The 121,896-nt window shown below is 38.9% G+C and overlaps 9 protein-coding genes and 2 non-coding genes across 16 annotated transcripts in view; 4 read left to right on the forward strand and 7 right to left on the reverse strand.

Moving 5' to 3' along the window:
* per3 (period circadian clock 3) overlaps positions 1–2,211 on the reverse strand; it is a 20,248-nt gene extending 18,037 nt beyond the window's left edge. For both annotated transcript variants that reach the window (XM_044348204.1, XM_044348203.1), the window contains exon 1: positions 2,056–2,211. The gene's annotated coding sequence lies outside the window, so the exon portion shown is untranslated. The remainder of the gene's footprint in view (positions 1–2,055) is intronic.
* Positions 2,212–5,829: 3,618 nt separating this feature from the next.
* vamp3 (vesicle-associated membrane protein 3 (cellubrevin)) lies at positions 5,830–15,546 on the reverse strand. The gene is made up of 5 exons (XM_044349322.1): positions 15,442–15,546; positions 8,188–8,266; positions 6,818–6,976; positions 6,422–6,473; positions 5,830–5,997 (listed from the first exon to the last, which is right to left on the reverse strand). Coding segments are annotated over exons 1-5 (309 nt in total). The 5' UTR covers positions 15,444–15,546; the 3' UTR covers positions 5,830–5,980.
* Positions 15,547–20,936: 5,390 nt separating this feature from the next.
* On the reverse strand, positions 20,937–21,009 carry trnar-acg. Its single transcript has one exon. It is a non-coding gene; the product is annotated as a tRNA-Arg (tRNA).
* Positions 21,010–21,026: 17 nt separating this feature from the next.
* On the forward strand, positions 21,027–33,051 carry ccdc3b (coiled-coil domain containing 3b). Its single transcript, XM_044349914.1, has 4 exons — positions 21,027–21,353; positions 21,468–22,141; positions 26,532–26,706; positions 30,764–33,051. Exons 2-4 carry the CDS (start codon positions 21,783–21,785, stop codon positions 31,055–31,057), a joined length of 828 nt encoding a protein of 275 aa, XP_044205849.1. The 5' UTR covers positions 21,027–21,353; positions 21,468–21,782; the 3' UTR covers positions 31,058–33,051.
* Positions 33,052–45,573: 12,522 nt separating this feature from the next.
* On the reverse strand, positions 45,574–81,171 carry camk1b (calcium/calmodulin-dependent protein kinase Ib). Of its 3 annotated transcripts, none has more exons than XM_044349239.1 (13): positions 79,843–81,168; positions 78,174–78,186; positions 73,910–74,023; positions 57,060–57,191; positions 52,466–52,540; positions 51,040–51,178; positions 50,563–50,689; positions 50,134–50,209; positions 49,900–50,012; positions 49,652–49,730; positions 49,392–49,479; positions 48,842–48,980; positions 45,574–48,634 (listed from the first exon to the last, which is right to left on the reverse strand). In XM_044349239.1, exons 2-13 carry the CDS (start codon positions 78,182–78,184, stop codon positions 48,537–48,539), a joined length of 1,191 nt encoding a protein of 396 aa, XP_044205174.1. In that variant the 5' UTR covers positions 78,185–78,186; positions 79,843–81,168; the 3' UTR covers positions 45,574–48,536. The 3 variants fall into 3 exon arrangements, 2 of the variants coding, with proteins under 2 accessions (XP_044205174.1, XP_044205176.1); XR_006403094.1 differs by lacking the exon at positions 45,574–48,634 and adding an exon at positions 49,065–49,188 and having other exon boundaries at positions 48,893–48,980; positions 79,843–81,171; XM_044349241.1 differs by lacking the exon at positions 78,174–78,186.
* A 4,662-nt stretch (positions 81,172–85,833) lies between these two features.
* On the forward strand, positions 85,834–93,887 carry nek4 (NIMA-related kinase 4). Of its 2 annotated transcripts, none has more exons than XM_044348211.1 (16): positions 85,834–86,156; positions 87,388–87,654; positions 87,750–87,947; positions 88,034–88,141; positions 88,487–88,641; positions 88,839–88,983; positions 89,877–90,542; positions 90,629–90,679; positions 90,846–90,995; positions 91,401–91,565; positions 91,761–91,827; positions 91,987–92,099; positions 92,289–92,377; positions 92,523–92,740; positions 92,829–92,962; positions 93,164–93,887. In XM_044348211.1, exons 1-16 carry the CDS (start codon positions 86,070–86,072, stop codon positions 93,260–93,262), a joined length of 2,712 nt encoding a protein of 903 aa, XP_044204146.1. In that variant the 5' UTR covers positions 85,834–86,069; the 3' UTR covers positions 93,263–93,887. The 2 variants fall into 2 exon arrangements, with proteins under 2 accessions (XP_044204146.1, XP_044204145.1); XM_044348210.1 differs by having other exon boundaries at positions 85,840–86,156; positions 92,286–92,377.
* A 98-nt stretch (positions 93,888–93,985) lies between these two features.
* Positions 93,986–95,234, reverse strand: spcs1 (signal peptidase complex subunit 1). Its single transcript, XM_044348217.1, has 4 exons — positions 95,093–95,234; positions 94,630–94,689; positions 94,436–94,522; positions 93,986–94,270 (listed from the first exon to the last, which is right to left on the reverse strand). The coding sequence occupies exons 1-4, from the start codon at positions 95,126–95,128 to the stop codon at positions 94,148–94,150; spliced, it is 306 nt and encodes a 101-aa protein (XP_044204152.1). The 5' UTR covers positions 95,129–95,234; the 3' UTR covers positions 93,986–94,147.
* A 143-nt stretch (positions 95,235–95,377) lies between these two features.
* On the forward strand, positions 95,378–100,556 carry glt8d1 (glycosyltransferase 8 domain containing 1). Its single transcript, XM_044348214.1, has 9 exons — positions 95,378–95,904; positions 96,694–96,792; positions 97,419–97,629; positions 97,724–97,835; positions 97,939–98,023; positions 98,154–98,266; positions 98,455–98,621; positions 98,756–98,868; positions 99,205–100,556. The coding sequence occupies exons 1-9, from the start codon at positions 95,889–95,891 to the stop codon at positions 99,387–99,389; spliced, it is 1,101 nt and encodes a 366-aa protein (XP_044204149.1). The 5' UTR covers positions 95,378–95,888; the 3' UTR covers positions 99,390–100,556.
* Positions 100,557–100,708: 152 nt separating this feature from the next.
* gnl3 (guanine nucleotide binding protein-like 3 (nucleolar)) lies at positions 100,709–106,539 on the reverse strand. Its single transcript, XM_044348213.1, has 15 exons — positions 106,272–106,539; positions 106,004–106,062; positions 105,722–105,862; positions 104,809–104,928; positions 104,635–104,715; positions 104,400–104,535; positions 104,173–104,276; positions 103,547–103,697; positions 103,249–103,336; positions 102,854–103,031; positions 102,622–102,764; positions 102,201–102,337; positions 101,683–101,822; positions 101,387–101,456; positions 100,709–101,291 (listed from the first exon to the last, which is right to left on the reverse strand). Exons 1-15 carry the CDS (start codon positions 106,282–106,284, stop codon positions 101,191–101,193), a joined length of 1,662 nt encoding a protein of 553 aa, XP_044204148.1. The 5' UTR covers positions 106,285–106,539; the 3' UTR covers positions 100,709–101,190.
* On the reverse strand, positions 103,807–103,941 carry LOC122981568. The gene has a single exon (XR_006403281.1). It is a non-coding gene; the product is annotated as a small nucleolar RNA SNORA47 (small nucleolar RNA).
* Positions 106,540–107,225: 686 nt separating the features above from the next.
* LOC122980320 (zinc finger protein 497-like) lies at positions 107,226–111,775 on the forward strand. 2 transcript variants are annotated; one of them, XM_044348216.1, is made up of 3 exons: positions 107,226–107,836; positions 109,115–109,899; positions 111,270–111,775. In XM_044348216.1, exons 1-3 carry the CDS (start codon positions 107,656–107,658, stop codon positions 111,273–111,275), a joined length of 972 nt encoding a protein of 323 aa, XP_044204151.1. In that variant the 5' UTR covers positions 107,226–107,655; the 3' UTR covers positions 111,276–111,775. The 2 variants fall into 2 exon arrangements, with proteins under 2 accessions (XP_044204151.1, XP_044204150.1); XM_044348215.1 differs by having other exon boundaries at positions 109,115–111,775.
* Positions 111,776–121,896: the final 10,121 nt, after the last annotated feature.

Genomic DNA, 121,896 nt, shown 5'->3' on the forward strand with positions numbered 1-121,896 from the left:
ACAACATCAACTACCTTAACTAAGCAAACTTGGTTTCAAAGTCATAAATGGTGTTCCACTGTTATGTATAATATTACCAGAGACCAAACCAGGACTTCCATAAATCATTTTGTTTTTCATTACAGCTTCCTCATTCATTTGGACGGCAGAAATGTATCTAATAATGATGTGATAATTTGACAAATCAATATACAATACCTCTGAAAGTTGCATTATAACAAATACTGCATTATCACCATACTCTACTTGGCTTGTGGTAAACTATAACACTGCAGGCCAAACGGGAATACACAACACCCTCTGCTGCATTTAAGGCCAGTTTGTCTTATCAAATGTGGGGCCAACACAAAATATGTTGTCGATACCAAAATCTAATGACAACATTTCTTCATTGGATCAGAAATGTCCTATTTTGGCAACTGGCCTTCTGGCAAATAGAAGCCCTAAGTGTGTGTGGGGTCAAACAACAACCATGTAGTGTTTGTGCTCAAGTCAAATGAATGAATCTGCTGAATGTCCTCAGTTTTTTCACTTAATGTTTTCTCTTTGATCCTGTCAGCTTTAAATTGTACATGTATGCAACAACCGAAAGAGTGAGTCATTAGAGGACTTATCCTGTTATCTCAAAGAGCTTCTCAGAAACTGTCAAGTCTCATGATTTGAACAGTCTGCAGTGGAATGAAAGCCTGTTGAGCGATACTTGCATATATACACAACACTAATACAATATACACAAAATTCCTGCAGTTAAGGAAGTAAAAGTCTGACAGGATAAACATCCCAAAGCCCACAACATTTGGTTATGAAATCACCAATATTACACTCATAGATTGGCAATATGTAATGTGGTCTATCTACACCTTAAGGTTATGGTTTTTTCCTTCTGTTGTATGTGCTGGCATGTGGTGACTATTGTAGTTTCCCCTTTGGGGATCAATAAAGTATATCTACCTATCTATCTATCTATCTATCTATCTATCTATCTAAGGTCAACTAATATGAGAGGTTTTAGGTGCCACTGTACTGAGTGACCTCTGACGACAAGTTAAATATTTATGGTGTTGAGGTCAATACAGCCAGTTGTAGTGTGAGTAGCTTCTAAGTTCACCTTTAAATAGGTCACCTCAAAAAACTGACTTCATAACTACAATTAATACAATTAAACATACACAGATAAACTAACTAATACATTTAAAGTAAACACTAACACCTGTTTTATGTGCTTTCATCCACTGGAAACAGAAAACCTTTTCAGATTTCAAAAACAACAACACACAACCCGTTCCTACTCATAACAAACGTGACACTAATTTGACAGTTGACTGCCCCCTCCCCACATGAACCCACTCACCTCAACAACCTCAGTAACCATAGTCCACCTTGCACTTGAAGGGGAGCGACTACTACTACTGCAACGCAAACTAAACCACAACCTCCATTCATTATTCAGTAATGAGATTATTGTGTATATTACCACAACTGGCAAGCAGCAAATTAAATTTTGTGACACATTACAATGTAAATACTAAATGTAGCCATTGGCATTTATTGTCAATTATGACACGCCTGCAAGTCCACAAGTGGATTTATAAGCTTTCTCTTCTAATATTACTGGATAACGTTAACTGATAGCTTGTTAGATAGCGTAACGTTACTAGTTAACATCAAAATGTACTTGTTATTCAGGCACCGTAAGCGTGTCGGATCAACAACAGCTAACTTACAAGTGTTTAATAAGTCGCACAGCCCAGCGTCACTCGCTGGCTAACGTTACAGCTCCTTGACTTATGGCAGACATGTTATTCAGCTTACATGTCAGCAATACACACGACTGTCAACTGCATACAGCCACAACACAGTTCACTGTTTGGAAATATAACGTTAGCTAAAACGACACAATAATCACTCACAACGGAATATCGCGATTAAATTTCATTTGTTTACAAGCGCTGTTCTATGTGGTTGCTACTGAGGGCGAGGTTGTTAGCTAGCTTAGCTACTTAGCCAAATCGCTAACGACACATCAAATCTTTGGTCTGCGGATGAAATATTTACCTTTTCGATTCCACGTGTGTCTCAGCTTCAATGCCCCGAATTAAATTACATTAAGTTGCTCGCCAGGCCGCACTAAAGGTATATATTTTTTAATGATGTCCCAGTCACGTAGCTGAATCGTCATCTACTCCTGAGCGCTTGACACATTTGTGCAACGTGAGGCCGGTGCAGCAGAGCTCCGCCCGCTACGCGGTGATTGGACAGGCGAATTTTGCATCTGTCGTGTGATTGGTCAGCAGTCTGCAGTGGGCGTGACTGTGGCAGCAATCTGTCAATGGCGCACAGGCGATTCACGTGGATGTACATGTTACACAACAGAAAGACAACAAGCCCGATGAAGCCTGCACAAGCACCTACTCAATAACCGCTGCATCCTCCTTTCTACAACTGAATGAATGAACAGAGCCGCTGTACGACCCAGCCGATGCAGTTCACAAGTTATTTTGTGATTTTTTTTTCTTAATTTTTGTAATTGTTCTGACATTAAATAAATAGTATTGTTGAATTAGGTCCAAGACCACCAGTATGAACAACACACAGGTCTTCATGCACCTATATCTTTTTATATTTTGTCTTGATGATTTTTTACAGTATGTATGTCAAACAACCTTGAATTTAAACTCAAATAATGTTTTTTTTTATACAAGATGTCTTGTCCTTTGAATCTTCAACTCCTCCAAGACCAATTCTATCTGATAACACGTAACAAGATGTCTATCATGTATTTGAAATGTAGTAAAGTGTAAGAAAGGCTGGGTTACTAATTGGGCAAAGAAGTGAACTACCCTAGGGCTCCAGGTTCTCTGTGGTAATGTCCACTGTTTGTTTTAAGTGGTTATTACATAATCTTGAAGCCCCATCTTGTGGAGGGGCCATACATTAAAAGTCTAGTTTTAATCTTTATTATTTCAGTTTATCTTGTGCTTATACTGTAAACATTCCTACATTAATACCTGCTCAACCAAGTAACCGCAAACTAATTACTAACACATTCATAATAGAGTGTGGGAAATAGAAGGAGTGGTCAACACGGGCCGGAGCTCATTTTTACACCAGGTCCCCCTAGAGGGTCAATCTAGCCCTGAGTTCAAGAATTTTACAAATGCCTTCTGTCTAATCGTAATCATAGCTAAGAATCCGTGCTGGATTACAGGACAGTAGTACTCCTGTTATGTGTGTGTGTTTTTTTTTGTTCAGTAGTCTATAGGAGTTTATAAGGATTGGGACTCGTGGGGGTTGGTTAATAACTAGGTCTCAGGCTCACAGGAGAAAACCACTGGGGAAGTAAACCACAACCCTTTTATCCAAGCAATGAAATGCAGTGACAATAGCTGACAGTTACTTTTATTACCATTTTAACGGTGTCAGTGAATCAGCTGACAGCCAGAGACCTGCTCTGCAGTGTGGATGACAAACTGGATCATGTCCTTGAATTGGTTTGGAGTTATGGCTATATCAGACTCAAGAAATCAGACTCAGGAATCAAGAATGATTAGGACCAGTACTGTCTGCTAGACAGCAAGACTCAGCTTTAGGGAAGACATCTGACATTAATACTGTTACAGATCAGATAAAATAAAAACACTCAGACTGGGCTTTGTGATTTAAATTCAATCTGTTTTATTCAAGCAATAGGCATTTGGGCAAAAGAGTAGAATTGCACTTATTTCCAAATGCACCCCCAGTAGGTAGACATAAGCAAGGCTTGGAAGTTAGAGAGTCTCACATCTCTGGTGTAGACAGGAGAGGATGATGATAATTCCACTAATCTGTGATAAAAGGCTGGCCTGTAAAACATTTTCAGTGGCCTTTGAAAACATTTAACGATCTCCTTAATGGCTACAGCTTGACTACATCTATATAAACATAAAAATTTATCAAAAGTCCGTATTTGTGTTAGTGTTTCATTTTGTTACCAAAGCTTGTGATAGTATCATGCATGCACTTGAAGGCCAAATAACAAATAACTGTTAGTTTGCAGTAATCAAAGAAAATAAGAAATTCCAGAAAGTGTGATGTTAATGTACAAGGACAAAGTAATCCCAAACTGTTTTGATTAAAATACATTTCTTCTAATAAGATGGAAGCAACAGCAGGGTATGTAATCATTCAGTGTTGGCATAATACATCTCACACTGTCATTGCCCGACAAAAGTTTTTCTCCACACTCCAACACCCATGATGCTCGGCAGCAAGTGAGCACAAACACAAAAAATACTTAATAGTCTCCCTAAGATTAATTTTACATATAATAATTTGCAAAAAAGCTATTATTAAAGGATAATACAACTAAAATAGCACACTTAAGTCCTTTGTATTGATCAAATAGGACACATGCCAGTGTGACTATACAGAAGACTTAATTGAAGGTTAATAAATTCAGCTGAATAAAGCAAACAACACAGCCTTTGTTTGGAAAGTCAGATCATTCAGAAGGCACAACTCTTAAACTGGCTGGTATATTTGATCAATAAGGTGTGGCTGTATTTTTGGTTGTTCTCCATTGGAGAAACCTATTAAGGCATCTGTCTAAAACTACAATTCCTTACTTTTTTTGTGCGTGTGAATGTGTGTGAATATGTCACAAAGGCACACTTTCTGGCACATCCTGGAGAGCACCTGATTAGATAGTGATGATAATTCACCACGGTCTAGACCCAGTGTATCACTGTTTTTTTTAAAACATTATGGCAGTTTTGTCATGCTGTGAGACTGTTGGTCTTAGCCTATAGGCACTTAAATACAAGCTCATTCTAGCTTATACTGTACACCAAATCCTACCTGAGAGGATGGACATGGACAAGTATGATAAGGTTCAACAGTGTGTTCCTCATAAGCTTCTTTGTTGTCAGGTGACCAATGAAATACCTCTTTATTAAATCCAAAATCTAATATCTTAAACAGAGACGTCAATCAGCGCTCAACCATGTGCATAAATAAAATAAGGCATTGGATCCCACTATTCCCAAGTCAACTGTAACCATTTGAAAAATAACAGACCAGCAAATTTTTAAAAAATGAGGAGAAAATCCAAAATATTGGTGTTACACACTAAAGAGTCAAAATGTTTGCATGTTGGAAAGGAGTATCTCTTCAATGATAAGCAGGGTTACCGTTACAATGAAAACAAACCGAGAACAGAATATCTTCAAAGGCACGTCTCTTAGCTTGGCACACAAAATTCAATGGCTATTAATAAAACATAAAAAAAAAAAAAAAAGTATAAGTTGAGGAGAGTTTACAATGATATTCTTCACTTCTAGTCCTGAGGTTGGACAATGTGTGTATTCTTTGTCATACAGTCTATCATTCATTATTTTTAATTTTGAATAGGCTGGGGCCTTGGCTGCTTATTTCCCTATATGACACCATCCTGAGAGAGTGATTTAGTTGAGTGTGGGTTTCATTATCAACCTGTTTCTCTATGTATGTGTCTGTTTTCTTTGGTATGTGGAATGGTACTAATACAAGCTGAATGGCTGGTATGGTGTAGTAAGGCTGGGTAAAACTGTGGTGCTATGGCAAACCTTTACTCAGGCACACGTGCAAACACACCCACGCACAGGCAAAGGCACACACACATACGCACATGCGTACGCACATGCGTACACACACACACTCACACACACTCACACACACTCACACACACTCACACACACTCACACACACTCACACACACACACACACACACACACACACACACACACACACACACACACACACACACACACACACACACACACACACACACAGAGGGCAATTCAGGACAAGGAATGAAGAAACCCCCCACAGGAGGGGAAAAATGTTGTGGAGCTCAGTAGCCAGTAATCATGTGACCTCTTCCTCTGAGACATTAATTATGCACATTGCTACTCTCTTCTTCTTCATTGTTTCCTCCACTCCTCTTCCTCTTCATGTTGCCGTTTTACGAGTAACTCCAAACTGAGAAAGAAGTTGGTAAGAACTTTGTGAATACTTTTAGACAAAAGACTTAAATAAACTGATTAGTTTTACCAGTTAAACCAGTAAAGTCTAAAAATAAAAATAGCAAAAGTACCTCTAATCTAAATACATGATCAACATACAGTACCAGTCAAAGGTTTGGACACACCTTCCCATTCACTTGAATGAGAAAGTGTGTCCAAACTTTTGGCTGGTACTGTATATAGACATCAACAACAATCCAGATCAAACTAAAAGTAATTATATATAAACTGTTACACTTTATAGTTAAAGCCTCGAGCACTAACTCATTAAAATCCTAGAGATTCTTTAGATTATCTGCAGTAACACAATATTCAAACAAAAGTACGCAACAAGCAACGCTCACATCACGACCTTCATTAACCACAGGCTTGATACTCACTAATAATGATGATCACGATGATCACTATGACAGCTATCAGGATGGCCCACATCTGCAAAGGGCAAAAAGGTAAAGCGAAGTCAGCACAACATTCATTAACTGGAGCCAGGATATCTGTTATTCAAGAAACATCTGCTGTCATTTTGAAAATATATGCTATTTGTTTAACAATAGCAGATTTTATTTGTATTTTTGTTTCACTTCAGTTCACTATTGTAAGTGATAAATGTATACTGTATAAGTGTAGTCAAACAATCTAATTCAGACAGGTTCCAGCCTAGTGGTTTCTAGTTTGAATAAAGCTCACTTAAAATCAGTTAGAGCAGTTACTTATTTTCATTTTAAGTGGGGAGGAGGAGGAGGGGTGTGTTTTTGAACCAAACTGTGTTTAGGCACCTTGCAGTTCTTCCACCAGTACTTTCTTTTCAGTTTAGCAGCACTGGTCTCGAACTGGGAGGCACCAGCCTGCAGTGCGTCTGCTCTGTCATCCAGTTCAGATAGCTTCTGGTCACGTTCCAGCACTTTGTCCACATTGACACGCATTATATCCACCACCTATTCACAAATGCACACAAGAACAAAACAAAAACAAACAACACACTTGCTTTAATGTCATTACTTTTTAACTGCCTGTCCCTTAATATACTGAATCTGAATGTAGAGCAAAACTCATTCATGATCAATACAACACTCCCTAAATTACATTTTCAGAGTCAGATATTACATAATCAATTCTTTCATAATTAATAAAGAGCAGTGGAAAAGATATATTGTATATACAGCATGGTGACATCAATGTTTAAAGGTCTTAATCTCCACAACTGTTACCTAACAGAACCATCAGTCATGGAAGAACACACACCTTACAGGGTAATAACTATATACTCTACACTGTAAACATCTGAGCTAAATAACAGAGTTCACCTAGAATCAGACAAGCGTGCATGTGCCTACACACAGTATCAGAGGGTACACATAACCCACATGTTCCACTGATCCACAAACCCCTCCGCTGCCCCGCCTCTCAGACAGAGCAGCAGGGTGGAGCGGAGTGTGTAGGCCCATGCACTTCTTACATAACCATGGAGACAGTGATTATATAAACTCCAGGCAGCCAATCGGAGGCTTTGTGTTACAGGCTAAGGTTAAAGTCCTCTGTAGGAGGGGCCAACCTCAAGGGGGCCACAACTGAAAAAGAGAGGGGGATTAAGGGTGAGACCACAGGAGGGGTGAGACTTGGCAGCCACCTTTTCCTGGTGGCCTCGCTGACATGGTTTTGAATATGATTTCTAAAATCCGGACAAGAAATGGCTTTTACTGAATGTTCTCTGGCATGGGCACTGACATGTGGAGGTAGAGCGTTTCCACATTGTGGTGATTCATGACAGTGCTGCCAAGGGTTATGCAAGTCTCTGCTCGAGACAGACATTAAGGAACTAGGGAGCCACACAGTGTGTCTGAGGACAGTGAGCGAGTGGGGTTCAATAATAAGAGCGGGTTAGGTGAGGGAAATTATGTACGCTGGGAAAGGTAGACTAGTTAGAATTTTTTGGACACAAGTTTAAAAATGACACCCACTTTGACACATGGCCAAATTTAATGGTCTCTTAATAAGGAGCTTACTAAAAATATGATTAAAAACTGCTATTAAAATCTGTGTATTTTTAATTGCAATGTATGCACTGATTGAGATTATTATAAATGTAGGAAAATACACACTTTAACTGGGCCACGTAGATCAGTAATCAGAGTTAAAAGAATCATACCTCATCCACCTGGGCCTGCGTCTGCTGCAAGCGCCTGTTGCTCGACGCTGCGCCAGAACCTTCTGGACCGGTGGCTGACCTGGTGAAATGAAAAGAATTTAGTGCAGACATGAGTCTCCTGTAACATTTCTCATCAAATGTATTTCATATATCATGTCATTCAATCGCCATCTAAAATGTCAAGTTATTAATATACAAACTGCTGGTGATTGTGGTTTGGAAACAGCCAAACCACAATCGCAAAAATACATTCTTATCACACTACAGCCTCTGGTCTATCGCACAGCTACCTATCAGTGTCAAATCACAGTCAAAGTCGCTGTGAATAAAACAAAGTGATGAATACACACTCGTGACATCATAAATTCATTTCAAGGAGCAGTACATCTGAAAATTAAATTACAGTCTAATCTTTAACCTGTATAACTGAGTCATATAACATGCCAAACAGTCCCGCTAAAGCAGGCAGCAGTGTCTTGAATCTGAATTGTCAGCAGTCATCTTTGTTAGTATCTTTTTTTTCCTATTTTTGTCGTTTTGTCAGTAAAAAAATAGTTTAGATAACACAGATTAATACAGTAACAGTCAGTATTAAAAATGAAAAAAAAAATCTCAAAATAAATAATGCAGAAATTAAGGCAATAAATATATTTAGTATTTCATCATCCCTTTGAAAAACAGCACCATGTAATTTTGGCAATTAAATCATTGAAAACAAACAAACAAACGATTTCTAAAAATTGTGAAACCTTGTTTTAAAAGACATCTTGAGCTTCTCAGGCAAAGAAAGTGGTCTCTGTCAGAGGTAGATGTCTGCTACACAGCAAAACCTCCAATTTGAGGGAGTTCAAACATCGAGAGGAATAATTTTGCAATTACATGTTAATTACAAGCTAGAACAGAGTAATGCATCCAAAACTCTGAAACTGCCTTGAGATTGGCTGGCTGTGCACACAAAAAATGTACATATACTATGGTTGAAAATTGCACTATTATCCATTAAATTGCTTGATCATACAAGCCAGGACCTATTACTGCAGAAATCAACAGTTTGACACTTTTGGGAGAGAGAGGTGGGGCACGTTATTTGTGTGCTTTATGTGAATTACTGATAATCAACTGCCATTAAACAAATTGGTGTGTTTTTACTTCGCTTAAAAACACACCTTGGTATGTAAACATCTATCTGGTGGCAAACGTATGATCCCAAATAAAAATCATATGTTAACAGAGGATGGATAATATGAATACGGAGGTCACATTGCTACACAACAATACACTGAATGTGGCTGCTCCAAGATTCACTGCAGGATTAATGCTTCATAACAGTCAACTGGTTGACAAAAGAGGGCTGGTTTAAAAACACATGGAAAAAAAATGAACAGCTGCGCAACTTGGATATGACGTCATGCTCTCGTTCTTATTTCCTTAAGTTTGTTCTTTAATTTAGAAAGACCGTTCTAAACAAGGACACAAGCATCAAGCATGGAAACTGGAGCATGGAAATTGTATGTTTATTTTATGTATATTATTTATTTAGGATTCCTATATTTGATGTGCATACTTTGTCCCAGCAGCCCATTTTACAGTGGTTAGCTACTGCCACCCTCTGACATGAGACAGCATTGCTCTGTAGTGACCTCACTTACATCAGATAAGAGAGCAAGTTGAAGGAGTTACACCAGACTGTAAGAATTACACAGGTGTATGACTCAGTTTACCACATATACTCTCACTTGCTCACATTAGAAGACAGCCAAGACAGCTGTAGACAGAACACTCCTTTTCCTTTACATGTAAACCACTTATTGAAAAACAGCAAGCAGCCACTCCCATGTATATTTACTCACATGCAAACACACACACAAGACTTACCATGTTCAAAACATCCCTCATCATCCCTTGTGACAAACAAAGCTACAAATGAAATAACTTGGAGCTAGTGCTCTAATATCACTTGGTAGTACAGAAGAACGGCACTTCATAGTTTCAGGTTAAACCAATGAAAAGAAAATGTGCTTATGTTAAACATACTGTATATTTGTTTCCAAAGTATAGTAGTCAGTGGGTACTTATAGATGAGGGTACAGAGTGCAGCAGTTACAAAGGATCCATTTCTGTAAATTCTTGCTTAGTAAGTCCAGTGAATTAACAAACCCAAATCCTGCTTAGCCTAGAAACAGTATTAAGAAACATACAACAGATAAGGGAGCATACTATCAGTGCTTTGGCTTAGTATCAATATATGAACAATCCTGATATGCACTTCCACATAGTAAAATCACAAAACAAACCTATTTGTCCAACAGCTGGTTTGATCTTGCAACGTGAGAGTTACTGTAGAGCTAGACCGATTCATCAGTCAGGCCGATATATTGGTCGCTATTCGCTTACTGCAGATACATGAGATTGTGATACATGAGATTCACAGCCAGCCAGAGTATATAAACATCTCTGGGAATTTAAACAGTGACTGAAGCTGATGTCCCCTTTTAAATACATCTATATTTATATCTACAATTTAGATACTACAACTTACTTAAATCCAATAGTCTACAACAGAGGAACACAATCACAGTTAACTCAGTGGAAACTGTACTGGTGGATACTTGTAAGCCAAACCTACTTCATTTCCTGAAGAAAAACAATCCATGACGTAAATCCTTCCAAAAGGAAGTTAAACACTAAACCCAAACAATGGTGAATAGGTGGACTAATTCTAAAAGATTATGCTCCCCCATTAGATACCTGAGCAGCCACAAGTTTAATCTATATTTCAGTTTTGGGGTATATAACATTCACTGGATGTTGGATGCTGGACGTGGCACACAAATTTATTTCCATTTGTATTCATTATTTTATGTTAGCTTAGAAGTGGTACTGTAAACTAAAAAAAAAACAACAACCTGAAAACCACACAAATCAGCACCTTTTTAAAAACTGCAACAATCACACATTTCCTGCAGGTGGCACATATGTCAGAATGTAAGTGCTGATAATTTCCTTGCATGTAGATGGCACCTTTCATGTCTGTATCTGCACTGGTTTTAAAACTGCTGCTCCTATTCGTGTCCTTGACATTTGGTGACACAGGTTGGACTAGAACTGCAGGTCCAGAGGTGGAGGTGTGCAGTAGTAGATGCTGCAGCTATGCAACTAGATATATTCGCTGGACCTAATTTCAGGTGCTTTGATTTCATAACACAGTGTCATTAACATGGAAACAAATTACCCTATAATGTGTACTACCAAACCAAATGAGAAATAACACATAAATCTGCATCAAAGTGCAGCTTTTAGCTCATAGTTTTGGTTTTCCTGAATACTGAATAACAGTTATTTTTTTGAAACGGACCAAGAGAGTGGAGAGTCTTACTCTAAGTAAACAATTTAGCTTACTGCATCACATCATTTCAATGAGGCAGTTAGCAGCTAGCTTTCTACTGTACTTGTCGAGCATAAATGACTGACATCAGCAGTGGGAATCTCCCTGTTACTCTCAGCATATCAAATTATTGTTTTCAGCATTTCATCTTAAAAGCTCTAAAGCCAAGTCTCCAAGATTTAAAATTATGAGAAACGATAGATTGTCTCATCAATCTGTGAATTTAACATTAGCTCAGGCAGCTAAAGTGTAGTATTTCTGATACTAATAATACTATAACTATACTACAATGGGATATCGACAGTATGTCGTGGGTTTCAGTCAGATATCTTTATGTCACATGTATCTGTCAGACTTACCAACTGTTTCATATTATTGCCATAAGTGCACAACAATAAAGTTATCGATAAATACTGTCACTTTTTAATGCCATGATCATCATTATTATTATTATTAATAACCCTTGTTTTTAGCTTTGAAAAACAAGGTTTGCTTTGAAATGAACCTTTCTGTGGCTGAACAAAAAAGGTTGCAAGAAAAAATTCTTATGTACAGGATAAGTTCTCAATTTGTTTGATACTGTGTAGACCATTACATGCATATGGTCAGGAAAATTGCAATAGGCCTTTTTTCACAGTAGACATTTTGACATAATAAAGCAGGAAAAGCACAGGTGTAACCAATATCATTAACGAATGCTCAGTTCCACTTAAGTGTATCAATGAGCCATGCTCTCATTACATTAACTGTTGCTTTCAACCTTTAACTGACAGACATCAGTGGCAGATTAGATCAGCTGTAGCCAATTAAAATTCATTTTGTAATGGCTAAAATGAAAGGTTTGTCTGCTCTCTGGTAAATGTGCTCTTTGCAGTCGTTGTCTGTATTTAGCCAAAGACTGGAGTGAAAAGGCACATCACTATGTAACACCAATGTGAGAAGACGGTGTGTTTTGGTAGTTCAGCAGGGACCAACAGAGTAGCGACTCTTCTCTGGAGAAATGATCCCGCTATTATCACCTCACAGCAATGTAAGAATCTCCCAGTTGAACTTTGATTCTTATCATGTCACCATTTTAATCTGATCATCTTAATAGTTCTGAATCAGCACTGTCAGTATCTGGAGTAAGTAGCCTAGTTAGTGAAGTACAGTAGGCAACTGCTGTTATTTGAATATGTCAGATACATATATTTAACATTTTATATATAATGCTGCTCATGTCATTTTCAGGCTGTAGGTCCAGGTTGTGAACATTAGTTAGTCTGCCACTAAAAACTGTAGTTCTTCTGCATTCTCAGCAAACACAAGGTGACTCAACATCTTTAAGTTGAAGTTGTTTTAGCCTTTAGTTGCTTGCAAATGTTGAAAACTAATAAAACTCAACGGATTTGAAAGGATTCGGACTTTGACTTGTCACAACAGAAAACGCACAGGTGTATTTAATAATGCATTAATAACATAAAGACTCCATTTACACACCCAAGTAAGCTGTGCGAAGTGAGCGAGCTTACACAATACCAGGGCCCTAAAATTGGCTGACATAAATGGACTGCAGTTTTGTTATTAATCACACATTTCCTGCATTTACATGTCAAAATGTCTGCCATGTAAAAGGCTTACTGACGGCCACTTTGGTTACAGTCATGCTTGTTAGTAGAGTCTTAACGTAACTACAAAGTCACTATGTTTAGGTTAAGACCTCTGAATTTCTCCATTTAAAATAAATTGTGACTTGATTTTCTGGAGACACAAAAATGGTTAATTTTGACATTTATATAAAGTTAATTTTTACTGAATATCCATCTCACCGTGAATACATCAGGGCTTCACTTTTTATGTAACGTCCCTCCCTTCTCTTAAAACCCTAGCATTGTAAGACATGTGAACAGATGTAAAATGAACGGTCTATAGTTACAGCAATTACATGACAAAATGCATTTTAGGAGTTAATTTTATTCAGATGTTTTTATTTTTATTTGTTCATGAAAATGCGTAATGCATAGGTCCACAAATGCTTGCCCCATGTCATACATCCATTCTCCATGCCTCCATCCAAACTGTGACTAAACAACCTAGGTCTTCCTGACCATTTCTTCCAGGAAAAGTAATAAAAATAAGTTCGACCACTATCATCCTATAAAGTACCAATTACTACTTATTTATCAATTCCAACAGAAAAAATATTGAGATATATGAATTTTTCTATACCCGTAGTTCTTCTATTGCATTGTAGAAGTGAAGAAAATACTGTCAAGCATGCAAAATTAGTTGGTTCAGATCATGTGTTGAGTAACGTGTGCTGTGACTGTATTGTGTGTCATACTGTTAGCTGACTGTATCACATAGTGCTGAAGAATGTCAACATTTTGACTTTGAAATCCTGATGAGTGACAATCTTCCATAAAATAAGTCATGTCATCATCAAATAATGTCTGTCCATTATCGATTTAATCAAAGTATTGCTCTATTTCAGGATGGACATGGGAAATGTGGGTTGCAAGCTTGACTGCGGCCTAGACGTTAATAGTTCAGCTCTGGATATCTCCCCGTGACTTATCACTAACACATAGTTCAAATGCCTCATGGCTATTTTATACCTGGAACTAGGGCTGCAACTAACAATTATTTTCATTATCAATTACTCTTTTGATTATTTTCTCGATTAATCGATTAGTTGTTTGGTCCAGAAAATGGTATGATGATGATGACAAACATTCTTTCCCAAAGCCCAAGATGTCGTCCTCAAATGTCTTGTTTGGTCCCAACCAACAGTCCACAACCCAAAGATATTCAGTTTACAGTCATAGAAGACTAAAAAAATTAGAAAATATTCAGCATAAACCAGACAATTTTGACTTTTTCTTCACACAAAAAAAGCCTCAAAAGTATTAATCCATTATCAAAATAGTGATTAATTGTATACTACAACTACAACTAATTGATTAATCGACTAATCCTCGCAGCTCTAACTGGAACTATCTTCGGCAAGAATTAACATTGCCCAAACAATTACTATGCAATTATGGACATGTTTCTATTGGTGTTTTAAAAAACACTCTGAAACACAGAAGTTCTTGGTTTGCATCTTTGCATTTAGACTTCCTGTGTAGTGTGGTGTAGTGTGATGTGGTGGGGTGGGGTGGTGGAAAAAAGATGAATTAGTGGGGGAGGTAACTACGACTGGGGAAAGGTAAATTTTAGAAGAAATAAGGAATTGGCTTCCTATTGCAACGAGACCAAAGTTCGACAAACAATGACTGATAAAAACAAAACATTACTCAGTCCTACTTACACCACTTTCAATTGTTACCTGCTTATTTATATACAAAATAAACTAACAACGGATAAATTAGCCATCAAAACATGTCCTGTTTTAAGTTGACATGTTGCCACTACTTGTAACGTTACTTTGCTGAAACTATAGTGAACAATTGCAATATTTACAACCACAACTACTTAAACAACGCTTGTATTGAGCTGGATGTGAGCTAACGTTATATACGTAGTTAGTAGCTAGGAAAACTAACCCAGAGAGCAGTTAGCTTCTCACCACAGCTCAGGCAGCTGCGGACGTTGGACAAGCCTCCCATGTATTTATTTATTTATTTATTTATTTTACTGTAATTGTCCACTTAACTAGCACTAAAACACTGACAAAGTTTGTTTTAGAAAAAGCTAGCCAGCTCTAATTTAACGCTGCTACAGCTAGCTTAGCGTCCCAGCACTTGTTGCATGCTAATAGCAAAGTTTTGGGCGTTGCTGTGATCCAATTTCACCAAACTACCCGGAAGGTCGCATACGTCAAACAAACTTGACCAAGCAACATTTAACTTAAAAAGTAAACGTTGGTAGAAACATTATAGACTTACATCGTGAAATGGAAGATCCTTAATCGACACCGCCGCTGTTTCTTGTCTGTAAGCTAAAGCTAAAGTGTCAAGCCGTAACTGTTACTGCCGTTGGTTGTTATGTTGCCTTCCTGGACTATGGGAAATAGGAAAACTAAGGTGTATGTAATGTATATCATATACTGTACATACGTGTATAATTTTCATTCTTTAAAAAATATATTTCCATGTTTTATTCTCATATTTGTAATGTATCTTAACGTTCTGTCATTGTATGTGTTTTAAGCTGTTTTTAAAAAAATGTCTTTCTTATTCTTAATGTTTTTGTACATTACCTTGAGTTACAAATACTGTATGAAAACCTGAATTGCAAAGCTAACTTCTCTCTTTACACAAATTCCTATTCAATTTATAAAAGTAGCACTTAAAGTTTGTACATCAAATTATTAGAGTATTTAGGGCTTTAAAAGTTGGAGTTTACGGTGAGTACTTGAAGGCAACATTAAAGAGGCAGTATCCTTCCGCCTGTCTGTGAATAGCTGCAATTATTAACACATAGCACCAGATTATAACATTAAAGGGAGCCCATACTTGAAAATATCGCAAGATATTACGACAGCCATTAAGACAGAAGAGTAACGCCTCAAATCTGTGTATTTTCACCCCTCATTCATTTCACTGGTCTTCTGCCCAGTAAATAGGCGAGGAGAAAGCGACCATCAAAGCCCGTGATCAGCATGTGACATGGGAACGAAAACTTTACATTGTATACTTTCACCCACATTTATTTCACAGCATTAAATGGCTAAATTTGAGCGACAGGACATATCGTTATTTAACGTAGTTATTTGAAGGACAAAAGAGTATTTATATAGATTTAGTTTTTAAAAAATTTGAAACACTTGGAGCATGAAACCGCTGAACCATAGTGTGTGTGTGTGTGTGTGTGTGTGTGTGTGTGTGTGTGTGTGTGTGTGTGTGTGTGTGTGTGTACTGCGCCCAGTCTAATTCATAAATAGAAACTACATAGACAATAATGTTCTTTGTTTGAGAGAACATCCAGAGTTCACGAATACATAATTAAAGCTACAGGCTACAGGTCAGGACAAGATCTGTGTTAGTTTCCTGTGTCAGGGAGTTGTTTCCTAAGAAGTGATGAATCAGTGGGCCAATAACTGAGCTAATGCTAATCTCCTGGATTGTTTTAACCCCTAGATGTACAAACTAACTAATATCAGTACAACACAACAACAACAACAGAGCAGAAAACAAGACACATAGGTCCAAATAGCAGAACACATGACAACATAGAGGCTTGTTCACAATCTTCAGAAACAATGCTCAACTCCAAAGAGCTAAATTATAAAATTTGTTCACACCCAATGACAGCAATAGCAAGTCATTGCAGTGCACTAAGATTAAAATGGGCTTCACAGTTACCAGATCTCAACCCAGGGGAAGGCCTCTGGACAGATGTGTTGGACAGCACCCTCCACCACCATCATCAAAACACCAAATGAGGGAATATCTTTTGGAAGAATGGTGTTCATCCCTCTAGAGACTTCTCCAGAGAATCTATTCCTGTGTTGGTGGCTCATGGTGGCCCAACGCCTTACTAACACACTTTATGTTACAGGTTACATGATTTTCCTTTCATTTGTCACCCATCTGTATCTGTCATTTACTACAAAAAGAGACAAAATTAGCAAACATACATATATTATACATTTATTAACATCTTCATGTAAAGCTTGCTGTTAAGAAAGATTAATTTGCACTAAACATGTGAACATAAACTTCATGGTACAGTAAGTCAAATATATTTTCAAATATTAGCTGTAATATACTACAAAATTAACATAATATTTATGTACTTTTTAAACTCTAGAAAGTAAGAAAATATACATTTAGATTTGGTTACATATTGAAACAGAATTTTCAATTATGTTTAAAACACTAGAGGCTTTTCTATTACCAACTCACTAACTCATCAAGCACTAAATGCTCTTGATATTATCAGCCTTTTTAATATTTTAACTTAAGGAAATTATGTATGCAAATTAAGCCTAGCAACAATTACCCTCTTAATTTAGCAAATCCTTTGTTGCAATTCCAAGTTTTAATGCTTTATATTTTAGTTTTATAATTATTTATGTTTCTATATATATTTCTTTGTTTTTCATTGATATGCAGTCAAACTAGGATGCTTTTTGGAAAGTCAAGCTTCCCTTAACCCAACAACAACATCACATCTTATGCTCTCCCACTTGGTTACATCCCAGATCCTTCATCCACCACAGCTTCTCTTCCAGGGCTCTGCTACGAAACAAAAGTGAAAAAACTGAACTTTTATTCATTCAAAACAACATTATGAAGTCAAGTCTAAACACGAAACTGTCACCACTTACATAGTTTATTCCAACCTGGGGAGCCCCTCCATTATACAGCAGGCTGGAACTCTCCTCCTGTGAATGAGGTTTTGTACTTTTTCATTACATACCACACTCAGTATACATAATACACAACAAAACAGGCTCTGATTTCCAATACTGTAGAACCCACGAGTTATTCTTTGTGGCAGAGGTCTCCACTCAAAACAAAAGGAGTTTATTGCTTTATGCAAAACAACATGTACCTAAATGTGCTACAGTGTGACAGAAATCCTTGTTGATCACATTCCACCTCTCTGCTGGCTTTCATGCTGGTCATCTGATATTAGCAACAGGTGCACTAAGTAACAAAGTCAATGTTAATGGCCTGCCTTCACTCTGTCTTCAGATTGCAAGCCTGGTATGTAAGAACAAGGTAATGGTAAATGCCTGAGTGACTTGGTTGATTGAGTTACACTTAATCCCTGTTGAACAGAGAAGAGTTTCTCAACTCTTAAGTTAAGACTCTGGACATGGTCTTTATTCATGATGTGTAGTTTCATGTGGACAGAATCTGCCTCTGTGCAGGGGACCCACATGAAAATGAAAATTTCCTATTGAGATTGTTACGGACATTTATAGTTACACTTATTTGGAAAAATGAGAACCTGCAGAGAGGAATTCTGTGTGAAGATAATTTATTCTAGTCTAGTCTTTGTTGCCTTTCACCACTACTCTGACTTTCCAACGAAAAAATAATCATATTAATTATCATCAGTGCAGCAGTTCCAGGTTTTGGATCTCAATATGTTCTGGTTTCTAGGAGGTTTGGTTTAGGCAATAATAAATATAAGACTACATCTGTAAAATTTGTTTTCTGGTGCATCATTGCAATACTGTAGATAATTCTTTACTAGCACAGAATATGAAAGAAAGCACAAATAATGAGAACTTACATCCACCTCTATCAGCTCCCCAGCCTCACTGTCCTCCGTGCTGCAACCTCCAGGAAAACACTCTGATACACGCTTTGCTCTTATTTTTTGAAGGAAGTCAGATGCTGTTGATTTTCTTAGCAGTGCTACATTACATAAACAGATGACACAGACACATTAATTTCCCAGATAATAGCTGATAGGTTGCATTATGTCATGAAATATCAGTGTTATTTCCAAGAAAGGCAGACTCACCACCCTCACAGATGTAGGTGACCACGAGCATCACAGTCAGCAGTGTTGCAGCCATGTCCTTATGCAGACTCTCCATATCTCACACACACTTGAGTGTTGTGGCCCCCTTTCAGCTCCTGGAACTTTGTCACAAAATCCCCACGCCCACCACCGTCCCAGCTGCATTCCCAAGGGGACGACGTGCGGGCATTGGATGTGTTTGTATTGAGCAGTGGCGATAGGACAAATGTGTGTGGGAGTGTAGAGAATGCTCAAGTGATCAGAAAAATCTTTTGTGTGTTTGAATGGATAGCTGAAATGTATTTTAACATTTTAAAGGTCTATTTAAAATCTTAAAACTTTGTATCTGCTGTGATCAGAACATTTTCTTGCAATATGATGGGCTATGATTCAGTATGACTAAGGGGCATCTGAACAATAGAGAAAAACTAACTGCTGTTGTAGCATTTGGGTGCAGTGAGTAATGCCAGTTCTTTAGGTCATGGAGCTTTAAACACCAAACTGTGATGTGGTCTCAAAAATGTTCAAACAATCAATAAATTCATATAATAGTGTCTGAAAAGAAAATACAGTAACAAAAAAACACCAGTTAAGACATCACACAAACAACTGTCTTTTTCAACACAGAACATTGAACCATATCTGCAATTATTTCATGGTGCTAAAGAAAAACTGAAAATAAAATAAACCCATTATTTTAGGCAGTCTGTTCACTACTTCCATCGAGCCATAGGTTTACATACACATGGCACCTACTATAATATTCTCCCTGGTCACACACCTTGAATAGAAAAACTTTGTTTGACAAATTCAATCTCAGCACGACTGCACTGATGTCGTTAGAGGCCGTGGCCTCAGTGAATGTGACCTGGACATGAGATCTGGAAATAATAGAAATGCCAAGTATGTTAAAGGACACTGTAACAAAGTCTGGAAGCTCTCTATGTCTCACATCTGCTTCCTGTTTTTGTACACTTCATAACAAAATAGGACTTTCACTTCATACTGACTATGGAGTAAGAACTATGTGCTTCTGCATATGTTCACCCAGCAGAAACAGACTTCTCTTAATTAGTGTACAACTTCATGATTATATGAGCAGAAGACCCTCGGGTGAAATCTGTACTCACTGCCTGGCTGTAGCCCTCATGTCTTCTAAATGTAATGCAAACTATGCTAATGTGATAGGTGAATCTTTTGAAGAGAAGCATAAGTAATTAAAAGTTGCATGAGAGTAATTGAAGTGATTTGCACACTGTTGACTGCGATGTATCTGAATATTGAAGAACTGTAAAGCTGTAAAATAACACTCCAGGCATTAAAGCCTTGATACTTGATGATGCTGCCACCCAGAGGTTTGATTTATATCTACTGTACTGAGGGATCCATTCATGTACAGTCACTTACGTACTGTATGTCAAGGGACTTATTGAAGTATTCAAACTTTACGAGTCAAGTTACATAAGTACATATAAAATATGTATATCTCACAGTATGATTTGTCATAATGCTGGAAAGCTTGGTATCAGTCATTAAGACATTATAACTTGATAATGACAATTGTGTCCTGATAAGCAAATGTTGAGTTGAATTGGAACTAATATAGGCCTAATTATGAGATAATTATAATTGAACTATAAGCGAAATACATCATCACTGAATTTACACAGTGTTTTTTGGAAAGATGTGGTTTAGCACGTTTACCTGTCAGAGTAGCACTGGTTACTAACCCTGCAGAGTCCTAATGTGTTTTCTTTTTGAATGAGTTATAACTGAGACGCCGGCTAAAATACAAAACCAGCAGTATTTGCCCTGAAGGAGCATTTTCTTTGTAGTTATTTAACTAAGTTCACTCTTTGCTGTTTCTGTAACATTATTATTAGCTGATTATTATTCCATGGTGTTATGAATTACACTGAATGAATTATGCTGAATTTATAATATAAGTATGAAAAGTCGAGCCAGCCAGGAGTCGAACCTAGAATCTTCTGATCCGTAGTCAGACGCGTTATCCATTGCGCCACTGGCCCGATGCATACTTCTGTTATTCCCTCAGTTCTGACTGACAGGATCTTTGATTCTCTTTATGGTAGAGCAGCTAATCAATGTATCAGCCGACCATACCACCAGCTGCACACAAAGAGAGCAGTTCTGTGCAGTTTTAATAGTTAGGTCTACAGAATACAACAGCTAAGGAAAAATCAAAAGAAAAGTGACAATTCTCACTCCACTAAGGGCCCTGTATCCTTATCTTGTCACTAGAGGGCGCCAAATGATCTTTCCTACATTTAATTCTAACCTTAGTCTTTTATTGTTTGCTGTTGAGACTTCACAATGGTTTATTTGTTGCATTGTTGCCACCAAATCTTACCACGTATGAGTTTGAATTTGTTATAATGCTCATTTGTAAATTTCACACGCAAGGTTTATTGCACGGGGGTTTTGATTTTGTTTGTTTTTTATTGCTCCTGCTGATCTCATCTTAAAGGTGAGGAGCTTCTGCAGGGGATGCTGGTGTTGTGAATGGGCTGGTCCCGGTGATCCACGATCACAGGTATTGTGGTTGGAGGAGGGAACAGGGACCGCAGAGAGCAGAGAAAGTTACCAACTGCATAGGGCTGTTTTGTTGGATAAAACCTTTGTTTAAATTGACTTACTGTGCATATAAGTTGAGTCAGCACTGGTGGAAATATGTGCATTGTGTGAAAGCCCTGCAGTTTTGTTCGTGACTTCATCCATCCATCAGCAGCATCGTGCGCTCCGGCGCTTCACTGACCCGCAGTCGTCTTCTCTCCGCCGGATCATGTGGATTATTTTGGCGTTTATTCTGGCAGCGGCCGGTCCTGATGGGAGCTGGGGGTGTCAGCTGCCCCACGACTGGAGACCACAGACAGAAGCGTGCCGAGCCGAGCTGGCGGAGATCATAGTCTTCGCCAAGGTGTTGGCGCTGCACAAGGAATCGTACAGCGTGTATAACTACCTGCCGTGGCAGCACGACACCGACCTGCTCTTCTCCGCCGAGATCGAGCTGCTGTGCGACCAGGCGTGGGGCAGCATGCTCGAGGTCCCCGCTGGCTCCAGGTTCAATGTCACCGGCCTGGGCTACTTCCCCTGTTTCTCCTACAGTGTCACCAAAAACAACAACTACTACTTCTTTCTCAGGTGAGAAATCCCTCTGATTTTTTTTTTTTAAATCACAGATGCAGAAAGTTTGAGTGGCCCCTGTCACATAAAGTGCAGTGAGGAGTTCTAGTCAGTCTTTTGCAAACGTTATCAGTCAATTAAGTTAGAGGAAAAACGTTTTATGATTCCCAACAAATTGATCAACTGTTTTTTGATCTATCATAACTTGACCTTTACCATATATCTCAAATGTTTCAAGCATATCATCATCATTTTGTCAGTCTGTCTGTGTTGTCCCAAGATGAGCATAACATTGATGTCCCTCTTGCATCCTCTTGTCCAAATGTATTTTTATTGCCAGAATAAATCTGTCTTAGCTTTCTCCCATCAGAGAACACATGACAAATTTTCTGTAAAACAGAAAAGATAAAAACTGAACTGGGTCCTTGAGAATCAGGTATCAACTTTGTCAAGTTTTGTGAGGAATGTCTATAGAAACTCATCCAGCAATGACGGACAGCGCTGTTATTGGAATGTATTACCATGAATGCCAAAATGTTTGTGAACAGTAGTATGGTTTGTTATTGTGAAAGAGAGCACACACAGTATTTCATTCTCTGTTAATGTGAGAAGCATGAAGTGTTGAAGCATAGAAGGTTAACTTGTATTCAGCTCAAATGAATGTTAGTTTCGCACATTTACACATAATGTTTACATATTTACATGCAATGGATGAATTTGTTATCAGTCCCTCCTGCACAGAAATACAGATACCATACCATAGAAAGACATTCATCCAGCTTAGTTAATTCATTACACATAATTCATCCAAACTGGACAGTGTATCTAAAGTACAGTGGCTTTCAGGATCTGAAAAGCATTCTAAATGTAAAGAGGAAAGAAAGGTGATTTTTAAACACCTGGCAAGGGACAACAGATGAAAATAAGCCTTCTAGGCAGATGCAGATCTTTTTCTCTTTGTTAAATGGTTCATAACCTTTGGGGAAGGTGTTCGGAAGGTCCAACATTTTGAGCAAAATCCACTATGTAGATGTAATGTCATTTCTATGAGTGTAATGTAAAATCCATGGGTTGAACCCTCACCTCCCCTCTTTGCCTGAGCTGGTTTTACAATGAAAACCAGCAACTCCTCAGACCTGTGCTGAGATCTGTCATAAAGGGAAGTAAGGACTCTCGAAGGATTCAATCAATCGCCAGCCAGTAAGGAAACATTTGCACTCAAAAACAGAGGACTGGCACCATCCTTACTGTACATACTCTCTTTTAATCAGCATGTGATTCCATATTCATTTCAGCTTAATAATATATTTAATAACCTGCCAAACTTTCCGCTCAGATTTCAAAAAAGTATGCGGCAGGTTAATGCTTAAATGTCTGTGTTGGACAGAAACAACACTGTTACTCAGGAAACCTCTATTGCATTCCAGCCAGTGTAATTACAGAGCCAGACTTTTCCCAACAGCTAGAAGGTAAAGCTGCAAAGAATTTTCACTCAGGAGAGTTATCAGCGCGCCAACGGTCAGTAGGACCACCTTTTGTCTGCCCAGCACTGCTGAAATACAGCAGTGTGCCATTCAATGAGGGGAACGTGCACTGACAGGCTTTCCAAATATTTCTCTCACATTCTGCTGTTTCTCTCAAACAGATGAAGAGTTACATATTCAGAGGGGGGGGGGGGGGGGGGGGGCATTGAAAAGCATTCCTCAGGTTTAATGTTTAGCTGTCCCACATGAGGGTCTGAAGCACAGCCAAGGACAACAGTATTTTTTAATCACACATTATATAGACAGAACCACTCTCACATCTGTGTGATCATGCAGTGCAGTGTGGGAAGACTTTTAAGATGATTTCAAAAGTTTGAGTTAATCACACCTCCAGGGATGACTTTGCTGTCCCCTGTTGTGATGATGAAAACATCCAGACGTTATCCCTGTAATCAGTCTGGCAACAAACCATTGGAAACTTCCTGAAGCTAGTTACAACAGAGATCCATTCGAGTGCAGACCTGATGATAATTAAGAAGTGATTACTGCAGTAAACCAATGCAGTGGTCTTTTGTCATTGTTTACCAAAACATTTTACTTTGCAGATGACTTCTTCAGCCCACAAAGGATATAGACCAATAAGAAACAAAACATAGTTTAGATGGGTATTAAATAATGTGTTAATGATACATGAGTTTTATTATCCTCCTCTGGCTAACAAGTAATGGAAACATTATGAAGTGCTCTGTTGGACTGTAATTGACTGTGCTCTAATTACGTGAGATTCCAAAATTCTGGCTAGGAGGTCACTTTTAAATGGCAGAGATCAGATAACTAGCTAAACCACACGTTTTGGGACATTCGTGAAATACTTTTATTTGCTTTCTTGCCGAGAGTTAGATGAGAAGATTGATACCACTCTTATACCTGTTTAGAATTAGGCTACAGCTAGCAGCTGGTTAGTTTAGCTTAGCAGGAAGTTTGGAGAAAGGGGGAAACAGCTTACAGTAACATAGTGCTGTTCGAAGGTAACAAATCTGCCTAACACCACATTTAAAGCTAGTGAATTACAGACCCTGATATAGATTCCCCATAAAAGTGCAACTTCAGTTTTTCTATAGATTAAATAAACGAGATACATGTTAATCACTGAATTTCAGGGGTGCTTGTAGGTGGATTTTGTTACCTTTAGACAGAGCCAGACTAACTATTTACCCCTGTTTCTAGTCTTTATGCTAAGCCAAGCTACCTGGCTGCTGCCGACCAAGCGTCCACGGACATTGTTTTTTTGGGCCAAATCAGATTGGGCAGTCATGGCCGTTATTTAGCCCAAAAATAGGTGTTGAAAATTGGGCCACATTTAGTCCATCTGATTTGGTCCACATTTGGCCCAAGATGGATGTCTGTTTTGGTCCATAATTAGTCCAAATATAGCCTTAATATAGGATTGCACTGCAACATCTTTGCAAACCATCCAACCATGACAAACCATCTAATTTACAATAACTAACACATTTTCCAAATTTCCAGGTAGTATTAACGCCTGATGAGATGGAAAATGTGTGTTTTCTCCATATACTATTTTTATACATAATTTTAGACAGAGTCAGACTACCTGTTTATCCCGGTTTCCAATTTTTATGCTTAGCTAAACTAACTGGCTGCTGTTATAGCTTCATATTAACTTTTTTACAACCTTATAGAGACCATTTACTGTGGATATTTCTTTCTCTCAAATGGTTTGCTTTTACCTAAGGTCTTACCCACATATTCAATAAGAGTGAATGTTAACTTTCATGAGTATTGCCCATCAGTAGATTGAAAGTAGAAATGGGATATAGCTAAAACATTGCCTTTGTGCTGCTCTGTGGCGTTCTTGCTAATGTGAGACTCCCATTCACAAACCTAAAACAGATCAGTGCTCAGAGGAGTGCTGTTTAGCAACTTTACAACACAGAGTCCTAGACATTGTATGAGTGAGCCAAAACTGAAAAGTTCTCATTGCAGTCTCCAGTGGATGTCCATTTCCTGTTAGAAAAAGCCCAACAAAATTGTCTTGGACAAAAATAGCCTCTCCAATCAATCATGACAGTGCATTCCCAGGACAGGACGAATCAGAACCTAGCGTGGAGAAAAATGCGACCAGGGATCTCCCTCAGGACCTTTAAATGAGACAGATTGAGTGTTCTGTCCAAGCCATATGTTCACTGCTGTTCAATGTTAGCCTATATCTCACTCCTTCAAGATTTTTAACTTATCTCTCAAAAGAAAACAACCAAATACTGTCTTTTTTCTGTCATTGTAAGTCTGCATCCACGACTCCTTCTAACCTCCTTATCGCTACATTTGACCTCTGACCTCTTCTGTTGACGCAAAACATCAGCTTTTTTCGTACTCTCTCAACACACATACACACACATAACCTCACAAACATCTACACAGTCTCTGACAGGGACAACCAAACTTTTGATGTCCCTCGAGGGATACAAGATGGAATCCAGATGTATGGAAATACACTGCTTCAGTATTTCCTCCCTCACACACTTCACATGGTAGAAGAAGATATGAAACACACACAGTAAATCTCTTTGGCTTGTAATTTGCTGGCTTGACTCACCCACACAATGCTTGAATTTGAAAAAAATAGAGCAGGGTCTGTAAACAAGTCTGCATATACTGTATGTTGAGAGGTTTTGTTTCAAAATTTTCCAACTTTTGCTGCTGGTTTGTGTTCGTCAACTTTATACTCTGTTGTCACTAGAGATTCATTGAAACTGAGTCTTGGATAAATAGTTCAAACCAGTCCATTTGCCATAATTTAAATGGATTATCTGGGTTAAGTATCACACAATTTCTTGTTGCTCAAGTTTTGTACCATTGTTTACAACGATGTCAATACATTATCTTCCCTTCCTGCCATGCAGGATGGATGAAAACTACAATATCGTCCCTCATGGAGTGAACTTCCAGGACCCCATCTTCCCGGACACTACTGAGAACCACCGCATGTTTGCCAGCCTTTTCCAGTTTTCCAACTGCACACCTGGTACTCAGGTCCACACCTACACCCCAGAGTGGGAGGCTCAGGAGGACAGCCGGGTACGTAGCCACTCACAACCACCATCATAGACCACATCCTAGTGTTGATGAAATGTTTGACCTTTTTGACGTCATCTATTTCAGACTCAGTGAGAAAGGACATCTATTTTGATCCAGTTGCCGCAGATTCATAGTGGCTACACACTTGATTCGGGGTTAAAGAGTGCATTGAGCTCCAGTATGGTAGTGCACAAAAAAGGGATTAAATATTACATCCTGTTGTTTTCAAATGAGTACTACAGAGAAGCTGGCAAGTTATATATGTTCTTAATGCATGGGAAACCAAACGCACATTCTCTGAGGTTTGGCCAGACAAAGAACTCACTATGTTTAAAGGGAAAATCTACTTTAGAAAACATTGTTCTTGCCAGCTCTATGGCAAACCATTTTGTTGTATAATTGACTATTTTCTTATGCCTAAAGATGAGATCCCTAACGTCCAACTAAGTGACATATGAGTATCTGAAGGTCATTACTCTGTTTAAGGCCTGTGACATTCATTTTGATATACATCAGATTTTAAAATGATTTGGGTCAATAATCTAGAGCTCCAGTTTACACTTTTCTGTCACTGTTTAGTTGATGAAATCTTATTTGTACTTAAACACCATTGGCAAACACTACTGTAACACCTGGTGCTTCTTGACTATGTGAGTTTCCAGCAGTTCGTCTCAAGGCCCATGTGTCAGCGTGTAAATGGTTTCCAGTCACCCACCAGTGCTTTATCCCCCTTAATGAATATAAACCATTGGCATAATCCCTCTGATTTAGGTCAGTCTTCTTCTGTCTGTTTCCAATCATTTTCTGACTACTCATGAAAGCAAAAACATGGTTTGTATTTCCATTAACAGCAAACTTTTGGGTCAGGCCTGTGATTATAATTACAGAGCAACATTAGATATCAGTGCTGCTTTCTTACATCATTCTCATGATTAGATTTCCTCCTAGCAAACTAAAAACAGACTTTGTTTTTTTCTGGTCCTGAGCAACCATTGTTGACAGCTGACCTAAACTCACATTAGATCAGGTCATGTCATACACATCACATAATCAAGTGTTTTTTGTCAGGAAATCAAAAAAAGCATGTATTCATCATAAAATTTATCGCCAAACTTTATCAGCAATGAAAACATTTTTTCAACAAGCAGAGTTTTCCCACAGTTTTATGTTCCCAACACTCATGCAGAAATATTAGCTTTGAAGGGTCAGTAACACTGTCCTGGTCTGATGGTTGGACACAAAACTAATTCCTGCTCACATGTTAAAAAGATTACAGCTTTGGTTAATATGGTCTAACTAAGTTTTGCTTCCTCACAAAGGTTTCAAACATGTGTCCTCCTGAGATGGTACATGATACTTCAGTCTTGAACAAAATATAAAGCTTTTTCTTTGTGGAATTGGAGTATAGATTACATCTTGGTTGATAAATCCCTGCTGGTTACTAATGGTGTGCCACAAGGATCCATTTTAGGCCCTGCCCTGTTCACCATTTATATAAAGATTATTTTGTCTCTTCTGTGTGTGATTGTCAAATTCCTTTCCACCCAATTTTACAGTATATTAAATATCTCCCTCTGTCCAGTCAGTAATTACAACTCTCCTTCAATGCACTGCAAGACGCTCCAGCCATTTAGTGTTTCACTTTCATATAGTTGGAGGACTTGCAACAGACAGATTTAAAAAAGAGTGGACTGAATCATAGCAGAGGCTGAGATGTCCTGAAAAAACAACTTAGTACTATCTTTTGTTTGACCCTCCATGTCAGGTTAACACCCATATTGTTCAAAATCCATGACCCCAGTTTATGCAGACCTTCTGTTAAAAATGTGCAGTCTCCAAGGCCAAGCCAAGATTACTGATGTGATGTCACCTGAGTGATTTTCTCAGACTTGAAAAAGCTGCCCCTTTAACAATCTTCTAGACCTTAATGCAAATTAAATACAATGCAGGCTCATACAGCTTGATCTTTAAATATAGTATCATATAGAGCACCTTGCTGATAAACTGTGACTGATGTTTTTTGCACTGAACAGAACCAGCTTTCCTCTGAGTCGTTCAGGACTGGGAGTAATTTCAATATACACAACTGCATTTTATATGATATGGACGCTTTGCCTTCACTGACTGTATATATTTCTCTACAAAGTCCTTGTTGAAAAATCTTCTATCTCATCTTTACTGCTCTTGAACTCTGATCCGTACTTAACTACAATGCACCAGAATTGATTTAGAAATGATTGCTTTTCCTGTTATTATGGCAGTCTCATGAAATAATCTGCAATTATGCTTAGAATCAAAGCTTTTATACGCCTTTGTAACTTTGAGAGCATTCTCAATTATCATTTTTTACCTGCCTATAACTGCTTCAAATTAGCCGGTATCCTGTTTATCGTCTATTATTTTACTCTGTTTGTGACTCTGTCAGTTATTATTATAATTTTAGCTCCCAGTGTAAACAGGGAGATAAAAGAAGAATCAGCTTACGTTACATACTCTTTTACTTCATTATCAAGCTTTATCTCCGACATGTGCTACAAGAAAGTGCTTATTATTACCAATGACTTCACATTGCATGGGTATTATATAACTGTACTCTTTCTGCTTTCTAGTTTGGATGTCCAGGTGACATCAATATTGCACAAAAGCTTAAAAATGGAGTGTTTATATTGTATGTCTTAGAAAGGCGAGTGATTGCATCTCATTCTTGGCTCCAGACTTTTTCAAGGGCAATTACCTAAGTATTCGTCCACACTGCAGTTGAACCTGGAACAACACTGTAGACATGGAAATATGAACCAACTGTAGGTGTCTTATGTTTGTGTTTATGTATATTTTGTCATATCTGGGTGCACGTAGTAGGGATGCCATTTTACACCCTCTGCTTCACATAACTTGATTGTCTTGCTCCTAAACTTCAGCCTTTGCATTATAAAGTTTCATGCCCCTTCAGATCCCATTAGGGAATAGGTAAGAGCACATGGGAAAAAAATTCACAGCTAATATTACAGGGAGTAATGTACTAACCAGTGATGTGGTCCAGCAGCCGGCAGCACATTTTTAACATTTCCTCAAAACCCTCAGCGGTTGTTATCTGATGGCAGGGAATTTACATCAGTGTTTCACGCTGGCCCATGTGGACGCATTAGGATCTGCAGAGGAAATCCACACTCAGGCAGACAGGCATGCAGTCACAGGCATCTGGAGCTAATTTTTTCACCTAGGAAAAGGTCCGGGCCTTTGGATCGTCTTTCGCAGGTTCGCAGGCATGTTGGGTTTCATCTCACAGCGCTATAACAGAGGGTGCATGTTGTGTAACCATTTTCATTACCTCAGATTTATCTTATCCCTACCTGGAGTACAGTGTGTGTTGTCTTTGACTAAAAAGAGCAGGACATAACATGGTAACTTTTTTTGACACATTTCCAAATGTCCCATGGCAAGACAGGTGCCATCTCAAAAATATTTGATTGCTTTCTTGCCTTTTCCCCCCTTCCCTTTCTCTCTCTTTTTAGGCAACAAGCTGCCAAAAAAAAAAAAGAATCAGTTTTATTTGACTTACTCATACAATATGCTGAAAGACTTACGAGCTGTTGGCACTGGTTGTCAGCCTAAAGAGCAAGCCAAATGTGTTCTCTTATTTGATTTATCCAGAGGAAATTCAAGTTCCACTGACTGATCAAAAACAGCAGATCTGTCAGGTGCTACATCATAAATGTTACAAAAATACATTAAATCTGACACCAGCATTAAATACAAGCCGTGATGGCATACGTCTCCAAATGTGATTTCACTCAAAAGGCAGTGGAGGATGAAATTCTGTGGGGAATCTTGATGATTTATACTGGCCTTCTTTGAGAAGGGAGTTGTAAGTAACCTGAAAGTAGCTGATCAGCGTTTGACACATGAATGTTTGACAGTTTATCACGTTTTCCTTAAATCCACTTAATCAAATGCTCGTCATGCTCTTCCAGACATTTCAAAAGTATTTACTGTAAAAATTGTAATAAACAAACTTATATCTTACCATTTTTACCTGAACTCCTTTTTCTCGTCACAGTTGTTGTGCTCTACGGTGCAGAAGGCTCTCTTTGAGGAGGAGGAAAGGGTGAGGACTCTCTCCCAGAAGGTGCGCTCCTTGGAGAAAGCCAACGGCCACCTGCGGGAAAAGGTGAAGACCATGAAACGTCTGTTGCGCCAGGCCCAACGAGAGACAATGAAGGAGCAACAGACCCTCAGCCTCAAACAGCTCTATGAGTCAAAGACCCCCCAAACCCATCCGGATCAGGACACTACCCAGGACCAGAAGGGCCCTCCACTCAAAAAGGTCCTCTCCAAGAAGCTAAAAAACTAGTTTTTTCCAACTGTAAACTATGCAAACCAACCTTGGCTCCCAATGAAGTGTCAGAGACAGAGCAAAATGAAAGTGTATTGTGTGAAAAGCTGGGGGAAGTGACAGCAACTGTGGCAATAATTAACAGCAGATTGGTATTTCATGACATTATCCATGTCTTCAACTTAATTAATATGCTTTTTTCAAAAGGAACATACTGCGGTTGCACTTTATGACGAGGCATTAGCTCTGCATGGAAATTTGTTCTGCAGAGAAATTTAAAAAAAAACAACACATTGGTTTTATTGGACCAACCAACATTGTAGTTTTATTTCTGGTAAAATTGAACTGTGCCATTTAGACTGTTGACTACAAAGAAACCATTCATTCCTATTTACATCCTTATCCATATACTTCCAAGAACTGAATGTGTGTGTGTGTGTGTGTGTGTGTGTGGAGAGAGGGGCTTTCATTTGACCTATATTGTGTCCCCAGATGAACTAAAGTGAAGGATTAGCAGCCTGTGAGATAAGGGACGTATATAGTTTCACAGGAGTAAAGTGATCTTCATCTAAATCTCCTTAAAGGTGCAGTGTGTAGGATTTAGTGGCATCTAGTGGTGAGGTTGCAGATTGTAACAAACTGAGTACTCTTCCCCCTCACCTTCCATTTCCAAGCATGCAGGAGAACCTATGGTGGCTGCAAAACTCGCGAAAAACATGAAAGGCCCTCTCTAGAGCCAGTTTTTGGTTTGTCCGTTCTGGGCTATTGTAGAAACATGCTGGTGCAACATGGCCGGCTCCATGGAGAAGGACCTGCTCCCTATGTAGATATAAAGGGCTCATTCTAAGGTAACGAAAACACAATGATTCTTATTGTCAGGTGATTATACACTAATTAAAACATAATAATGAATATTATATTCCATTTTTGCCAAGTCTGTTTACTAGATGCCCCTAAATTCTACACAATGCACCTTTAATTCTTATTTCAGCCCATTAGTCCAATATGATCAAAACCCCCCAACTCTCACCTTTGTCTGTTAATTCAGTGGCATCACAAACAATTTTCAAACCATATACCATCAGTGAATAATGAACAAGAGGTTATAGCTGGCAGATGCATTGTTTTGAACAACATGTAGACAATGTTAAAGCAATTTAATTTTATGTGCTGGACACATCATGCATTGTATAAATATTAGAATTGGTTTTGTTTCTTATTTCAGAAACATTATTGCCAAAATCAAATCAACCTTTGTGTTTTGAGAGTCCACAGTTGGACAATCTGATGTGAACATGTCTCATCTTCCGTATATATCATTTACACTGACAGCTGACTTCTACTCTGTTGATGTTCAATCATAATCAAGCTGGGGTTTAAAAGTTAAGGGAACACAAATAACCATTTATTAATTGCAAGATGTGAAATCAATCACTTCATTAGTTTAAATCTTTTAGAAAAATAAGCCATGGGTTAAATTGGGATGCTGAAAGACTGTATGCTGGACGTGCAAGGCCGTTGTGAGTATAAAAATACCATGTGTGGTGTGAATGGAGGGACATACAGTAATGCTCTGACTATGTATATACAGTAAGTGTTTCATTGCAGAGGAGCTCCTGTGCTGAAGTGACATGATGTCACATCTTTCTTCTCTAGCATTACTTTTTATTTTCTTGTTAGATCTATTTATATCCTTAAAACTATCCCAAAATTGTTAAATTCAGGGAACTTTACCCCAAGAGTCCTCCTTTTTGCAAGTCCATTCATACAAATTGTAATGAATGAAAGTGTAGTTTTTGTATTTGAAAACAGGGTGCTGAGCATCCATTAAGACCAGCCAGTGAGTCTGGCGTGGTACAGGATTGGCTTTTTCTGTGTCAGAATTTCAAGTTTGCATTTATTATACTTTCTGTATTTGCTGTCATTATTATTTTTCTTTCTCTAAACAATAAACATCTGGTTTGCTTTGCCAATAGCATAATCATTTGTATAACAGTTACTGACATTTTTTTTTAAATAAATAAACTTTTACATAACTTCCTATATGGTTGTTTTTAGTTGATTTCATCTGCATAACACATACACATGTTAAGTTATTCTGAGGATTTTGAAAGAAATAAAACATTTAAAGATTAAAAAATGATTATTGCCAAGATTAGTCTCTGATACACAGTTATGATAACATCTAAATGCAGGAAGTTTTTAGTTTATAAATCAAACAACAAATCAATATTGTGCAGAATTGTAAAAACAGCTTCCTATGCAGCACCACATGAACTAGTGGGAAAGGGGGGGCGGGGGAGTCAGTGTGTTGCAGGACCAAAACATTGAAAAAAGGGATTTGAATTAGACTTCTGTTTTATGCTTGTATCATTTTGCCTCACTATGTTTTTCTGATTTGCCAAATCAGATACAGAAACTGGTTTCATGTAAGATTTTGAGCCAGTTTCCTGATCACTCAACAGTCTAACACTATTTAATGTTCTAAAGCTCCTTTCATCTGCAAATCAATGTATTAAAATAAATGTGTCTAGCCAAACAGCAGAACAAAGCAACTACTTAGAAAGCAGGGTAATGAATTTAAGTTTCAACCCTCAATTGTAATGTTTCCTGCTTAACAAGTGTCCAACTCACAAATGATAAATGCTTTCTGGCATGCACAGTATGTTTGGTGTGATTATGTGCTAATAAATCAAAGGTTTTCAAAGAACTGGTGCAAATTCAAAAGCAACATAAATCTTAAAAATAAATTGGCCCTATTTTGACCTTTTCCTCTTAAGCTTTTGTCCAGTTTAGCTTCAGTGCACTTTCAGAAAGACCACAGGACCATTTCAAATTTTCAACAAAATTTCCAGGAGAGCTGAACCAAATTTCTTCCATATGGCGCTTTCGCATAAAACCAAGGCAATAAGAGGCCGGGTTTGCATGGCAAGAGGAGAAACAAAAGATGGAAACATTTCAAACATGCTTTATGTCAGGGACTTTCTTGCAGATGTAGTAAAGCAGGATATTGTATAAAGGGGACATTTACAAGCTGTCTTCTCGCAAATCGCTTGACCTCTCAAGTGAAGAGATAAAGTCTTGCACAGAACTCCTCGTCTTGTCTCCTTGTTGGCTCTTTCTTCTCCCCGTGAAACCTTTGCATCAGACAACCTTGCCTGCAGCCAACTGTCAAAATCCCATGGACCTGGGCCAAAGATGATATACACACACTGCTTTCTCAACATAAACCACCGTGCACTGCCAAGCTGCAAAACAGATGTCAGGCAATACGACTGCACAGTGGTGGTCCCTTCCTGAGGACCGGGATATCTGTGGATATGGTTTATTTATCTTGCCTTGTTTTATGTTTTCAAATGCAGTTACTTTCTCTGGCTGCTCTGGTGCTTTTTTTGTATTGATTATCCCAGAATATCTAATTGGTTAATATAGTGTCTCATTTTCCTTTTTTTTTTGTTCATACTTTCTCAAGCAGCTGCACTTATTCTTTCATTCAGTAATCGCTCCCCATGTATGAAGAAATCCACCAGAGAGATTTCTAACTTTGAGACGCCTAACCTGCCATTGGCTCCTTAGTTTCTGTTGGTAATTACTTGGGTCTGCACTTGGAGAACCGGTGTTTCCTTTTAGGAAGAGAAGCCCAGCTCTTGGTGTTTTGAATTAGTCGCCTCTATTACATTAAAACTAGACTAAAAGTCGACAGCCATATCGGCCTTGTGAGGCTGTGTCCTAATTCACAGTGATGCTTTGAGTTAAATGCTAATGTCAGCATGCTTGCAGTGACAATGCTAACATGCAGATGTTAAGCAGGTATATTGTTTATCATGTTCACCATCTTATGCTGTGTCTCAAATTGCATACTTCTGTACTTACACGAAACATTTTGAGCACATAAACGGTTCACACAGAGAAGTATGGAAAATTGCAGTGCACTATGAGAACATGGATGGTGCACTCAAAACAGTCAAAAAGTTGAGTGTGGAACTATGGACACTTCTCGCCCTCAATGGTCAACATCTTGTCTATGTAGTGGAATGGGAGGGACCACTTTTCAAACTGGAAATGGCAGCTGAGGACATTGTAACTACGGTGAAACAAATGCATTAAACAAATGTAAGTTATACATGTGTTTTTTAGCACTAAGCACCACTATACTATTGTTGGATATAAGCCATCAGTATGTTTGTTGGGTTAATTTTGCAGTCTGTAATGATTTAGTAGTGCGAATGATAATGTGAATGCTAACACTAGCTAATGCTAATTTGCAATTATTTCCAGTAAGTGTACAACGGCCATGTTCGATTTAGGACTATACTATCATGTTGAAATTTGCGCACTACGCAAAGTAAACGTACGCAAACGTAAGTACATAGTGTACACAGTGTACAACATGGAAGTGTACTAATGGAAGTATGTGATTTGAGACACAGCTTTAGTTTTGCCTGTTAGCATGCCATCAATTAGATGTTTATTTTATTTTGTTTTCTTCGTCAAAGTTGTTAGCATGCCAACACGCGAAACTAAGTTGAACATGGTAAACATTATACTTGCTAGACACAATTTTAGCCTTGTCTCTGCAAGCATGCTAGCATGCTGACATTAGCATTTAGCTCAATTTACTGCTGTGAATTTTGACTTTGAACTTTGGTGGTTGCATGCACCCCAGTCCCGCCTTTTGTTTTTGGTTGAGTGTGATGTACTTTTACTAATTAGCATTATAACACAGAGCACAGAGACTGAAGAGAATGTCATTAGTTTTGCAGGTATTTGGCCAAAAAACAAAATATTAGACAAATAAAAATTTTGAATCGTTCAATATTTTGTGTTTATTAAGGGATTACCAAAGTTAATTAATTCTGAGAGAAACATGAACATACTGTTTGTACCAAATTTCATGGCAATCCATCAATTCTTGAGACATTTTACTCAAAACAACAGTTATCAACCTCTTGATGACACTAGAGGAAAAAGTCAAAGGAATCACAAAAGTCATTAGGATACGTCATCTGGAAAGTATGAATGTCCAAGTGGTGGTCCAACCCACCGACCAACACCCCAACACTGCCATCCCTGAAGTCTTGCTGCTAGCATGTCTAAAAAGGAAGAAATGCACCCAGTGACAGTCTCTGGCATAGCAGTGTGTTTTTCCTACATGTCTTTATTACCAGCAGAATCTGCATTCCAAATTTAAATTAAAATAATATGTTGTATCCCAATGTATGCCAGCAATACCTTTTCTCGTCGTCTGCTTTCCTCACAGACATTCACACTTTCCTCACAGCTCTCTCATTCCATCTTCTGCCTCAAAAACACATTGGCCAGCACCTCCACGAACATGGCCTCGATTTTAACCTAAACATCGCCTCATCATCTTTTTACACTTGACCAGCTGTAGTCTGGTGAGGTGGAGGTGATTTTTCATTGTTGCCTGTCCACGTCTGTTTCAATAAAGATGACTGATGTGTGTGTTTGCCCTCGAAGACCTCTGCTGTTCCAGTCAAACTAAAATCACAATACCATGCTTTTAGCCTCAGCCTTGTACTCTAAGCTGAATCTTGAGACCCCAGAGAGAGAAATGCAGCACAAAGCCAAAAAGAATTAGCTCAGTATTTTACTTTAAGGCTATAATAATGACTGCAACACCAGATTAGATTACTTGGCACAGTTATGGCATGCAAAAAGACCATGGTTCAAACTTGAGAATTTGGATTTCACTGACATCTTTTTTTCACACTTTGGGAAATAATTTGTCATGTTCACAGTTACTGACTGAAGATCTTAACACAAACCTGATTTCAGGCTGGAAATTCCCTCAGTAGTGCTAACAAGTGTGTATGCATTTGGTTGTCTCCTTGTGGGTTAAAATTGTAAAAGTCACATTTTCCTTCCTTTAATTTTTCCCATTTAAAGTTTACCTTCGCTAACAAACACTTCTTTTCACTCCATCATCCTTTTCTTCCCTTCCTCCCCATTTGTTTCTTTCTCCATCCCTCATTTGTAATTATTATTTTCTTTGTCTGGGTTGCAGACGAAATCCACAAGACATGCAGGAGGAATTTGACTTCATGTGTTTGTTGTTAGCGCTGCCAAGCTGTTTTTATATGTAATGGTTCCACTTGGGGAAGTGAGTTTTATGTTGCCATAATTTCCACCTCGGATGTTTACAGCGTTTTCTGAGTGATTGTTCGGGAGTTGAGGTTTTTCTGTGTTTGATTCTGGACTGCACGTGAAGTATTTGCATAGTTTTGAGAGAGGAGTATCCTGCTGTGGGCTGACTGTTGTTCTTTTGTAAATTCACCAGTAACCCACTTGTGTAGATGGATGTCACTATTTCGATAAATACTGAGGTGTTGCGTGCATCTCAGGTTAGACTTGTGAGTAGCTGTGGCTTGGATAAGGCGGATTCCATCAGGGGTCAGAGCTTCAGCTCTGATGGAGTCCTGAGGTATCATTGGCTGAGCCATCATGGTAATGAGGTTGGAAGGTGGGGCAGACTGGGAGACCAAAGAAGGCTAAGCATTGGATGGAAAAATTATGTCTGTGTGCCAGTTGTGGTGCTGCAGTTTAGTGATGAAAGCTCATGATGAACAGTCTTAGAATCCTTCAGTACTCCTCAATCTCTTATGGAGAGTAAAAAAATGCAGAGTATCTGGCAAATATAAAGCTGTATGTATTTAAGTAATTTTGCTGCTTGCTGTATTGGTTTCTGTTCAAAAATGTATCAACAAAAAACTCCAGACACACAGCTGTAAATTCATCAGTGTTATGTCACAGCCTGATCTCTTTTTTAACCAGAACGAGAACTTTAAGGTTTGATATCAGAGATACAAAATGTGTCACAAATATTCAATACTGACGGGACTGATGCACTGATTTCAGATCATGGTTAAACAGGTGAGCATATTTTCAGATGAAGAAGAAACAACCAGGTTATAAAAAGCAGCACACAGCACATCACCTACCTGTTGGCAGTATCGCTACAGATCCTACCTTGACTGGATTTTCCCAGTTATAATGTTAATCCAAATCAAGTTATTATCATAGGTTATTATCTATCCATCCATTACACCTGCTTATCTTTTGCAGGGTTTCAGGGGCTTCAGCATATCCCAGCTAACAGGGGGCGAGAGGCTGGCACCCTGGACAAGTTGCCAGTTTATTACATGATTAACACATATATAGACATCAATCTAAAGTTGCCAGTTAAACTAACCTGCATATATTTGGGCTGTGGGAGGAAACCATAAGAAACCCAAGTAGGCAAAAAGAGGACATGCAAATTCCACACAGAAAAGCCCCAGTGATTATGTTTTAGCAGCATACAGTGGTATGAAAAAGTTTAGGCACCCCTCTGAGGCTGCATAATAATTTACTCTGTCTTCACAGAAAATGATCACATTGGCATGCCATTCATTTTCTAATAAAAGCTGAGTACTGGGGTATTTTCCAGACAAAGATTTTTAGTGTAGCAATATTAAGTTGTATGAAATTAAATCAGACGTGAAAAATAGGCTGTGCAAAAATTTGGGCACCCTAGTCATTGTGTTGATTTGAACACCTGTAACTACTTTGAACTGATTAATTGGAACACAAAATTGGTTTGGTGAGATCATTAAGCCTTGAACTTCATAGCCAGGATCAAATCATGAGAAAAGGTATTTAAGGTGGCCAATTGCAAGTTGTTCTTCTCTTTGACTCTCCTCTGAAGAGTGGTAACATTGGGGCCTCAAAACAACTCTCAAATTACCTGAAAACAAAGATGGTTCAACATTATGGTTTAGGGGAAGGCTACAAAAAGCTATCTCAGAGATTTCAGTTGTCAGTTTCCACTGTGAGGAACATAGTGAGGAAATGGAAGACCACAGGCACGGTTCTTCTTAACGCCAGAAGTGGCAGGCCAAGAAAAATATCAGAGAGACAAAGGCAAAGGATGGTGAGAATGGTCAAAGACAACCCACAGACCACCTCCAAAGACCTACAACATCATCTTGCTGTAGATGAAAGAAGAAGCCTTTTCTGCACACACGCCACAAACAGAGTCGCTTGAGGTATGCAAAAGCACATTTGGACAAGCCCGCTTCATTTTGGAATAAGGTCCTGTGGACTGATGAAACAAAGATTGAGTTATTTGGTCATAACAAGGGGCGTTATGCATGGCGGCGAAAGAACACAGCATTCCAAGAAAAACACTTGCTACCCACAGTAAAATTTGGTGGAGGTTCCATCATGCTGTGGGGCTGTGTGGCCAGTGCCGGTACTGGGAATCTTGTTAAAGTTGAGGGTCGCATGGATTCCACTCAATATCAGCAGATTCTTGAGAATAATGTTAAAGAGTCAGTCACAAAGTTGAAGTTACGCCAGAGCTGGATATTTCAACAGGACAATGACCCAAAACACTGCTCAAAATCTACTCAGGAATTCATGCAGAGGAACAAGTACAATGTTTTGGAATGGCCATCCCAGTCACCAGACCTGAATATCATTGAAAATCTGTGGGATGATTTGAGGCGCGCTGTCCATGCTCGGCAATCATCAAACCTAAGTGAACTGTAGATGTTTTGTAAGGAGGAATGGTCCAAAATACCTTCATCCAGAATCCAGACACTCATTAGAGGCTATATGAAGCATCTAGAGGCTGTTATTTTTGCAAAAGGAGGCTCGACTAAATATTGATGTGATTTTTCTGTTGGAGTGCCCAAATTTATGCACCTGTCTAATTTTGTTTTGATGCATTTTGCACATTTTCTGTTAATCCAATAAACCTCATTTCACTACTGAAATAATGCTGTGTCCATCAGTTATTTGATTGAGCAAAATGAAATTGCTGATCCAAACACCCAATGATTTATAAATGAAAACAATGGAAACTGTCAGGAGTGCCTAAACTTTTTCATACCACCGTATGGCCTCTTCTCTCTATATTCTCTCTATATAAAGCAAAGAATCTCTGTCTTCATCTGATCTACTTCATACCTGGCAGATGTATTGCTAGGGACTAAAGGAAGTGTAGTGTTGAGTGTGAAGTTGTTTGGGTGGGTGGTTCTCGAAAAATATATAAAAATACCTCCTAAATGAAGTTGATTTGCTTCTTCTGCCCATGGAGTCAACATGCGGAAATATGGACACTCTGCCATTGCAATCCACATTCTGGTCAGAGGTGGGATTACATCTGTAGTGATAATGACTTGAAAAAGTTTAAGAGACTTAAGCTTTACTATTGAACTGTGTACTGTGAATGAAACTTGGCATGTACATTCATGACTTAGTGCAGGATGTCTCAGACAAGTTCAGAAATATATAAAATACCTCATAAACAAGGTTGCCTCTGCTTCTTCTTCTTCATGTGGAGTCAACAAGAGGAAATTCGGACAGCACCACTCTGCCATTTCAATCCACATTGTGGTTGGAGGTGGGATTACATCCGTAGTGATAATGACTTGGAAAAAGCTTAAGAGACTTGAGCTCTACTATTGAACTGTGTACTGTGAACAAAACGTACATGTATGTACATTCAAGACTTAGTGATGGATGTCTCAGACATGTTTTGAATGGGCGCTGCAGTTCATCTAACTAAAAAGCAAGGATTCTCTGTCTGTCTGTCTGTATGTGTGTCCTTTGCATATCTCTAGAACCGTTCACCCAATCGACTTCCCACTTGCCGGGTGTACTGCTGCGGACTCAAGGACATGCAGTGTCGAATTTGGTGCAATTTGGATATGTGACACGTTTAATATTAACAATTGAACACTTTGAATAAACAAGTGAACAGCAAGCCGCTCAACTCCGTGTCTGAGTCGAGTAGGGGCTGTTTGATATAAACACTGACACATAACAGCAGAGCGGGGCTTCTGCACTCTGACTCAACTTCACACTCAGCGGGTGTACTGCTGAGGACCCAAGAAAGTGCAGGGTCGAGTGTGAAGTCATTTCAACACGCCACATGTTTCATTAACTTTGAATAAACAAGCAAACAGCGAGCCACTCAGTTCCGTGTCTGAGTACAGCGGAGGCTGTTTGACATAAACATCGTCACATCACAGCGGGGCAGGGCAGGGCTTGTGGGCTCTGACTAGCTGAGCGGGACAAAGGCACATGCCCCACTCAGTTAAACTGTCCAAGAGAGAAGATCGAGCGCACACAGGAGAAAAAAACATGGATGGAGACAGTAAAACTAGTCAATAGGAGTGCAGACACAATTGATTGGCAGCAGAGTCAATCAATGGAAGGCTGTAAACTTCTTCTTCAGTTCAGTTTAATCTCACTGGTGAAGTTTCTGTCTGGATTTAAACCATTTAGTTTATTAATTTATTATCATTTTAAATGATATGTTTGTCATTTGATACATACATATGCGGTTCTCGAGAAATAATAATCAGTCGGCCCGTTCCGAACAGGATTTTGAAAGGGCACTGCACTAGTTATTTATAAAGTTAAGAACTGGATTCATCGAATAAAATGTATATTGCTATTAAGAACAGAAACTTTTTAATTAACATAAAGGTTCAAACCATTCCATACTCCACAGGTTATTTTTGCTATATTGATTTCATTTGCAGCTCTCTTAATCAACAGCACAGGAGAGTGTCAAATTCACCATTTGCACCTTAGTACAAACATATCCTGTATAATAAGAATGAGCATATTATTATATGTTATATAATAATATGCATAAATTCCCTGAGCAAAGATTTGTAGAAGCTCATCCCTGCAATTTGCAAAAGCACAATGTGTACATGTATGTAAATACAGGATATGTGTATTCACATTTTGGTAAACGGGACTTCCACTATATCACAGCATTTTGACATTTGTGTATGGAAAAACCAAATGCCAGATAAGGGTACATATTTTGCCAAATTTGTTTATTTTGGTGTCTTGTATTTTACTTGAATGTTTTCTCCATTAAAATGAAGACAAACCTGAGGTCTGTTGAAGACGAGTGTCCACTTCTTACTACCACACAGACATATGAGGTGATGAGAAAAGGCTGTGAAAAAGACTGAAAGAACAACTTAAAATAAATTAATTTATAGCTAAATTGCTAGATAAATAATTGGCAACCCAGTTTAATGGGGACTGATATCTGGGAGGAACAAAACAAAAATGTTCTTATTTCTGCAGGCATCCCAGTTTGAAAACAGGTTTAGAGACCAACACATTAAGAAGGTGCAATTTCAACCTTTCAATTAGTAAAAACTGTGACAAGAAACAGAAAGTAATATCTGTGTTGGACCTGGTGACCTGATCAGGGTGAATGAATGAATGAATGAATGAATGAAACTGGGTTATAGGAAGTCGTTCGCATGGACACACACATTTCACACATTTCACTGTCAGCATACTTGACGACATTGACCCTCGATGTGACCTCAGACGACCCAGAATTCCACTCTGTGTCCTCTCTGATGTCCGCTTTGATCCATTGTTCCCGCGAAATCAGTCAAATCCCATTCTGGATGTGCAAAGGTATGGAAAAAACACCGCACTTTGATAATTTTCCTCTCCATCTATCCTGGTCTTTTCATGTTTTCTTCCTGGCAGTGTGTTTCCTTTTCATCTGCAGCGGTTGGAGGTTGGTTGTCGGGGTAAACTCCCAGCGCAGGCAAGTATCAGATCTATTACTAATGCAAGTAACATGGATGTCAAGTTTCTGGCAAAGTTTGACCCTAATTGCAGGCTGAATTTTCCCAAAAGTGGAAAATGAGCGGCTGTCCTTATACTGCCAGTGCTCTCTCTCTCTCTTTTTTTTTTTACTCTCTCCATCCTGTTTATTATTACCAACTGTGGTTTGCACAGTCATGCAGGACTCTGATGGTCTGCAACCTTTCATAAACTTCGGCGTTTTGGCTTCAGGGACTCTGTGTTGATGCTCCAAGAAGGCTCAGAATTCAGATGTTTTTCAGAGAGAAATCTCTGAACATCTTTTTGGATTTAAAAGAAAAGCTGGTTCAGATTCAGGTTTAAGGAGTAGCCTTTGAATTTTTGCAGCAAAACACTTTCACACAGTCTCTCCCACTCAAATATGCTACAATGACTCATTCACAGTGATAGAATTGTTCATAAACTGCACGTCACTCATCTCCAGGGCAAAAGGAGGAGGGTGATCTCACTGTATAGTTTAGCCTCCAGCACCTCGGGGACTTTGACTTGTTTAAGCTCAAACAACCTGGTTTTACTCCTGAAACAAAGTGAGGCCACAAGACAAGGAGAAATGGAAGTGGAAAATCCTTTTAACATTAATGATGTTTGTCTGTTTTTCCGTGTTTTGGTCCAAAGAAAACATTTGACCAAGATGCTCTGAGGTATCTGACGCTGCATCCAAAACAAACATACAACTGAGATACAAGGGAAAGATCTCAGTGATTAGCTGAAGAGGGAAACATGAGGGTGTGTGTGTGTTTATTTGGTACTTTTTTCCACAAAGCCACCATAAATCTGTCCACACAGCTTGTATGTTTGTCATGGCACTGGTCTCCATGTTGCTCGTATATCTTGGCCTGATGTGTGTCTCTATGTGTGTGTGTGTGTGTGTGTGAAAGTCTTGATGATAAAAAATCTCAACTGGATCAATTAGCAAGTTATTTCAAGCTTCTACAATAAGTCAACTTTTTTAACTCTTTTTTTTTTTTAACACTCATGTCTTGTGTAAGTTTTGCTTGTCGCCCACATATTATGACATTATCAACATTTTTGTTTATCTGTTTCTACTTATATTCTGGTGAAATTTGCTGTTCAGTTCAGCCATGTGCCAAAGAAGAACTGATTCAATTTTGGTGCTTTATAAAAAAAAGAGGCCATGTAAACCATGTAGCCATTATAGTATAAAGTACTGCGCACATCTTTGCTTGAAGTTAATTCTGTTTTCCTTAACCAAATTTGGTACTAGTTAGTATTAAATACCACAGTTATAAGTCATTTTAACTGAAAGTGAGTGGAAAAAGAGTGAAAAACTCTTACAACATGTGATAACTCTCCATACCTACGACATCACACATGTCGAAGGACAAACACAGACATAATGGGCACATAAACCTCCTGAGAGCACTGACAGATAGAAGCACAATAGATTCCTGCTGACAGACGTGAGGGCAGTGTGTGTGTGTGTGTGTGTGTGCTTGCTCTTTCACTGCGCACACAACACATAATTTTATTTCAAACCTTAACTCAACACTATGACATAAGGAGAAACAGCTAACCTTGAATAATGAGGTTTTAGAAAGAGATTTTTGATTTAAGAAGTACTTCCCCCCAAGAGATGCTATTATAGACACACTGCAATCTGTCTGTCATTTGCAATGAGCTATGCTATCTTATCAAATATCTTCATACTTATTGGAGTAACTAAGCCAGATACAGTAGGTCACCTTGGATGAGAGTGACAAAGACTTGGGGATCTGTGAAGCAGTAGAGGAGCGGTCCATCAGTTTTTGTTCTAGACTGACATATCTAGTAGTGATCCTCTATCAGATTACCATCAAATTTTGTTGGGAAGACATTAATTTTCTGAATAATCTGTAATAAATACTCTTAGTATCATACCATCTCTGCCAATAATATAGATGTTAAATGTGTAAGAAAATATGTAAACCCCACTCAAATTTCTATTCATCTTTTCAAACACTCATAGCATGCAAACGGTTTGCATCCAGCATTCACAGCAGGTGTGCAAGTGATTGTGTGCCTAATTCTTTGCAGACTTCCAAATCAGCAATCTGCTTGCAATGTTCATCAAAGATTTTAATTACTGACACCAGTCAGATAGATCAACTTGCAAAATATGAAGTTGAGTCAATGTTGTTTACTTTTGCCTCGTTTCTGTATCAAGTCTCTATTTCACATTCCATGCAAACATGTACTTCTGAGTCACGCTGGGTGGAGGACAGTGTTCATCATCAGTGTGCTTTTGCTTTTGTGTTGTAGAGAAATTGAAACCGGGCATGAGAATGTGTGTAGTCAGCTTTAAAAAGGTAGGTACAGTGTCCTCTGATACCATCCTTGATTTAGTTGTACTGTTCAGTATGGGGCCAAGTTTCACCTTTGGCCTTGTATCATTTTTTCCACTCCTCCACATCTAAACATCGACTGCATCTTTCAGCACTCACTTCCTTGTGATCCATGCAATTTCTCCCCTATTATTTTGAATCAGTCCCTTGTTCCTGGTTTGACCGCATCATTTTTACTCTGTCTACTGTCTCCTGAATGAGGTCGACCACCAGACTCCCACTCCCTCTCTGTTCTCTTCCAGCGCAGCGGCGTGCTCCAGCAGCCAAACCACAAGCCTCAATTACCCAGCATTCCTTGGAGAAAGAGGCCTCATGTAGCAGACTATGAAATTAACATTCATGACAAACCTCTCAAGCCACAAAAATATTTCATGAGATCAACAATTGCCAAATTTCGCCATTGAGAAAAATATCACTTCTATTGTATTTTATTCTTACTTTTCTTGCAGGTTTCTGTTATATGTGCATGACATAAAACATAAGTTTACAAAATGTCTTTTTTTTCTTTTTACAAATAGACTCAGGCGGTAATAATGCATAGACAGGGATTTTAATGTATGTTTCACTTACAAATCTGTTCCAAGCACAAGTCACTGGCTTTCACACTGAGCAGTAGTCACTTTGCAACAACCCATGACGCATTGCATCTGTTTACACAGTAAGTACTGAGGCCCCCCGAAACAAAGCATTCATAAAAAGGCAACATATTCATGATACAAACACTCATTTGTACAAATCTTACCGCACACTGGTCATTCTCTACAAGCAGTTCATGAAAAAGATCAAAGAACCACAACCAAAGGAGATAACCTTCACACACAAAAACCCATGAATGACATGATCATTTTGAATGCAAAAGCTGTGGTGATTAATGACCAGTTTGAAAGCAGAAATAATTCATTGAAACACCCTGTAGTTAAGCACCACTGAGGGCAAGACTGTGCTTCAAATATCTCCCCTGTTATTTTCCTACCACGTTGGTTGAGCGGTGAGGTAATGGGATACTACATGGTTATGTATTTCATCATCGCTTGTTTCATTGCACTGGAATGTAAAAATCTTCGGGTTCCTGCTCCCAAAACGCCAGTCTTTTTTTTTTTGGTTAGTTTTAGTTTGTTCAATCCTCACACACAGTGCTCTCTAAAAAGCAGACACTGTAAAACAAATTCTTTTCTAATAAACTCTCTTAAAATGTATCTTTCTCTTTTGTCTACAAATAACTTTTGCTTTTTGAATTTGTGGGTACCACTTAAGTTGAGTACTTCAGTGCATCAGTCGGAAAAGTACAGGTGCTAAATCAGACTACAGGAGATTAACTGTGATAATGTCAGTCTGCCAACATTAATGAGAGGGTGAACGACGACTGCTTCCATGCGTCAGACTTCCTGTGCCTGTTTGGGTGTTCCTCTGTCAAAGTAATTCATAAAATACGAAAACAATTTACACTGAAAACCCCTGAAAAATAATTACTCTTTTAACTACGCTTTACAGTTTGGAGTCACCAGGTACATTACTGTCCAAATACACTACCACACCTACCCAATAGAAATGCAGAATAAAGCTCAGAAATACTTTTTCAAGCAGCACATTGAACTAGCTCTAACCTGTCAAAAAGATGCTTTTTAATTACTCATCAGCGTGGAAAAAACTTTGAAGCTTTTAAACCAGTTTTCTCTCCTTAACCATCATTCGTCTCATGGCAACTGTAACATTATCACAAGTAATGTACACACTATTCATTGTTAATCATGGGATTCACACATGTCAAACCACGTCATGCAAACATCACGTCAGTACCAAAAGTTGATGCTTTTGCAGCAGAGAGAGTATGAATGTCTTAAACAGAAACTGATTGTTTCAGGGATTGAGTGATCAGAGGGTGGATGAAGCTCATGTCAATGGAAGATCTCAGCGTCACTTTTACTGCAATTTCAAAAACAATTGACATTACAGGATTCTTTAAAATAACCGACACTGCTATGTGTTAGAGAGCTGAATGAATGACAAATAAAATTTAAAAAAAAAGAGAAACAGTAAAAATGACAAGTGAGTCAATCTGATGCATATTTACATTCTCTAATCTAGATTTTTCTGAACAGGCTGCATGTGCCTGTTAAAGAATGTAAGAAGAAAAAGATGAAGTTACGATTACAGTGCATGGTGACAGATGCATATCAAATTTAGTTTTTTTGCATCCACACAACCTACTTAGTCCCACTGAGTCTCGAGGAAGGCTGAGCACACTGATCAGTGCTTCTTCTGAATTGTCGTTTGATGTATTTTATTAGTTTTTGTTTGATATTGTAATATTAAACCAGTCTAAATGAAAAAAATACACATCTTGACAACTATGACAGTATGTTTGCAGGTCTCCCCTCTGAGATTACAGTACCTAACTTTGAGACAAAAAGCATAAAACTGCGTTTTAAAGCTGTAAATGTGGTTACAGAAAGAGTCAATGGAGTGCTGCATGAACTGCGCAGAAAGAGACAAAATGTTTCAGAAGCTCCCCCTGAAAATAAACCCATCATACTGTACATCCTAAAGGCACCTTAGACAAAGATATATTCCTGTGCTCGAGTGGTTAAAGAGGTTTGGGGTTGAAAAAAGGAGAAGGGGGAAGCCTTTTCCTTTTAAAAAAAGCTTTACCACTGCATGGAAACACTATCACCACATAAAAGGCTACATAGTAGATAGATGGAGTTTTCATTGCATAAACTATTGAGTCACTGATTGTCTAAAAGCACAACTTAAAGACAGAGAGTGCAGATCTGTGTTCACTTTGCAGCATAAAAGTTAAATTACAAGATTTCAACTTCAGTTAAAATACTGCAAAATATTAAAACTCTCTATGCCTTTCTGCCTTGACAGACTTTCTACACGCCACTCCATCGTTTACAAGGTGATGCTGCATCACTGCAACAGGGTATATTTTAAAGATAAACAAAACATGCATGGGGAACTTCTCTCCTGATCATGCAGATATTGTTTCTGGATTTACACTCCGAAGTCTAACAGTAGGAGGTTAAAAAGACAACACAAAAATATATAAAACGATAACAAATGAAACAAACAAAGACACAGGCTGAGTCAAAAATCATGAATAAAAACAGTGTCCAACAAGCTCTGTCCTGCTCCGGCTAAAAAACAATCCCCCTGACACGCTGGAGGGTTATCTTCCCCTCCTTCCTTTGTATCCTCTCACCATTTCACTTTATTCCCAAACTACCAGTCTGTAAAATAGATCAACTCTGGTGCATCATCATCATCATCATCATCATAATCATCAAGTCTCCCCCCTCCTCCTTTTCTTGCCATTTTATTTCTTCCTTCTCAGGCTGGACAGGCTTGCTCCCCCTGCAGGCGAGAGGTTGGAATGACGCTGTATTCCTAACCAGATAAGGGGGGAGATGGTGCCTCTGGTTCCACCGAGGGGGTTAAAATTGGAAAGTCACTGGGATCAATTAGACAGGTAAGTGGAGCAGGTGCAGGGATCACACCCTGCTGGTAGGGTGGCAACGGTAGCTGCAGTTGGACAGAGAGTCTGCCCCACCGTCGACGTTCTGGGAGCACCCTCCCTCACAACAAGCCTCTGAGAGACAAAGAAGACAGACTGTTAGTGGTGCAGCTTTTTCTTATAAAGCTTCCACCAATAGGCCTATCAATAGTTTCAGACAAGTTGTAAAAACTGACTGTATTTCTGTTCCTTATTTACAGTCCTCATAGTGTGTGTGTGAGATAAACTAATTAATCTAGAAGGAATCTAACAACACTTCAAACTAAACCACCAAACTGGTACCTGCGTGCTGCGGGTGATCCTCTGGCATCAACAGTTGATTTCGGCATGGGCTGGGCAGCGTTGGGTTTGGTCCCTCGTGGCTAGTGCCCAGCTGAAGACGCCTCATGTGGCGAACCACGGCTGTGGCGTTGAATGCTTGCTGCAGAGGGAAAAGCCACAGATGTAATATAAAACAAAGGACAGTAGAATCTCATTCATTGGAAAGTTTGACCAACAAGCTGACCGACTGGATCTTGGACAGAAGCCTGAAGCAGTGGTTCCCCACAGTTGTTTTGCTTGTGATTCTTTAATATGAAGAAACCTCATCGCCTGGCCTCATCAACTGGCCTGAAGATTTGTGGCAATCCCTAACAGTCAAAACAACTTGCAGTGGGTTGTACTTGGAACTTTAGTAGCAAAGGAGTGATTCCTGCAGTTGAGACCAAGATCTGACTTTTATTGTAGCTAAACTGTATTCTCTCCATGTATACTAAAAGGGAAATACACCATATAGCATCTATTGTGCGTATAAGAAAATCAAAGTGCGTTCTAGATAAATTGGAAGCCTTACCTTCCACTTGCTTTTTGCAAAATTCTTCTTGATCTGTGCACTGACAGACTCATGGATGTTTTTTTCCAGGGCAGTATCCCCAGCAATCCTGACAGACAGAGGAGTAAGGAAACATAAAAGTGACAATCTGGATTTCATAAGCACCACGGGTTATACAACATTCCCAACCTGTAGAACAGTTACATCACTAAAGTTGGAGTATCAAGGATGAGCTCATGTGTTTGTGACTGCATTACGACAGAGCAGGATATGACTAGTACCAGGGGTGCTGCAGGGCCTGGTCACAGGTGTAACGTATGTTGTGGTCTTTCTCCATCAGGTGGACTATGAAGTCTTTAGCTATAATTAAAAAAAACAAAAAAGAGAGAAAAGTTTGTTAACTTAAGGTTTATTTATGATTGTACAACATCAGTTTAAAACTGAGCCCAAGGCATCCCGGTAGATCAGTGGTTAAGGTGTATACTGTATAACTGCAAAGATTTTATTTGTAGAAAAATATGCACTGTACCTGAATCAGAGATATCATCCCAGTAAGGAGAATCAAACTCATATTCTGCCTTCAGGATCTGTTCAAACAGTTTGGCATCATTCTCATCATAGAAAGGAGGGTAACCACACAACCTGAGACACAGAGGAGAAGACAGATGTCATGCTTCCTCACAGAGCATCAGAGGAAGTTGATAAAACTACTACTGTTAAAGTATTGTTTCAGTGCGGGCTGGATCAATACATGTTTACTCACAGAATATATGATATGACACCAATAGACCAGCAGTCCACTGCTTTACTATAGGGTTTCTGAGCCAGCACTTCAGGGGCTGAAAGGAAATAAAGGTCATTCAGTTCTTTATATAAGATCATGCTAACTGTAAAAAACAAAGTTGTTGATTTTACATTCATTACAATGCCAGTTGGATTAAATGATTAAACCACAGTTTATGGTTAACTAGTGGTCAGAGCCTTTCTGATGATGCACTGGAGGCAAAAGAAACTATGATTGTTAATTTAGTGTGTGACTCTGCAAGCAAGAGTAGATGGTTGGTGCATTTTCTTCTGTGTTGCTTTGTGGATTTCTGTGCTAATAAAGCATATCAGAGGGTTCCCTTTCATGTAAACATTCTTGATTATAATTCCTGATTTCCTCATTTAGGACAGTATCAGACTTATTTACCGACATATCCAGGTGTTCCACAGGCTGTTGACATCACGCTGCCAGAGCCCTCGATTTTAGACAACCCAAAGTCACTGATCATGATCTTGGAGTCTTCATCCATGCTGTAGTAGAGCAGATTCTCTGGCTGTGATGAGGTGGGACAACACCAAAACCAGGGATGCAAATAAAATATTATTATAGAAAAGAATGAAAAGTATCTCCTGAATACACAGATTGAAACACACCTTTACCACCACAACTATATGATTACTATTCCCCATAGAAGGATTATATGCTTTTACAGAAGGGAATTTAAAGACAACACTTAAGTCAAATTGTGTTTACTTTCAGCAGGAGCACACTATAATTGAATGTTTAGAAAGGAGTCAGTACAGAAACCCAGTGTTACAGTTTTTTCAGCATTTATGGTTGAAGTTAAAAAAAAACAAACATTTGAAAGCTAATTTCAGTCATATCTCTGAACCCCAAACTGACCTTCAGGTCACGGTGCACGATGCCCATGTCGTGGAGGTATTTGACAGCATCAAGAATCTGCCGAATTAGCTTACTGGCGTCTTTCTCTGTGTAGAAGCCTTTCTCTATGATACGGTCAAACAGTTCCCCACCAGACACCCTGGATGAAGAGGGAGAAATTCATTCATTAAAGTGAAGTGAAGCTTTGTCAGAAAGAAATACAGAGAATGGAAATAACTACAAAATCATACTAGACAGAAATGTATAATCTGAGAGAGAGATTTATTTGTGCTAAGTGAACTTGAAGAAGCTACAAGAGAAACGCATTGTTCGCTCCTAATAAAGTCACAGTAAAGTCATCTCAGTGTGCGGTGGTTAATTTTGATTTTCACATGTGTTCCTGCGACTGACTAGCACCTGACTGAAAATACTGGCTGTGCATAGGGAGTTCTGTCCTCTGAGATTTATTTATTTGTTCAAAGTTATGCTATAGTACTGTAATAATGACATGTGCTGCAGGTTTGTCTCTAACAAAAAAAAAAGCATAAAGGTAGAAAATATTTCAACCTCATCTGTGGTGTAAATGAAACAGACAGTAAACCACATACAATGTGATGTCTGTGGATATGAGACTCAGACGCCACTAGATGGAGACATCACTCTGCCTACAGAGCATCTGCTGACAGTATGGGTGTTGGTTTGAGTCTCAAGAATTAACATTTTTTTAACATTATGTATATTTTGAACATACCATGTATATAAAGAGAGAGAGAGAAACAAAAACAAAGGAAAGTCACTAGTATGGCAGACCGATATTGAGTATTCAGATGTTTTTACAAACTGAGACGGCCACTGTTTGTAAAGGACAAGTTGGACAACAATGTCCCCTGTGTCACCATGCCCACATACTTTCAGTTCCCTCATAATACAGTTTTAGTCCCTTATAGGTTTTTACACCTCCTTGCAACATTTTTGACGTTGCCAGACCAGGTTAAAATAACTCTGTTACTGTGGTGAAAGTACTGCAAGGGCACACAAAAACTGTTGTGAAGGAACAAAAATTTATTGCCCATATTTTAAAAAGGAACTTCTCACCACACTCTCCCTCTCTGCCGCTGATTAGCCAGTGACTGTGATTAATGCGTAAATGATTTATATTTTCTGGAGCTTCTCAGCTAATAGAGCTCTTGATTCTGATCTGTCTTTTCTCTCTCTCTCTGACATTTCAGTAGCTGAGGTGGGTGGGAGGCTGACAGGCTGCAAGTGTAAGGGCGTACTCCCCACTGGTGTTCATGAGTAGGCATAGTACACGCACATGCAAGTGTGTTACGCAGTGCAATTAATGGCATGTGACATGCAGTGTGTGGGAGATGGCGCAAATAGGGAGGTTCAAACACACATTGCACAAAGACGGATCACACAAACCCAAACATATGTGAATACTCACAGTTGCATGACAAGGTAGAGGTGTGATTTACTCTCAAATATATCTTCCAGAGATACAATGTTGGTGTGTTTAATCCTGTGAGGAAGAAGAGAAGATGAGAAAGAGGGCAAGAAATTAAGTTTTCTGATACAGAATTTATTATTTAGGCCTGAATACTTGCGAGTTTTGTCTGCAGATACTAAAAATAATCCCTCTAGGTGTCTTGAAAATACAGATAATTTCGTGATTGGGTCGGTAGTGAACCTGGCCGCCGCACAGGTTCGTCCAACAGTCACATGTACTTCTTACTGGCTGTAGACGAGGCTGCGCTGTGTGCTGGAACGCAGCTCCCTAATTGGCTGAACTCTGTGTTCTGATGCCCCTTGAGACCCATGGGTGCAGTGACAAGGGTGAGAAGATGACTCACCAGATCTAGATTGGTACTGTACCTCTCAGCCTGACCAGTGTGTACTGTAAGTTACCATACCTACCAAACCTTTGACTCGCACACATGCTAACATTTATCCTGTGTTTTTTAGTGAAGTGTGTATAACAAACTGGGTGAAAGGTCACATAATATTAAAATTCAAAAATTCAACTATCTTTTACTTACTTAAAGGTGCATAACATGCACATGACTAACATGTCTTATTGTACAGGGAAACAATAACTTTAGGATATGTGGGAACATAACGTCTAGATGGAAAACAGTTTATACCAATCTGCTTCTTTAAAAAAGCCTTAGTTACTGTGATAATGACAGTAATAAAAACAATGTTTGTATTTCTTAATGAAATCCCTAGAATAGTGACAGTAATGGTGTCTTGACCCTCAAACCTCACTACTTTTTTGGTACCTACTGAAAAGTACTGTGTATAGAAAACTGTCAAGTACAGAATGCACGTAAATGTGCCCTCTTATAAAAATATCGCTCCATAGTGCTACTAGTAATCAAAAACTCCACAGGGTACTTTTGACTCCAATGCTTTTTTCTTTCCGCCTGATAATACACTTATACTTGTGTGTAACCTTCTTATGTAGTTCAACTCAGTGCTTGGTTTATGTGTGTATGTTTGTCAGTGACTGAGTTGACTTGGAGGACAATGACAACATAAAGCCATGTGAGGTAACTGTGTATGCGTCAGCCTAAACTCATACCGGATTAGCAATGAGTCTTATCCAGATTGTAACAATGCATGGACACCTTCATTCATCTGCTTAGCTCAGTGCAGAAGGATCTATGGACCCAGTGAAGGATGAATGATGGATTAAACCTGCCGAGCGAGCAGACACATGTGAACACGTGTGAGCTCAAGCGTGCACATCCACTCTCTATTAGAGAAGGTCAAACACATGCAGTAAACATACTGCGTTGAACTTGAATTTCTGTGCAGGTTTATGTGGATGAGATGTGACACTGGTGCGGTTGAAGCCGGTGATGGTGATTGGCAGAGAGCTGAAAGGTCTACTGAAGGCTGGTGAGTCATCTGCTGACCCCTGTCAGCACCCGTGGATTTCACAGGGCATCACAACACGGGAGTTAGTAAATTAGACAGCAGAGCAGAGGTCTTCAGCCAGTAACAACTACATTTGGCATCTGACTGAAATGGGCAGATGTACTGATTCTTAAATCCATTTTCTGTTGAATTTCTCAAATAATTACAGAGCTAATAGATTTATTTAAGGAACCTTTTGGATTAGCACCTAAGCTAAATCTCTGCATTCATAACAGCTGTTGAAACACACCCTTAGACCCTCTGGCATTACACCTGATCTTTTAATTTTTTCACATTTGCTATTTTTCTCCTTTCTTTTGTCTCAAATGTTTTGTTTTCAAGGCAACTGAGGAGGACTTCCATGAGAGAATGAATGCTTCTTACAATATCTTCAGGATGTTTAAGTTCCTGTGACGGGAGAAGTGTTGTCTTAAGTGTCTCGCGGTTTCTGTGGAGTCTTTTTTCACGCGAAACTCCATCTCTTACAGTAAGAGCTGAGATAATAATGCCTTTCTCAGGTCAGAAGGAATTCATCCATTTAAGTGAAGAGGATCACGTTTGTCCAGCAGAAATCTACAACAGTTTCCTTGATTAGAAACTGGTTTACATGATGAGTTAGAATTCAGTTTAGTGTAGAAAGCTTTAATATGATTACACAGGTGCATGAAAATGCACAGTTGAAGAGACAACTCAAGTCCCCTGTTTGACATCAGACGGACTGTATAATCACATGACTCGCTGTACGCCTCATCTAACACATGGATGTTTTAACAAAGGGGTTTTAGTCACTGAAAAGGCACATTTGGTGTTTTCAGGCGAAAAACGTAATGAGCAATGGGCGGAAACACATGCTTATTTTGAGTCCAAATTTAACTGAGATGAATCCGATTAACAAACTCAGATATGTTTTAGTTATGCTATACAGCCATGTTAATAAGTCTTTGCAGATTTTCAACAGAGCCTCTGCAGCAACTTCACACCAACTCTTCTGATTGGCATCGCTGCAAATGACTTAACAGAGTGTGATTAGTCACTGTATTTGCACAACTGTGTGCAAATAAATGTTTAAGTAAATGTTTTGTCTAGATAAAATGAGAAGGGGATGATCAGCCAGCTAACCAGTGTGATGAAATCACATGGCTATATTAGCGGTGCATTAAACCTTAAACTACCATTATACTGGGCTGCCGTCTTACATCATGTAATTAAAATAGATAAAAGAGTTGACTGAGTGTATCCCAGGAGGATCATCTGGCTCTACATCTGCCCCCACATTAGCTAGGTCATTACACAGTCAAGTGATAGTAGATATAAAGAATAAATCAAAACAGTGTTACTAGTGCTGGCTAGAAACATTAAATAAACGCCAGTGATTTACAGTGAGAGACACAACAAGGGTCATTAAAGTAAAGACAGGATGACTAGTTTGGCTGTAGTCCCTAAAGAAGGCAAAGGTTGAGCGGGTCGTATAAATGTGTGGCCATCCTTCCAGTCTGAGAATTTTTATTAGAAGATAACATTTTTATAGTGTCTCCAGTAATGTTTTTCTTTATAAAAGATGAAATTTTTATTATTATACTGATTGTTAGTCACATCTGGCTTTTCTATTCAAGTTGTGATTGCACCTTTAACTAATAAATAATATAAAGGGAAATATATTTTCCATCTGATGAATTCATGTCCTTGCAAAGCAAGAGAATGAGCAGACATTAAGATATTACATCTATTTTTGTTAAATATTACACCTATTTAAAGCAGCATTCATTGATTTTTTGGGTCATTGTTAATATGTTGAAAACACAACATTGACATACATGTATTAACACTTCATAATGAGATTTGAGCAAACTTGTTGGCAAACAGTTGCCTATTTACACATCCAGCAGACATCGAAGAACATTATCATTCACTCTACTTTCACCTTTGATTTGCTTTAAGGAAATGTGTATTTTACCTTTAATATACTCAGCTTCACACACAGACTGTGTCCCCACTCTGCATACCGAGGGGGAGTTGAGAATGACGTGTTAAAATGAGTAATGAAACCTTTGTGTGAGTCTACACAAACTTCAGAGAGAGCGAGCGCGTCGTGATTTCTACCTCCAGTTTACTCCATTTGTCAAGATTTTAACTGCTAACTAACCCCCGCCACTCTCATTCCACCATCCTCACCTCAGGATGGATCATAGCTGTATATTGGCTAGAGTTGTGTGTCTCCTGTAACCCAGGCAACAAGAGCTCTAAAAATAACTTGGGACCCAATGTAGATCAGCTATGTTCACCATGGCCTGTAATTCCCACATCTAAAGAGAAGTACGTTTGAACCACTAACAATTACATGGAGTGTTATTGTCACTTGGCTTTGTCTTATCATACTAAAATAGTATTGCACAGGTAGAAGGGAAACATGTGCATTAGCTGGTTGAGGAGGAATCATGTGCAGTAGTTTTTGTAGGTATGATCACAGAACAGCTTGTACAACACCATGAGAAAGGATCTGTTCACCCAAATTACAAAAAATTACAAAATACAAAAAAATATATTTTCTCACCCCAGACCATTGTAGTTGAATTATATTTTGTTTATGGTGCTCAAAGCATTGAAAAACAAAACTTTTCATAAAATTCAGAAGGTTAATCCACAGAGCATGCGGTCATTCAAATGATTTCTTCAGTAGAAATTAGTTCAATGAGAAGTGGTCACAATGAGTTCTGTGGTATTTCGAGAGTAACCTGGACATTGTTTCCTGAAATACAAGCTGCTGTGGAATTGTCTAAAAGCATCTTTTCAATACACTGAGCACCACAGATGAAATTACATTCCCACTGCACTGGGGTTGAGTCATAAACTGCAGAAGCGGATATCTCAAATCATGGGCATTGTTGTTTTTTTTTCTTTCCTTTTTTCCTTTTTGTAATTTGGATAAACTCATCCTTTAACTTCCACTGTCCATTTCTTTTCTGTTAGAATATGAAGAACAAAATATATATATATATATATATATATATATATATATATATATATATATATATATATATATATATATATATATATATAAAATATATATATAATATAAGATCTAATATCGCTAACTTCTCAAATCAGTCAAGACCACTTACTTGTGCAGGACTGCTATCTCATTCTCAATGCTGTTTTCCTTGCCCTCTAATGCCTTCTTGGGGATACACTTGATGGCCACCAATTTCTGGGTCCTCTTCTCCTCTGCCAGGACCACCTCAGAGAAAGCTCCTCTGAAACACAAACACACAGGTCAGTCTGTCAGACCTCAGTCCATTTATCATCGGGTGTTTAGGCAGAGCTCTTCACATGTATGCATGTGCAGAGTGGAGATATAAAACTCCTGGTTTGATGTTACATCGGCTAAACTGTTGAGATAAGTTGGTCACTAACTGTACATGTAAGTACTGGTAGAAATTCTATCCTGTTGATGCCAGATTGTTTTTATTTTAACTTCAGCCTCCTCCTTAAGTTGTTGTTGTTGTAAGTTTTGGAGAGTCTACAAATAGGTGGGATGATTTGGAACTGCCAGTATCAAATGTTGAGGTTCATCTTGGTGACAAAATTACATCTACTTCCTTCATGCCCAAAACTGCTTTAAGCTTAAAATCTTGCCCATGTCAATCAATCAGATGGCCACAGTCATTAAACACTGTTATGTTATAGTAACACGTCTCTTTCTGTCTCGAATTTTCTTTCAACATGGTTGATGTGAAAGTTCACAGTAAAACTGCCAAAACTTGTGGATAAGATAATTGATATGTTTGATAGATTTTCACAATTTTCACTAAATTACTTAAACATTTGGCTCTGTGTGAGTGTTTGCACCAGTGCAAACTTTCTGCATGCTCACTTTCCACAATTCCTCCACTACACAGTGTAGTTCAGTAGTTAACATTAAAATGTGTGTATGTGGATGATACAGTAAAAATAAAAAGCTCAACATAGGTTCAGACATATAAAACCCATTCACACAACAGAACAGATAATTCCATGCGTTAATCAAGCATATCTATGGATTAGTAGTACCTTTATCACTTCATCCATGCTTCATACAGTATATTTAACAATGTGACATTGTATGTTATGTGTATATAGATAACACTATACAACAGTTTTGTGCAGGGTTGTGGCACGCTGAGGTGCACACAGTCATTATATCTGCCATGTTGCTTTCTTTCTATCTCAGCTAAAATCAGCTGAACAATGACAAAGAAACAAACTCAAACTAGCAAAAGAATTTTAGCATTTTCCCATGACCCGGAGTAAAGAGCAGAGGCAGGCATTTCTAATGATCTATGGTGTTTTGGCCGAGGTCCAGGGATTTTTGACTGAGACCCAAAGCTGTGCAATAACAATATGGAATCCTGACCCACATTTAAAGGTCTGAGCCCGATATTACACTGGCACAGTTAGTAGTACGACAGTAATGAGACGTGGGGCAGCAGGAGAAGGAACCTTTTAAGGGTAATACTGACTTAGTAAAGTGTGAGTATACTGTGAAAGAAACTGAGTTGTTGAAGGCCTGCGTAACTTGTAGGGTATAAAAATATCCCAGGTCCACTACAACAGCCTGCTACAGTGGTCTCATATTTACTACATGTATGAAAGTCCCTGGAGGATTAGACAACATAGGTTTTATGTTGCATAATCCTAATAACAACTAATAAACCTAAATATCATGCTCTGACTAAACTAAGGGATTCAACTGTAGTCTTTACCACAAAGTGATGTAATTTTGATTCATATGAATAGTTATCATATCGTAAACTTGGCAATATTTCAAATGTTACTAGTTCAATAAACAAAAAGGAAGAGGTACTACGCACTTGGTTCATTTACTTTTATTATTCTTTTGGTAAGAGACCTTCTTGAGGGATACAGGGCAAACAGAGAATAAAAGTTAAGTGTACAGACATTCCAGTAATTAGACCCAATGCAAAACATCTGTGAATCCTGCAAACAAGACCGTACAACTCAAGATTTGCAAGAAAAATGTCTTCCCTGGAAAGTACCAGGAAGGTAGTAGGGGGCAGGCACTCTTTGTCTCTACTTTAAATCACAAAACAAGATAGGAACGTAATGCAATGACATGACCTGGTTTGATTTTTCATGGTGCACTTCATCTGAAAAAAGCAACATTTCTGGATAAAAATGGTTGCATTTTTACAGGGAATTTTGCACATCAGATCTTACTCATACTTCCACTGATATTTTGCTACCAGGCAGTCACCCACTCTTCATCAGTTCATGGCGAACGAATGCAATGTTTGTTTTGGAACAGACTATTATCTAATCAGCATACTAACAGTGCTGCCAATAAATTCCACCTTAAAACATGTGCTACTAAGATTGAAGGAAAGTTTAAAGCTGTCTAACATCTCTCTGCACAAATGTACTGATATTACATCAATACCCGCTGGTGCACTTTTGCAAACTGCAAAATGTAACAACACTCCCTGACATTACAGTAAGTTTCTAAAACAAGTGTATGTGTGGATGGGGGGGGGATTACATGTCAGCTGTCAGTTTGTGCCCTACCGTATCTCTTCGTCCACAGATAGGCATGATGTGTGGGCAGAGAGGAACCATAACCATTCAGTTGCTAGGTTTGCAGATACATTATCAGCTTTACAAAAAAGGAAGTACTGCATCGTTCCATGTCAGCATCACCAGAAGAAGAAACTGCATGACCTGCAGACTACAACTTCTCTATGAAAAATACCCTCTTCTGTGTAAAAAAAAAAAAAGCTTTTTAATTTTGACACTTGTATTTTGAAATTTTGTGACAAAGCAAAACCTCCCCTCAGTCCAAAGCCTGAAACACTGAATGGAAGAATTTAAGAGTTTTATTATATTATTTTATTCATTTTTTATTTATAAAAATATAAATAATAATCAAATATAATTATATTGGAGTAATAATAATATAAATAAATTTATTACTCCAATATGTGATGCTGAATACTGGAACATTTTCATGTTTTGATGCATGTTGACTGCTTAAACCCAAATGATATTTGTTCTACAGCTGTGTTATTCACTTCTGAACTGGAAAATGTTCTCTTCTCCTCGAGCAGAACCTCTGGGTGTTTTAACAGCAAAATAAGTGTGTATTTTCTGAGAGTACACAATGCATACTGACATAGTGTTCCTAGTTTATTTACAGACTCAGTTTGACTTGTTTAGTTGTTGTAAGAGTTGCCCATGTTCACAATTAATTATTGGACCACTGACCACTACCAGTACAGCAAACCCCAAACCAAATGTAAAATGATTTTAAAGAAACATTGGACAACAAACACATTTGGCAGCAAACTGAGATAGCTTTGGTCAATATTCAGTACTTGTTTGTCTCATCAAAATCACTTACTACAGTAGTGACAACTTCTATTACCTTTTTACTTAATTACTTACTTTAAGTAATTAAGTCTCTCACTTCATCCTGTCTGTGAAATACAACACTAATAAAAAGCTGTCAAAAACTTACTTCCAATTGCTATAAGACAGCAAACATCTTGCCTTGTTTGTTTCTGATTCATGACAATCCTATAATTAATTTTCGACAAGCATGGTACCATCTGAGCTTCCTGCTGACTGACTTTTCTGCCATGTACTTTCTGACACATTGTATACTTTTGTATTTATTTTTCAGGAGCAACATTTTTTAACCTTAAAAATATACAAAAGAAACACCAACATACTGAATATGTCTCACAAATGTCCCATGGCCCTGACTTTTTTCCCTCAGGTTCCATAACTTACTTTACTCTGTGTGACCTACATATGGCTTCTCTGGTGTTATTAACCTCAAAGCTAACAGAACACTGAAGCCGTTCTGTGATCAAAGTAACAATTATCCTGGGAGTGAGGCTCTGTGGTCACATCCCAACAAGAGAGTAAAACTGCCAAACAAAGGCCATTAGCTTTGGCAGAAATCCAGCTGTGTGAAGCGCTGCAAATTCCTGTGCAGCATCTGGAGGATTTAGTTGACATTCTCCATGCACCCACGACAGATCGAGGGGCTCTGGGGAAGTGTCAACCAGTGGTTTGCACAAACATTAGGAAACTCTGAGAACACTAATGCGTCTTTGAGTATGGATATTTCCTCTGTCTCTCTACATTATTTTGCAATCCCCTGCCTGAGGTGTTGATTCAGCTTAAAATGTGAATGTTGTCTTTTAATAACAGGTTAAAAGGAGTGTAATGTGATAACAGGGGTTAAGCCTCAGGCACATCATTACTTGCAATTTAAATGAAAAAAAAAACAATCCTAGTTTAGAATATTGTTTATCAGAAGCAGAAACCTTTCACCCCTGACTTCCTGTCAGCAATGGCACTGGATCCTGTTTTCATGCAGTTCCAGAAGATACTTACTCCTTTCTGAATGCCAGTTAACTATAGGTCAACATTTTCATTGTGCTGAGCATAACCATCAACATATATGAATGCTGCATATTTTTTTGCCCATGCTTTTGTTGATTCTGGGTATAATAATATGTTATTAATATGTAATAAAATGTTATTGACAATAGTCCGCTTAGTCCTACTGCCAATGACATTCATTTACAATAACAACTCACTGTTGTATTATGCAAGTTATAAGTTCTGAGATTACTAATACTAATGAAGATGATGGAGATGAAAGTTTGAAGAGAATAATGCTCAATTGTCGTGCTGAGTTTCACACAATGACATTGTTCAAATGTTTATGTGAGGAAACAGTGCTGATGAACAACAAGCTCCTGTACTTAAGCCTTGTCTATGCAGCGTGGGCCTTTCCACACCCTACACTGTAAGCAATGAAAGTAAAGCAAAATATTTTATCACTAACAACTAATGATGTTGCCTTAAATTCTGAAGGGTTTCACCCAAATAAAGGGTTACAACAACTATGGTACAAAAAGTGAGGAAAAAGCTCAACTGGAGTGCAGAGGATGTAAAGGTTGAAATTCCTGAGAGGCCGGCTGCCTGTACCTGGCAGCAAAAAAGATCACATTATTAAGAATCAGTCAGCACAAAAATGCAAAAAAAAAAAAAAAGTCACATTTTTTATCCTGCTGCTGACACAGTGCAGGTTCAGAAAATATGTAGAGCATAATTGTGATGAATATTTGATGCAGGTGCAGAGAAGTGCAGTATTGAGTTTGCTGAAAGCTTAATCCCACCAAGGGTTTCAGCTGGATTATAAGGTAAACAACTGTGTTTACTGAGCTGTTCCTGTTCCTAACAGGACATTCTTATCACCATCATGGGACCTGTGTCCAGGAAGAGGAAACACACACACACATACACACACACACACACACACACAGCACCACTGCAAAGCATTAGCTATTAAACCCCCAGTAAAGACATGCTTACTGACACTATCCAAACAGTTGGGCGTGTTCTCAGAAATGCACTGTGCAAATACTTTAGACAAGAGTTTAAATATAGACAGACAGCAACACAATTTGAATGTGTGGAGCCTCATACTGTGTAAATATTTGCACGCTAATGAAACAACATATTTCCAAGTAATTGACATTTTAGTATTGTGCACAAATTTGGTGTCCAAACACTTTGCATCCCGCTCAAATATGGGACAAGGCGCGGCCTTTTTACTTTCACTGCTCAAAAGCAAAGTTCAAACATATCTCTTTATAACATCACTCTTTTGTCTTTGTCTCTGGGTAAGCTGCTAGCTTAAAATACACACTTGGGGTTGCTTAGTTTCTGTCGCTGGAAGCAACCTTTTCATGTGTGTGTCCCACTATGCCTCACTCGGTGCATCAAAGGAATTTAAAACCAAGGATTTCACATGCCATCACGCATGCATTTGTGCTCAATCTCATACAACAAACACACAGGCACAAAACATAAAGGCAAACATGTACCAGTGGATCAATAGATGCCATCGTTACACACACACAGACACTGCAAAACCAGCTGAGCTCTTATGAGTTTCCAAAATAATGATGATCCATAAAGCGTATTATACGTAATAAATAAATAAATGACAACAAGCACCATAAACATATTAGTGACTATTACTGTCACACTTTTACATGCAATTATCACAAAATAAACATACTTTTGCATTGCCTGCCTTTTTGCAGAGCCATACAAGCTCAAATCTCTATACTGGTGATGGTAATAATTCACTTTCAGTCCCTTCAGTTCCTTCTCCTTATTTTGAAAACATGCCTGCCTTTTCTTACCATCTGCTGTGTTCCATAGGTGCCAATTCAGACATGTACACATGCTGTGTTGAAGTAAGCTCAAATGAAAAATACACATTTAAATATTAACTCTGATTTAAAGAAAACAAACAAGGAAGCGTTCCTCGTACGATGTGGTGTGTTATGAGAATTCAGACATTCTTTGACTATCTGCCATGTTTTTTCTTCCTATAAGTCCCACGTTTTTTCTCAAACTCCAACCAATGGTGCCATCTGTCCTGCTGAGAAGTTGGTCAAGAAGGTATGTAAACAGTTGACAAAATGGTAACTGTGGAAAGGTCAGAGAGACATAGGGAAGGACCATCTGGTCCAATCAGAGCTGAAAGATACCCAACTGTGATACTGGCCCTGGAACATACAAAGACCATCTTTGCTCTGTAGGCCCTCCAAACATGACTGCACAACCAAACTAGAATCTCACTCCTTATCTGACTCTCTGACCTCTCTCACTCAATGTGTAAACAGCTCAGTGGAAGGGAGCGCTATATGATTTAGATATAATACATAGCGATTTCTTTTCATTTATTTGGAAAAATATAGCTTGTGGGACAAAAGTCTTCTGTAGAAATCAAGTCATTTAAGGATTTGAGTTCAGTAAGAGATAAAAAAAGACAATATCTCAGCTTTAATTTAATTATAAAACTATGTGATGATGAGTGTCTGAATACAGTCACATATCTGTGGTAATAAACATTATGTACCAAACTGAAAATGTTTCAGGAGGAATATATGTGCCACTACTGTACAAACCAAATATTGCAGCTGTAATAAAACAGAGATTCATGTAGTTTATTACTGATATCATCATGCTGTGTTTACTCTCATCTTAATAATACCTTAATGTGAATGTTGCTATAGTGCTGGTATGTTATTAACCTGCCAGTAACTGTGGCTCAGTGCACGCCACTCTATGGATCAACGAGAGGAAACTGTTTGACCATATCAAGAACAACCATGTCGAGAATACAGAGATGCACTGGCTCTTATATCTAAAGACAAATTATACCCCTGGTATTCTTTTGTACTGCTGATCAGTTCCAGTAAGGAGTACAGTGACGATGGCAAGGCAGACAGTGACACTGGATTTCCAACATGCCTCCCACTCATCCCCAACTAACTTCACAAACATTTCTGTCCATCTGTAAATCTGAAAGTGGGAATGACTAACAATTTACATTTGGACGTCTGGTGTGAAAAAATGATCTCATGAATCATCAACAAAAACACTGTTTCACATTCTATACAACACTCTCGCACTGAACTGGATATTTGTAGCCCTGTTAAATGTAAACAAGTGTAAATCTTTAGATTTATATTCAAATGTTGAGCAATGTTTTGACTATGTTAATGGCCAGTGTGTGACAGACATTGTGAATGTGTGACGCGATCTCATGTCTATACACAAACAGTGTCCTGGTTACTCAGGATAGTTAACAAACTGAAAACAGGTTTAGTAGGGACTATTTCTTCATTCTTCATTTGACATTTACTGTTTGGTTTAGTCTAACAGCTTTCAATTATCCTGTTTCCAGCAGCAGCAGCAGGCAGCAGTTTTCAGCAATAAATTAACTGTACACGACCTGCTGAAAACAAAAGACAGAAAAAGTTAGCTAGACCCAGATATTTTGCTCAGGAGTTGGTCGAGACCAAAATGGAGCTAAGATTGAATATTGAACTTAGAGTGACCAGAAATACAACTCCATGATATACTCATGGATATATGCTATGTAGGCAGTTTTGTGCTAAAATCTAATGGTCTAAACTCAATACACCTTCAAGTATTCTATTTCTTTTGTAAGAGAAAAACTGATCCAACTTTCCTCTGTTTCAAGTCCACTTACTGAAAGGAATTGTTTTGAAACAGACAGATAAAAAACAATATCACTAACCAAATCATATAGTGGATTGTAATTATGCTGCAAAGCAAAGAGCATGCTTCCCTAAGGATCTCTCAGACCAGAGATAAAAAGCACATGGAGAATCTTTTCAGGCCCGTTTGCTGATATGTAGACAGCTTGTCATGTGGGGAATATGGGTAATAAGGGATAATAATGATGGAGAAAGACTGTGGGAAGATGTTACAAGCCTGCATGTGTACTTAAAATTGTTAGGAGGGGGGTATATTGCTGTGAGCAGATGGACGTGTGTAAGTGGGCCAGACAGTGGGCATATATGGGTGTTTATGCGTGTGTTGTGTGTATGTGTGTGTGTGTGTGTGTACGTGTGTGTGTGCGTGCGTGTATTCCAGGAACTGCAGGCTATGCCATGCTGAGCTGTGCTGTGCTGAGACGCAGGCTTCTGTGCGAATTAGGTCAGGGCAGGGCTGAAGGGCTGAGGGTGCCATAAGCAGGGATGGATTTTCAGGATTGGGTTGGAGAGAGGGAAACGGTTTCCAAGTTTTCCTTTTTCAAAAGAATGGTTAAATTCTCATTGCTACGCTGCTGAACCTGAAGCTTCATAAGTTAGTCTAAAAGTGACCCGCAGGGTATCTGCACAAAAGATATCAGAGCACTGACTTAAAAAGACACAGAGAGAAGAGATGAGAGGACAGATGAAGACAGTAGCGTGCCACAAGCCTTATTCATAACTCCTGTATGGCTTTATCAGTGGCTGAGACAGAATTACAAAGGCTGACAGAGTAACATGTTGTCCTGTACTTTGAGGTCCATTACAGGAGCCAGGCACTGTGTGTGCCTCCTCTACTTTAAAGAAGCAAGGTCTTAGTTCTACTCATCCGACAGCTTAGTCACAACAAAACTGCATGACAAAAAAAAAAAGCTAGAAAAAAACAAAGCAAGGAAAGGAAAAGAAAGAATTCACTCTTAAATAGAAAGGCCACGTGTGTCCTGTACAAAAAACTCACAATCAGAGGAAGACAATGACAAAATGGTACCAAGATATCACAGGAAAACAATGTGGGTTGGGACACATGAGGAAGAGATATGATATAGTAGTAAATGATGGAGAGAGGGGGAGTGAGTTAGGACAGAGACAGAAAAAGAGAAGCATGGAGGGAGAGAGACAGAGATGAAAAATAGATGAAGTGGGACAGCTCTCACGCTGGGAGACTCATCTGCTCCACAAAGGTGGCCGTTTCCTTTTGTCTGAACTACTTTGTTAATCAGCATTTTGAATTAATTTGATTCTGACTCACCATACAAACACTGAATAATGAAAAAGCAACAAAAATAGTACCCAAAAAAGTCCCTCAAAGCCAGTTTCCAGGCTCCTCCCTGTGTCAACACCTCAACTAAATTTCAGAACTGCACGCTGACATTAAAGAGTACTAACAGAGGGAGGCTTCTCACAGGCTGCTTTGCCTCTGCTGACTATCTGATAATCAGGATGATAGACATCACCGAAACCAGGCAAATTAAGTTTAACAACAGGGATTCAGATGCATTATCTAAAGTAATAGTGCATGATTTATAATAGTAAAGACAAAAAGCATGATTTTGGCCATTATGAGCTATTTCTAATTGTAAAACAAGTACTCTCCTACAGTAAGTATTGGTTTCTGTTCTGTCCTGTTCTCTATTCTTATTTTGTTTATTTAATTGTACTTTGTTTTCATGTATTACATTCTATTTATCTGTAATGTGTAACGTGTACTGAGAGAGGAGTATGTACGCACATCCAAACCGAAGCGGGCAGGTGCTGGGCTGAAAGTGAGCAAAAGTTGAAAAACAAAGAAACAGCTCGCACACTGCAGAGCTCCAATGTCCACTAAGAATTTATTGCACCAAGGTGACGTTTGGAGTACTACTGCCCTTCTTGGAGTCTGCTTGAAACGTCACCTCGGTGCAATAAATTCTAAGCGAACCCTTGAGCCCTGCAGTGTGCGAGCTGTTTCTTTGTTTTACGACTAAAGTGTGCAGAACTCATGTGATTTTACATTTTACATAAACTTACTTACTACTTACTTCTGTTTAAATGTCACAATAACTATTTTTAAAGGAATATGGTTCATATACTATATAACTCATAGCACGTTCCTAAAAACTGACTATAAGTGTGCAGATATCCCCTTTTTCATATTCACAAAACCCCATTCACTTCAGTGTGTCACTCAGAAACTTACAGAGACAATCTCCATTTGCATCCACTTTATTACTTTTGTCCTTTAAATATCTAAGTTACATTAGGCGACTCACTGCAAATGCTATTGCATCTTGCCCCTAAGTTTCTTAGTGTAGCATCTATCATCTGGCTGTTTGTGTTGTAGTTTACAGTAGTTTATGAATCCCCAGCACACAAGCTTCTCAGACATAAATGTCTCTCTGCATCAAGGAACTGTTTTGTTTGTTAAATAGCTCCAACATATACACAGAAGTCTGAGAGGAGAATAAAATATGGCAATAAAATGCAGAATGCAGCTTATAATTAGACTCCACTGACATTTCACCACTTTTCACTTCTGTAGCATTAAAATATAGATGGAGTATATAACCGGGAGCTGTGTCCAGTATGTTTGATTAAATTTCACAACACTGGGAGATTTGTCATAATGTAATTCAAGAGCATTTGACACTAATTCTGGGTCAAAACCTCACCTCTTCTCACCCAACCTAAAGTCTCTCACAAATGCATCTGCGAGCTCGAGTGCACACGCAAACACATGCACACACAGACACACACACACACAAACCCAAATGAGTGTTGAGCTATTGAACCTTTCCACTCAGAAGCAGAGAGCCCTCAGATAGAGTGCTAAATCAGTGTCAAAACCTGTGTAATGTAGCCGAGAGGCACGAGTGTGAGGGAACAAGTGGAGCAAAAGGTTCCTCTTTTGACTACCAGATTGTGTCCCAGACCTGACTACAGTTTCTACATCACACACAAAACAACAACAAAAAGAAAGAAAAAAAATATGCATGAAAGGTTTTAATGAGACATATTCAGTCGATTGAATCAAAACTAACAGGTGAGAGGGGTCCTTGCTTTGGAAAAAGAGAATATGTATAATGAATGGGTCCTATGTATTCATTCAGAGAGATGGAGAGAGAGATGGGAACGCTGGAGGTAAAGGTCATCAAGCAGAAAACACAGGGAAAGGAGAGAGAAATACTGACCTTTACTATAAACTTTGAACTGTCAATTAAAACCATATGAGCTCATGAACATACACAAGTGTACAAGGAAAACACAAAGTTATAACCAGAACAAATGTTGTTGTTATGAACCCTCTCCCTCTTTCTGTCTCTCCCTCCCTCACCCACACATACACACACTACTCTCCCCAAATCAATCCTGGCAAAAAGCTGATCACACGATCAGCAAGTGCAGGGGCTACTGGGTCAACCTTTGACATGAGTGACAGAAAGAGCGGGGACCGATCCATCAGTGCTAACGATTTTAGATGATTACCCCATGCTCCCCTACTCTTACCCTCCACTTCCTCCCATGCCCTGTCCCTTGTTGCTCCACCCCATCTCTGTTTTGCAGTGTATTCTGGGCTGAAAATGCCAAGAATTTCCCCTCGCCAGAGAAGGCCGAGCTCACTGCTCTCGGCATGTGAACATGCACAGCCATTTAAATGTCAGAAAAGGCAACAAGGCCCATTTGTGCGGGTGGTTATCAGCAGAGAAACCTCAAAACCGGCAGCTGAGTGTGGGAACGATGAAAAAAAAAGAAAAAAGGAAAAGGAAGAAAAACACAGAGCTGTTTCTGGGCAAAAAACTAAAAACATCGACATCTGAACAACACAAATGAGAAACCGACTGGCAATGCAGTGAGGACAGGGTCATTCAAACGATGTAATGTTACAGGAATAGCTAGTTTGCAAATGAGCAGAAGACAAGGATATCATTTTGACTCATAGGGAAACACCTCCAAACTGATACTGAATGCTAATTTATTATAATTCACTATCAACAGCTTATTTCAATTAGAAACTTTATCACACTATATTAAACACCACATCAATGAAGGATATACAGATTTAGAATATATTACTTCCTGCTGTCTACATCTGTCACACGGGAAATAAAAGTAGAATTGGTTCACTGGTAATAGGACAGAAGGCTAAGAATAGTTCCTGCTGTCTTATAACAGAGTTACAGCATTTATACAGAAAATATCAATATCAATTTTCCACATATGAATCTATAACCAGCCCGGTTTGAATGATGACATACTGAACAACATACACTGCAGAGCGCAGGCCGGGTTAGTCAATATTTGAAATAAAGCCAAGAGAAGTGCTTTCTTTCTTACTTCTTACTTACCTAAGTTCTTACTTTCCAAGCACGAAGATCTGGATGGGTGTGTTTGTGTGTGTGTGTAGAAAGTACAATCATGGTATAAAAAGGGTTTTAATGTTACCAGCAAATAGCCTTTATGAGGAGATTGTTATTTACTGTCCTGCACATTACTTACAGCTTACACTATGACCATAACCCAGAAGAGGATCAGTGGTTTGGTCTTATGCTAAATTGTGTTTCCTGATCCCTCTATGGTGAAAGCTTTTATCTTAGGTGAAAATCAAAAGGGTGGCAGGACACACTGGGGCACCGGTTCCACAGCAAACACAGCATGAAACCAGGAAACAGTCAGAGAGCAGGTGACAGGGATGGGGAGCCTAAATGGAGCTGGATTCCTGACAGCAGGGCTGTGGTTTTGGGTTGGGTTGTACAGAGACAGACACAAACAGAAGACAGAGAGGAATAGATTAACATAAGTAACAGCAATGAGAGGAGAAGGAAGGCGAGAGAGGATTTGAGTTGATTGCAGTGAAAGTGCTGTTGCCTGTGTGTGCATTAGTAATCCCCATCTGTTTTGATTACAAAAACATGTGGCTGCAGCTGGGGACTCACAGCACAAACCCGTACATGCCACTGGAAGACAGCGCCTATATCTCTGATAGTTGTGCCACAAAAAACAAACATTTGGAAAAAATAATCAAATGTAAGAACTTATTTGTTTGTGAGAAACAAGTTGTATGTTAACAAGCGTCATATTTGATAATGTTTTGATGAAATCTAATTTAGATGCCAAACAATTTTGTACTTTGTTTACAGAGGCTACTGACTGATGAGTCATAGTAACATTTGGCTAAGCTGACTCTTTTCTATTAATGGTCACTGATCTGCCACAAAGAATAGAATAAAAAAACAACTTGTGCAACAATAAACAATGAATCGATCCTTTTGTGTGTGTTCAGGGCAGGTAGATTGCTGGGCTTTTCTGTTTGAGACATGATAAAATGAGGTGATTTGCGGCACCTACAGTACACGTCCTTCATCGTCTCTGACAAAATGTCAGTGAGAGAGGCTCCAGAAACATCAGGCATGTTTATAAAAACATGAGTGTGCCATTTATTTCTCTGTGTTTCCCTGCAAAAGAGAGAGCGAGTCTATCCCTTTGCACAATGCACACATATGCACCCGGTGGTGGATTATTAATAGCAAATCAAAAACTTTGTTTCCATAGTGACTGTTTGAGTCCATTATGGAAAGTGTCTCCTGTTGTTACCAAGACAACAATCCAGCAATGGCAAATGAATGTGGCACACAGCTGAGTGATGCGGTGAGCTGGTGATCTCTCCATAAAAAAAGCTCAACACCAAACCCCTGAGGCAGGTGGAGAACTGGAGGGATGACAATGACAGGTTGAAAGGATGGGAAAGCTTTTTCATATAGCCATCAGTTGTGCTTAAATTACATACATAACATATTTTTACAGAAACTGCTACAAATACTACTTTAGGTTGCATAGTATTTAGCAGTATCAGTCAGCTCTAAATTTCATTCATCGCTGTTGCTTTAAACTGCCAGTTTCCCATGACATGTTCAACAGTTCTGCATTTTTTGATGAATACTCCTATAATTACAAATTAATAATTACAATGGCCATAGATTGTTTGGTATTTGGAGCCCTGCGTCATGTTGCTTTTAAAATCCAGACATCAGAGTGCTGATTGGTTGATCATTTGGGGTGATTTTGTCTTTATTGGACTAGTTAATAGTAGAGATACAGATCAGAAACAAGGTGAGAGAGAGAAGGGGGAACATGACATGTTTGAACTGAATAATTCCTCCATGCTAGCATCCCTCTTTTACAGTTTCTAGTAAATGTCCATCAACCTATTATGACTGACTTTTGTAGCAATATTTGTAACTTAATATTTTAGGTTCCTTTTCATTCAGTGTTTACAATATTTTTCATACTTGTGTATACCAGCAACAAAAGAAGCAAAGGAAAGTTTCATAAACTAACAAAACAAGCTTTGGTTTCATCTTGGAATCAGTTAGTGTTCGCACAACTTTATCCTGGACTAACAAGGATGTGGGTGTTATGTAAAAGCTGTCTTAAGTAAGACACCTTGGATAAACATCCTGCCTTGTGACTCTTCATAAAGCAAAGAGTAACTCAGAAGATTAAAAGTTACATTTAACTAACTGCTGTGTACTCTTAAAGAAATTTATTCTCTGGACAGAGTTCAATTTGCTCCTGCCAATTTGGGAAAGCTAGGCAAACGTTTCACTGCGGGATGGAGAACAGGATCCTCTAGACAGGAGGAGAAAGTCAACCTCAGGAGGCACTAAAGAAGACAAATAGTCCTGTCTTGGCAATTGAATATTGTTGGGAGAGCAGAATTACTTTTGGGTTAGGACAAGTGTACTGTATAGCTACTAGAATGGCAATCCTGCTCACTTGCATAAATATAGCATAGACTGCCATATAAGCCAGGGACAAGCAGTAAACATACCATCATACACTCCAAACAACAAACATGACCATTTTGAGAGAAACGGATAAAACAAACACACAGGCCAACATAGACACACACACACACACACACATGTGCAAGTACACAATGTCCTCAAAAGTTAAGAGGTTTAAGAGAGATTCTAAGACACCAAGAAAAGCAAATAACAGCAAATAAGGAGCCACAGCACAGACATATCCATCAGAACTACAAAAAACACCCTAACAGTAATCCACAGCATAAAGCTCTTCTCAGAAAGTGCTGCCAACATGGAATTTAACCTGCCAACGTCTACGGCAAAAGCATTGTTATCCACCAATGAGCAATCCAAGTACCGAAATAAAGGAAGAAAACTGCATTTAAAAAAAAAAGACCAAAATATGATTTCATGATAACCATGACCATGTGTGTTGAGTTATCTTGGCCTTAGGGAGTAACCACTTTATAAAGTACACCTGCATAATCTAATGTAATCCAATACAGCAGCCCAGCAATAAATCCTATCTTTCTGAAGTGTATCATGTTCAGTTTTCATTGACACTGTGTCAGAGGTGTTGACTCAACTCTGAGGTAATTTATGAGGCTGTATAGTTAGTAGACATATAGTAGACTTCACTGTTTGATAATGAACTGCATTTCCGTAAGAGATGTTTCTGATGTTCTGTCCACAATCATTTACATGCAGGGAGCAGAGTATCAGTCTCTCAATGTAATGTTTTGTGGCTGGATTGTTGACATTGTGTCAGAGAGGTAGGTCAACACATTTCTAAAGACACAGTGACAAAAAAAACTGGACATTATGAGCTTCAAAAAGATTTATTCCAGTGCTATTCTATTCCTGATAATGGATGCAGGGTTATTGTGTTGACAGCATAAACTGACCGCTGGAATCAGATTTGTTTCTTGATAATTAAACAAAATCTCCCAAGAGTCAAACAAAAAAGATTAAACTGAAAGTGATTTTTTGTGATTATTTGAAACCAAAAATGACCTCAAAGGAAAAAAGATATGTACAAGACTGTTTCATTTTTTTGGTCTAATTCTTGGGAGATTAGTTCAATTGCTTTTGTTGCAAAAATATTGCCATTAAAAAAACATCCTTTTGATTACTCAGAGAAATGGTGTTTGGAGTATTACCAAAACGGTGCTCAGGAATCATCCTGGAGACTCAGGCACTCAAACTTATTTCACTGTGAGGAATCAGCCTGGAGTGACTCTGCATTACAGTAATTGTGTTAAATATTGCTCTCTCAATGATAAAATGTCTATCAAAGTGAAAGTGAATTTACAGAGTTTTGCAAGATGATTTTGTGGAAGTCTTTGTGGGCTTCAACTAAAGCGCAAAAAAGATTGTTTGCGCAATAGGAGGAGGTGTGCGCAAACAAAAATGCAGGTGCGATTTCATGCCAAAACAAACACCTACTATAATTGCAATGCACCACCTGATCTGCAAAACCAAGCTGTGTCTCTCCACCCACCTTAACGTGAGCAGGTTTGTTGTTGAGCCACGAAATAACCAAACAGGTTCAGGCGCAAAAAGTGGTGTGAAAAAAAAATAACACTGCTGCTACCACTGGCTTCACAACACCAGATAGTTGGCCACACTCGTGCACTTGCAACACTTAAGTTTCATAAAATTATAGCCCTTCATGTCTGGTTAAGCGTCAAGCTGTTGATCAAGTGAGACACACATGAGCAACCCAAAATAAATATACCTCCAGCAGTAGCATATTTACAACATACAACAAAGCCACAGCAAGAGTCTACAGTTAATGGGCCAGCAAGGACTACCTCCTCATCCACTTCTTCTCAATACATTCAGAGCCAGTCCCTCCTCACTTAAGCAGGTCTATCCAGTCATTTAGCAGCAGTAACTACCTGCCCACATATGCATGATAATAAACAAATGCAAATTTTTAAATAACACACCTTTATTTAAACCATGAAACCACAGTGTGGAAAAGCTATCATGCAAAGCTGAAACACAAGGGTTTGCCTCTGGCACTGACACACTTACGTTCCCAGGATCTCTTTGAAGTCATACTTCTCCTTCACATCTGAGGTCTTCTTTTTCCAGGCATGGGACTCGTCACCCAGTGGCATCTTCTTGTTGTTACGGTCAGAGACAATACTAGTGAGGAAAAAAAAAAGAGGATGAGGAGGAAACGCTCATTAATACTGTTAACAGTTTGACTGTCCCCATCCCCCACCTGCAGTGAATAATTAAGTGTATTAATGTCAGTAGATAAAATCATTTAGATTTTTATAACTTGGATCACTGACATCAATGAATTTCTTACAGGGGAATACTGAAGTCATAAAAACATCTGACCTACCCTACATTGTAAAGCAAGGCAGGCTTATCCGTAAAGAGTACCTTTCAAACTCAGAGGCAATTCAAGGTACTTTACACTGTAATAACTGCTAAATGGGCATGATCATGTTGTTGTGTTGTGAATATTTTCACTTTGGGCTTGGCAGTTGAGGTCTGCATTAGCCCTGTGAATACAAGCCACAGCTACAAGCCACATAATGGAGTGAAGTAACTGATTAAATAATGTGTCAAATTTTATGATACCAAAATAATGAAAAGATGTACTATCATACACTCAAAATGAGAACTTCTATTTCACGTGATTCACAGACAAGGAACTGTCGTAACCAACAGTTCCTGTGTTAAAACAAACCCTGCTGCAAAATTCGGTTTGTTACATAGACAATTAGATGCGTCTCAGGTGGCTGAAGAATGCGGCAAATCCTGCTTCCTTTCTCACCATGTTCACACACAAGCCATATCGTATGTCACAAGATACTGAACACAGGCTTAAGCTGCATTTCATCCATCTGGCTGAATCACGGGTCACAGGAAATTACTGGGTCATTGCTGTTCCTGTAACTTCTCTACTGTACATGGGTTATTTTGGGTGGCTGTGTTTCAGGATCAGTTAAAGCGGTCGCTGCAATGCTGTGGTTATGTTGGAAATTCAACATAGCAGCCTAAATGACTTATTTTCTTTATTCAGGCATGTTGTAAAAAGTTATGGACTGCAGGCAAGTATCTTTACGATCAGCAAGAGTGGAATTCATGACACAGAGGGCTAAAAGTCACTGCCAATATCTACTAGATCAATAAGTAAACTTGTAATCACCTCTAGCAACCACATTGTTCCTATAATATATGAGTATACAGTAGTTCACCTTTTCATAGGGTGTTTTTTAAGGTATCAAGTACCCTACCTTTAGAACTCAAAAACAACACAGCCAATGTTAATTCTTTGTTTATTCCCCATTCTCACTCTTGCATCACTTGTTCATATTTCTCTTGAGAAGTTAACATTCAGATGTTTGTCCTCGCCGTACTCTGAAGAGTGGGAGTGATCACAGAGAACCCTGCTGTCACAGCTATCATCATCGAAACCCAGAAAGTGCCTATAACTCAAGACCTCGCAGACTAAAATAGCCCTGTTCATATCAGCATGCCTCACTCCTCCTCTGTTCCTGCTGCCTGCCTGGCAACTTCACAGCCTGTCTATGTAAGATGATGTAACATATTGTTCTGGATTGTGCAAGTGCTATTTTGTTGGAAGACTATAGAGGAGAGCAGTTAATCATCTCCTAATTAGGTCAGAGTCAGCTCGTTTAAATGCTGAATTGTGTGTGTGTGTGTGTGTGTGTGTATGAGTGGCATTAAGCGATAGACAGGGGCAGGCTTAACACTGCTGTTATCTCAGAATAAATGTTAATAGGACGTGGCCTCTTCTGGCTGCATTGCACACATGCACGCAATAGAATAGATTCATAGATTCTCTTTCACACACGTGGTGGCCCTCTCGCTGCCTTCACTAATGTCAGAAGTCAGCTTCATACGTGTCGTCATGGAAACCCAAAGGAGCTGCTATGGTATCTGAGAGTCCAAATTGCTTTAGTGTTTAATAGCAGGTGGCGGCTAAGGTGGAAATCGTTCTGGTCACTTTGGTGGCTGGATGCAGTATGCTATGTTTAGTTTTAAAAAACAAAAAAAAGCACAAAAGAATCTGGTGTGTGATTATTGGATATAGGTTAGAAGGAGCAAACACACCACAAACAAGAAATAATGTGAAATGGCATGGCCTGTTCTGGTACATAATACAGCAGAAGTCATTAATTATCTTCCACATGAGCATAGAGGAGGTATTGTCTGATTTTAAATGTCATATTACTTCACAGACTATTAAGAGGTATAATTTTCTGTGTGTGTGCATGCGATGAAAGCTTACTGTACATAACCAAACGTAACCAAATCACTATGAACAAAGCTTACAGTTAAACATTTAAATATATCAGTCAATCTACAGTACCAATTTCCTCCACTGCGCTTTGCATGACCATTTAAAGCAATTGAAGTAAAAGGAAGTATCTCTAAATAAGGCAGCTGAAAAAGTAGCATGCAAAGTAATGCGCTTAGAGGAAGCAGTAAGAGGAAGTCCAGTCATATGTGTGAAAAGGTTTTGCCTGCATTAGAGTCTTAGCTCCTGGAGACAGTACGGTAAAAAACAAACAATACATAGTAGACTGAAACTCTATTTCTAGTACATCTTCAACTGGACACCATTCTCTTTCTCTAGAAATTGAGGATCCATTACCAGGCTTTTCGTTTAAATAGTGTTTCCAATAAAAATGATCTCTCTCTTTATAAGAAACACAAAAGAATACAATGAGCTTCTTTGTGAATGATAGGGTGACTTTTGTATATTCTGGCATGTTGGAATTTCTTTAGACATTTATAAAGTGATTGATTTGATTGAACTTTTAAGAATTTAATAATAATTTATCAAGTAAAATGTCAATCATTTGCTGTTTACAGCCTCTATGATGTGAATATTTGCTCAATTTCATATTTATGTAATCAATATGCTGGTCTTAAAAATAAGCAATGTTTGGCATTCTAGCCGTTGTTTGTAGTTGGCTGTAGAGATAGAGGAAATACAGAGAAAGAGAGGAAATTACATCAACAAACGTTCACGGCTAGAATCAAACTGGGGAAGTTACAATTTCAGGCTATGGTATCCTTCAAAACCACTAAGCCACCAACACATCCCATAAAACACTACTTCTGGCTCTGATAAACTCAGATTTTTCATTACTTAAGTTTATGGACAAACTGATTGATAGATATTTAAAAGGATAGCAAAGGACATCACTGCTCTGTTTAATTAGTGATCTTTAGTGTGAAAACACCTGCAACAGCACAAGACCGTTTTGAGGAAACTGAAGCTGGTGAAACCTCTGACATACTGCTTGTTTGTAGCGTATCGCCTTGCTCACATGGAGATTCATGGAGATTGATGTTAATTCATGCACTGAGAATGGGCGATACTGAACATCAAAGTCGTTTAAACATCAAAGTCATTTCAAATCTATGAATGCATCAACCCTTGCTTGACGCTGGTTGTGTTTATTTGGGAAATCTACAGATAGCTGTACCTGGCAAGTACCAACATGCACCAAAATCTCCTTCGTAACATAACCCTGATGAAGACCTCTGTAGGTCGCAACACATTTTTCATTTTAAATACATATTGCTGTGTGAAATAAAGGCATTTTAATTTTGCACAAACCCTACAATGTGCCATGAATCATTTTGAAGGAGACTTGGTTTTTACATTTTTGATTGAGACCATATCACCCACCCATGCAATGAGCCCTTCACAAGATTGAATAAGCGCAGTACACCTGAAGTATCCAAAGAGCACCTGTATGTGACCACCACAAAGACCCAGCAGCACTTCTACCCCATTGTCTTCATCTCCTTCATAACACTTGGATTTCACATCGGTGGCGCAAACATATGGATGTGTTTCATACATTAGGCCACTTCATATCACATTTCAAACAACACTGGATAGTCATTGGGGCTTTAGGGATAAGGATATTGTCAAAGATGAGTAAGGGGAGGGGGGGCTGTTTTTCAATCAGACAAATGCTATAAACAACAGAATAAGGTTCAAGTTTAAGACACGCAGGGGCAGATAGGGGCAAGTTTTAAAAATGTGGGAGAGAAGAGGAGAGACAACATGCAGGTATTGTATGAGCATGTAGAGGGCCACAAACAGCCCCTTCATGTCCACTGATGACATGACTGTTGGTCAGTAGGTGAAGTTGTGCTGCTCAAAACCCAAGAAGCAACAGGACTGAAGAGGCTTGGGAGATGCACAGTACCATAACCACATTCCCTAAGTACTATGTGACATGCAACATTCACCCTTGTTTAAGGTATACACAGAGAGAGTTGCTGTACTCACTGGTTTCCCATTCCTGTGATGAGCAGTGGACAGAAGAAACACACACACATACATACACACGACCACAGTTAAACGTCACAAATCAAATGTATTTACGGTTCTTTAGCATGAACACTTGCATTAATACACTCACACACGCGCGCACAGAATCAAACATACAATGATGTAAAAAGTAAACAGATGTCTAAAGATTTAATTTAACCAAACTGAACTCTTGAACAAATCTCTGGACAAATCCACTTGTTTCCCCTCTAAGCTGTGTAGCTTGTGTCTAACACACTTACAACCTGATTCTCTTTGGTCTTCAAACATTTACAAATATTGATTTTGGCTCAGCGTTCTTATTATTTAATATCTCAGCAGACAATCTATGGCACAGCTCCAAGCTGTGAGGGATTCTGCTGCCAAGTTATGAATAAAGACTCAACACATGTCAAAGGACTGCATTCCTGTTGAAGCAGACTCACTTCACTGGAAGTCAAATTGTTTTTGAAAGGATTTGAGTGATTTTTTTCAGGGTACTTTTAATGCTTTTGGAGCTGCAGAAGGCAGGACCCTCCTGATCAGTCTGAAATCATGTTTCTAATTCTCTGCATTTTGCTATTGTTCATCTCAATGGCTGTATTGTCTCTGTAAATTTTGGGGATCTCAGGAATTAGATATGCACATCAACCAGGGTGAAAGTCTCAAAGAAGGCAGAGCTATCGCAACAAAACATGGTTCACATTCACAAGATCCCAGGTCTCTGCAGGAGCGGACGAGTGCTTTTTCCTGCATGCCACCTGGGTGTCTCAATCACTGCTTTTGAGGCCAGAAGTGCAACCTGTTTAAAAGCATGAACACAGACAGCAGCGGTGCTAATCTACTCTGCTGTCTCTCAGCAGAGAACAACTGCTTACCATGGTCTACCTGCAAAACTGCATGCTTCCCTCTCCATCAAATATGCACCCATTGGCAGACTGGCAGGCACAGAGAGATTTACTGTCAACAGTCTGATTGGTCTGCTGGGCCACCGGTGTCAATGACGCACAACAAATCTCCTTTCAAAGTCATCTTATTAATTGATAAGAGGACCTCTGCTTGCAATATCCCAAAGAGAGAAGATGTAAGGAAGGTGCTTGAATGTGCACGTGAAAGTTGAGAGATAAGAAAGGGAGAAACAGAGAGTAAAAACTAAAAATACTCAAAGGAAGGAAAGCAGTGGCAGATTACACATCAAGTCATGTTTACTGAGAAAACTATTACACAATTTCTGCTTTAAAGGGGTTAAGAGCATCGCTTGAATGAGCTCTCATAGAGAAGAGGAAAACAACCATCTCTCCAGCATATTCCGTGTCAGTATCTGATCTGCGAAATTGCAGCTTCAGTTACATAGAGGTGCGTCTACATCTGCATAACCCGTCTGACAGCTGCTGTTAACTTCAGCAGGCGTCCCTGTCAAAGTAATTCAATCTTCCTCCAAGAGTTATAATAATAATGTTCCTTTAAGCTAAACAAAAAGTCGTCATAACACGGAGAAGAAATGGAAGTTGCTTGGAAAAGAGCTGTAAAAAAACAAACAAAAAAACCCAAACCTGGCAGGAAACCAGGCGGCATCATCTATCTGGTCTTTGAAGGAGAGTCAGAAATAAAGTTTAAGTCATGACAGTATCGCAGCAGTGGTTCCTACCTGCAATTTAACTGCGCCGAAAGGTCCAGCGGCCGTGTCTGTCCAGTGTCCGTGTGTCTCTCCAACTCGGAGCGCTCTCACTGAATCTCTACTTGGCAGCCTCACCAGCAGCGCTGCTCCTGACGTCACCCCAGGGCTGCGCGGCAAACGGACCAATCACAGGCCGAGCTGCACCGCACAGGTAAACAGCTCTGCCGCTCTATTGGCTGCATCTCTCCGCCACCCGTGACTTCTGCGGCGCACTTAAGATGAAATGTTTTAAAGGTGAATTGATGTGGGTGATGTCTTTTTGACGGAGTCGTCGTAATATAACCGTGGTGAGGATGATTATCATGCAGGTGTGACATTTGTTGAGATGGTAGCATGTAATGACATTGTAATGCTACTGTAACTGCCTACCAAACTCTGGAGTACATCACTTTTTCAGGCTGTCAAGATTTCTTATTGAAAGAAGTTGCAGAGATCCGTTGCAAAGGTACATCTACACAGAAATTTGTAGAAACTTGTAAATGTTAGTTTGATCAAAGTGGTCAAACTTTATTCGATCATGAGTGGGTCTTCTTAACTACTTCATACATCACAGCAGCAGATACTTATTTAGGTAACAATTTCAGGCTTATTCTTTCATTCACTATATGTGGATGTGGTATATGTATAGTCCATTGGTAATTTACTGTATGTGTTTTTGTCTTGATTATTCATGGCTTTTTGTGCTGTCTACTTTATAGGAAATGAGCTGTGTGTACATTGCTTTATGACAGAATAAGAACAAAAATAAAATCAAACCAATTTCATTCATTCATTCGTGACTATGCCTCAAATGAAGCTTATAAGATAAAGGCCATACAATCGACTTCTCCGTTTAAATTACATGAGCCCGCCCGGTGCGCATCTTTATAATAGGTTACATTGACTTTGTGCAGTGTCAGCTTGTGGTGGTGTAGTGCTCCACCTAGTGGATTACACCACCCCGAACCAGTGACGGTCAGGCTCATCCCATCCTTAATGTAGTATTCAGACATGGCAGGTGTACAGCAAGGACCTGCATGAAATTAAATTTATTGTAGTAACAGACACAGCCATATATATAACGCATCAATTCAGGTGAAGGCAAGGTAAATGCATTAAATGAGTCTGTTACTGCATTTTAAACTCTAAACATGAGATAATCATGCTGCTGATCGCTGAACTGTTTTACATCTTTTCACCTATTCACTTACCATTAACACTTGTTTACATTGTTTACATCTCTTTGCACCTTCATATTACTATTAATTGTCTGTTTTCAATATCAGTATCAATATTTGTTTATATATTTATTTGTATATTGTATTATATATGTGTATGCTATATATATTTTATATATGTATGTACAGTATATATATTTATATATTTTCATCTTTTATCTCTTTTTCATCTTTATTACTATTTTTTTTTTTATCTTTTATTATTTAATTATACCAGTATAAACTAATCTAGGGGTGCATTTCACTGCACATTGTATTGTATGCTTTGTGTATGTGACCAGTTAAGAACTTTGACTTTAAGTAGCCTACATCATTTGCATTAAAACGCTAAAATATTAGCATGTACCATTACCATTAAAAAAAATGTATACACCAGTGTGTCTGTGACATTCAGTGTTTTGTCTATAGTGTCCCTTGTTTTTTTCTTTTTTCGATCAATTTTCTATTGTATAGCAGTATATCACACAAGTGTGAACATTATACATTTTACATGTTTTCTCCTCTCTTCCACTCCCCCCATAATGTCACATATGCACAATCTTAAACTTTGTGAGATCTACTATGGAAAAGGTTACAATTGTGTCATCATAAACAATTAACAGTCGTAATAACCAAACTCTCCCCCACCCCTTTACCCAAGAAGCGAGTTGGCCCACTGTTGCCGAGGTAAATCATGTGGTGGTTGCCACCTCAAAGCTAACATTTTCTTGGCTGCAGTGAGGCCAGCCCATAGAAGGCGTCTCTGTTGCAAAGACAGATTCAGAGAAGAGTCGTCATTAAGCAGAAGCACTTTTGGTGATAATGGGATCTTAGTTTTAAGCATTTCACTTAAGATTAAAGATATTTGTTTCCAAAATCTAACAACATTAGGACAGTCCCAATATACATGTCTATATGTTCCCTGGACATTGAGAGGGCAAAAATCACAATTAGGAGATTCAGTGATCTTCATCAAGTGACGCCCTCTAGGGGTAAGGTACATTCTATGAGCAAACTTGTAATGTATCAGTTGGTGATTGGGATTCTTAGATGTATTGAACAGATTTGTCCACACTGTGTCCCAACAAATCACTTCATCATTTGCCCTCGTTAGGTCTCTATGCCATATGGCTTCTACTGGTAATGTCTTGTTGGGTTTGGAAATAAGTTTATATAGTTTAGAGACAATCCCTCGCGTGGGTCCAGGTGGGACTAACACATTATGAAGAGGGTGCGTAAGAGGTGCAGACCCCCATGGGATACCGTAGGCCTTCATGGCTGACCTTAACTGCAGATAGAAAAAGTATGATGAACCAGGTAAGCCATATTGGGTTTTTAGATCATTAAAAGCTCGCAGGCCACTGTTATCGTATTGGTCTTTCAAAACGTTGATTCCCTTACTCTTCCAACTTGGAAATGAGAAAGGTAAATTGCCGGTGAAGAGTAGAAAGTTGTTAAAAATCAGTGAGTGGTTATACCATTTGAGATCTGCATGCATGTATTTCATTACTGTATGGAAAGTTGTGAGAAGGTATGTAATTAGATGGCCTAGATGCAATTTGGCTTTTTTCAATGGTATATAAGAATAAACCAGATCTTGCAATCTATGAGGCAGTGAGAGATTTTCTTCTATTGGTCTCCAAGAGACAGAGGCATTAGAATCAAACCAAATTGACAGGGGATGTAGCACATAGGACCAAAGGCACACCTTAAAATTTGGTAGGGCTAGCCCTCCCTGTGGTTTATCACGCTGCAAAGTTGCAAGTTTCAAACGTGGTCTTTTCCCTTTCCATATGAATTTGGAGATTAACGAATGAAGTTTCTCCCAGTATCCTACAGGAGGGGAATCATTGATGAGTAAAAATTCACACGGGGAAGTACATCCATTTTAACTATTGATATATGGGCTTGAAAAGAGAGTAGCAGTTTTGACCAACGTTCAAAGTCTGTCTCTATCCGATTACCTATACCTTTAAAATTTCTTATAGCAATTGAAGGCATGGAGGGAAAAATATCAACACCAAGATATTTGAAAGTCTTAACGACCGGTATGTGTGAAGGCAGGGGAACTTGGGATAAAACTGAGTTTAAGTGCATTAATGATGATTTTGTCCAGTTAATTTTATATCCAGATATTGAGCTAAATGAAACAAAAGTAGTCAGCAGGTGTGCTATTGAGGAGCCAGAGTTACCTATATAAAGAAGGATATCGTCAGCATATAATGAAATTCGATGATCTGTATTACAAAACGTGATAGGATGGACCAGGGGATGTTGTCTGACTTTTTGAGCTAGAGGTTCAAGGGAGAGTGCGAATAGGAGTGGTGAGAGAGGGCAACCTTGGCGGGTACCTCTACATATTTGGAATTGGGCGGAGCAGATATTACCCGTGCAGACCATTGCTGAGGGACTGGCATATAAAACTTTGATCATGTTAATAAATTGTTTACCCAAATTAAATTTATCCAAGGTAGTCCAAAGATATGCTCATTCCGACCAATCGAAGGCTTTTTCAGCATCCAGTGATAGAACCGAGCACGGAGAATCAATACTGCTAGCTGAATGGATAATGTGCAATAGGTGACGCATGTTGTCTGATGCTTGACGAGTCTTAATAAAGCCAGTCTGATCATTATGAATTCATTTTGTGAGATTTACTTCTAGTCGGGTTGCGAGCACTTTGGCATATAATTTAACATCACTATTCATAAGAGAAAGGGGTCTATAATTACCGTATTGAGACAGGTCTTTATTTGGTTTTGGAAGTACAGAGATTATGGCCGTGTTGACGCATACATTGAATGCACCCTTATCAATTGCTGCATTAATCATTTCCAGCAGCGGTTTTCCCAATACATCCCAGAAGGCGAGGTATAACTCTGGCGGAATTCCATCCCATCCTGGTAACTTACCCTTCTTCATACTGACAAGAGCCATCCTTAACTCTTCTAAGGATATAGGGGCATTGAGCAACTCGGCTTCATCATTTGATAGGGAGGGCAGATCTAACCCCTGAAAGAAACAGGTACATTTACCAGGGTCAAGTGGGATTTCAGACGCATACAGAGTGGAATAAAAGGTCTTGAATTCAGTATTAATGTCGCAGAGGTTGCTCAAAGTACCAGTAGGAGTTTTTATGGCCGCAATATTTGAGCATTTCTCATTATTTTTCAATCTCAAAGATAGACGGTGGCTAGGCCTGGCCCCATTAAAGTAGTATGTCATTCTTGTCCTATGCATCAAAAACTCTGCCCTGCGTCTTAACAGAGAATTCAACTCAGTTCTTGTTATGGTTATTCTTAGTTGTAGCGCCTCAGAGTATGAGGCCTGTTGTTGGGCCTCTAGTTAGGTGAGAGTAGTCTCCAGCTCAGTTATTTTCTTAATTCTGTTTTTGTTTAGATGAGAGGAATAAGTGATGGAGGAGTCTGATGCAGTCCTTAATCGCATCCCACACAAATCTGGGGTCATCTACAGAACCTAGATTTATATTTATAAAGATATTTAAATTCTCTCTAAGAAAGTACAAGAAGTCTTCATTCTTCAGGAGAGAAGTATGAACGGCCACTGCGGCGCTCTGGTAGGCGTATCCTGAAGTGTGCTGCAACAAACGGGTGAAGCCAGTATATAATCTATTCTGGAGTAATTTCGATGTCTTGCTGAATAAAAAGTGTACTGTTTAGATGTGGGATTGAGTTCAGTTTCAGGGACACACCTATGTTGTCTCTGCGAGACCTGTCCTCCATGTCCGCAATTTTCTCCTCCAGTCGGTCATGCTGTGCAGTTAACTTTTTAACAGATGCTGAAAGCCGGCTGTCCACCTCTGCCAAACGGTTCCCGTCTTTCTCCAAACAATCTATACACTCCGAAATGCCCGTGCGCATGGCCACCATCTCTCCCCGAAGTACAGCGACTTGAGCATCCACCAACTCCTGTGTCTTGCTTGTCAGCTGCGCCACCACATCTTGTACGAGTGTAGGGATAGCCTCCTTCATAGCTTCTGCAACCGCTAGCTTAACAATGTTAGCTAGTTCCTCGTTGTCGGATGACGGTGCTGTAACCGGCAGTTTGCCGGCTGTCTTTCTTGAACTCGTCGCCATTTCGTTGTGAAAAAAGTGAAATAAACACAGCGAAACCGAAAAAACAAAAAAAAAGAACAGCTTAAGGTATGCAAATAAAGTGAAAATTTGGGGGGACGCTGCGGAGCTGCAAATAACGCACCCTACAGCCCCCGCGACGGTCACGTGACTCCCCCTTGTTTTTTTTTTCTTGAAATTCCCATGCACTTTTTCTTGAGGCCTTTTTATGTCAGGCATTGCTGACATAGCAGAAAGAAAACATGTATAACTAATATAACTTTGCTAGATGTTATTAGTAATTTGTGATATTGGATTAAGTGATATTGAATTCATGCCATAAATATAGTATATTGTTTTCTTTTAATATATAGCCTATACTGCTTCTCGGGAATATAGAAAGGAGAAGGGAGAATGCTTCTCAGGTCTCTCAAAAACACAGACAAAGCTTTTAATCTTCTACACTGGTGAATGAAGAAGGTAAAAACGTTTCTAAGGAATTCAGTTGCTGTCAGAAAGTGACACGCCAATAATAATACAACATCTACTGGATTGTGGACACTTCAGTTGCCAGTCTTCCCAGAAAGTTGATGAATGAATGATGATGATGAATTAATGTGTGTCTCCGGACGCTAGATGGCACTGAGCAGTAAAGGGAGCCGTGTTTTGGGTCCAGTTGGACCCTCTCAGCCACCGTCGTCGGCTGAGCACTGCCAGTTGCCTAGTGACGAAAAACTATCCACTGCTGCTGATTTCCTGCGCTTTCAAAAAATCCCGTCGCTCCGCTGGTACTGATCTGGCACGAAGTTTTCCCAACAGATTTCATATGTTGTTTACGTCGTCTTCCCAAGCTGCAGTTATGGGTCGAAATAACGCCGTTAAACTCGCTGCGGATGTCGTGTAACGTTATGAAGAGTCTTGAAGAGTGATGAATAATTATATTTTCATCAGGGTCGTTGGGAAAGGGAGCTATGGGGAGGTGAACTTGGTGAAACACAAAAGCGACCGAAAACAGGTGAGAACCGAATAGCATGTATGGAGTTTACAGTCATCAACTGTTAAAATAAGCTATTTTTAATCATAAATGTTAATGGTTGAAACTGGACCCCTGCAAAGACCCCCCTAAGGTAACAGTTAGCGTAAAGTTAGCTAAAGTCGGCTAAAACGCTCTTCTACATTATAGTTGAGATTTATGGAGTGAACTAAATTATGTTAACGCATTCAGTACGTGGGTGTCTAACGTAACACTGGTTTTATTTAATGTTTGTTGTTGTTATTAATTACAGGGCAATGACACTTCAATTGACAACACAAAAAGTTATTCTGTCGACAGTAGTCCATAAAGAGTCCTTGAAGGGTTTGACAGAGGATGGGGAAGTATTTTAATAAACAATTCTACCAGACATTATCAATCAGGGCCCGACCGATACTGGACTTTTGGGACAGATGCCGATACCGATTTTATAATGAATATATGAATATATATACATACAAATATACATACATATATAAACACACATTTCTTGCAGTGATCCCTCAAATGTGGTTATCAAACACTTGTGACAGATATGTAATGGAGGCATGATATTTTACAGTTTAACAATAAACTCAGTGCACTGTAACAGTAAACGTCACTGGGAATTTAATAATTATAAACAACGATAAATTAAAAAATAGAACAAAAAAACATATATACATATATTAAACTTTAATTAAGAAAAATGATCAAATATACATAAAATGCTGCCTATATAATTAAAAATTTAAAAAAAACCCCTAAATATTGGTACATATTGGACAACACATACTCCAATATCAATATTGGCCGATAATGTTGGCTGACTGATATATTGGTCATGTTGTATTATCAATGTAGCTCCATAACTTATAATGCTGATCATCATAATGCCAATTTTAGTATCCTCCACTGTCATTTCCCTCCTGAAGAGAAAATGATGCAGTTTGAAACTCAACCATAAAACAAGAGAAATATTCTTCCTATAACAGCTGTTAGTGGTATAATTTATGCCTATTCATGTTGGGGTCACCAACATTGACTGGCAATGATCAACCAGTGTTAACTTTTGATGAAGTGAAATGCTTAAGTTAACTTGAACAGTCCAGTTTGTTGCCAACTGAACTTCAGCTTCTCCATCTTTCTCCTTAGACATTTGATTGAGTTTTTGGGGTTCTGAATTTGTTTGTAGTAACAAATACTGTACTTGGTTCTTTTCTTTTTTTTCCAGTATGTAATAAAGAAGCTAAATTTAACCACCTCCTCTAAGCGGGAACGGCGAGCTGCGGAGCAGGAGGCGCAGCTTCTGTCCCAGCTGCGACATCCCAACATTGTGACATACAGGGAGTCTTGGGAAGGAGATGACTGCCAGCTGTACATTGTGATGGGTTTCTGTGAAGGCGGTGACCTCTATCACAGACTCAAACAACAAAAGGGGGAACTCTTACCTGAGAGGCAGGTGGTGGAGTGGTTTGTCCAGATTGCCATGGCGCTCCAGGTATGTTGCTGAGATGAGAAGTCAAACATACAGTAATTCTTTTCTTGAATACAGCAAGTCTGAAGTCACTGCGTTGTTGTGATGTTGGTTTTCAGTACCTTCACGAGAGAAACATTCTTCACCGGGACCTTAAAACGCAGAATATCTTCCTGACAAAGACCAACATCATCAAAGTTGGGGACCTTGGCATTGCACGAGTACTGGAGAACCAGAATGATATGGCCAGCACACTTATAGGGACACCTTACTACATGAGTCCAGAGCTCTTCTCTAATAAACCTTATAACCACAAGGTATTTGGGATATCTGCTCTTATTGCGTGAAGTTTATTTCTGGTCGGGAACTGCTTTACATTGGATGTATTCTTTTTTTTTTCTAGTCAGATGTATGGGCCTTGGGTTGTTGCGTGTATGAAATGTCCACACTTAAGCACGCCTTCAATGCCAAGGATATGAACTCACTGGTCTATCGCATTGTGGAAGGAAAGGTGGGTTTAATATTTTTACATATGTGTGATTTATTTGGCAACTTTTCCAGGAAACACATGTATAATTCAGTTAGTCTTCTGAGTTTGATATTAGTTGGTCATTTTGTGAGAGAGTTCAGGGATATTTTTGAGCTCCAAGCACAGACTGAGGTTGAAAATAGTCTCATTCCTGTCCCAAGTAATAGATGTGGAAATGATGGGTGATGTGAGCCATCTTAATCAGGATTTTAATAATTGATTCTTTTAAGACAGCATGTTGTTTTTCTGAACCCTGATTATCTAGAAATATTATGGAAAAGTAGTTTCACAATGATTCACAACATTTTCTTCCGGTTTTCTCATCAGCTGCCGCAGATGCCCAGTAGGTATGACCCCCAGCTGGGAGATCTGATTAAGAGCATGCTGTGTAAGAGACCTGAGGACAGGCCGGACGTGAAACTTATCCTGCGGCAGCCCTACATCAAACGACAAATTGCGATGTTCCTTGAGGCCACCAAAGAGTAGGTGGCACTGGCTTTTTAACTTTGTCTTTTCATATAATTTACTTTCTCTGTATATTTCAACTGTAATAGCTTTCCACGGTAAGATTTTAATTTATATCCTCCTCTTTTGTCACTCCTCTGCCACAGTGAGGTGCTAGCATTAAATAGAATCATTAATCTTTTCTAAGAGGTTTGTGTTTGTTTTCGTTGGTCAGAAAAACTGCCAAGTCAAGAAAGAAAGCTGTGGGTGGCAGCGGTGATTCTAGAGCCAACAGTTCATCATCTGTGGCGTCACCTCAACCAAAACCTGAGAGGCTGTCTCCAAGTCCACGACCTGATCCTCTCGCCAGGGTGAAACGGGTGAGAGTTAGTTCTAAAGTCTCTAGTTTGAGGGTGGTAAATGTTAAATATCACTATTATCATATGTTCAGATATTAACTCATAATGTTTCTCCATCTCTCAGTATTGAATTTATGTGTAGTCACCTAATGAAATGTATCCTGTTATTTTCTTTATTATATCTTAAAATTATACCTATAGTATATTTACTGTGAGTTTACGGTATGGTTTCTCCTTGTATTTTTTTCTTTACAAGTACAGTTCCATTTGAATAGTACCCTATCATCCTGTCAGTGGTGCTAGTTTCTGAAATAAAATGTCATACTAATAAAGTAGAAAGTATTTATTTGCTTCTTGGATGAGGCTGTGAAGACCCATTGTCAAGGCACTGGCCAAACTTGCACAATGTTGGTTATACTTGATACTAATGGGGGGGGTGCTATGCTTGGCAAATAGCCAGCGATAGAGACTTAAGCTTACTTAATGTGATTAGGACCTTAGATGACATTTCTTGTTGCGATCTCAGTGACAGTACACTTACTTGGTCATAGTAAGCAGTAAAAGTATCATTTCTGTGGTAACAAACTTATCACTGATACATTTTCTTCACTATAGTACAGTGAAGCTGCAAGCTGTACTTGGATTCAAGTAGCATTGTCTAAAAACCTTTCAGAGCCTTACATTTTGACACAGATTAAACAGAACATGTACAGTGTTCTTGCATCTTTATCTGTAGATTGATAACATACAGTACATGACAGTCCATAAAAAGATCTGTGTTCCATGTGTGTTGAGTTGTCTTGGTCATCCAGGTAGTAAAACGTCAAAAACAGTTCAGTGGAGTACTCTATGTTTATACAGTTGAAGTGGCTTCTTTGTGTTTATTCTGCTCTTTGATCCCCCTCCATCCTCAGAAGGAAGAGAAATCACAACAACATAAAGTCCGGAACGGTGCCGCAGACTGCAGTCCAGTCCAGACACCTACACCACCCAAACCCTCTTCACCTGATGCCCTCAAAAGCAGCATCACATCCCTGGCGACCGTCAGCAACATTAATATTGATATCCAACCGCAAGAGGATGCAGACCCGATAAAGAGACAGGTGCAGGGGCCCCAGTCAGCTGTGTCACAACACCGCGGAGGTAATGAACATGTGACTCAAAGTGTGTACAAAGACAGCAAGGGAAGAGGGAAACCGGATCCCTCTCCCCCTCCTTCCCCTGTTCAGCCCCCTCTGAAGTCCCTATCAGGTGCTGGCAGTAGGGGACGAGATGAGAGGAGGGCATCCAATGGGTTAATAGTCATTCAACCACAGGCCACGCCAAAACCCGGGGATACATTTTCTGTCTTAGGGGAGAAACAGATGTCAGATGTGGATGATAAAGATGACACCATGGAGTTACTTAAAGATGTTGACATAGAGAACCCAAAGCTAGAAGTGGAGAAAGAGAGGAGATCTGCACATAAACGCAACTTAGAAAACATTGGAAAGGTTTTGGAAGTGAATATGGACAATAAAAATGATACTGTGACGCTTCTCAAGGGAGCCCCAACACAACAGCATACCTCAGACATGCATGTAAGTGCTCTTAGTAACAGAGATTGTTCTGTTGTTTTCACCTGATGTTTTCTATTGTTTATGTGTGCTAATTCATGTGTTCATAGGAAAACTTTGAATCTACTGAAAAGCTGCTAGAACCATTCCCTCCAACACTGGTGAGAATTAAAATTCTTGTACTCATTCTATTAACTCTTGCCAGAATAAAGCTGATAGGCTGACTGTGTAACACTGCTGACACCCAATGACACAGAGTTGAGGATGTTTTCTTGTACTGGGTGAAAATTTTTGCCACAGTAAGCCACAGTAATTGTGTCTGTTTAGACACCTGTTCAAGAAGAGTCTCCTTCGCAAATCAGCAAGCCGGGTCTGACCACTCCATGCCGAGCTGCCCCACACTCCTCATCAGAGCCTCCCGTCCCACAGCAGCACAGAGAGAGAGACATCAGACGGACACATGAAGATCAGGATAAGGTAAAGTTAAGAGAAAGAAGGTAATGTTAGGCAGCTGAAACTTTAAAAAGTAAAAAGATTGTTGTTTTAATCAAAATATGAAAAATCTCGAAGCAGTTCAGCAATAGCATTATATTTTGTTATTTATGCTAATGGAACAACATGGGAAATGTAATGTAATTTCCAAGAAAATACATTTTCAGATTGTTTCAGTGAATCTAAAGTGCCGTTTTCTCAATTTGACTGATCAGATTGCATTCATGAATGGACACTAGATATTAATATTGTTTAAGCATCTTCTTTACTAACCAGCTTGTAATTTTACTGGCAGGCTACATATGACAAATGTGAACATTAAAATAACACAGCAATCAACAGTTAAAAAGGTTAATTTAATTTATCTAGTTTTTCTTTTCTTTTCCTCAGTCTAAGACAGCTGCTCCTCGACCTTTACCTCCACCTCCTGTTGAAAGCGTAGCTGTGGAGGGGAGGAAGAGAAACAGGAAGAGCACAGAGAACAAGAAAGCTAGTGTTGCTGCCACTTCCACATCAGCTAGTTCCTATAAGGACGGATTCTTAAGTCTGCCGCAGGTGAGATTACCCTTCCAGTCACATGCTGTGTACAGTCACATTACTGCACAACCATGTATATTTCTGAATATCCATTCTGCCTAAGACACAATTTTGTTTCATCACCAAGGTGGATCACCATTCTGCATTCGTAAACAACAAATTGTTATTAGTATTGTGTCAATCACAGAAAATGTGGGTCAATTTTGATTTCAGGATCGTCCTCTGTCTGCCAGAGAGAGACGAAGACTGAGGCAGTCCCAAGAGAGTGTCGGCCAATCAGGTACTCGCTGCCTTTTCCAACTGAAACCAGAACATTTTAGTTGGACCTATAACCAAAAAATACTCTACATTGTTAAAGTGTAAATATCTATAAAAATAAAAAAAGAATGGCTGGTATTTGATTTTTTTTCCTCGATTGTTGCTTTTATTCTTTCCCCAGGTGTTAATGCTGCAAGAAGGGCATCTGATGATGTCACTTCCACCAAGGCTGAGCACTACAATGCCCCAGTTACAAGATCTGTTTCAGACTCTATCACTGAGACCAACAGTAAGGTACAGACACTCCACTCCATTCAATTATATTTTATGTAGTTGTGAAAATGAAACTGCACTTTTTAAATATCTATGGGTAAAAACAAAAAAGCTGGATGAGCCTTGTGAGGGTAAGCTGATAGTTATAGTTCATTGACAGCTTAAATGGGTGTTTCTGTCACAACAGTGGTGTGTGTTTAATTGTAGCAGGATAAATTGTTGGAGCGAAGGTCCGATGAAGATGAGTGCAGCTCATCTACAAGTTCCACAGAGCGTTCAGAGGGAGACTGCAGAGAAAGGTGAGAGTGTACAAGACAGTAGAAAAACTATAAAACTATCACACCTCACAATTCTTCATCTCAAACGTCTTTTCACACAGATTTGCCGTTTCACATTGTCTGTGTAAATCTGCTGTATAATCCATGATTTACGGGCTCTCTGCAGGAAGACTGAATCCAGCGACATGCAGGATTTAGTCCACATGATGACCCAAACTTTGAGAATGGATTGTGGAGCCGGTGTGAACGAGGTGGACAAAGGAGGATTAGGTTCTACTGCGTTGCCAGAGTTTAAACTGAACAGGAAGTACAGGGACACCCTGGTGCTTCATGGGAAGGCTCGAGAGGAGATAGAGAACTTGTCACTCGGTGAAATACCAATAGGTTGGATATTTTGATCAAACTCTGTTGCCATCAGTCAGTCAGCCGTTGTGGTGCGTTCTTGTGTTTAACCAGTTTGTTCCTCTGAAAGGCTCCACGTCTGGTCCAGCCAAGATAAGGAGAGCCATAGAACACCTGAGAACAGATGTGGTCAAAGGTCTGGGGGTCAAGCTGCTAGACAGAGTCTTGGAAATCATGGAGGAGGAGGATGACAACAAACGAGAAGTATGCTTTTAAAAAGGAGTAAAACATGAACTTAAGTTTATGTGACAGTTCAGACACAAAGTATTTGTTCAAAAAAAAATGAGCCCCACTGAGAAGTTAGATTGACCTCTTAGTTCAGAATGCTGAATTAATTTGAATAAATTATATGATTTCCTTTGTTTTCTATGTAATCTCAGTTTGCTTCCTTTCTTCTTGCTACAGCTGTGCCTTCGTGACCAGATGGGGGATGAGAAGTATCAAGCTTATGCTGTGATGGTGAGGCAGCTGAAATTCTTTGAGGAGATCGCCTTCAAGGTGTAGAAAAGAACACTATACACAAGGAAGCATTTACTGATGTTACTGGTGAGAACTTGCTCAGAAGAAAAAAGCATCATGACAGATCTCGCATGACAGGAAACTTTGGAGAAATATTTCAGCTTTTCATGCAGAAACTGAAATGAAAAAATTTCCACTTAATTCCTCCTGCTTACATCCAGATTCTCATTCAAACTTATAGGTTTTGTCAAGTTTTTGCATGTGACACCATCTGCTGTCCTTGTGCAGGCAATCTTATATAAATGACTATAAAGTTGTTTTTTTATATTATTCTAATACAAACACAGAATAGTATTAATACTGCCGTTTTCAGGATGCCTATGCAAACATTTTCATTCATGTTAAAGCCTTCACTATCTTTCTACTTGCTGTAGTGGAGTGTAGTGGTTTATTTAAGACAGCTAGAAATTTAATAATTGTTTTACGTAGGCTGTATTGTTGAAGACACTTGATTTCATTGTTCTGCTCTATTGTATTTTCTTAAACACAAAATAATGTTATGCAGATATTAACATTGTAATTATTTCTAATAAATTCTAGACATTTTGTATTGATTTATACTTTTGTTCCACCATGTTGAGAGCTACAATAAAACATGTTTTGTAAATAAGTCATGTTTATATGTGCCATTGTGCAGATAACGCAGATTCACTCTGCCTTGCAGAAAACTAAGTGTAAATACAAATGACACATCTCCTTTATAAAACATACAGTATCAGATGTTTATTTTTTGGACACAAGTATTTCATTGTTGACTGATAAACATAAAGTTTTCTTTCCCAACGCTTTACATGTGAACTGCTAGACAAAATTCAAAATAACTTCCAATATAAAAAGATGTATTAACAGCCAGACAGGGATAATTCTGAGTTATTTGTGCTTCTTCTTCTTGCTTTCCTGAGGTTTTTGGATGGACTCGCTGCTGGTCTCTGGTACCACTGGCTGCCAGGACAGTGGGTTCTGTCTAAACATAGGCCATGGGGGCAGGGTCAACTACAGTCAAGGAGAGAAACAGAAAAAAATGATATAATAGCTGTTGTTGACATGGTATACAACCATAAGACAAACGACAATGGGCAAGAATTTTGTCTTGTGTAAAGGAGAGGTGGATATATTGTTCCTTCCCCACAATAAAGCAGACAACAATACAAAACTCACCACACAGGACACAGCAAAACCACCCAAAACGATGTACACTGTCCACCCAAACTGCTCAATGATCAGCCCATACACGAATCCAATCACCTGGAAAAACAAGCATACCAGTGAACCTGACAACAGGTAAAAACAACGCAATGTCCTTCTAAAGGGATGTTTTGAATCGCTAGTTCACATGTGTCATGGGTAGTTACCGCTGAGATGAGTATTATTCCTTGGAAAATCTGTTCAGCCAGCTTCTGGCCTTTATAATCCTGCAACACAAGAGAAACATCATTAAGGCAACATTAATGACAAGGTGAGGAGGATAGTGGGTCCATCTGTGCAATTCATAGCTGCTGAGGGTTTGATGTAGCCTGATAGCTTGGGAGCAGGTTAGGTAACGCTAAAAGTAATGAAAAGACGAATTTGTTGACATTACAACAAAGCTGATATCAGCTAACAGCTAGCGCCTTACGTTAATTTCGTATCTGATACATGACTGTTAAAAGCTATAATGGATGGCTGTAGCTGTAAAAAGCATCATAACGTTAACGCGAGCAGCTGTTACACATGAAACCGCTGCACTGGCTAGCTAAGAATTGACGATAGCTTGACAGAAATGTATGAACGAAACAACAGCATAACCACGCATCAAATTAGCTAATTATCTCTCACCATGTGCGTGGGAATAGACTTGAATATAGACAGCATCTTTCCACTTGAAATGAATGATCATAAACGGACAGAGCTTTGCTCAAGCGGCTCCCCGAAAGAAATTTGATTTCCGGTTTCAAAAAGATACGTCGTGTTGTGAATGAAAGACCCATCCGGCTACTGCTAGCTGCTAGCCGCGCAGGCTCACAGAGCTATACATCATATGGATTGATTCAACAGCTAGATGCACTGAGACATTTTGGTTTCGTGTTAGTGGAAAGCTTTGTGTGCCTAAATAACTGCCAGTCTAGCTACGTTTTTAAAAAGCTATTACAGTTTACCGATAAAATTCTGTGTGTAGTAAAATTGTGTGTCCAGTCATTGAAACGTGCACGTATGCTGCAATATAGCTTACAATTAGATTTTTTGCATCGAGAAAACAGCACGCTAATGTTAAGGTAGAATCAGGCATACATTGGACAGCTATTACTACGTGCAATTGTGGAAACGGATAAACTTAATGTTGAGTTGGCAATTTGGCTTTAACGTGAATTTGCCTCCCATCTTATCTCTCTTAGAGCTGACTGTAACTGCATTTTATACTTTTCAATTAGCATATGTATGCACAGTTAACAGACACTAATATCGGTGTGTGTCTGCGGTCGCCACGCAGCGGTGCGGTTAACCTCAGTGCTCATTAGCCAGCCAGCTAACGTAATACATCTCGGGCTGGTCACAGGTCAACTTTCAGCTTTTTACCAGTTTTATTTGTTTGATATTAAGTAAACGTGCTGGAGGGTCGGATGAGGCCGTTGTCATGACGCTGAGGAGAGGTGAGTCAGTTTGGATGAAGTGGCTGTTTATTTGCATCTCTGAGACATGTCAACAAGATAATACAATGTGAATGGAAAACAGTCATAAAGAAACTATTTCTTTCTCTTTATTTATTAGGATCCCCATTAGCACCAACGTAAGCATTGGCTATTCTTCCCGGGTTGCACCACACATACAGTCATACACACTCACACATACTATAATAATATAAACAAACAAATCAGCTCATCTTTTTGAATTAAAAATAATGTACAAATACAAAAACAGAAACTAAAACCAAACACAAATTACAAATGAATCACAGTTCAAGAATTCATAGCAGACTTGATTATTTTCTTTCTTCATACAAATAAATAGTCATTATTAATGAACTTAAATCCTTGTCTGATGACACTCTTAAATGATCTATTTATCTGTCCTGTGTATGAAAATACATTACTCATTCTTTCATACATTTCTACTTTCACTCATGTCTACATTTTATTTTATTTCATTTTCCCCTAGTTTACACACACAGTTCAATTTTACTGTTTGAACCAATCTTTAGTATTTTCTTGAACAATATGTCCTGGCAATGAATTCCACCTGACCATGGCTAACTAACACAAACTAATAGGTGGACCTCTAATGAGGCAAATTGGCGGTCACTTACATCTAATATTATATCCCAGCAAATTATTTTATTATTAGTTATATTTACTTTTGTGGCTCTCACAGTCCCCACACTGACACTGCAGCCCTGTGTACCTCAGCTATTGAAATATCTGCTCTTCATTGTTTTCTTACAGTAAACGTGGTCATCCTTGTGCTCCTGGCTTTGGCCTTCCTCATCATAGTTCAACGAAATCTCCTCAACCTCAGTGATTTTCTACACAAAGAAAACATAGGTATGTTTATCTAGTCTCTCTTTTTTTTACTTTCTTTTTAGACATTAAACACAACACAAAAAATCACAAGTTATTACATTTGTCTCTCAGCTTCTCCTGTGCACTGTCTGTCTCAATTACATTAACAGTTTTGTATTCAAGACCTACATATCAAGATCAACATTATCTGTATCAAAAAAAAAGGGGTGAGGGTCAAAGGCACAAAAAAAGTAAATAATGGTTGTCCATTCGACATTAAGACAAACAAAGGAGTTCATTGACTGTTCCTACCTAGATTAAATAAATACATAAATACTCTTCAAGTGGGTCCCACATCCTCTGGGATTCACCTAACCTGTTGTGTAAGCTATGTGCCATTTTTTCCATCTTAATTTGCTTTATAGCCTCATTAACCCGCTCCTGAATGGATGGCACACTACTTTGAGCCCATTTTTTGAGTATTACTTTGCTTTGTAAAAATACACAAAATAAGAAACAAATCCTTTATGCTTTAGGCATGTTTATCTTTGAGCTGGGGTCTCTACCTACATGTGGGGTACACTTTCCTTCTCAGAATACCTTCTATATTGTTGTTGTGTACCATTCAAATGAAACCACAGTTGCAAGTGAAATGTGTCTTTGTCCAGATGCTGGGGTGATACTTCCTTTTGAGTCCGAGTTGTCTCCTGACCTCAGACTCGAGTCAGCAAGGACGGGCGAGGAGATCCCTGTTCTCATCACTGCTGCTGAGGAGAGACTTGGAGCTGTGGTTGCTGCCATGAACAGTGTCTACCAGAACAGTAAAGCCAATGTTGTCTTCACCATAGTGACCCTGAACGACACAGTGGATCACCTCAAGTAAGACACTGAAGCAAGTCTGTCTTGCTACACGCATACTGTAATATCACCTTAGTTTTTTTTATTTAACATTTTTTCTTTGTTTTATCAACAGTTTGTGGCTGAGCAAGACAACTCTAAAAAATATCAAATATAAGATAGTTATTTTCAAGCCTGAGCTCCTCAGTGGGAAGATATCTAAAGATCCTCAGACGCTGGAAAAACCGGTGAGATGAACAAATGTACTGTTAATGTCCCAGAATAAATATCTATGCTATTGCAGTCTAGTTTTGTCTCTTACAAACTTTGTTCACATGGTCCATTTTACAGCTGACGTTTGCCAGGTATTATCTGCCTTTATACATACCCGAGGCAGAGAAAGCCATCTATTTGGATGATGATATCATTGTACAAGGTAAGATACTACACCAGAAAGGAAGAGTTTCTCTCCATATAAAACATACTGTTCTTGTTTTTCATGCAGCATTTAACATCTTGGGGAAATAGTTTAATGTATGGACTTTGTCTGTTCTCTTTGGTCTCAGCGGATATTCAAGAGCTTTATGACACCAACCTTAAACTTGGACACGCTGCTGCCTTCTCTGATGACTGTGATTCAGCGTCTGCTAAGGGCATCGTTCGAGGGGCTGGAAATCAGGTGGGCACCTCTTTTCCTCTGTACTGATTGAAGGACAGGGCTGCAGTTTTAGAGGAGAAATCAACCCTCAAACACACTGTCTGTGTCCGGGCCAATATCTGAATGTGGGATTTTTCTTATATATTGTGGTGAGACTGGATTAAATCTTTTCTTAAGATTAAATCTTAAAGATTTTTTTTCTTCAATAGAATAACTATTTAGGTTTCCTGGACTTCAAGAAGGACGCTATCAAAAAGCTGGGGATGAGGGCCAACACGTGCTCCTTCAACCCCGGGGTCATCATCGCCAACCTGACTGAGTGGAAGAACCAGAACATCACTGGGCAGCTGAAGCACTGGATGGAGCTGAACACACAGTGAGTTACTCACATTGGTGAGATGACGGCTGAATGGGAGTCTGTCCTGGTGAAATTTGACCAACTGAGGGCAAAAGTTCACATTTGTTCCCTTATACTGTTTTGTATTAAGCTCAATTTGTTGGTTTCCTCAGGAAGGATCTGTACAGTAAGACACTGGCAGAGAGTGTCACCACTCCCCCGCTCCTTATTGTTTTCTACAAACGTCACTCCACCATTGACCCCATGTGGCACATCAGGCACCTTGGTGAGTTCTGGTTTATTCATTGAATAGTTGACTGTAGATGAAATACCAAGACTTGTGCTGCATGAGAAGTTTGTGCTCAACTAAGCTAACTGTGTCCTGACTGCAGCTGATCTATCAATCTTCTTGTCAAACTCAACATCTAGTCAAGTTTAATTGCACCAGAATTTTCTGTGAAGAATGCAAGTTTTTAAGTTACAAAAAGTGATTATTGATACAGAAATGATCACTTCTGGGTGGTGGTGGTGCTTGCCTTTAATGTTTTTTGACACCTAAACAGTACATGGTGTGACATAAATGTAAAGATGACAGTAATGATGGCAAAACCTTGTCTTCCAGGCCTGACAGGTGCTGGCAACCGCTACTCACCACAGTTTGTGAAAGCTGCCAAACTCCTCCACTGGAATGGACACTATAAGCCTTGGGGGAGAACCTCCTCCTTTACTGATGTGTGGGACAAGTGGTACATTCCAGACCCGACGGGAAAATTTCATCCCATGCGAAAACACGCAGGGGACAACTAGACTGAACTTTTTTTTTTTTCTTTTCTTTTCGTTTTTTCATTCAACCAGCCAAGCCAGCCTTGTCCAGGCAGGACCACGCCTCGTGATATCTCAGGAACAAACACAAATATGAAGAGAGGCCCTGTATTTGATTTCTGTCATCCTCAGAAAATGTAGACGTGTGTACTCTGTGTCCCTTGAAAACATAAATTTCATCCATTTTTTTTTTTTTCTATACCCAGAGGATTATATTGTTACTTGGAGTGCACATATTTTCCACAGCTGCTTAGTCCAGAAACTCAGTGCCCTTGAGATTGCTTTTGACTGTTTCACTAAAAAAAAAAGTGTTTTCCAGTATATGATCAGAATGGTGTTCCACCCTCAACATCACCTTGATAGAAACTGATGCATCAACCTTAGTCAGCAGTAACAATACCTTGTGACAATGTGCCAAAACCACCATGTACATAACCAGCTTAAGCCATCACTGTTCAAGTAATCAATGAGTGTCATTTTGGTGTGTTTATATGCAGCTTAATAATGAGTAACTTGCTTTACTTGCAAACTGAAGGATTTTATACAGTTACCTCGACTATAATGGTGCAGTAGTCAGCCCGAGTTAATAAGTGACTTGAACATATTCCCCTCAGTTATTAATTGTAATCATATTAGCCATGCACATGCCTGATCTCATTACCTCAATTCAATACTTCCTGTGGAAAAGTGATAAATTTTATCATACTTAATTGCACATTTTGACAGCTTCTAACAGTGATCTGTGCTTGTCTCAGCAAGCGAGACATCAGTTAGTTAGAAAATGCAGTTCAAGTCCTTTTTCCTACATAAATCCACTACAGTACAACACCAGTTAATTGCAGCAAAGTTAATGGTGCAGTAGCTTTTCGATTTGCCCCAGCTATCCATTTATTATGCCATAAGTGAACACTAATTCAGTATTGTACTGCCTCTTTTGCTGAACTGTTACAGTGTGGTTTTTAATGACATTATATGCAGACCACTAAGCAAGCTGCAGCTCTGCAGAAATTGGAGAACATAATGTTTGCACAAAGTGTTTTATCCCATCATTGTCAGGATTTTTATACTTTTTCAAATGCATTCACCTTGCTGGTGTAAATATTTGTCATCTTTTGTATAGTAAAGGAAATAAATCCTACATTTTTATCATTGTAATGTTATCTTGTGATATTATGTCCAATTATCTGTAATGAACCAGGCATTTTTCAAGATTTACTTGTTCCAAGATTCAAATGTCGTTACAGCACGAATCCATGGTCAGACAGTAAAGTTTTCATGACAAAAAGACAGCCAGGCGATGGATATATTAAAAAACAAAACCGACTGAGGCTTTGTAGAGGGTTTATTACATGTAAAGTAAGTCTATATACATTATTCTGCATGAACACAAGAGATTACAAAAACCTCTGGACACATAAAACTGGTGATTTTTCACCAACATCTGGTAGAAGTCAATGAATAAATACATAACCACCAAATCAGTCCATTTCCTGGGATGGGAGTAGTCCTAGTAGTCTAGGATAAAGGCTGCTTCTTGCCTGGGAAACGGTCACACTGTCTTCCAGATTCAAAGAGCGAATGGAAGGGCAACACCAATGACTGGCCTGAAACCAGCCAACAAGGCAAGTCTCTTTCAAACTGGGATTTTGAATCAACTTTGCCTTTAATGATGAGATGGCCAAAGGCACCTCGACGGTGATTTTAGATGTCAACATGTTGACAAACCCATGTCTGCATGTCCACCAGACCATGCGGGCTGTTAAATTAAGCAGTGCAAAAGCAAACATCATTTAAAGTCTGTGTTGAAGTCGTAGGCGTCATCTGTCGTAGCTGTGGAGAGGCTGATGTCGATGGGGACAGACTGGAACTGCACATGGCCTGGTTTTTCTGGAAAGATGAGGTGAGATATAAAAATCCAGCGAAACAGGTGTGCACATTAGTAACGTAGACACAAGGAATGAAAATATATAAACTGAGTTTACTTTTGAGCGGCGCTTTCTGTGGTTTCTCTGGTTCTTCGGCTGTATTTGAGTCCTCAGTGGTTTGTTCAGGCTGCAAGAAGAGCAGATGTTTCAACAATTTAAATTCCAATAATCCTAAAGATACACAGAGTGCTTTCAATAAAACTTCTCTTGCCAGCAGGATCAGAGTTGGATTAGAAGTCTTCATCAACAAATCAAGACTTGTGTTTTTGTCCTCATTTCCAGGCTGGGTTATTATTTGAAGCAGCTGTGTTGTCTAGCGGACTTCCAGAATCTTTTGTCACATCTGTAGTTACCTCATCATTCTTCTCTGCTTCTTCCTCTTTGGATTCAACAGCAGGTTTTTCTTCAGAGATGTCACTGACCGTCAGCAGGCCTGCAGTGGGGCCTTTAGAGATGAAGCTTATACTGCTGGCCTGGTTTGGAAATTTAACACCTTTAAAAAAAAAAAAAAAATTAAAGTTGGTGTCAGCAACACAGTCAGAAGTGACTACATTCTTTTTTCTAGAGTAAACTGACAAGTCCAGAGTCTAAAAACCTGCCAGTAGCCCCAAGAGATTGGTTACTTTCACATCTCTGAACATCTGGACAATTACTGTATGAAAAAGGGCATGAATGTTACATTTTGGTTTCAGAAGTTCCAGAAAATGCAGTCTTATACTCTCATTAATAAAGCCAAAAGAACAGAAGCTAATTTTTATTTTTTTGAAAGTGGGCAACGATAAAGAGACGAGGCCACAGAGGCTACTGTGTTGTCATAATAGTGCTGGTTTTCAGACTTATGTTAAAGCAGACACAAATTTAATGCCAGTACCTTTCAGAGTTTCCTCATTGCCAGTTTTCAGCTTGTTTAGATCCCAGCCATTCTGCATCTCAGCGACCACAGTGTCAGACAGGTAGGCAGGCAGGCAGTGGTTCTCTGCTGCCTTACAGTGGTAGCTCATCTTGGCTCTGAGGGAAAACCAAGCCAGAGACAGACATCTGTGACTCAAGATCAAGTGAGACAATACCACTTGCTCCCTAAAAATACAGCCCCAGAGAAGAGAGTAACACTAATTTTGATTACGTACAGAATGACTACATATATTTGCAGTTAGCCTGGCACAGTGTTTGGATCAGAGTTGGATTAGAAGTCTTCATTATGAAATCCAGAAATGCGTTTTGTCCTCATTTCCACACTGATGCACTGCAGCTGCCCCCCCTTCCTGATCCTTCAGGAAAAAACTAACACTCACCCTGTCCAGTCAGCAAGGAAAGCCGTGGCTGCCTGCTCCGTGTTTGGGACTCCACCCTTCTGCAGATAGCCGCGCTTTTTGGCAAACAAGGATAAAAACTCCAGAGAATTTCTGAAGTCGGGGACGTTGTACTGGAGCATGATCTGAAACAAGTGAGGACAGATGATAAATGCCTTTTACCCTTTTAATTGACAAAAAAATCATATGCTCCTACTTGACACAATTTCCCTACCTGAGTCTTGTCACCCTGTTTGAGCAGAGTCCTGACGGCCTCCAGCACACTCTCCTGGCCCTCCTCCACCTGCAGGCTCCTCAGAGCCATAGAGGCTGGAGGGTTGGACGGTGATGCTATGACTCCTGGGCTGTCTAGAAGCTTCACATTCTTCAAAATGTGCACCTCCTGCATGGATCTGGGGGTAATAAGGGGTAAACATTTCATCATGGGGATAAGCTAGGAATGAAAAAGGCCTAGGAAATATGTTGGAAACACAAATTTGTCAACTGGGATATAGTCAGTGATGCACATAATGATTCCAATTTGTAATAGGGAATTCTGCTAAATCTGCAATGTGATAACAATCCCAGAGAAAATGTTATAATTCCCTTCCAAGTTTATTAGTCTCTTACTTTGTGATGCCTCTCTTGACACCGGCATTGCATGCAAGGATTCCTTTCATACTGTTGATGAGACTGCTCTTTCCCACATTAGGAAAGCCTGAGGGTACAAGGAGACTGTGTCAAATAGAGGGTTCAGACTAATTACTGATTAATCTACACCACACAACTACCTAAGATTGGATTTTAGGTCTTCATAGAACTCAACACTTCATATAAATCCACAACCTTCAGATAACAAACATCTCCTTGAAAGTCCTATTGTCAAAAAGGAAAACAAGAAATTTTATATTGGGAAAACACTGCTTACCAACTATACCCACTCTGAGAGAAGCTGCATTCTGCATGTTTGCAGCATAACTTGTCAGGAGCTCAGTGAGACAACTGTTTCCAAAGCAGGCTGCTCCTCTGGATTTGTCCAATACTTCATTGGAGGCAACTATCCTGCTTTTCTTTGCTTGCTGATGAGGACAGAACAGTAAAATCACTTAAAAGCAACACATTGAATTTTTGTTTGAATTTGTGTGCACACATTGAATTTTTTTTAAAGACCCACTAAAAACACATTTTGTTTTGTTCACAAACACACATTATCAGCTCTGCATACCACAGAGCCACTTAATAGAGTGGTTTGTTTGTTACTATTGGAGGTTATAACCAGTTATAACAGCACAACACAAGCTGCTCAACCTTCTCAGTCCTCCGTTGAACAAAAGTTAACCAAACACATTTCTTAGCAATCAGGCAAATACTGACTGTATGCATTCTGTGACAGTTTTACAAAAGACGCAGAGTTAACCAGCATCTTTGTAAAATTAATCCAAACTGTGAGACCATATAAATTCAAATTAAAATACCAAAAAGCTGGATGGAAATGAACAGGCGCTGCAAGATTAAACATTTATTGATCATTGATGTATAAAATGCACCACCTACCACTGTTCTGTCCTGAATCTGTGTTGATGCTTTGAACGCAACAACTGGAAACTCCTGCTGTAGACACTGTATCCACCTCTCCACGTTTTCCTTAGGTACCAGATCTACAACACAGAAACATATTTACATGACATATATTGTCCATTCAATTCACACTAGACTACAAAACTAATAATCTGTGTGTACACTTGACTATAAATTAACATGGCAGTGTCATGTCAATTTACCTATTTTGTTTAAAACCAAAATCAGTTTCTTGTTGCCCTCGCTCTGCAGCACTGCCTCCTCCAGCTGTGGACATCTGCACCCCAGTGGATCACGAGCGTCAAGGACTTCTAAAACAACATCAGACGTGTTGATTACCTGAAGAGAAGGAGGTCAGATTGACGATTGTCAGATGAGTTTGAATTAAAAAACATTTATTTCTACAGTAAAGCACTGAGTAAGACCAGGTTGTGTTACCTTGTTTAATTCAGAGCAAAGGAACTGTTTTGAGTTCTTGTCTGGAGCAGACTGTTTCTCTGAACGCTTTCCATTCTCCTCCTGGAAATTACAAACCAAAAATAAATAAAAATAAGTAAACAGCGAAGTGATTAAATTCTGATTTCATGTATGATTGCTGCGTTAGTCTTTTACCTGCCGAGCTTTCTTGGCTTTGGGTTCTGTTTCTTTACTCGCAGCCTCCTTGTCCTTCTTCCTCTTCTGGGCTCGCTCCTCTTTTTTAGCTTGTTTTCTTCTTTCTTTTTCTTCTTCAATCTATGACACAAAAATGTGTTTAATGAGTATACCGATGGAGCAATGAAGAAAAATGCAACATTACAACGCTGAAGTCAGCTTCTAATTTGAGGTTAAGGGGAAAGTTAAGGAAAACAAAAACAATTATATTTAGCAGCCAAGTCTCCATTTTTTCACCACTTAAACCACTAAATAGTCGTAGCATTGTCCAAACCCAATAATACTAAATAATAATAATAACAACAATAATAATAATATTAATAATCTTGTCCAGATTTGACGAGTCTAAGTTTAGAAGTTTTTGATCTGGACCTAATCTAATGTGGTCTAGATGGAGAAATATCAGTGAATATCACTTTTTTCAGTTTGCACAAATCTGAAACTGTGTTTTAATGACTCTCTGGAGTCTCCCTGATAATCTAGTCCAGATTTGACAGGTTTAAGTATAGTGGTCTTTGATCTGGACCTAATCTAATGTGTTCTGGATGGAGAAATAGCAGTGAAATTGCCCTTTTTTCTGTTTTCATAAACCAAGTAAAGGTTTCACAAATCTGAAAGTGGGTTTAAACAGCATTAAGGCTTTTGCTACAACGTTTAACACTTTTTAAGTGGTAAAAAAACGGAATCAGTTGCCAAATATCCATACTTATGTTTTCCTTAACCCCAATTGGAAACTAAGTGGTAATGCTGCATGCCAATGATTTTGGTGGAATAAAAAGATCACCAGTATAAACACAGTGTCCAGATGCACAACAGGTACACATTACTACAGGCTGGTGACTGAGACAAGCAGCCTGAGGAGAGTAGTGCTGACCTGCAGCCTCCTCTGCTCTGCCTCCCTGAGGACCTCCTCTTTAAAGGGAGCACTGCTGGGCACTCCGATGTCCTTCTTCACTCGTTTGCTCACTCCTTTCTTCTTGTTCTCCTTTCTCAGCTTTCTGTTGTGCTCTCGGACCTGAAAACACAACACCAACCAAATGTAACTCAAACTCTCGGACGTTTAAATGTATCAAACAATTCAGAAATTAGCGGTAGCAGCCTCATGTCTCCCACATGGACATTTTAGTAAAACAGTTCTTTGATGGTAGACACTTACCTTCTTCTGTATTTTATAACGTTTGGCACATGAGACCCTCTTACTTGCTTTCCTTAACTCTGAAGAAAAAAAAAAAGAAAAGAATAAAACACGTTGGTTGCAGCTAACGTTAGCTAAAGACGAAGCTAATGCAGACTAAGCATAATTGATAATTTGGCTGTTAGCAATGATTATAGTTGGCGGATAAGACAGCAGAACAATAAAGCCTTAAAGAGTAATTTCATACGCTAATATATTTGTTTAACATTGCTATAAAGCTTGTACTTACTTGGTCGTTTCATCGTGGAGCTGTGGACCTGCCAATGTGACTGACTAGACTGCTCTCACACGTGGAGGAGCTCACAAATTTTACGTTTTGTCGTTTCCGCTTTTACCGGCACGTCTTTACGCCACCTGCTGAGCTGGAGGCCAAATTGTTGTCCTAGGATTGTGAAGTCATGACCCGCCCTACTCGGCCTCTGATTGGCTAGTGCTCGTTACCTTCCTTGGTCGGGTTCGTTAGGTTTAGGCATGAGGAGTGAGATTGGTTAGGATCAGAGGTGGAGTAGGGCGGGTCACAACTTCGCCATCCTAGGAAAAAAAAGGCCACTACGGCAGGTTTGCGGTTTATCGTAAGTTTCCATGGTGATTTATCCCACTTAAAAGCATAGGGTTAAAAACCATAGAAACATAGATTGTAAAAAAAAATAAAAGTGAACAAACAAAGTGAATAAAGTTGAAAGTGAGCCAGCTTCGTGATACCGGAAAACCTAAAGCCCAAAGATAGATGGCTAACCAAATAATCTCACTTCGTACATGTCACATCAGGATCTCCTTAATGGGAGAAATGTCACATTCACGTGGGTCTCAGCCCATTCAGGTATCCCGGGAAGCGAGAAAGCAGACACATTGGCAAAAGAAGCGGTCAAAACAAATGATCAAAACAAATGATCATGATAAATGATCAAAATCTGAGGGGAAAGGCATAGTGTGAAGAAAGGTAAATCAACAGTCGTAACAGCATTGCGATAATGCAATAAAAGGGAGACATTTACACTCTATCCATAACAGAGTACGTATGTTAAGAAGTAAGGCGACAAAACGAAAAGAGCAAGTAATTATAAGCAGGCTGAGAATTGGGCAAAGCAACAGGGGTGGAGCAGCGATTTTAAAAGTGTGGGAGCTCTCAGAGTGGGACATGAGCACCACAACCCCCCCCAAATGAATGCCATACAGTTCTACATCTTGCTTCAACACCATATGCAAATGATATTGAGTTCAAAATTTGCATTGTAGCACTAATCCTAACCATCCTAAAGCTAAAGAGGGGGCCATTCAGACTTTAACTTGCTATCTAGCTGTGAGAATGCTGTCTAGCTAAATTATATATTGGAATATGGAGACAGTGTTGAAGGGAGGAAATGGTTAAGTTTTTTGAGGACGACTGAACTGAAAAGACAAAGAATAAAACCTGAAGGTGGCTGTAATGCAACATCATGGATGCCAACTGCTGTAAAACCTCACAGAAGAAAGGAGAAGGACAAGTAGAAGAAGAAGAAGAAGACGAAGAAGAAGAAGAAGAAGAAGAACTCCTCGGGGTCACGTGATTGGGTTGAGCATCTTTTTTTGGTCCATTTTGGCTGATAACGAGAGCTCCGTGCAAACCCAAGACGATGACCAAACTGCAGTTTTTAAACGTCTTTTTGACTGAGCGGCTCATGCTTGCTGCACAAGAGATCTACAAATCTGTCGAGGACACGATTTTGGAGTACCAGGAGGAGATAGCGATCCGGGAGCGAGAGAACGACCATCTGAGACGAAGGCTGCGAGACGCTGGGATTGAAATATGGCCAGGTTAGCCAACTGAAAGCTAACGGTGGAGTCGCTCCCCTTTATGCCCTCTTAGCCGAGCCTGTGGGGTAGCATTAGGTAGAGATATAGAAATGACTGCGTGCAGGACGAATATATAAATGCACACACGAAACAGCCTCAGAATAGTGTTGCCTCACTTCCGAGCAAGTTAACTTTAGCCGTTAGCGAGCTAATTGACGTTAGCTGCTGTAGTTGTGAAGCGGCTAGCGCGTTAGCAACCTTTGTTCGTTAGCCGACTAGCCTGCACCCGGGTTGTCTGCATGTTGACACTGCCAGTGTAACTGTTATTAATGCATGTTTGACAGTGACAGACACTAGTGCACACTGACGAAATGCACTTTTCACGTGTTGTGTCAAAGTGTTTGTTGTGTTCTCCACTTTTAAAAGACCAAAATCTGAAACTGCTGCTTAAGTGTTGCCAAAGGTGCCATTAACGTAATTATTGGGACTGTGGATGCGTAATGCATTCTTAATTTCAATCCATTTGTAGAGATTTTTTAAAACCTTTCACTCGACATTAGTATTATTATTTTCACATTTCACATTAGTGTCAACAATCCCAGTTACATCCACTGTGAATTAATATTACTATATACAAGTCGAAGGGGGTGAATACTCTATAAAGGCACCACATATAGCATTGTTTATTGTTTGAGGGTCTCGCTGACTGTGTTATAGTTGAGGTGGGCCACTTCGCCTGATATTAACCTCTATTAACGTCATTGAAATTAGGATACTGGTATGAAATTTAAAAAATGACGTGTTTTTATTCACATCAAATGCCAGATATCTAAATGTGTGTCTATTGTATAGGCTATTATTTTGTAACTAAACTGGTCAGGATTTGGGTGTTTTACCACACCTGCTTAACAGTTTCCTGGAGGAAACATTGTACTTATATGTTGAGAAATTCTAACAGCTCAGTTAGAATTTACACATGATGCTGTATCACCACGGTTTATATATTTACATCCAGCCATTCTCTGTTAGTTTTAGTGAAGTTAATGAGTTCAGCTCTTTGATGAAAAATGTTGTCTGGTAAAAAGATGTTTTACAGAAGAACAGTTAACAATTCCAGGTGCGCTGGTGGCTCTTCTATAGGTTTACAAGTTAACTACAACTAAGATAAGGACCAAGTCCATTTTGGTAGTTTAATAAAATCTAAAACTGAAAACTGGATTGTGCTATAGACAGAATTGTGTTTGCTGCGGTGTAGTTAATATTTTTCATCTGAGCCTCTTTCTCCTGCTGTGTTCACAGATCGTCCGTCAATGGCGCTGTTGGAAGAGGAGGATGGTGAGCATCCACGGCGTGAGTGGAGTCCCAGCATGGGGCACGAAGAACGTATTCCTATTCAGATCAAGGATAAAAGAGACCTCCGGCCCAACCAAGGAGATGATCAGCTTCGTGGCCATGGCTCATGCAGCACACCAGAGAACATGTTCACTCCCCCACGAGTTGGAAATCAATATCCCCAGGATGGCCCTCACACATCCAACCTCCCTCAGAGTCAAGGTGTGGAGAACAGAGAACGGGATCCCGGATCTCGAGGCTCCTCGAGGCATGTGAAGGCAGAGAGTGGAGGAAGCCACAGAGGCTCTACTTCCTCCAACAGCGGCGCCCAGCCTCTTGCACCAGTCAATCCAAACTGCTCAAATGAGAACAACATTGACATTATCGGGGTGGAGAATGGAGGACAGATGGTTGGTGCTAAGGGAAATGGAAATGGGGCTAACAGAGGACAGGCCTCTCACATGCGCAACCAAGGAGCCAACGCTGTTGACTGCCCCCATCAAAAATCCCCCCTACAAGGTCACATGTCGTCCTTCTGCTGCAAGGTTTGTGGTGAGGCGTTTAGTCACATTGGCCACTTGCACGTGCATGTACAAGTGCACACACGGGAAAAACCTTATCGCTGTGGTGTATGCGGGAAATGCTGTAGCTCCTCCGGCAGACTGCAGGAGCACCAGCGTAGCCACACGGGAGAAAAACCATTCCGCTGCCAGATTTGTGGAAAGGGCTTCACACAGATGGCTCACCTGAAGGTACACATGAGGATCCATACAGGGGAGAAGCCTTACAGTTGCCCCGTGTGTGGCAAGTGCTTCAGCCGCTCTGACAAAATAAAGAGGCATCTCCAGACCCATAGCCGTGAGGGAACATATTTCTCAGGGCAATGATGCAAGTGTGTTGTTGAACAACCCAGTTTGTGAATCATATTGATGTGGGAAACTTTTCTACAAAAAGCTAAAATCGCTGCCATTAAGACGAGGCTTTTTTCTTTCTACTTTCCAAGAACTAGGAAATTCTGCAACTCTTAGAGCAAGTTTTTTATCTAACCTAATACTTCTCCACGCCATAGTCCCTCAATAGGTTTTGTATTAGCCAGTTTAGTATGTCATTTACTTAATTTTGTACTTGTCACTGAGTATTAAATCTCTGAGACACAATTTGAGTTATTAGCTAGCCTTTTTGAATTATCTAGCCTTTCCTTAGTCACATAATTAGCATGATGAAGTCTTCCACACATGCCTTGAAACTGAGATGCATAAAGAAATGCAACAATGTTCAGCACGGTCACGGCTTATCTTCAACCAGTCACTTCATATCCACAAGTTCACATTTGAGTTTAAAATTTGCAGGCTTTGCACCTATCTTGTGTTCATTATTTTAGCCTAAAAATAACAGTCAGAGTATGCATGAAATGATCTCAATTTTCTCAGATAAAATTTAAATTAACTACAGAATAAATGACTTGACAAATGAAGCCCGTTTGTTATCTGGCTTAGTCTTGAGAGTAGAAAAAAGGGTCGCACACTCTGGCTCCATATGCATTTTTCTTTTATTCATACGATATTTTGGCCCTCAGGCCTTCTTCAAGATCAACAATCATGACTACTGATCTTTAATCATGATTGCTGATCTTGAACAATCATGACTGTTGATCTTGAAATACCGCCACAAACTGTAGACTTGAGACTTTTCCAGTTTACAAGGAGGAATCTGATCTTGCACTTATCTCCATATTTGTCTTCATTTTTGCTTTTTTTTTCTTCTCAGTGCTGTTACATTGTTGCAGAGCTAAATACTGCCATCTCACATCATCAGTGCTTCATGTTGTCCATTGAAATATGGAGAACTCTGTTGTGAGACTGCTCCACTTTTTTGTGAAAATGTGATATTCTGTAAAATACCACTAGTCCCAACCTATCATGCATTTAAGAATTTTGTGGTGTCTTTTTTTTTTTTTTTTTTTTTTTTTTATAAATGACATGCACTGCGGCATCTGTCCTAGACGATGCAGAAATTCACTCTATAATAGGGCCATACAGTATTAGCTGAACCTATCTGTGGATTTTCAGGGTTCTCAGTCTGCATTGATTTATGTTCACCTGTGTTTCTACCACATTTTCAGAAGTGATGGCTGGTTTATCATAGAATCAGGTACTTCCTCTGCCCATCCTGGACTGACTCCATTGAACAGTAGACCCTTTCTCCTCTCAGGATGCTGCATTCATAACACGAGGGTAAACCAGTAATACTAATGTCTGACTTGAAACAGCTATATTACAAGTCAGAAACTCAGGGTTTGTGAGTTTTCCCATTGGATTTGTGGATATAAACATGGAAATAATAATGGCCTGGAAAAGATGAACTAAATAAAATAAGATGAAATGTTAATACCTTCAGAGTGTGTCAAGGCTCAGTTGCTCTGGGAAGTCCTGCCTAAGTTAAACCCTACGTGTGATGAATGCGGCACGAGACAACTTCAGCGCATCCTCACAGCTGACCAGCAGCCCCTCACTCAGTCTACTCTGGGACAACTTTGCTTCCCCTGCACACACACACTCTACTGTACAGTGTTGTATCATTGCATATTAAATGTTATTTTTTAATAAAGTAGCAATTGAGTATCCATGATAACTGTCTTCTATTGTGTAAAGAAAGACAACTTAGAAATGTTGAGTGAATGTGTGTACAAAATCATTACTAATGGTGCATTTATATAGCACCTTTCTAGTCTTATCGACCACTCAAAGCGCTTTACAACATGCCAACGTTCACTCGTTCACACACATTCATACACTGATGGCAGATGCTGCCATGCAAGGTGCCAACCTGCTTATCAGGAGCGATACAGAACTTACTATCCAAAGTGCCCCACAATGTTTTTATGCTCACCCATTCACACAAACACTCACACATCGATGGCCATCAGGAGCAATTTGGGGTTCAATATCTTGCCCAAGGACACCTTGACATGCGGACTGGAGGATCCAGGGATACATTCACTGAAGCAAATATTTATAATTGAGAATAGGGTATTTTTAGCCAGTTTTTTTCCCTCTTTTCTATCTTTTGCATTTATCAGATGCAAATAACACAAAGCTGGCATTGATTTTGTTTGCAACCACTTGTGCATCTTGATAGTCTGAATTGTCAGTGTGATACAAAACTATTTTCTGTTCTGTAATGATTTGTCTACCCTCAGAAGAATTCTTTCCTGCTCCAGTTTAGTTTCCTATTTGTTTCAATTTCAGCCAGTTTCATAGTAGTATTTCAATAGTATTTGTTAATTCCATGTTAATTGCTATTCAAGATATTAAAGATTTTACAGAAATTTAAATTGCAGTAAATGTTTTTGCAATATATACATAAAATATAGGGATTTAAAAAAAGAATGGGGGCAGATGTAGGGTAAATCCATGTATCTGCCTGACTATTACTGCTCAGCATACATGTGATTAATCATGTGAACACTTGAGAGCTTCTCTTGAATGCCACTCCGAGACGTATTCCTAAATTGGCCCTTTAGAGCATTCGTAAGTGCTATGCTTAGTAAGTTTGATAAATATAGGACCAGAACCAGGTGCATATGGTAGCTTTGAATTTAGTGCCATCTTAGTATAGTATATGTCATAAGGACCTCAATGTGAAATTTTTCATTTGACACTGCTTTCTGCCGTAGAAATAGTCCCCATGAAAACTGTTGACACTGACGTCTATAGATTGTCCAGAGTAAGACAGACGGCACTTTTACAAAGACTTGTTGATTGATGTTCATTTTTAGGGCTTTGATCCCCACAAAGATGATTCATTCACATTTGTATTGGGGTGGAGGCAGTAATGGATTTCTCAAAACCTGGGCAAAGAAAACCAGATGCATTTGAGATTTCACCAAAAGTATGTGAGAAAAGTATGATTTTTGTAATCTGGACTGACTGTTAAAAATATATATTGAATTGCTTCCGTTTCTCAGCAAGATCAAGTACTGTATCAAGTGCTTTTGATGGCCAGAGCTGCTGACTTTTAATGACTCAAATGAAAAATAATCCCCTATCATACACCATCCTCTTCACTTGCAATTATATTGTTTTATTATACTTAACTCTGATTATCTCAAAAACCTATTAGAAATGTTCCCAATGAAATCACTTCAGTTTTAAGAGGATAATGAAAAGAAAAGGAGCTTTCACAGTCAGAGGAGGAGCCTGAATAATGCCTGAATTTCTCAAAGCAGACGTTTTGACTTGTCATTTCAGGAATAGCACAGGTGTTCCTGATAACTCCTAAATTGAATGTAGCCATTATCAGTTATTAATGACACTCGTGTATGTCAAGGTTTGATATCCTAAAAAAGACTGATTAAGCGAAGAGGTTAGAAAAAAGGATGTAAAACATTTTTGCACTGTTGTAGAGCCACACTTATTAAGCATGTGAAGGGATTGCTGGCACAGAATAGTTGACAGCAATAACAAATTTCCTTCCCTATTTAGAAAATATGCAAATATGTTAATCACTGATGAAGATACTGGGACATTTGTTCTGGAGGGTTTTAACCAGCCACCATTTTCTCAGTAAAATATATCCCCATTTGCTTTATAACAGGCAATTCATTTTGATGGAGTATCAACAGAATGTTTAATATTTATCACCTGATGAATATTTTAGAGTCTTTTTCAAGGAAGACATATTGTCATGTCACATTGGGGAAAGCACAGGTGTAAATCATAAAATTAATGATGTGCACTGTGCATGCTGATCCACTGGGACACTTAAATAGAGCAGAGACATTGTTAATGTTATCAGTAACACCTGTGCTTTTCCTGTACTATGACAAGTGTGTTGCCTGCTGTGAAAAAAGTGTTGGACTGTTGGAAAGCGACAGCATTCATCTGTTTGAAGTCCTATTGCTGTACATAAAACATCTCTTATATTCAAACCACACTGAATTCCTTCAACTCATCATGTGTCCACAGTCTGTATTTAGACAAGCGATGTATAATTGATTTATTATTTTTTTTGTAGTAACAGATACACAACACCTGGTGGGGTACTTTCCATTTCGATGTTTCTTATACCTGACAATGAATAATAGAAGTGTGTACAACTGTAATTTGCTTTTACCATCAGAAAAGTAGAGAGGCCCACATTGTCCATAGGAACATATTTACATATATATATATTTACACATGGCACCCTGTAGTTTAATATCATTGTAACTCATTGTAACAAAGTAAGACAACAGTTAATAACAGAACCACAATGTGTTTCCAATGACATCTTTATGATATGTGCCTGTTCAGATGTGGTGGAATACTCACTTATTCTTGTGATATTTGACACAGTCATAATAATTTGTCCTGTTTCTCCAACGACAGCAAATGCACGTCTGAAAGCCGTGAGTATTCAGACTATGTACAAACACGAGGAGACCCAACAGATCGTAACTCTCACACCATCCTGTGACCTGCGGTGACACGCCACATCCACTCGCTCTTCAAGGTGCAGACAGGAAACGCTGGCTGCCCACAGCAGGAAAAGCCAGGAAGTCTGATGATGAGAAGCCAGAAGACTGATGGAAGATGTAGCTGATATACCACATTTCACTTGCTCATATCACATTTCAGTAGCTACCTAACAGAAGCTGTTGTGATAAGCGTTCCTTTTAGAAAGATCAACAAGCTATTGTTACGTACTGTTATTGTATAATTAATCATTAACCAATCAAAGGTAATCAGAACCCTGTTGTGCAATCAGCCACTGGAATCAGATGAAGGCTTGTGCAAAAGGATTAATCAACAAAGAAATAGTTCATATATTAGATTCATTTTTTTTCTCAGTATTTAATTAATAAAAGGCATGATTGCTTGTGGAGATGAGTAATATAACAGTGAGGGTCTTTTACGACTGAAACAAAATGTAGTTATTTCAGAGGGCTACATGGAGCCTCTTATGGTTAATTATAACCAATTCCCTGATGCTAAAACATGTACATTTTTCATTTTAAGGGTTAGTTCACTCAAAACGAACCTGATTTTCTCACTAACTGTATCTAATCAATCAAATAGTTTTTTTTTCAGCCCAGGTTTTGAGATATACAACTCCGAGATTTCGGCATCCAGCTTTGTATGTGGTTTTAGTTGAAAAAGTCAGCAGCAGTCCTTCTTTTGCAAAGCTGTTACTCTGGATAGTCTACAGACCCGCTGTGAACTGTTTTCACTTCGACTTTGGAAGAAGGTTTAACTGCAGCAGGGAGCCTGTTTGGCATTTCCACATCATATTTGGTGAATTTGTCATAATTCTGCCATCTGATGGAGATGCATGTCATTTTTTAGAGTAAAGAACTACAAATTTTGTTAGTGGCTTTGACCAGGCTTTCAGTAGAGGATATTTTGCCTAAGAAAACCAGGCATTCAGTGGACAACAGCACTAGCAATAATAATACCAGAAATAAGATGAGTTTCATTGGTATGCAGCTTCTGAACTGATAATTTACAGTATAACTAAGGTTTATTGATACACCAGTGCAGTCACACTCTTAAAATGGTACTACTACGGTGTCTACATTTGTAAGAGGGACAATTTTATCTCAAACAATTCTAAAAATAGCAGAGTGCGTCAATATTTTATGAGCTAATGAGGTTTCAGTGTGTGGCAGCTGTTGGTTGATTGATTGAGCAGTGAGATGCGACTGTTCTCCGGCGATCTCATTCAAATATTGATTGATCTCCAGTTTAAGCCCTCCATGAAGATGGCAGTTCATAACCCAAGAGGCTGGCATAAATATTAAATTTCATAAATATGGTTTGCGGTCAGTAGATGCATGTAGGTTAGGAGCATCAGAGAAGAGTATTAGTCATGGGCTCAATAAAATACATACTAAGTGATATGACTGAGCAAGAGAGCATGGATGTAAGCTAGTCCGCTCTAGTTTATACAGTAAAAAAAGATCATTTGCATTAGCCAGCACGCCATAAATATCTACTTTAACTTTGTAATAAATATGCCTCTTTGACCTTACTTGATTATATTTCAGCCCCAGAGCAGCAATTTATAACTCAGTGTAATTAAAGCCACCATATGTAGAATTAAAACACTTGGCGCCCACCCAGTGGTTCAATCTAAGGAGTATCCCCACAGGAAAGAGCAGAGGAAAGCAGCAGTGTATGCAGTGTGTGTGCACTTGTCACCTTACTTGTACATCAGTGTTGTGCTCTGTTGCCTCCAGTTTATTTTTGCAAGTCAGACTTGTTTGTCAGATGCACAGGTTTTCTGGACATCTATTGACTTTTCTTTCACTCCAGGGTAGCAGTATTCATCTCTTCAGGGTGGCCTGCAGGGAGCCTGTACTCTGTTTTCTTGTGGTCCTTTCTAATAGCTCAGTCTGTGATTTTATCTATTGGACATTCTGTGTATATAAAAATTGCATAGTTTATGAAAACAAAGAATGAATTCAGCTTTATGGTCAATTTATATCTGATGTCAATTTCAATAACAAAATGGGAACACAGTCTTTCGCAAAGCAGGAATGAGTCATTTCTCTATTTCCTGCATAAAAAGATTTTTTAGTTTGGTAGACTAGTGAGAGGAGGCAGTTAATGCCACAGCACATGGAGTTTCACCTATTTAACACACACACACACACACACACACAAACAAATGTGTCATCATTTAAATGTCAAACAGCCTTATAGAAACAGTTTGACATTTTGGAAAATACATTTATGTGCTTTCTTGCCAGACAATTAGTTGAGACTCCAGGCTCTCTGCCATCAAATACTCCAGCACATAAATCCCTGTAAAACAACTTGCTGTTTTTATATTTCTGTTATTGTACTGATTGAACAATGAGATTTAAAACGTCATTGAGTGAGCTCTAGAGTTGAGCTGGTTGATTTTTTTAAACCTTTGGACAGAGCCAGGTTAGCTGTTTCCCCCTTTTCCAGCCGGCTGCTGGTGGTTGCTTCATATTTAGCTTACTTATAGGGTATTTATTCTGTTCTTGGCTTACTTATAGGGTATTTATTCTGTTCTTGGCAGAAAGTTTTCTCCAGACAGTTACTGGGCGGAGGATTCAGCACCCTTGACAAGCTGGAACAGATATTGAAAAATTCCTCAATGTTTCAAAAGAATCTGGCAAACTTGTCTCTGACGTCATGATGAAATATCTTATTTTGATATTAATGCAACTGTTACTGATCCTGAAATGGACCAAATTCTATTGCCAAAATTTTTAATTTATCATTTTTACAGGTTCAATTTGATACAAACATGATATCTCTGGGGATGTTTTCTATCTGATTGTACCCCAAACACTCATGTCAGCTGAAAAAAATGAATGCTATGTCATTAGTGCCTCAGACCTCATGTATCCTGCAGCTTCCATCTGACTGCTCCATGACATATTGATCTGTTCTTCACAGAGAGGAGATGGCAGGATTACGCCTCTGTCTGTATGATCCCTACTTTATTCAAGATACTACACTGCCTCTGGAGGACTGTGGAAATTAAATCATATATTGTACACTGGCAGGAGCTTAAGTGAGTTGACGACCAGTCAGGGAGATGTGGCTGCATGAATAACGGCTCCTCAGTCACTTCTAATATGTAGCCAGTGAGTGGAAGACTTTCGCTGCACTGAGAATCTTAGATTTTTACATACTGTATGTGGTAATTCACCTGAAAGATGACAATATATATATATATAAAATATGTCGTGTATTAATATCATTATGAGTAGTGGTGGACTCTGGCTGTCTGAGGGGCATGGGCGAAAAAATATAAAGGGCGCCTGATACATTCAAAGGGCCCCCATAAACAGAGAATAATGATGCATGTTCAGTAAAAAGGCTATATCCTCATTAAGATGAACATTTTTTAGATTGAGAATATAAGTAAAACAACACTTCTGTATCAAAAAGGATTCAATTTTTAAACATTTTAAACATTATTATAAAATCTCTAATTAAATACAGGGAATGGATGACATTTAGATGTTTATTTCTTAAACACATCTGTAGTAAAAACATGGAACTATTAACATTTTGAGAATAAGCTGTTTTGAGCAGTCTTGTCAGGGAAGCGAGAAGCAGGATTGGTGCAATTAAAGGAGAATGATTTTGGCTATGAGTTTGTAAATGTTAATCATCTTGTTATAGTCGGTTGAGATGTCCCTCTCAATGGACAACAGCAGAATGTTGTTGGGTCTTGTTGGGAAGTCGGGTCTTGATCAGCTTCAGTTTGGAGAATGATTGCTGGACTGATGCCGTTGTCACTGTTAGCGTAGACTGCACTGACCCAAAGACAACAGAACAATGTAAAGTGGGTGTGACTGAGCAAACTACAGAGCAGTACTGTACCAAAATCAATTGAATTGAATAATGTCAGCTACAACAACTACAACATGTTTTTAATTATGCTTTATTTTCCTAATGGTCAACCTACATGAACGATACATTCCACCATAATGGCCAGTTTACTCCATTGTAAGGGCATCTTATAGGGCAAAGTATGGCTGAATTTGGACTTTGGACTTCAATTGTATGTACTGTGACCAGTTCACTGTCATCACGTCAAGTTTGCAAGGGTGCTGGGCTGCAAAGGGATAAAGATGTGCTCTGAGATGGGACTTCAGAACCTCCAGTCTTTCCATGGAGATTAATTGACATTCCTGACCCTGCAACTCATTTCAAAGTGTATTTCTGAACAGCTCCCAACAGTTTTGATATGTGCAGCTCTGCTGATTCACTCTCAACAAACCTGGTCAGAATGCGAGAGTGAGATTTTCCCTTTACATGAGCTACTTAACAGCTTTAACACCTTTGTCCGTCTAGTTTAGCCCATGAGCTTACATTATACATTATAACTCACAACATCAATGTATTTATACAACAAAAATCAAAAAAGCAAATGTCATCTTAAGTAAATATTTTACATAGCCTATTAATATTATTATGATGATTATTGTTTTTTAATTATTGATAATAATAATCAGTATTATTATTTTCTTTTACATCATCACTTTGTAGCCTATATTGCTGCAAGATTATGGGTAATTTTCCGAGTGAAGTCTGGTGGTCTGCACCCCAAGCAGACTCTCTGGAAGTCTGCTGAAAGTCTGCTTGAGGCCCCTTGTGGGCTTGATGAATTACAGATTTCACTCACCACTCGCAGACTTCCCAGGAACTCGCCCGCAAAGTCTGCAAGTCTGCAAGTATGGTGAAGTCCAGACATTTGGATTTTGCTTATATCATGTTCTTCACTGGAAGGGCACTTCACCATGTTTTTTGTTCTTGAAAGGGCGCTCATCATGGCATCATGTTTTCTCACACCTGGGAGCACCCATGAGGGCTCTTTTTCCACTTTTTTTTCACTACGAGGGCACCTTTACAGAACCTCCAGGTCACCCCATTACAACGGCAACTCATAAGGCATTACATTACATCTTGTGGGGGTACTTTACAGGCACTATCACATTTTCTTCCACTGAAAGGGCATCCATGAGGGCATTTAATTCCAGATTGTCACATGTAGAGGCCCTCTATAGGGCCCTTCATCCTGATTTACCCATAACTAAGACAGTAATTACAGAACTTTGGTATTTTTTCTCTTTTGTTTGGGCACCTCAGAGGGCATTTTATGTTTGTTCCACGGTGGGGGCACCTTAAAGGGCACTTTCACTGTATTTTTTCCCTTAGGGGCACTTAATAAATATCACATGTCAATGAACAAACATTTCACAGTCATAAGAACACATTTCAAGGTAAAAAGACAATCTAATCTAAAAATTCTAAAAAGTGTGTTTAATGATTGGTTGATGTTCAGATGCTCGGCAGAGTGTTTAAGACCTCATGCGCCCATAGTTGTGAAACCTATGAATGACAGGTGATATCTGCATGTTCTTTATATTTTATATTGGATGTATTCTTTTAAAATTTTAAAGTTTTGGTTTTAAATATATTGCTTATTTTATTGATAAGTAAGTACAGTATTTGATCAATTGTATTTATTGTTTCACTTTATAACTTATTGGCTTAGTCTTATATGTTAGTGTTGTAGTGGTAGTTTTTTTATTTTGCATTGGTGACCAAATTCGTTTGCCCTGGGGATTCATTTTTTTTGTAATTCAAATTTTTTAGTATCTATTACACTATCTTATACAAGACATAATGACACAATAACACAAGACCACATATGACAGTAAATCAATAAAGTAACAGAACAAAACACAGTCAAATAAATCTGGGCTAGTAGAATTAGCGACAAGTAAAATAAGAAAAAAACCCAATAAACTGTAGAGACAAAAATAAAAAATAAGAGGGCACAATGTATCAATAAATACCAAATACAACATAAATGGGGTAGCATGTTTTCATTTTTAAAAAATTGTAAGAATATTTACTTCCTGTCAGGTTTCTTCCATTATATACATCAAAATATTAGACCAAACTTCATCAAACTTGTAATCATTAGTCTTTCCAATAAGAGATTCAAAAGATCTCAAAATTATGAAAACTATCCTTCATAACTTAACAAGAAAATTACAAGAAAATCTTTTGTTTATTTGTTTTAAGATGAATGTAATATCCTTCTGTAAGAACATTTTCACACCATAGTTGTACAAATTCAGATTCAAATGTTTAAACATTGTGTTTTCCTAAGATGAGAATTACATTCTTGCAAAAGTTTAACTGAGAGTTGAGACTAAGGTAACAAAAATGAATGGTTCACATTATAATCTTGCTTGAATTACAGCGGAGAAGCTGGACATGCATGATTAGCGTGATGAAGAATTTTATGCATAAGTGTATAAAAGCAGTTCTTGAAGCCATTGGATTTGATTTTTGTCCTCATAAGTCACTGAGGCCAAAGCCTCTCGTGCAGTTGTGGTTTTACACTAATATAATTTGCCATGTGGACAAATTAATCTCTTGGAAAATCCATAATAAGCATTACAGGAAATTAATTTGTCTGTAATAGGATTACAGACCTCAGTCACAAATACCATCAACAGTTCCCACTTCACTTTTGTTTTTTGTTTTTTTTACCCTCAGTTTTAGGACAGAGCTGCAGGGACACATTAAGAGGAAATACTACAATAAACTGAGTTGTTCTAAGGTTTACAAGACTCCTTCTTGTTTGCTATGCAACCTCATCTCTACCTCTTTCCTTACATAACAATATCATTTTTTATTCATCCCCTCTTAACCTCTCTATACTTTCCCATCCCCTCTCCCCATCCATCATTTCCTTCTCCACTCTCACTTTCTCCTGCTGCTTGACTGTCTCTTGGCCTTTCTGTCATATTTCACAGCGGTCTTTTAATGTTTGACGTCAGCCTAGGTGGACACCGTACACTGTCTGAGGCCGTAAGTCTCTAAAATTACATGAGCAGTCACATTTCTGATCCAATATCTGGGCAAACAGGGAAATCTGCGTGTGTTTTCCACCTACTGGCAGTGATCGGCTGTAAATGGCAAAATAAATCACCCAGCATCAGTGTTTTATGATGCTGGTGAGGGATGGCAAATAAAAAAGGAGTGAAAAAAATACAAGCATTGGATAACACACATGTTGTCTGAGGTGATAACAGGTCCTTCTTAGAATCACTTGCAGTCTGACAAGACAGAGGCCAGCTGCTTGTATCAGACAACAAAAAACAACAACAAAAAAGTATTCTACAAGATACTACTTACTTTCATTTGATTCCTTTTTCCAATTGAGAATGATTTTTTTTTTTTTTTTACAATATCCTTTTT

The sequence above is a fragment of the Thunnus albacares genome, chromosome 4 (assembly GCF_914725855.1).
Source record: "Thunnus albacares chromosome 4, fThuAlb1.1, whole genome shotgun sequence".
Taxonomy (NCBI): domain Eukaryota; kingdom Metazoa; phylum Chordata; class Actinopteri; order Scombriformes; family Scombridae; genus Thunnus; species Thunnus albacares.

What these genes read in the sequence shown, in the direction of transcription:
- vamp3 (XM_044349322.1), bottom strand. An exon ending in CGCAGGCCCAGGTGGATGAG is followed by an intron (nt 6,977 to 8,187) that starts GTATGATTCTTT and finishes ATTTGTGAATAG; the next exon opens with GTGGTGGATATAATGCGTGT. An exon ending in ACTGGTGGAAGAACTGCAAG is followed by an intron (nt 6,474 to 6,817) that starts GTGCCTAAACAC and finishes TGCCCTTTGCAG; the next exon opens with ATGTGGGCCATCCTGATAGC.
- ccdc3b (XM_044349914.1), top strand. Translation starts at nt 21,783, where the DNA reads ATGTGGATTATTTTGGCGTTTATTCTGGCAGCGGCCGGTCCTGATGGG. An exon ending in AACTACTACTTCTTTCTCAG is followed by an intron (nt 22,142 to 26,531) that starts GTGAGAAATCCC and finishes CCTGCCATGCAG; the next exon opens with GATGGATGAAAACTACAATA. An exon ending in AGGCTCAGGAGGACAGCCGG is followed by an intron (nt 26,707 to 30,763) that starts GTACGTAGCCAC and finishes TTCTCGTCACAG; the next exon opens with TTGTTGTGCTCTACGGTGCA.
- camk1b (XM_044349239.1), bottom strand. An exon ending in CTCTACCTTGTCATGCAACT is followed by an intron (nt 51,179 to 52,465) that starts GTGAGTATTCAC and finishes CTCTTCATCCAG; the next exon opens with GGTGTCTGGTGGGGAACTGT. An exon ending in GGTGTCATATCATATATTCT is followed by an intron (nt 50,013 to 50,133) that starts GTGAGTAAACAT and finishes TCTGTGTCTCAG; the next exon opens with GTTGTGTGGTTACCCTCCTT.
- nek4 (XM_044348210.1), top strand. Translation starts at nt 86,070, where the DNA reads ATGAATAATTATATTTTCATCAGGGTCGTTGGGAAAGGGAGCTATGGG. An exon ending in ACAAAAGCGACCGAAAACAG is followed by an intron (nt 86,157 to 87,387) that starts GTGAGAACCGAA and finishes TTTTTTTTCCAG; the next exon opens with TATGTAATAAAGAAGCTAAA. An exon ending in TTCCTTGAGGCCACCAAAGA is followed by an intron (nt 88,642 to 88,838) that starts GTAGGTGGCACT and finishes TTCGTTGGTCAG; the next exon opens with AAAAACTGCCAAGTCAAGAA.
- spcs1 (XM_044348217.1), bottom strand. Translation starts at nt 95,128, where the DNA reads ATGCTGTCTATATTCAAGTCTATTCCCACGCACATG. An exon ending in AGTCTATTCCCACGCACATG is followed by an intron (nt 94,690 to 95,092) that starts GTGAGAGATAAT and finishes CTTGTGTTGCAG; the next exon opens with GATTATAAAGGCCAGAAGCT. An exon ending in GAATAATACTCATCTCAGCG is followed by an intron (nt 94,523 to 94,629) that starts GTAACTACCCAT and finishes TTGTTTTTCCAG; the next exon opens with GTGATTGGATTCGTGTATGG.
- glt8d1 (XM_044348214.1), top strand. An exon ending in TTCGAGGGGCTGGAAATCAG is followed by an intron (nt 98,267 to 98,454) that starts GTGGGCACCTCT and finishes TTTCTTCAATAG; the next exon opens with AATAACTATTTAGGTTTCCT. An exon ending in TGGATGGAGCTGAACACACA is followed by an intron (nt 98,622 to 98,755) that starts GTGAGTTACTCA and finishes TGGTTTCCTCAG; the next exon opens with GAAGGATCTGTACAGTAAGA.
- gnl3 (XM_044348213.1), bottom strand. An exon ending in AAGCAGAGAAGAATGATGAG is followed by an intron (nt 101,457 to 101,682) that starts GTAACTACAGAT and finishes CTCTTCTTGCAG; the next exon opens with CCTGAACAAACCACTGAGGA. An exon ending in ACAGAAAGCGCCGCTCAAAA is followed by an intron (nt 101,292 to 101,386) that starts GTAAACTCAGTT and finishes TCATCTTTCCAG; the next exon opens with AAAAACCAGGCCATGTGCAG.
- LOC122980320 (XM_044348215.1), top strand. Translation starts at nt 107,656, where the DNA reads ATGACCAAACTGCAGTTTTTAAACGTCTTTTTGACTGAGCGGCTCATG. An exon ending in TGGGATTGAAATATGGCCAG is followed by an intron (nt 107,837 to 109,114) that starts GTTAGCCAACTG and finishes CTGTGTTCACAG; the next exon opens with ATCGTCCGTCAATGGCGCTG.